Here is a 138,271-nt window from a genome sequence, read left to right as displayed (position 1 = left end):
TCTTTCGTCTACACCGGAGACAACCACCATTATCGGCGGCGAACATAGGCGGCTTCGTCGCCGAAATCAAACGAAAAACCCAATAAGAAAGGGTAAAATTTATGGCATGGTCAACCCCAAAGGGTAAGGGTGACCGTCCTCCATTGAAGCTCTCATCGAGCTTGAATTCCTCCTTTTATACTCAATTTCCTCCATTGAAGCTTATTCCTACTGTTAGCCATTCTTTTAATCTTTTAATTGATCATGGGAAAATAATGTTCGATTAGAAATTGATTGAGAAGTTACCTGGAACCAGAATTCGTCCGGCGTATGTCGAGTTCAATCGGTGATCCAGAATGCGAGTTGGACCAATTCAAGATGCGTTCCGCCCAGAATTCGACTGCAACCCCTAAAAATCTGTGCCTTCTTCAGCCATTTCGTGCCGTCTTCAGCCAATTCGTGCCTTTCTTCAGCCAATTCGTGCCTTTCTTCAGCCTGGGTAGGAACGACTGCCTTCTTTACCAGTCAAAATTTTAAAAATTAATTAAATGGGCAAACGTTGAAAGTTAACGGCGTCAAGCACTGGTCTCCCTCTTATAATACAGCTGGCACACAAAGTGAACCACGTAATATTAATGAGGACACATCAACCTTGACAGCAAAGGACTTGTGAGCGGTGAAATGTCTGTTCTAGGCTAGGGGTGTTCATGAGAAACGTTTCCTGTTTCTCACGGTGAGCAACAGGGAATTAGCCTTAATAGAAAATAGATCATTCAAAACCTTTATAATCAACTATCTTAAATTTGTATTAAGTTACAACCTCTAAATAAAATAATCACTACTACTAGGCTAGGGGTTTCATTATTGAAACCGGATCGGATCGGTCTGGGTAAAACCGGATATTTTCATTCCGGATCGAAATTCAGTTCAAGTAAATTTTTTTTTTAATAAATAATTTTAAATTAAATGGCAGCATATATATACTACTTACGGACTGTTTTATTTGCAAGTGAATGACAAAATACATAGAATTGGCTAACAAAGAGGACACACATTGAAGCAAACACAAACAATGAATTATTATTCTTATAGAAGTAGTATAAACTAACGACCCAAATTGCAATTCTCATCTGCAACGAGTAGTTGTCCATTAGGAAGATCATATGTTATACGATGACCCACCTGGGGGAGTGATCCTAATAGGGTCACACCACCAATTTCCTCTGGCGATTCCAAAAATAACAAGCAAACGAAATCTTCACCCTCAAGTGTGTAAATTTCATATAAAACATCAGGATTAATTAGGAAATTCACATCATTTGGAAACAACAAAGTAATCCCAGGAAGATCAAAGGCTGTAGTAGATGCACCACCAACACGCTTGTAACAAAGATGATCATCAGAATCATAAGGACCTAATCTCACAACACCCGAGTTTCTAGATTCGATGTAAGCTGCCACCTCGGCTACCAAGACATGGTAGGCCTCTGGGGTTATATAGGTTTCGTCCGTGCCCGAGTCAATCACGGTTCCTCCATTTCCATTTTGGGAGATTTGAAAAACATTAGGAGGAATCGCAAGAACTGTTTGGGCAACCCTAATGCCGCGGAGATCTATGTAGTAGATAGGTCTGTTCTGATATCGAAACATTGGGATGGATCTCGGCGTTCCAGTGGGTTGTATACAATCATCTCCAAATCGAAGGAACATTGGTGGTAAAGTTTGAGCTACTTTCTTTTGTAAGCAATATTGAAATTTTCCGTGAACCAACTCTTGTCTTTGTTGTTCTTGGAAGCTAAGTTCGCCATAATTCATTCCGAACATTCCACTTATTCTATTGTTTTTCTCTCTATCTGCAGTCAATATATACAAATTAAAAGGTATCCTAAAAAGTTATTTGATAAGAGAAAATACAAGTTTATCTTGATGATAAATAAATTTTGTTTATCAAATGGCATTTTCGTAAATAAATCAACAAAAAATCTCACTTAGCTTAGCATCATGACATTTTCGTAAATAAGTCAATATTTGTAGGACCCGCTTGTTAATAAAAGTTGTTCACTTATTTATAAAAATGCTGACTAGGATGATTTGTTGATATATTTACGAAAATGTCATTAGATAAACAAATTTTGTTTATCTTTAAAATGAATGGGCACCCTCAATAAATAATTACCTTTATTATGGTGTTTTTTGTTCAAGGTTCTAACATTTTATTATGTGCGATATGGTTAAATTCGTTGTAAAGTCTATTTTCAAAATATTGATTTTTTTTTTGTATATAAATTATGCTAATACAAAATTAGAGATATTACTTGTACAATTTATCTTGGAGGTCAACAGAAAGAAAGAAAAAAACAGAGGAAGTAATAAATACCTTCAGCACTAAAACCTTGCATGTTGATACCGCAACCAAATAAAACATCATCCAAAACTAGAAGAGTAGTTGGAGTCTGGAAGGTAAACGATTCATAAGACAAAACCGCTTCAACTACGGCACCATCTCCATACTCTCTGGTCAGCCAGCAAGTATTGTACAGTTATGGCAAGGGAGTTGCCTATAAGTATAAGATTCAGTTGCAGGATAAACAGGATATACTTGTTTAAAACATTTATCACAACCTTTACATTGAGTCCATATGAGATCACTTCCGGTATCGAACCCGAGATAAACTGTTTTATGAGATGGAAATGGATCAAATGTGCCTATTCCCAACTCTACCGCGTACATAGTAGAATCTATTACCATTTGCGGTCGTATTATTGGGTCATTTTTAGTTTTGCTTTTTTCACCTTTTCGCGCAAGTGATTTTAGTCTAAGCTTGGATATTTGGATGTATTTCATTCTTGTTGTTGCATTCATCTCCATAAAGTTTGGTCGATCTCGATGAACTAATCTAAGACTAAAACCATTGCGATTTTGGATGGTAGTGTTATTATATGTAGCATGGATGATTTGAAAAAGACTAGCTAGAGAAAGAAGGATAATAATAATAAGTTGTGAAAAATAGGCTAATTTATTTGTATTAGCCATTGATGAAGCTATTAGTTGTGAAAAATAATTTGTAAGAAATAGGATAATTTATACTATTTGACATGTTTAAAGCTTGTACAAGTTCATTTGAAAGAGAATGTGAAATAGAAACGCACGCTTTTAGCCATTTAGGCCATATTTGGTTGATAATGATTCCAAATGGTCCAAAAAACAAGTAACTTGCTTCTTTTGTAATGCTTTGCTTAGGCACTTATATATATATACCTATATTTGAGATGTTTAAAGCTTGTCCAAATTCATTTGAAAGATCAAAGAATGTGAAAAATAGGAACGTTTTTTTAGCCATTTAGGTCATATTTGGTTTATTTGAGTTTTTTATGGTTCTAAAATCAAGTAAGTTGCTTTCTTTTGTAATTTCTTTGCTTAGGCACTTATAGCTACCTATATATGACATGTTTAAAACTTGTAGAAGTTCATTTGATAGAAAATGTAAATAATAAGAACACTTTTAGCCATTTAGGCCATTTTTGGTTGATTATGGTTTCAAATGGTCCTAAAAACAAGTAACTTGCTTCTTCTTCTTCTTTTTTTTTTTTTTTTTTTTTTTTTTTTTTTTGTAAATTATTTGCTTAGGCACTTATAGGCACCTATATTTGACATGTTTAAAGCTTGTACATGTTCATTTGAAAGAGAATGTGAAAGACAGGAACGTTTTTAGTCATTTAGGCCATATTTGATTGATTTTTGGTTTCTAATGGTCCTAAAAACAAGTAACTTGCCTTTTTTTTGTAAATTCTTTGCAAATAGAAACATTTTTAACCATTTAAGCCATATTTGGTTGATTTTGGTTCCAAATGGTCCTGATTGTATGGTAGTCATTCTTAAAATGACTATGACTACTAATTATACTAATTTTTTATTGTCGATTTTGATTTATTTTTTAATGTCATAATTAATTATACATCATTTAATTTATCTAATTCTAAAAAATCTAAGGCCCTATAATTCTAAGGGCCCAATTGTTTTCAGAGCCCGAGCTAATAAAAATGAAGTAATTTCTAGATCTTTTACATTACTCCACTAGTGTGTGGCTCGAGCGATGTATCAGATTTTACTTTAAATATCAATTAATATTATTTGAGTTATAAAATGAATAATATATAATTTTTAAGAAAAATTGAACAATAATAACTAATACAAAGTAGTATTTAGTATATTATAAATGAACATGTTTTTTTTTTTTTTTTTTTTTTTTTTTTTTTTTTTTTGGGTGCAAAAGAGGGTCTAGGCCCCCAAAGAACAAAACTAAAACAAGTACAGAGGAACAAAACATGGCCAAGCCACCCCTACAAAGTTTTCACGTAAAATACGCTCTAGAGCTAAAGGATGAAAGTGAATCAACTCAATATTGTTGTTCTGCAAAACACCTTGATTTGCTAGCCAGTCAGCTGCTCTATTTGCATCTCGGTAAATAAGATAAATTTCTACATGCCAATGAATTCAATTTTTTTGGTCTTGGGTTCAAACTTTGTCATTAACATTTTTATTGCCATTGAAACATATTTATAATATAATGAATATGTATGATGTGACATTTTTTTAATACATGTGAAGCGTGCCATATTTTGTATTAGGAAGACATAGAAGTATATGAAGTCTAAACATAAAAATCTCTTGAGTAAGAATTATTTTTCTTATTGTTATAATTTGTAAAATACTAACAATGAAAATATCTTAGTATAAACTAACGACCTATGTTGCAATCCTCATTTGCAACGAGTAGTTGTCCATTTGGAATATCATATGTTATCCGATGACCAACCTGGTGGCGAGATCCTCATAAGGTCACAGAGTCGTCTATAATAGTCAAGCAAACTAGTACATCGCCACTATGTTTGGTGTAAATATTAAACACTACGTCAGGATTCGTTACGAAAATTGCATTATTTGCGAACACCCAAGTAACCCAAGGAAGACTAAAGGTTGTAGGTTCACGTACACGCTTGTAACAAAGCCCGAACCCTTCGTAACGAGCTGCAGAATCACTTAATCTCTCCAAATTTGGGTTTTTAGCTTCGATTTGTGCTGCCAACTCGGTTACTAAGACACGGAACGCCTTTGTGGCTAGAAAAGTTACGGTTGAGCCTGTATCGATGAGGAATCCTCCAGTTCCGTCGGGCTTGATATCGAACACATCAACACATCAGGAGGAAGTTCGAGGTTCTTCTGGTTCACCTGGATGCCACGGGCTTCTAAGTAGTAGGTCTCACTGTTCTCGTGTCGAAACATTGGGATGGAACTAGGCGTTCCGGGTTGTATACAATCATCTCCAAATCGAAGGTACATTGGTGGCAATTCTTGAGCTTCTTTCTTTTGGAGGCAATATTGGAATTTTCCCTTTACCAAATCAGATTTTTGTGCTTGGAAGGTATATTTGCCATAACCCATTCCGAATATTCCACTTATTCTATTGTTTTCTTCGTCACCTGTTTGAAAACAAAAAAAGGGTATATAGAGTTACAATGACATATGGTGTAAATGGGATTAGATTTTAAGTATTAAGTATCACCTCTCTAGACTTTAACCAACTATACTTGAAAATTTTATAGGAGTTTGTTGGAAAATGACTACCATTAGCTAAACTAAACGACATCATATTCTAATATCTAAAATTCATTTTTAAACTCTAAAATTATTATAATATCTAAAAATCATATTATATTTTCGAAATATAAAAATGAATTTCAGAAATTAAATAATTGATTTTTAATTAATTTTTGCGTTTAAAAAACCAAAAATAAAGATTACATGTAAAATTACAGTTAACTACAACACGCCATTTATTATAATGTATGATAATCATTTTCAGATGAACGTAGTGAAATCATTTGTTAGCTAGTTGTTCGGCCATACAAAAGATCGCGCGGAATGCGAATAAAATAAATCTAATATATTTATAAATAACAAGACATTTTTCGGAAGCATTGATCGGCAAGCCATATAAGCAAGGGCTTATTTGAATCAATTGTATTTTATTTTAGAAAATCCAATCGCCATGTAAGAAAAATTAACAAATGAGATTTGAGAGTTAATTTTTAAATATAAAAACAAAAAACAAATAGTTATTTAAAAATTATTTTAAAACAAAAAAACAATTTTTTTTTTTTTTTTTTTTTTTTTTTTTTTTTTTGCATATAAGATAATCCTACGAATGACGAAACTTATTTAAATGAATTTATTTTTAATAAAAGTTACCAGGTAACTAACAATAACAAATAAGCTTGCATCATAAATTATATTAAAATAAAATTAAAACTTAGACTTTTGATTTGAATAGGCTATAGCAATTTAATTAAATTGTTGTATTATTATTTAGTCTGAAACTATTGAATAGTAAAAAAAACTTACACCATGCTATCACATGGACTCATCTAATAATAAATAAATAAATAGGAAAATTTGTTGAAAATCATCTTATAAATTTTTTTTTTGTCAAAGAACACCTGTTTTAAAATTTTTTTTGTTGAATCCCACCATTTTTCGAATTTTGACTATTGATTGACATTTCTAGTGTTGATTAGCATATGCACCTCACGTGACTTACTTAACCCCACTTTTCTATTATTTTTCCCCTTTTTTTCCTTCATTCATTCCCCCTTTGTCACTTACATTTCCCTGTAATTTTATAAAAGACTATTAAAACCAAATTATGATGAAGAGGAGTGAAAAAGAGGGGAATGAATGGAGGGAAAGGGGGAAAAATAAAAGAAAAGTAAAGTTAAGTGGGTCACGTAAGGTGCACATGTTAGTCAACGCCGAAAATGTAAGTAATTAGTCGGAACCCGGGGAAATGGTGGGATTTAACAAAAAAAAAATTAAAACAGGTGTGTCTTGACAAAAAAAATTTTAAAACAGGTGTGTTTTGACAAAAAAAAATTTATAAGATAGTTTTCAACAAAATTTGATTTTTATAAGATGGTTTTCAACAAATTTTCCGAATAAATAAAAGAGCGAACAATACCTTCATGAAAATTTTCCATATCAACTCCACAACCAAAAAGAACACCCTCAATAGTAAGAGGAGTGTCCGTTGTAGTGGCAAAGGTTAGAGATTCACGAGCCAAAATCGCGGCGACTTTGGCCCCATCTCCATACAACACTTTAACACGGCAAGTTTTGCCCACGCATTCTTCTTCAAGACACTCAGAGCAAGTGAGTTCACTATAAGTATAAGATTGAGTTGCAGGATAAAAAGGGTCGACTTGTTTAAAACATTCATCACAACCTTCACATTGAGTCCATATGAGATCACTTCCGGTATCGAACCCTAGATAAACTATTTTTGAGATGATGAAGGATCAAATGTACCCAATTCCAATTCAACCATGTACGTAAAAGCGTCTAATCTTATTGGCGGTCGTATTATTTCATCTTGGACATGAGTTTTGTTGTTTTTACGAGTACCTATTAGTGATTTGATTCTGAGCTTCGACATTTCGATGTATTCTCTCCTCCTTGTGGCGTCCATTTCTGTAAGGTTTGGTCCATTTCCATGAACTAATCTAAGGCTAAAACCTTTGTGGTTTTTGGTGGTGGCATTGTTATCAATAGCATGAATGATTTGAAAATGATTAACTAAAGAAAGAAGGATAATAATAATTATTAGTGAAAAATAGGCTAATTTTTTTGTATTAGACATTGAAGCTAGTTGTTGAAAGAAAATGTATCAGTGCAAACAAGTGGTGTTTTATATTTAAACATCATGATTATTTAATATTGTAATTATTATTCTTGTCAAAAAAAATGTTATAATTATTATTACCTTATTATGTAGATTTCTTTTATTTATTTACTTGGTGAAATAATCTTCTTTGATCTTATATTTCCTTTTTTAGATGGGAGTTTTTTTTTTTTTTTTTTTTTTTTTTTTTTTTAAGCTAAGACCCTATTCTTTTGAGTTGTTGTGGTCTGCTATGCTTTGCTAAAATCTGCTCTACTCCGCTGAGCCCTACTTTATTGAATCAGTTGACATCAACTTTGCTCAAAAGCTTAAAAGAACAAGTCTCCTTTGATCTGCATCATTTGCATGTATCGATCCTAGTTTATTTCTTACAGATTTAGGATGGATATATGAGTGTTATTGTATTTGGAGAGATGTTTGTTAAAATCCACCTTATTAAAATAAGACTACTTTTGTAAGTCATAAGCATATGATCCTATCCTAGTTTCTCCCCACCTTCTTGGCCAACCCAATAGCTAGGTGTAATGGTTTTATTTTAAATATGTATTAAATGAATTTATCAATTATTTTACATTTTCATGCATGCATCTCCCCTATTTCTACCTCAATGATAGAATTTAATATATAATGCTTGAATGATTTGTTTCGTTTTAGAATCGATCAAACAATTATAACTATTCATTAAAGATTAAAATTATGACCATTTGAGAGTTAAAAAGTCATTATTTTTTAGTTTTCCTAATTAAAACTGAATTTTGTATAATAATAAGAAAAATTAAAAATAATTTCAAAATTAATAATTGAATTTTTAAAATTAGATAAATAATTTATAATTAACTTTGACATTAAAAAAAAAAATTAATATCAGCCAACTAAAAATTAGTATAATGGTAATCTAAGGATAACTACCATAGAATCATTCATATAAAAAAAAAAGGGTTATTTAGTCAAAAAGTGTATTTTTTTAGGGAGGTAAAATACAAAATTTCCTAAATTAAATACTACCTTCATTCTTGAATGTTTGACTCACTTACTATTTATTTGGTCAAAATAAAATAAGTTTGACCGTATTTTATGATTTATACAATAGCAATAAATCAGTATGAGGGTTCTTATTAGATTCCTCTTATTATAAAATTTTCAAATATTAACTTTTTATAATTTTCACTTATACATAGCCGAAGATATTCATGGTCAAAGATGTTCATTTAAAACCGTGCAAATGCAAAGTGAGTCGAACTTTCAGGAACGAAGGGAGTATATAGTATTATCTATTTTCCATCAGAATAATGCTGAAGAATTGAATCACATAAGCGAACTCATCCCCTGACTTTGTGATGAAATTGATTGAGATTCGTAGGAGACCAACGAAATTTGTAAATGTATTGAAGTCTAGCAAAATTAAAATTAACCAACATAATATAATTATTTCGATCTTAACCTATTAGAATCATGACAAAATTGTAGATGTCTATTATTATTTGGAATTTTGGATAATCATGTAGCTCGCTTACATCTCACATAATTAATTATAACTAATTAATTTAACTACTAGCTTAATTGATATGTAAAATTAAGCACCATTTGAGCAATCCTCTGGTCCAAAGTGTAGTTGACCATTTGTAAGATCATATATTATCCTATGATCAATCTGCTGTTCAGATCCTAATATGGTCAAACCACCCACTGCCTGGTTACTTTCAAGAAAAAGCAAGCAAACAATAGGAAAACCACCTTCCTGAAACGTATCAAATGTTAAGTCTGAAGTCGTAAAGAAATCTGCTGCTCCCGCAAACACCCATGTAATGTACGGAAGGTTCACGGTTTCAGGCTCACTTACACGCTTGTAACAAAGGTCAAGCCCTGAGGCAGTACTTTGAAATCTCTCCACATTTTTATTAGCGGATTCAATATTACGTGCAACCGCGTCTTTGAAGATAGTGTAGGCCGCTGAGGTTATGCGGCTAGTAGGTGTGCCTGTGTCGATGATGCATCCTCCAGTTCCGTCACTTTGCATATCAAACACACCCGGAGGAAGATCTAAGTCTTCGTCGTCTACTCTAATGCCGCAGAGGTTCAAGTAATGGTGGCCTTCGCGGTCTGCACGTTTAAACATAGGGGTGGTGTAAACTTCCGCTGGGGGTTGTATCACGTCGTCTCCGAATCGAAGGTGCATTGGCGGAAGTCCTTCTTCTTCTGGTTGTAAGCAATATGAAAATTTTCCGTTCACTAAAATCTTTGCTTGTTCAGGGAAACTGTATTGGCCGTAACCCATTCCTAAATATCCGTTAAACTTATTGTTCAAATCTCGACCTGCATCACGAATTTAATGATATCTCAAACATGTACTCCATGATAAATAAAAATCAATATCAATTCAAACGGGTACCATCATTATTAAAATTTATGCATACCATTAAGTTTTAAAATGTACAAGTCAAAAAAAAAAAAGTTTTAAAATGTACGTATATATAATTTATCATCGGCCTAGTATATTAATAATTGACCACTTAATGTCACGAATACTGATTATTAATATGCTAGAGAGAGAAAAGTGCGAGCTTAGGCAAATCTTAATTATAAGCGTATTTTTAGTTCAAAATCCGATTTAATTTCAACCGTTAAAAACCAGAATATCATGATTATTGGGCCTGATAAGCTTAACATAATTTTCGAGTTTGGACAAAAAAATTTATACAAGGACGCCCTGACCCAATTTTTTTTTATCACTTCTAGCCCATTTTTTATGGCCTCTAATATGTTTACAGTAATAACAATTAAATCTATTACATTTTATATTATTTAGCAAATAAAAAGGTCAAAATTAGACAAAAATAGATATATTTAAATTTTAAGATTTGTAAGATTTGACCGATACAAAGGGTGATTCAGGAGAGTCACGATGAATTAATCTAAAGCTAAAACCTTTGGTCTTTTGGGTGGTAGCATTGTTATTAATAGCATGGATGATTAGAAAAAGATTTCCTAGGGAAAGAAGGAGAGTAATTAGCGAAGAGTAAGCAAAAAAAATTGGAACAGCCATTGAAGAAGTTGAAAGAAAGTGATGGAATTGAATTGAAATTTGCCTATTACTACAGAGTGACTATTATATATACCACGTAAATTCTACTCATTTTATACAATTTAAGGTATGATATCTTCTATGTTTAATTTTTGATATCTTTCTTTAATTTTATGTTTCGATAGGTATTTTGTTTGAATTATTGATGAAATTGTACTTTGATGATTGATCATTATTGGTACCTTTTTCTTTAGGGGTCATTATTGGTACCTTTTTCTTTAGGGGTCATTATTGGTATTTTAATGGGTATGTCTTGCAAATTACCATATTCAATCTATTTTCATTTACTTTTTTATTCTTATTCAACTTTAGTTGTTGTTGATAGCTAATCCTTAGGTCCCTTCACATGTTGTGAAAAACTTAAGGATAAAATATTTGAAATAAATAAATGGCTTAGCTATTCAAGAAGATCCTGCATCATAGTGGGCCTTATTTTTCAACACTCCTCCTTAGTCCTCACTCTCTAGTTTGGATATGAATTCACCATGCTTCATTATAAGAATTAAGAAGAGACCTAACAAATCTCCGTATAAATTATATACACCCGGGTGTAATACATTGAAAGGTATTTTATGCACATTTAATATTTTTTTTTACTCATTTTAAAATTTTAAAATGAGAAGGGGAAAAAAAAATTCAAATCAACAAAAGAGAAAAAAAAAAACCAACTAACTACCCTTGAATAATGCACCTATCTTTATACGCCTTTGGGTGTAAATTATGCTTTGAGCACGATTCGAACCCATAATCTCCGATACATAAAGGTAATACATTTATCATTTCAACTAACTTTTATTAATGTTTTCTTTCGTTCATATAATAATATATATTTCTTTCGTTTATTAAGTAAATTAGAGCCTTTAGAGGTAATATAATTCATGTATTTTTTACAAGATAAGAATATAAATGCATATGAGGTAAAAATAAAGTGACAGCTGAGGCAACGCTGCCCGAACCATACACTAACTATATACAAACAGTTGAACATAATTATCAAATTAAAGAAGTACATAAACTAGCAACCCGAGACATCGATCGGGACACACACTTGTTATTGTATTAAAACTATATATTAATTTTACTATTCAACAAACTAAATACACATTTCACCAAAAATCATAAATCTCACTATATTGTTATTTTACAAGAATCCGTTACAGAGCGTAGTATATACACAATATTTTTTTACACACACGTAGTATATGCAAAAATCCGTTACAGAGCGTATACGAGCACGTTTAGCATGAATCAACTCTTCAACTATAAGTATGATTGTTATGGTAGACAATGACATGCATGGCAAATTGGCAACAAACAACCATCCATAAATCCATAATCATATTTGACAGCAAATAAAAGCTGTTTTGCATGCATTATCACATATACATATATCTCTCTATATATACATAGTGCTATAATAAAATCCACACTTATAATTTACGTGATATTTAGATTAATTTGATTTTACAAGAATCACATTTTCATGCTTTTTAAGCCGCACAATGAAAACCAAGAAAAATGCAACATCAACGTAGGTCTCCGCATTATGAACTAAATTTAGATCACCAATTATGATGGCCCGCTACCCATAAATGTTTATTTTACTCATATTTATGTAAAATTTAGTTACTCAAATATAGTCGATTATTTCTTTCATGTATTCCCTCCGTTCTTTATTGTTTACATCATTTGATCCGAAAAGCTCTCACAAAAGGTGGACTCATGATACAATGCAGATAAAGAGAGACTGAGAGAGTATGAGTTTTGAGTTATGCACGATAAGTTTCAAGTAAATTCAATTCAAGCACAACTCATGATCAACTTGTTCGATCATCATCTCTAGTCTAAAACACGACCTCCAACACACTCACTTAAGTGACTTTCAAAGGACATCCAGATATTTCCTGAATTTCTTAACCTTTTGTTGCATTCAAAATTGACTATATTTTCCGCCTAATATGTACAGCTGGTGCAACAATGCAATTACGTCTTGCTTTATCTTATCTAGCTATTGAGTACTTGCTAAGGTCAAACAAATTACACCATTTTATCATGCATCGATCAGCATCACCTAAATCAACATGCAAACGGTGAGTTATAACTGAATATGACTATATATATGAGCCCACCATTTATTGAAGAAATCAATCAACTACCAACTAAGGATCTTTACACGATATACATACAACATGCATGCATGGTCAGGTGTCTATTTGGCTAAATTAATACAAACCCGAATACTGTAACCTATGTTGTCACTTCAAATATCATATTTTAGTGTTTACAATAGTAGAAAAGGCGGTAACGAAAGTCCGCTTGTAATAATGGAATTTTAGTGTTTGTTCGATTAGATGTTTATTTTTTCGTAGGAAAATTTTTCATGTATGTATATATATGTCAATTAGTAAAATAAAATTGATCACTTATTTTCCCACTTTTATTATTACTATAACAAAAAACCTCATTATATATACATAAGTGGATTAATATTTGGAATAGACGGCTAAATTATTAGCAAGACTTCTAATTATGTTATTCTATATAGGTCCCATTATCAGACTTCTTGCGCAGAAATATGTTCAATGGATGACATAACAAGTCATCACTTGTACATGATGCGCGTTTTATCTTGCATAAATTTGTCTTTTGTACACTTTTTTAGTTTGTAATAATAGATATGAACCGTCCAGCCCTTACAAAATACAAGTCTTACAAGTGTTAAACAGCTCAAATAGAGGGTAGTTCGTTGTTACATGTTACATTCAATGCTAGCTGCTAGCAAAAATTTACCTTCTTTCCAGACACTTCGCTATGTTTTTGTCTTTATAACTCTCATCTTTCATATGCTTTATATAGTAACCTAGATAATGTGCTCAAATCCCCAAAATTCACTTGCTCAAAATACATCCCAAAAAAAAAAAAAAAAAAAAAAAAATACTTCAGCAAAATTTCTTTAACTTTTTTAGAAGTATGTCTAAGAATGATTTTGATCAAGGTGAGGCCCTAAATTCGCCCTTTGGTAGGTTATATTATTGCCCAGAAACTGAGCAAATAATGAATTGTGCCATGTTTTTTAAGTACCCAATTGATGTACAAGGCCTTAAAAAGGCCTTCTCAAACTCGACAATGATCAAAGACCCAAGGTTTTGCAGCCTCTTGGTAAGAAACCCTAATGGTGAAGATCATTGGAAGAGAGTCCATGTTAACATTGACGATCACTTCATCCTCCAATACCCCACAACCATTACAAAAACTCGAGGCCATGATGAGGAAGACGATGTTGAAGCCACCGTGAATGCATACTTAGCTGACCTCGCGGTGTCAACGCCACTGAGCAAAAACAAGCCATTATGGGAAGTACATGTATTAGTAGAGTTAAAATGTGTGGTGTTAAGAGTTCATCATTCATTAGGTGATGGAGTGTCTATGATGTCTATGCTTTCCTCTTGTTTTGGTCAAAAGAAAGAGACAAAAAGTGATGTTAATGGTGAGGATAATATTGTGAAAGATGGTGACAATAATCATGCAAAAAGGAAGTGGAAAATTGGAGGAATAATGGGGTTGATTAAAAGTATGTGGTTTACAATTGTTTTTGGGTTGAGGTTTTTAGGGAGGGTTTTGGGGGTGAAAGATAAGTTTAGTGTGATTAGTGGTGGTGATGGGGTTGAGCTTTGGCCTAGGAAATTGGTCACTGGCAAGTTTAAGATTGAAGATTTCAAGTCTATCAAAACGGCGGCCACTCCTAATGTTGTAAGTGATTTCACATGCATCAGATTTACTCCGATCCCCTAATCTTGAATATAGCTATTTATGTGCACTTGCATTAAAGTTACAATAGATACTTAATTACAAAAAGATTACATTAAGCATGTACTTTCAATTTATTTTGCATGTTTGACCTCCTGATGTATACTCTTTAACTATTTTTGTACATCTCCAAATTTTTCTTAAAAACACCTCACACTTCACACTTATGTAATCACCTAATTTTAACTTGTCCCAGTTATCTCGTGAGCTCGTGGCTCTTGAGTGATGTTGGCTGCACACACTTGGGCGCACATACATATCCCTAACACGCATCATTTAATTTGTATTTTAGCTGACCTTATTATCATTGAAAGCTCATGTTATCAAATTTCATAATTTAAATTAAAGCTTGTATTTGAATTGAAGACGATGTGTCATATTAATTCCAATTAACTAAGGACCCCCTTGAAAAGGTTGAACAGCTTGTCCTTCGTATTAGTTAGTTGCTTAATATGTGATGCATGGATTGTTTATAATTAAAGCTACAACCACTAAGTGGATATTTTGGAGTGAAGAGAGTATTTGAGGCAGTATAATCGTCCTTTCATTTCAAATTACTTACATTAATAATTTGACTTTAATTTAATAATGATATATTTGTAAATAAATGTCAGTTAAGTTCGTTGTTGCAGTGCTAGCTAGGTAAATCTTACGGAGTAATACATTGATAAAACAAAATGAAGCAACATTATTTATTATCTTTAGTTTAACTAATACAGTAATACGGAATAGATGATTAAAAATATTGATTATGAACATTGTCACTGACAATGGTATTTAGTCAAAATACAATTAATTTGGGACAAAGGGATGTATATATTTAAATGATATACTATCTAGCTCCGTTTATTATTATTATTATTATTATTATTATTATTGTACAATAAAAAGGTAATGTGTTATTTATAAAACATAAAATATTCTTTTGTCGCAAATTACTCCATAAATAATAAGAAATTTAGGTAGTAGTACACGCACTTCACACACATAATTGCATGATTGAGTACGATTTCATGTGACAACTAATATCCTCGCTCCATATACCTGTGCACTCTCTGCAATATGGCACGATGTGTGTAGTACGTAACACAGTTATAAATTTGTACACTAAACACAAGATATACACGTAAATAGTATGGTACAAACTCCTTGCATTCCTGAATTACTGCTATTCCAGAAAAGTGAAAGGTAGCAAAACAATAACAACCTTAGTTACCTAACTCACAATCAATTATGTACCCAGTATTGCTTTTATCATTCTCGATCATTCCTAGTTGCTTATGTTTCTTATAAATAGTATTTACCCAATGTTATTTTCCATATTAATCTCTTGTCGATTATTTAATTTTTCACCCTATATTTATTTTTGTGTAATGCAGACTGTCAATGATGTGCTTTTAGGGGTCATTTCACATGGACTCTCCAAGTACATAGATGACAAATCACCCAAGGGTAATTATATTTTTAACCTGCCAATTTATTTTAATCTACTACGTGAAAAGAAAACGTACGAGTATTTAGTGATTGTACATAAGACATGAGATCAAATTATGTGCACGTTGACCACTTACATCAACTATCCTTAATTAATCCCTTCTTTTTAACTCTTTATTAAAATAAATAATGAGTCAAAGTCAATAAACTCAATTTTCCTATTTTTTCTTAGCTCTGCGGCAAAGCCTTCAAGTGACTGCTATCCTGGTCGTCAATCTACGAAGAAACTCTGGCTTACAGGTTTGTTTATCATTCACTTTCGTAACACTTGTTTTATTTATACTCCATATAAATATATTGATTAAACATAAATATTAAATATGTTTTTAAATACAAACATTGGTATAATTTGTAATTACTCGTATTCGTATATCTTACTCCGTAGATGTTAATGAAATATGAAGTAATATTATTTGAACTTGAAATGTTAACTTTGACCAGATTTTTTCAGTGTTGCAGTATTACGCATGATCAGGTGCTATTATATTGTAAAAAATTTGAGGGAAAAAAAATAATTCTTCAAACCCAATAATTACTAAAAATTTAATTTATTTCAAAGAAAGGTTACATTGTTATGTCATCACACGTCATCTTTTGGTTGAACTATTTTCTAAAGCACAAAACTATTTTTAAAAGCACGGAAAAGTTAAGACAGTATTCTCTCCAGATTAAAAAATTATGGTGTAATTGTAGCAGGAAAATACATCAGCAAATATGATAAAAATCCATCCTAGTTGTGGTTTATCATTATGGGGAAACAGAACGGGCTTAATGCTAATGCCATTAAATTGCTGTAATGGGCTTCATCCTTTGGATCATCTGAAGGAAGTGAAAGCAACTATGGACCAAAAAAAGAACTCATATGAAGCCCCTATCTCTCATATGTTTCTTACATTGTTGACTGCTTACTTTGGCCCAAAGGTTAGTCCAATTCTAACTTCTTTATAATATTATTATGATCGAGTAGAATTATGTTCTATATTTTAATACTACTTCCGTTATATATTAGTTACAACTTTGGGCATTATTTGTGAGAAATAAAAAAATTTCAAAGTTGCAACTACTACTTAACGAATAATTTTGTTCTAGCAAATCATTTAACCTCATGGTCAGTCGATAATACGAGTTTTAAATAACGCAGGCAGCTAGTTGGTGTTGTCACCAAGTTTTATGTAACACAGCTTTGCTCATTTCAAATATTATGGGTCCTTCCGAGCAGATCGTGGTTGCTAACAACCCTGTTACAAGTTTAAGAGTGAACATCTCCAGCCAACCTCAAGTACATGATTCAATCCCATATTTTTTTTTTCGTTTTTTTTTTTCCTCTTATTTTTGATGAATATATAAATTGTTATTTATGTACTTTTTTTTTATGAGCAGGCAATTACAATGCACATGGTAAGCTATGCAGGGAAGGCTGAATTACAAGTGATGGTGGCTAAAGATATCATTCCTGACCCTGAATTTTTGGTCAAGTGCATTCGAGACTCTTTAGCTGAATTGAAGAATTCTGTCAAAATAAACCTTGTTTAGATATATATATGAGAATGTAACATCAATCCGTCCTTTTTTTAAAATCCTATTTCTAACATTTACTACTTACATAATAAAAAGAAATGGGACTCTAATAAAAAGACGGAGAGAGTACATAATTTTCATTTTCTTTTAGACCATGCCAAAATATATAGTAGTATATAATATACTCCATGTATGATTAGAATAAGTGATTAGGACAATAAATGGATTTGGCTGATTTAATTATCAATCTACAATATCTCCGGTTCTAGTACCTTGAGGAATAAAAGGACCATCTTGCACTGATCAATTAGCTTTTCTACATACATAATACATACGAAGTACATACGGTGCAGTTATGATTTATGTCTTTATGAACATGGTTTGGGGCTCATTTGAGGGGGGAATAAGGGAAATCCCTCAAATGAGTTCCATAAGGCCTGATCCCTAAATATCAGGGTACAAAGTGGGAGCGATGCCGTTATTCCATCACCTCAACCTCGAGTGACCAATCTTATCATGTCCATTAGAACTTGTTATAAATTTTAGAGTGGTATCAATCTACATAATATTTTAGAGTGGTATCAATCTACATAATACTTATTCCCCCCCCCCCCCCCCCCCTTTTTTTTTTTTTTGGAGGTCAAATGTCCCTCGATATTTTGAGAACACCTCAAAGAATTACTTTTCGAGAAGGAAAGGTCGATCTTTCAATCAATATATGTAGGGTGACTGGGTGAGATTAAGAATTGGTCAACAAAATTGTTGTGGGAAGATCTTCAATTCATCAATAATTGCGTGCAATGTATGAAAACTTGAAAAGTACAAGTAAAACAAATTGTCCTACCATTTCCTTTATTTAACAAATTCATATCGCTGATCATCAGCTTTAATTTAGATTAAGTTTTTTTTTTTCTGTTTTTTTTTTTGGAAAACTACTAAGTAATTTAGATTAAGTTAACCTAATCAATTTTTTTGTAAAAAAAAAAAAAGGGTTTTTCACCATATATCCCTGAGTTTTTTTTTGTTTATTCACCATATATTCATGAACTTTTTAAAATTCATTATATATCCCTGAGTTTTCACAAAAATACACCCTATACCCTTGATGACTAATAATTTGTAACTTTTTCAATCATTAGAGATAATTATGATCCAAAACTACCCTAAATACATTTTCCTACCTCCGAAATCGCCCAAATTTCTTTTTTCCATCCCCAAAACCACCCCAAATTTTCTTTTCTCATCCCCAAATCAATCATATGGATATGGTTACGGAGATTTAGAATGGCTTCAACGATTAGATAAAGGAGAAAAGTGGTTTCGGGGATGGGGGAAGAGATCTAAGGTGGTTTCAATATATAATTAATCAAATTTCACTAATCTTGTTGTCATTAGAGGTATATGGTGAATTATTGTAACAACTAAGGGGTATATAGTGAATATAAGGATATTCATGGGTATATGGTGAATAAACAAAAAAAACTCAGGGGTATATGGTGAAAAAAAAAAACCTTATCAATTTTAATCATTTTTATTTAAGGAAATTGTTCCGTGTATTTTTGGGGCTTTAAAAAATGCACCATGTATCTCTGAAAACTTCCAAATGCACTATATACCCCCGAGGTTTGCAAAAAAAAAAACACACCAAACACCCTGATCATCTAACAAAGTAACAAATGCATATATCAACTTATCAAACTAAAATCATGCCCACACGTTGACTCCCTTTAAGTACTTTATATTTTATGTAGTAAAACAGCTTAAAAACATAAATTACATCAAAAATTGAACTCTATCAATCATTCTAAGGATGCGTTCTATTCAACTGATACTTATCTGAACTTATTAACCCTTATAGTTATAAATTAAACTTGGGTAGCCCTAGTTAACCCTTATCACAACTTATCTGAACTTATTTTTTTTGAACTTATCTTATCTGAACTTATTAACCCTTATCTAAAATTATCAACCCTGAAATAAGTGGAAATAAGGTGAACAGAACAGGACCTAAATCCTAAACTTTTTGGGTATTAGAATTTGATTTATTAATTAAGTTTTTACTTGATAATTAAATGGTTTAGCCTCACAGTAACAGTATACTGTAATAATTTAATAGATTTGATGTTTAAGGATCTCAATCTAACAAAATTAAAATTTGTTTTGAGTCTAGGGGTGTTTGGTGCATTTTTTACAACTTTAGGGGTTACGGTGCATTTGGAAATTTTCAAAGATATACGGTGCATTTTTTAAATCCTCGGGAATAAACGGAACTATTTCCCTTTTATTTATGATGGGAAACAAAACTCACATTACACATAGTACTGTAGCCAAATTAAATCTGTAATGGGCCCAAGCCCTTTGAACCATGTAAAGGCTATGAAGGCAATTATGGACCAACGGAAACAATCACATGAAGCTCTTGTCTCCCGCTTGACTCTGAAATCATTGACATCCTTTATTTTATAGGCCCAAAGGCTAGTCCAATCTTGTTATTCTACTTGCTACGTATTACAAACATTGGCATGTTCTCAAGTCTCAACTAAAAGTTTGTATGGATGCCAAGTTGCCAACTAGCTAAGTAGTTCGGGGTTACTGACAATCCAATAATTGATTTAAATTGTGTGAATATGAATATCTTTTATGGTTGATCTCAAGTTTAAATACAATTTCAAATATGTACTAATATATTAAAAGGCGTTTTTAAAAATGTTTATGCGTCACGTACTCATGTAGGCTCCTCATTGCGCCATATCATAAAATCAATTTCTCAATATACCATGTCACCAACTCAATTCCTTAATATGCCACATCACCCATTCAACCAACAATTACACTATATGATGCCTTAACTAATAAAAAGGATAAAGAGGTTTGAACACTCAACCTCTTAAAAGAAAAGTCATTGTTTAACCATCTAATTAACTAATTGTCACTTATGTTATAATCTGCATACAAATTAATGTTATACTACAAAAGTATTGAAATCTCATATAAACTATTAAATGTTTTTTTAAAAAATTAGTAGTTGCACAACTAAAAAAGTAATAACCCGGGGGCACGCCCGGACTATACACTAGTTTATAGCATTAAAAGTGTATCATATTTTTTTTGTTCATAGTTTATTAGTTTAGGGATTTTTTGACAATTATTGTCATTTTAGCAATTACCACCTACAGTATTTATTTTATTTTTTTTTTGAATTTTACCACCAACTATTTTTTAAAATATCAAAACTTCCTGCCTACTTGGCTCTCAACTCAAATGTGATGTTATGTGAGCCCCAATAACTAGCTTCCCACCCTTTTCCCTCACTTTCTTCCTTTCTCACTCGGTTTCTCATTCCCCTATATTGTACTCCTCTCAAAATCGAGGAAAAACTTCAAATTAAATTATATATTCATGTTAATTATTTTACGAATTGAAGTGTTTTCCTAATTTTGAGAGGAATACAATGCAAAAGAATAAGAAATCGAGTGAGAAAGAAGGGAGGAAAAAGGTAGTTAGTGGGTCCCACATAATGTCACATTTGAGTTGAGAGTCAAGTAGGTGGGAAGTTTTGATATTTTGAAAAGTAGTTGGTGGTAAAATTCAAAAAAAAAAAAAAAAAAACAAAAACAAAACAAAATTGTTAGGTGGTAATTGCTAAAACAGCAACAATTGTAGGTAATAATTGTCAAATTTTCCTTAGTTCTGTTTTTTTTTTTTTTTTTTTTTTTTCTTCTTCTTTTTGACAAGACAAGTTAGTTTAGACATGTAAATATAAGAACTTGTTTGTTACTAAAAAAAAAAAAAAAATGGTTCCAATTGTGCGTAGAAATGTAGGTTGGAAATGGGTCTACCAGAGAGTAATGCGGTCTTGGGTCTTTATGAAGAGATAGCTATTGGTGACAACCCTACGTTGATTGTTTTTAATTTTACCACCTTTAGGGTTTTTCATTATTTTCCCCAATTTGATTTCAGATTCTCTTATACTCGTACTAGATATCGAAGTATTCTGGGTTTTAGGTTGAATACAAATTCCCATTTATTCAGTTCTTCTAAATAATCATTTTAGTTTCATTTGGAGCCCTTAGGGTTCTTCGGACTATACCCCAATTTGATTTCTGGGTATTTCTTCCAATATAATTTAAAATTATTTTCACAGTAGAATTTCAAGTAAATCCCTTCGTTATTTTTATTACGGACTTTTAATTGTTAAACACAATGTTACTTGTTGCTTTGGGTAAGAGGAGGCTCTTCATGGAAGCAGGAGATGATGAGCAACTTCCTCGGGAGTGGGATGGCGCGACAATGTAAGACCCTTTTCACTTCACCTTAAAATAATAATATTCAGTAAAAATAATTTCAGTTTAGGAAAAATAATTTTTGTTCAGTAAAAATCAGTAACTCTACAAAGAAATATTTAAAATAGAATCAGTAAAAATAATTTTACTTCAACAAAAATAATTTCAGTTCAGTAAAATTAATTTCAGTTTAAGAAAAAAAATTCAATTCAATTCAGCAAAATAAGGTAAAGTGAACAGGGCCTAAGTTTGAATTTAATTCCCTATTATTCAATTTTTTAAGTTTATGCGTTCAATTAAATGATCGTAATTTCATAACACCATGCACGACAAGGTATGTGTAATTTAAATAAAACTTCATCAAGAATTTTCTAAAAGGCCAACTACCATTTACAATTTACAATTACGAAAATGTACAACTTACCTATAAATGCTCACGCCGTAAATGTTCGGAGGACACAACGTTATATGAGTTAAAGTTGTCAAACGGGTCGTGTTGTGTCGGGTTCGTGTTCGTGTCAATGTTAAACGGGTTAAAAAATCCTTGACCCAAACCTAACCCATTTATTAAACGGCTTAAAAACTCTTGACCTAAACCTAACCCACTTATTAAACGGGTTACCCGGGTAATCTTTTACCCACATAGTATGTAATAAACTAATTAATATTCAATTCAAAAATAAAAAAGACAGACATTATTAATTCATTAAACATACTACAATAGTTTAATGTTAATAGTTTTTAGCAAAAGATACCACAAGAGTTTAAAGCTAGTAGTTTTAACAATACAACCATACATAAGAATTGTCTTAGATTAATGACCAAATTAAATTATAATTTACCAAAAATGAAAATTATAATTTTTTCACCAAATTAACCGCCAAAAAATTACCAAATTACAAGTTTTGAATAAAAAATTTCAGTTTTTTAACTAATTAATTATTAGATTAAGCGTGTTGGGTTCGGGTTGACAGGTTGTCGTTCAACCTATTTATATAATCGGGTTATGCGTGTCAGTTTCGGGTTGAAAATTTCAACCCGGCCAAACCTAACTCGTTTAATTTCGTGTCGTGTTCGTGTCAACCCAATTATGTAAACGGGTCGAGAATTCTTGACCCAAACCAGCTTATTTCGTGTCGGATTATCGTGTCTTTTCAGCTTTTGACAGCCTTAATATGAGTGTTAAATACACTTGGACTACGACCGAGTCAATGTCCACATATACATTAAAATGAGCTGGCAAAATTGATGGACAAATAAAATTAAATCAATTAATACGAGACATTTTAAAGGAAGGAATGTTATACATATAGAAATACATAACAAGAGACATTTATGTAATTACACATAATCGATCATATATATAAACGAATGCATATTCAGTGTTATTGGTTGATCACATAATACCAAACGTACGGTGATACTATACATGCATATAGTGGTATTATATATGCATTCAGTTGTCCTTATTTTATGCATGAATAGTACCACTGAAAACTCAATGGTACTATATAATCTTTTAGTGGAACAATCAGCATGTGGTTCTTTATTACGTAAGACAATCTAACCAAAAAGTTAAGTGGGATCCACCTACAAACCTCTCTCTTCCTATCGCGCTCTCTCTCTCTCTACCGTGTGCGTATGTTTTTAAAATAATTTAACCATTATAATGTATTTGCAAATATATAACATTTCTGCATTAGTAGCTATTTCCCCAATTAATACACCTGGACTATGTATGATTGTGCTGAGTCAATGTTCACATATACTACCTCCGTTACATATTATTTGCAACGATTAGACATTTTTCCTCTATGCTTTATGTCAAATCGTTGCAAATAATATAAAACGGAAGTAGTACATTAAAATGAGCTCGCCTGGAAAAATTGATTGACAAACAAAACCAGTCAAATAGATTAACCGAGCATGGCTCTTTCTTAAATGCTTAATTCAATCAGATCGATGTACTCTTCAAAGTCGAGTTCATATATATGTAGTTGAGTTGATTAATATATCACATAGATAATTTAAATGTTACAATCCAAGCTAAAATTATGATACAAAACATGGGCGATCATGATGAGCATGAGTTTAAGTATAAAGATGAGGCTCCTTCATCACCCATCGGCCAAGTGTACATTTTGAAAGCTTTACAGCCTGAAATTGGAGAATGTAATCAACCGTGCCATGGGCGTAAGGGATCCAATCGATGTCATATACGAGTATGTTGGTAAAATACATGTCAATTCCCATGACAAAATAGAGAAGATGAAAGGGAAAATACTTGATTGAACATCTCAAAACTCATAGTCGAGCCGTGGAACAATAATATCCACTGCCTTAGAAGCGAAATACGCCACCATTGGTACATGTTTTTGATGACGCACGCCCCCAAGTTTAACGCAACTCTCCTTCGTAATTCGTGTACCCGAAGAGTGGAATTACTCAAGAACTGTTCAGATCTCAAAAAGTAGGTTTGTGTTTTTGTGTTTAGGGTATTTCAATAATGAAATTGATGTCCCTTTGAATAATGGCCAAGGAGTTGTATTTATAGGAGTAATAAGCTAAGGAAAAGAGACAAGCAGCTTGAGCCTCACGCAAGGCCCATATACTCAATCGGGCTTGCGAGTAGAGAGCTATAGCTCACTCGCAGGGAGCTCTCGCTTAGATTGCCGCAAGTCAAAGCAGGGGGCGAGCTAGTAGCTCTCGCGTAGGAGAGCTATAGCTCGGATCTGCAGCTAGCCAAAGCAGGAGCGAGCTAGTAGCTCGCACGTAGGAGAGCTATAGCTCGGGTTTGCTGGACGCCACTGATGGCAGCGAGCTCTAGCTCGGCCATGCCGTAGGCATTCCCAGCATCCGAGCTCTAGCTCTCCTAAAATATTTAGAGAAGTAAATTAAAAATTATTGTGAAAGATGTTAAATTCATCGGTAATTGCAATCTACAGAATAAAAAGTACTTTCTCCGTTTCTTTATAGTTGCAACACATATTTTATTACGGTATTTAAGAAAGTGGACCTCACATGATGTATAATACACTTACAATGGAGTTAAGGGGTTGTTATGAGCATAATCAAGTGGAGAAAGTTTTGTATGAGTCCGTTTCACATGAGTTCGGTTAATAATGTATACTCTCATCTCCTACCCATTGTCACTGCCCAATCCTTGCCGGCAACTTTCTCCCTCCCAACCCCCGGTGTCGGCGACCATCCCCCACCACCGACCCAAAAGAGCCCCAACAAACACGTTTAGGTGGACTGTTGCTAAGGGAAAATATAGCAACAATGGTTCTTGAGAGGTGAGAACCCCTGTGTCATGTTTTACTTTAGTATTGCAAATCAGTCAAGTTTTATGTTGGGTAAATTGAAATCAATATTCGTCGGCCTTAAAAATCAGTCAATTTTCACCACAAAAATCTTCCTTTTATATAGTGTATGTATTGCAACTATATTGTGAGAATTTCATTTTAGAGAAGTGTTGCAACTATAAGGAAACAGAAAAAGTACAAGAGAAAACAGATGACCTACTATGTGTAGCGTAGGTGAAGCTAATTAATAAAGAATTAAAGAGTACTGTGTAACAAACTCAAGAGACCAGCAATTAATTTTGTATTGATTTAGAATTGAATTTCTTACATAATGCTTAATATAATAAGATGTACTGACTTTCAAAGTCGAGTTCATGCATCATTTTCCAATTCAAGCTAAAACTATATATGATACAAAACATGGGTGATGATGATGAGCATAAGTATATAAAGATGAGGCTCCTTTATCACCCATCGGCCAAGTATTCCGGAAGCTTTACAGCCGGAAATCGGGGAATGTAATCAACTGTGCCATGGGTGTAAGGGATCCAATCGATGTTATAAGCCTTAAGGAGGCGATCTCAAACTCGATCATGCTCAAACACCCGAGGTTTTGTAGCCTCGTAGTTAGGGATCAAAGTAGCGGTAATAATGAACTATTGAAAAGAAGTCACGTTAACGTTGACGATCACGTCTTTGTTCATCACCAAACAACCGGTGTCAAAGATGAAGATGAGGATAAAGAAGCCGCAATCAGTTCGTTCTTAGCTGACATTTCAGTGTCAACACCGTTAAGTGAAACCAAACCATTATGGGAAGTCCATGTATTATTAGGGTTAAATTGCGTGGTGTTCAGAGTTCATCATGCATTAGGTGATGGCAATTCCTTGATGTCTATGCTTTCTGCTTGTTTTGGTAAATCGAGGCCGGCTTCAGACTACGCTAGAAGTGAAGCTGGTTCTAGCCAAATTAAGAAAGGTGATGGTGCAAAGAAGCAGTGGAGAAAGCAAGGAGTATGGGCGCAAGTCAAAAGCTTATGGTATACAAATGTGTTTATGCTCAAAGTTATAGGAAGAATATTTTGGGTGAAAGACAAGGTTAGTATGTTAAGTGGTGGTGATGGGGTGGAGCTTTGGCCAAGGAAATTAGTCACTGCCAAGTTTAACATTGATGAATTAAAGTCCATCAAATTGGTCATTCCTAAAGCTGTAAGTTATTTTTTTAAAAACTACATAAATTATTCACTAGTACAAAGTATATAAAAATTAAATCTAATGAGAAGTTTCTTAAAATAAAAAAGATTGAATGTTTAACATTTTTCCACTAGATATATGCATGCAAATTTATCTCTACATTTTTATTATGTCGTTATGTGCATATTTTGATTTTCCAACTAATAAAAAGTAATATTTTCAATCATGATGAAACCATTTATTAACCGAGACATTTTTAGTCTTTTTTTTTATTTTTTTTATTTTGGGCCTAATGTCGGTCACCGAAAAAGTATTTCAAGGACTATTTCGTCTATATTTATTATTATTTTAATTAATTTTATGTTTTCTTTTCAAAATACATATTATGTTAGCAATTTCCTTTATAATCCAAATTGATAATGCCTCATCTTTTTGTTCGACTTTTTTTTTTATTGGGAATTGTTTATATGTGTTTAAATATTTTTAATTTCAAAATACCTACAGTAATTTCTACTCACACAATAGTATATAGGGTATTTAAATGAATTATTATGTTGATATACTTAGTTTCAAAAATCCAAATTTTCCCAACATTCACCAACCAAAAAATGTGAGGAAATTTTTGGATTTTTTAAACAATTTTTGAAACTAATTATATCAAAATAATAATGCAATTAAGTACCCATTTACTATTATGTGGTTGTAAAAATTACTACAAAAAAAAAAAAAAAAAAAAAAAAAAAAAAAAAAAAACCAATAAAGGGGTGGGGTATCATTAATTTAAATTGTGCTGTAAAAGAAATTGTTAACATAATAGGTATTTTGAAAGGAAAATATAAAATTAATAACAAATAATAAAGGAAAATTTGCCCAAAATAACACCACCTTTGGACGGTCTTCCAATAATAGCACAACCTTTTGATTATTCTAGAATAACACCACCTTTCACATGTATTTGCCAAAAATGAAACAAAATCGATTGGTAACCTGTTTTATAGGTTACCTGTGACATGTGTCACAATGTCATTAGTCAATTTTTTTATTTAATTTTTTTAAAAAAAACTAAGTAATTAAAAAATAAAGTTAAAATTAAAAAAAAAAAAAAAAAAAAAACCTACCACCTAGCCCCCTGCCAGCCCCCACCCCCTCCCCACCCTCACCGCCGCCCTTCCTCCTCCCCACCCTCGCCACTGATTGACCTCCCTAGCCTTCCCCCTCCCCTAAACGACACCCCTCCACCCATTCCCCTGCCCTTGAACAACCCACCACCGCTTGTGAACAACCCTCTTCCCCTTCCCCCTCCTGGATACGACCCCCTACCCCTTCCTCCACCGCAAATCGGTGCCCTCTCCTTAAACCCAAAACTAAACGACATGAAAACCAAACCCGACCCAAAACCACCTTCTCGAAACCCTAGCCTACGGAAATTAGGGAGAGAAAGCCGAAATTGGAAAGGGAAGGAGGGAGGGGGCCGAGATCGGAAAAGGGAAGAGGGGAAAGGGCCGGAAAGTGGTAGGGAAAGGGAGAGGGTGGTGCAAAGGGGTCGAGAAGGGGAGGAGGGTGCCGAAAAGGGGTAGGGAAGGGGAGGGGGTGATGGAAAGGGGTCGGTAAAGGGGAAAGGGTGCTAGAAAGGGGTGGTGTTATTCTGGAATAATCAAAAGGTCATGGGAAGGAGAGGGGGGTCGGAAAGTAGGACGGGGGCCGGGGAAAGGGTGGTTTTCAGGTGGATGGTCTTGGTGGGGGTGGTGGATGCCGGTGAAAGGGGGTGGGCAGAGGGGCTGGGAAAGCGGGAAGGGAGGTTTAATTTATTTTTTTTTTAATTTTTTGGTTTTTTTAAGTTTTTTTAAAATCAAAAATAAAAATAAATAAATTGACCAACCAAACTAGAACACGTGTCCCAGGGTTATCTATAAAACAAGTTATCGATTTTTTGTTTCTTTTTTTGCAAATGCATGTGAAAGGTGGTGTTATTTTGGAATAATCAAAAGGTTGTGCTATTATTGGAAGACCGAACAAATGTGGTGTTATTCTGGGCAAATTTTCCAATAATAAATAATTATAGACGGAAAATTCCTCATGATACTTTTTCGGTGAGTAACGTACTATTTTGCACATATAGTATAAAAGATGGTACTACTAATAGCAAATAGTATATTTCATATTATTTAACGTACACACACTGTTGATAGTTGGTATTATTTTAAGCCAATTTTTCTATTTGTATAAAATATTTTTGTAAAACTTATTGTTAATATAGTTATTTAACTAACGTGCATTGCACTGGGTTTAATCTACTATTTTTTTAAAAAAAAAAATTTATTATTTTTGAAAGGAATCTACTAGTATACATAAATAGGTGGTGATGTTGAGAGAAAATGACTTAAGTTGTACGGAGTATATTTTTTTTTAAAACAAGTTGTACAGAGTATATTATTTTGCACACATGAACAACAATACGTAATAGTTCCTTTAAAACCAAAAAATAATAATTGAGATTATTTAAAGCCATTTTTGTCACCGAAAAGACGAACACTGTTGCTTGTTGAGTCAGCGTTTCAATTTACTAACTCCGTTTCATATTATTTGTAACAATTAGATATTTTTTTCTCTCTACTTTATGTCAAATCGTTGCAAATAATATGAAACGGAGGCAATATATTAATATTTTAAAATACACATGTACTTTTTAGGATCTTTATTTGTTGTGGTTCACAAATGCTTGAAGTAGATGGTATTCTTTTCGTCTCACCAAGTAATTGCATGATGCAGACTATTAACGATGTGCTGTTAGGGATCATATCATCAGGACTATCCAATTATCTAAACATTAAATCATCAGATGGTAACACTTTTTTATTTCAGTTGTTACTGGTACCATTTTTCTTTATTCCTATATTTGTTTCTAGTTACTGCATATCTCCGTTCACTTACTAAAAGATCAGAGCCAAACTAAAAAACTTTAATGCCTATTTCTTCTTATATACTTACAAATAAATTAAGACATAATTATGTGTGATCTCTAGAATCATTTCAATGTGTGATATACAAATATCAAAATTTTATACAACCTTCATCCTTTTATTAGAGTCTTATTTCTAACATTTATTACTCACGTAAAGAGAAATGAGAATCTAATAAAAGGACGGAGGGAGTATTAATTTACATTGGTATATATGGTAATTAAAAGTATAATTGTATAACATGCATGAGCGTTGGAAACTGCACAAAAAAAATTCTTTTTGAACTATTTTGATTATTAACTTGTAATAGTCACGGCTACTCGCGGACAATCCGTTGTATCCTATATGTTGCTCTTACCTCAATTGTTCATTTTATGGTTTAGCTGTGCAACAAGCCCTGCAACTTAGTTTTATCATTCCAGTTAATCTACGCAAAGATTCTTCCATGCAGGTAATTTTTTTTTTTTTTTTTTTTCTCTTTCCGTTATATTTTTCCCGGACTTTTAGCATTTTATATGATAAGAAGTGGTTTTTTTTTCTTTTTTTTTTTTTTTTGGGAAAAAAAAGTGGCTTTCTTTAATTATACTAGTACTAGGTTACTCGGCTTATTCCCGTGCTATTTTATTTTTATTTTTTTAAAAAAAAGGTTATCTCAGTACGATGCACGATTAGAAATTAGAATTAGTCTTTCTCATAACTTAGGTTATATTGCATTATATTCTATTAAAATATTAGAATTATTAGAGATAAATATAAATTACAGTTAAGGATGTATATTAATGAAATCTTAAGAGAAAAAAAATACAGTATACAATTAACACCAACGTTATCAAAATTATTTTAGCTTCTAATAATTAACAGGTTGTACGGAGTATAATAGTTTGTAGAAGCATCTATTTGATTTTGTAGTCATAATTCATAAAACAATTTTCAAAGCAATAAAAATAGAGTAGCTCAGCTTTAAAAAGATAAAATGAAAATGAAAATGGTGTTTAAAAAGCATTTAAGCGGGATTTTTTTTTTATTTTTATGAGGAAGCGATATATGTGCACAAATTTGGAGAAAGATGATGTCAATATGTTTTGTTTTTAGTAATAGTTAATAGACAAGTACGGAGTGTATAAATGACTCATAATCTATGGACATACCACAAGATCATCTCAAAAATCATAGTTAGGCCATCAACATAACATTGTCGTCTTAGAGATCGAGAATCAAATCGACAAGAAAATCACAATTCTTTCAAAAATCTTAATTAGGCTGCAACATATGATCAAATGCTTATAAAATTACTCCTTCGATCCCTTAAGTTCTTTATTTAACATTTTCTTTGTCAATAACAAAAATTTCAACTACTGTATTTTATGAAACAGGAGATATCAGATTTGATGAAGACTCCTAATTCTGAGTTAATTGGATGGGGAAACAAATCAAGTGTGGTAATTTTGCCAATTGATTGCTGTAATGGGCTCAAGCCTTTAGAACATGTTAAGCAGAAGAAATCAGCTATGGACAAAATGAAGCAATCTTGTTATGCTCAGTTCGGTTTTAAAACGATCAACTTTATAATTTCCTGTTTAGGCCCAAAGGTTAGTCCATTTACTTTTTTTTAAGGACTATATATTAAATTGAATCATGCAAATGCATAAGATTATAAGTAGAAATTAAATGACATTAAATTTCAGGTTGGTAGTTGGATCTTTCACAAATTGATATGTCATACAACCTTGAGCATGTCTAATATTGTGGGTCCTTCCGAGGACCTAGTGATTGGTGACAACCCTGTAACGGACATAAAAGTGAATATGTCAAGCACATCCCATGTAAGTTTCTCTCTCGCTAAATAATCCTTAAGAATTTTATTTTTCATACATGCTTTAAAATTTACGTGTTGAATTCTGATGTTTGTTTGTTTGTTTGTTTGTTGATTATAGGCAATTTCAATTCTCTTGGTAAGCTATGCTGGAAAGATTAATCTACAAGTGATGGTTGCTAAAGATATCATCCCTGACCCTGAACTAATGGTCAAGTGTTTCCAAGATTCTTTTCAAGAAATGAAGAGTTCCAACAAAATGAAGTTGCAAGTTTAATTTTAAATGTGGAGATTTGTGATCTCTTCCTTCATAAGATACGAGTATTAATTTAACTCGATCAAGTGGGTTATTCCTTTGATTGACAATTGATATTTAAATGGAACCTCACTTCGGTTATGTTATTGTCTTATTGTCATAATATCATATCTTGTGTATTAATTGAAAACAATAGAGTTGCTTAAATTAAAGCTGTGTACTTTAAACTTTTGAACAATAAAAGTATTAGTGTACAACTTGTGTAATCAAAAGTCTTTGGTCATTAATTATACAACTGCAAACTTAATGGAATGCATTATCCTAGAATAGACTCCTAGTGCTACCAACCCTTATAATTTCGGAAACAATAACCTCAAAGACTTTCATTAGAATTTAGAATTTCTTAAGAATGATGTTAATGATTTGAAAATGTAATTTGGCTTAAGAGGACATTGTTCTATGCTTTGGTTAACATGAAATGTCAAATTTGATGAGCTCACTTCTTAAATCAAATGGGTTTTCGGGATGGAAAAACAAAACGACCACTACTCCAGTCCTGCCAGATTAATGCTATAATGGGCCAAACCCTTTGGACCATGTAAAGGCAATGAAACCAACTATTAAAAAAAAAGAAAGAAAAAAAAAATAGTCATATGAAGTCTTTTTTTTTTTTTTTTTTGAAAACTAGTCATATGAAGTCTTATGACTCTGAAATTGTTGAAATCCTTTATAGGCCCATAGGTTAATTCAATCTTGTTATTCTACTTACTAATTTACTATCAATATTGGCATATTCTATTCTAAGGAATTTGTGAGATCGTTAACTAGCTAAGTATCTTGGGGGTACTAGCTAGCTAATGATTGAATCTTTGAACCATGTCTATATTAATGTCCTTTGTGGCTAACTCAAGTTTCAATACACCAAAACTCATCTTGTAAAAACGTTAAATGTATACCCTTTTTCAATCCATATTGTAGGCAGAAGGTATAAGACTTTAATTTGCTTATTACTAAGATGGATCCAAGTAATGAGGTGGGGGAGTTGGTTCTATCAGAGAGTAATAAGTAAAATTGAACAACTAACCTTACTTGTTTCAAACATCTTGGGTCATTCTAAAAAGATAGTGATTTATGACAACACTGTAATACTCATAAAACTGAATGTTTCGTGCCAAACGTATGCAATGTCATAATTTTTCCATGCTAATTTTGTGTACTTCTTAAAATTAACACCATTCAATGTCATCTTTAATACACACCAATACTTATTCAACATTGTATTTTATGAGTAATTCTAACAAGGTTCTCAATGGGCCAACCATACCCTACCTTAAAGGCTTAAACCTACACGCATGCTACTTCTAGTTATAACTTTCAACTCTTAACTATGACCAAATTTGAGACGGGAAGTTAGACTATTAATTCTTACTAAGTTACTAGTATATAAATTCATAATCACTCTTTTTACAGACAAACTACCAAAAGAAGGTTTCGCATTAGATTTCCTTGACAATGACAGGACCATATCTAGCCACCACACAAGAATAATCAACCAACCATTGGAAAAAGTAAAGTTTGATTACTCTAATATTCAAGCACAGCGAACATTCTCACACTCAAAATATTAAAGTTCCCTCTCTTAGCTTCTTCCATAAACATTTAAAACCAACTTAACTTTTTCTTACAGTATTAAATAAAAACAAAACAAAAAACCTTAGAATCAACTTCTTTCATGGAAGCCAATAGAGATGAGCCTGTAACGCCGGCGGGCCGGCTATTTCTACAGCCACACTTCAATCAAATAATCAACTGCGCGATTGGCTTCAAAGAACCTCTAAATATAGAGGCCATAAAAACAGATATCTCTAACTGTTTGATGGTAAAACACCCTAGATTTTGCAGCCTCTTAGTATTAGATGATCATGGAAGAGAATATTGGCGAAGAACGCAAATCAACTTAGACGATCATATAATCATTCATCCAAAAAACCCAGGTTTCGATTCTGATTCTGAGGAAAACGTAGAAGAAAAGATCAATTCTTTGTTAGCAGATTTTGCAGTTTCTTCTCCCTTAAGTTCAGATAAACCCTTATGGGAATTACACTTGATTAGTGAATTAAAATGCGTCATTCTTCGAATTCATCATTCTTTAGGAGATGGGATTTCTTTAATGTCAATGTTTTTAGCTTCTTGTAAGAGATTAGATGGTAATAATGAAGTAGGTTTTACTGAGAAAAACAGAGAAAACAGGGGAGATGCAAAAAAAGTGAGAAAAAGAAGTTTGTTGGAAATTTTGAAGATTTTTTGGTGGACCATACTTTCTGTGATTGGATTTTTTGGGAAATGTTTATGGGTTAGTGATACAAAGACCGCCGTAACCGGCGGAGATGGGGTGGAGCTGTGGCCGAGGACGGCGGCGACTGCCAAATTTCGCCTTAAAGATATGAAAACTGTCAAAGGAGCCATTCCTAATGCGGTAAGTAAATCTCTTTTGTTTGATCACGCAAAATATGGCAATCATTTTAGGGAAGACTTTTCAATAGCTATATAATTTTTGTGGTCATTATAACTCTAAGGAAAACTTTAATAAATCTAAACCTTGAATTTTAAACAGATAATCTAATTCGTTGATTTATTTGACCATTACTGGTCAACTGAATTGATCATGCCATTAGCCCATCACTTTTTTTAACAATTTATTTATTATTTTATTTTTAATCCTTTTATCTGTAAAATAAAATTACAATCTGATTAGTGATGAGAATGGAAAAAAAAAAAAAAAATCACAAATTGATTAGCGATGGGGAATGGAAAAAAATTATCTATATTTGGAGATGGGCTGATGGCATGATTCAACACAAAAAAACTAAGAACAGCTGTGTCATATTCATGATTCTATATTCAAATAATCTTAATCAACAAACCATCGAAATAGGAAAAAAAAAAAATCTCCATAGATTAAATGAACTCACTGGTTATTAAGTAATCAAAAAAGAAGGGGAAGGAGAAGGGGTCATCAGAATTCTCCATTAATTAAAAAAAAAAAATAATCTAGTCAATAAAATAAAGGGTGTAGATCTAATAATACGGAGTAATAATTAACGATTTGGATCAAAATATTATAGGAGCCTTTGTAAAACTGAGGTTTAGGGTATATATATATATATATATATATAGGGAGAGGCTCATGTGAGAACACCTCTCTTATATGAGAACACTTTATATGTGAGAATAATTTATAACCATTGGATCAAACAAGATCCAACGCTCCATATCTACCTCGGTCAAAATAATGGCAATATTGTAAATTTTAGATTGTATACAAGAAAAATTAAAAAAAATTGTCCAGCTTTTTCTCTCTCTAGAAATTGAACCAGCTCTTCCCTTTCTCTCTCTTCTTTCCCCAAAAATTTCTGAACGAACACTGGTTTGATCGATCTTAATGCTAAGATATCTTTGAATTTCGACTTGAATCTACAAATATTGTTAGGTATTTGCTGTTTTAACTATTTTTCCTTTGATATTTGGCTTCAATGTTCAAATTTTTGTATTGAATAAGGTTTTTGTGATTTTGTTGAAACCCTAGAAATCGCAAATTCTTCATCAAATGGATTCAATCTAAGCTATTACTACTTATGAACGAAGGATGTAAGTATCAATTTATTGATTTTGGGCATTTTACTTTGTTTTTATGTGAATTTTGGTAGTATCAATTTAAATTGAAGGATAATAATATTGGTGCTCTAAAGCTAAGCTCTTGAATCTGTTAGTTTATAGGAAATTGATTGTTTATTTTGGGATGTTTACTTATTGGATTTAATGGATCAATAATATGATTATGATGTATTTCTCTCTCTTCTTCATTATCATCATTGTTTATAATCTGCAATAGTATTCTTGATGTTTGATTTTTTGCAAATTTAGAAATCACTTTTAGATGCTCATAACCTATTCGATAAAATGTCAAGCTGAAATTTAACTGCATGTTGTGTGTATGATTATGTAAATCAATATTGTTGTTTTGACTATCTTAGCTTAGATTAGCAAGTGTAACCTTGTTTTTAATCTCTGTTTTAAGCTTCTAACATACTTTTTTTTTTTTTCAAATAGAGATGGTGATGAAGCACTTGTCAAAAAAAAAAAGTGATGGTGATGATGAAGCTGTAAAAATTGATGATCAGTGGTCGAGAAGTCCAATTGTGGAGTCATCTTTACTAGAAGCTATAAACAATGATCAAATTCAAAGGTTGGTTATCATTCATGGATATTGTTCAATTTTTTATAAATGTTAGATGTGTTCTAAAATTTTACTCATATGTTTTTTTTTTTTTTTGAGATTAAATTTTACTCATATGTTCTAAAACTTTACTTGTATGTTCTAAATTTAATTCAATTCTAATTTTAATTCTTATTTTACTCACATTTTATGTTTTCTACTAGAATTTTGTTGAGTATGCAGTATATATACATTCTAGTTCAATTGTTAATTTTTGCTACAACTTTATATATGTCTAAATTTTTTACCCATATGTTCTAAATTTTTATACATATGTTCTAAATTTTTATACATATGTTCTAAATTTAAACTCATAAGTTCCAAATTGTATAATGTAAGTAGCATATTTAATTGAATCATGTAAGTTGTGTAAATCTATATTTTTTTTTATAATGATGTAAAAAATGGGATAGTGGATACCAAAGTCTAATGATTTTATCTTATTATATTGCAGATCGATCAAATGAAGAAATTGAGGGTGGATTTTTGTGCTAAAATATTATCACACAAGGAAAATGAGCTGCATCATGAGATTACTTCAAGATCACGGAAATGGGCGAAAGAAAATAATTTGTAATAAAATTTTAGAAATAGCATGTAGAATTTTATATAGTATAATTATACTAAAACTATTTTTCTAAAAGGTTGTATTAGAATATATAAGCTTGTCTTGTCTTTCTTGTGATCTACTTCATTGTTATGCATGCAAGAATATAAAAATACAATTTATTATATATTAATACTCATATGTTCCAAATTTTTATCCATATGCTATAAATATTAATGTGAAAATATATAATGTTACATAAATTTTTATGTTCTAAATTGCTATTTAGAAATCCCCTTAGAACAAAAATATAGCATGTTATTGTAAAATATTAGTCATATGTTCTAATTTTTTACCCATAAGCCCATAAGTTCTAAATTTTTATAAATTTGTTCTAAATTATTACTCATATGTTCTAAAATTTTAGCCTTATGTTCTAAATTATATGTTTATATATGTTTTAAATTATAACTCATATTTTTTATATTAAAACTCATATATTCCATTTTTTTTTACTCATATCCTTCCACCCAAATACACCCTCCCACCAATTTAAATCATTATGGTCTAAATTTTTAATTTTGAAATCCCATCGAAAACATACAAAACACATGAATTAAAAAAAAGTACTTATGTATTCAAGAACTAAGAATTTAAGTGATAAATTTTAATCATATGGTCTAAATTAAAATTTTTAAATCGCATCGGAAACATACAACACACATGATTACTAATTATAACTCATATGTTCTAAATTTTTAGTCATATGTTCTAAACTTCAATACATACGAAGTATATGTATTAAATTCAAACTATAATCATTTTTATACTACAAAAAAAGTGTTATTCAATACACAGATTCAAAAAAATGTTCTAAAATCATTAAGTATCATCTAACTTTCTTTGGACAATTTTGAATATCATGGTGACTCAATTCCCCTCAACATATGCTAGTAGCATTATTTTCAACATTACTTCTTGCATTCCTCTTAGCTTCCAAATTCAGCCTCAATCATTGAAGATTAATCACAAGGTCTTTGATATCTTCATCATTGCCCTGTGCCAAACTAACACAATCATGTTTGAACAACCACTCAAATGATTCAATATCTTCCTTTGCTATGAAACCAGCCGCAAAAGTGATGCAACTCTTGTGATGATCAACCCTTGTAAATGGAGTAAATGCCATGTTGTACTTGTTTAGAACAAGAAGATCAAATTTCATTACACACGAAATATAGCAGTACCTATTTAGAACACGTGATTAAATATTTAGAACATATGAGTAAAAATTTAGAACACGTGATTAAATATTTAGAACATATGATTTAATATTTAGAACATATGATTAACTCAGAACAGAAGACATTATTTAGAGAATAGATTTAAGGCTGAAGTTTACTTAATTATTTAGAGCATAAAGGTAATGAGTTTATAAAACATAATTTGGACCATTAGACTAAAACTTTATAACACTAAAAATAAATTTTACAACATGTGAATAAAATTTAGAACATATGATAAAAAATTTTAGAACACGTGATTAAATATTTAGAACATATGATTTGAACAGAAGACGAACCCCAGGGTCAACAAACAGATTGTTTTTTTCAACGCAAGCTTATGTATGATTCTTAATATTGAACTTGGCTTCTTTCATTTTATAAATTGAGATTTCATAACTTATGTTTACATGAGTTCATGAAATTTTGTGTACGAATTATCACTTTTCTCCAACTGTGAAAATTCAAGATAGATATCATACTTTATTTGAAAGGTTGGAAAAAGAGATGAAGCACTCTAAAGTGCAAAACTTTGATAGAGTTCACTTGGTAAGACATTAAGAAATCCAAAAGAATTTGAATATAGATTTTCTTCTTTATAAGCATATGATTTATAAAATTCAACACCCTCATCAACACTATTAAATTTCATTCCTATTGCAGGTTTTAACTCATTGCGGCACATAGGAAACCATTCTTTTGTTCCTCCGGGAGTTAATATAGGTACTACTGTAGGAGTAGTTGGCACACTTGCATTGGCATTAGAAACATTATGAAGTTGTTCGTTGTTGTTAATTATTTCTGCACAAAAGTAATTTTAACAAGTTAAAAAAAATTTAGAACAAATGAATAAAATTTTAGAACATATGATTTAATATTTAGAACACATGATTAAATCAGAACAAAAGACATTATTTAGAGCATAGATTTAAGACTAAAGTTTAATTAATTATTTACAGCATAATTTGGAACATTAGACTAAAACTTTAGAACACATGATCAAATATTTAGAACACATGATTTTAGACATCCCATTAGAAAAATCAAAACATGTTCCAAAATTTTACTCATTTGTTCTAAATTATTTATCAAATGATCCAAATTATTTATCAAATTTCACTCATCAACATTCTCATTTATTATTTTTCGTTGCTTTCCTACCAACATGTTCTAATTTTATACACACATGTTCTAATTTTATACACACATGTTCTAAAACTTTCAACCATGTTCTACGATTTTGGAACATGTTGTACATAAAAACATCCAAGTTAATAATATAAAAAAAAAAAAAAAAAAAAAAAAAAAAAACCTGCTTCATTATTTGCTTGTTCATCCATAATTGTCAACCTAATATAATGAACCTGCAAAAATAAATTCAATCCAAGCAATTAAGTTTAATAAATTCCACATCAAAGAAAAAAGCACTCCACATAATCAAACATAAAGCAAACAAATGCTTGATGAAAATGGAACATAATCAAACATAAAGCAAACATAATCGAAAATGAACAAAATCGCAGCAAACAAAATCATAAGAATTAAAATTGCAACAAACATAATCAAACAAAACCATATAGTAAATCGAACAAAATCGCAGCAAACATAATCAAACAAAATCGCAGCAAAAAATTGAAGCAAAAAATCGAAAAATCGCATAAGAAAACTAAAATTTTCCAGAACACTAAAATCAAAAGTTAGAACATCAAATTTGTAAATTTTAACGAAAATACGAAATTAAGATCACTCATTACTAAAATTATAACAAAAATCCAACATTCAAACCATGAAATTCGAAAATTACTGACAAAAATTAAGGAAAAACTAACAGAACTTTTGTTGATTATTTACCCGAATAATCTATGAAGCTTGTTGATTCTTGCTATTGCTGAAATCTGACAAAAATCGAACGGAATTGTGTTCGAAATCCTTGAATCTCATTGAAATTGAAGCTCGTAGTTTCTTCACTCTGTTTTTCTGATTAACAAGTATATTGATGAAAAGTTTGGTTTTATTAGAGCCGTTGAGATCGTTTGATCCTAAGGCTTAGATTTGTTCTCATATATTAGGAATGTTCTCACATAAGAACCTATTCTCACCGGATCCCTCCCCTATATATATATATATATATATATATATATATATATATATATATATATATATATATATATATATATATATATAGCTTTAACTAATTTACTATATATAGAAGATTATGGCAAAAATTGTTATGCTAAAATCAATGTGATAGTTTGTAATACAACATAACTTTGTTATTGGTACAAATTGCAACCAAAGTTCAAAAATGCTATGCAAATTTATTAAGAAATTGTCTGTTACACAAAACTATTTGATCAAGATTATTTCAACAGGCTATTTAAGACTCTTAGTGCCTTAGTGGCCATGATTCAAAAATGCAACACACAACTTATTTAATAGATATTAGGCAAAATTGATATAAACCACCTTTTTTGACCAACTTTTTTGAAAAACTATTTTTTTTTTAAACCACCTTTTAAGTACCTAATTTTTTCATTGCACCACCCTTATTTCAAATTTTGACAAAAAATTTAACAGAGACGTCAAAGGGGGGCCCGCAACTTATGTTTTTCCCTCCTAAATCATTTATTTATTCACTCCCAAAAATATTCTACCCTTCCCTCTATATAAATGCATGACTAAATTGAGTAAAGTTCTAAAAAACCAAACTTAATTTTGCTGCAAAAATTAAATTGTAGTCTTTGTTCATTCTCAAACCCTAAATTGAGGTAATTGAAGTGGATGGTTGAGATGGAAGGGAAGGTTTTCTGTGGTTGATGATTTGGAAGTGGATGGTTAAGATGCAATCTGTTAGATTTGAAATAGAGGTGGTGCAATAAAAAACTTAGGTACTTAAAAGGTGGTTTAGTATAAAAAGAAAGGAAAAATTAATAAGAAAGGTCCAAGCTATTACTAGTTTTCTCTAAAAGGGCCAACTTTTTGATTAATTTTGGACAGACCCAACTATTTTGTGTAATTCACACGCGTAGATCCAGCCTATATCCGACCTACTATTGTAGGTAAAATATTTCACGTGTATATCACGTGGCCTTGAATATACAAAAATCAAAATTTTCCTCTTTCTTTTTTATTTTGATAAAAAACCCCTTCCAATATAGCAATTTTTTCTTCTTCTCTTAAAATTGTTACAACTTTTTAAAACTTAAAATTATTGCATAAATCAATCCAATATGTATAGTGGCAATTGGCAAGCAACAATCATCGGATTAGACTAAAGTTAAAGTATGTAATAGGAATTACATAGTTACTCCCTCTGTCCCTAATAGTGTGCTCCACTTTTTTTTTAAGGTGCCTTAAAAAATTGCCCCTATAATACTTTTGGCATGTTTTCCAACTAGCATTCTTTCTATTTCTTTCTTCATTGATATTTGTGTCAACCCATGTACACCATTTTTTGCCCAAAGCCTTAATAAAGTGGATTTATGATTTGGGGCAAACAATCGGGAACGGAGGGAGTGTTAATTATCTTCCAATTTATGTAATACATGAGCAAAATCTGCATTATAATGGATTAAATATTGCCACATCCACCCCATGTCCACAACCACCACCATCAAAGCAACCCCAGCCACAAAACCACCAACGAACCCAGATCACCCCCACATAACTACGAACCACCCACGCACATAAGAAAAATCACCATCCAAGATCCATGTCCAGCAGGTATAAAACCCACCCACTCAAGAACCTACCCACCGAACAACATCGTAATAATACACCCCCATCAATAACCCTTTTTGAAGCCACCATCATCTCCAGCAGGTTAAGCATGAGTAGCCACAATTATATTGGCCATGGTTGCGGGATAGCGGAAACGTTGGTTGCCAGTTTGAGGTGATTAGAATTTAGAAAGAATGGGAAGTAGTGGAGAGAGAGAAAGAATGGGAGTTAGAAGAAAAATGCTGGTGCTGGAAATTCAAGTGCTTGACTGCTGGTTATGTTGTGGAGACTAGGAGGACGGAGTTGTGGTGGTTATGGCGTAATAGGTAAAAATTGAAAATATTTTTTTTAATTAAAAAGTTTACCGGTTCATCAACTAACAAGTCACACTAGACTGTTTTGAGAAAACATAAGTATAATTGGGTCTGTCCAAAGTTAATTAATAGGTTGGCCCTTTTAAAGAAGATCAGTAATAATTGAGATCTTTGTTGTTAATTTTTCAAAAAAAAAAAAAAAAAACACATAAAAGGTGATTTTTTAAAAAAAGTTGGACAAAAAAGTAGTTTATATCACTTTTACCTAAATATTATAATCAAAATATGAGATGTAATTTGTTGCCCTCAAATCAATATGATAATTTGCATTGCTACATCTTGCAGACCATCAACGACGTTCTATTTGGAATCATTTCATCAGGTTTTTCAAAATACTTGGATATTCGATCATCTCATGGTACGAAATAACTCTTGTTCGTTACAATTTTTTACTCTGTATGTAATAAATCTAGCTTAGCCAGTGTGAAAGACTAGTCGTAGTGTAGAAACACAACTTGAACCCAAGGACAATTCAAGATCAAGGCTCTCTAAAGGAAACAAGGTAGTTTAGTACTTAATTAGGCCTTGATTATCATCCCAAGGTCTTAACAATATGACTTACAAACAATTCTCAAGAAATTTAGCTGATAGTCTCCAACAAGTATTTCATAATGTAGGAATTTAATTAGCTAACTAATTCTCCCTCACCAAGCAGTAGTAGGGCAGGAGAGAGACGCCGTGATGGAAAAGTTGCCCTGAGTTCCTGAATGCAGGGAATTGAGACATACAGCCCACAGTCATAGACATATTAACTAAAATCGGACTGTTTGTGTGCATTAGCTTTGCAGGAAGGGCTTAAGATTACAGGAATAGCTATGGTTAATTTGAGGAAACAACCTGGATTACAGGTGATTTACAAAGTTTAATTTCTTTTATTTCTTATGAGTTGCTTACATAATTAACACTAACAATGAAGCTTAACACATGATTTTTTTATTGCATTAACTAGGAAATGTCGAAGTTGATGGAAGATAATTCTAGAGCTAGATGGGGTAATCAATTTGGAATGATTCTGTTGCCTATATATTGTCATACAAAAGATCCAGATCCTCTAAATTATGTAAAGAGAGCTAAGGTGATGATCGATCGAAAGAAACAATCATTGGAGGCTCATTTTTCTTACAATATAGGGAACTTAGCAATGTCCCTCCTTGGACCAAAGGTAAGGTTCACCAAAACGATAGTTCTAACTTAATTTCATTATTGAGTGAAATATTAAGGCTTGTGACAATATGATGATGAAACTTAGATTGTAATTGACACTGGTACTTCAGTATGCCAGCACACTTAATCACAGGATTCTTTGCAATACAACATTCACAATCTCAAACATGGTCGGTCCACAAGAAGAATTGATGTTTGCTGGCAACCCCATCACCTATATTAGACCAACATCCTCTAGCTTACCTCATGTAAGTTCTCTCTTTGTCAAAACCTTATACATGTATTAAATTTATTCTTGGATTAAATGATACTTTTTCCGTTCCTTAATTATTTATTTTTGTCACATTTGGAATACATTATTATACCCATCATGGTATATAAATTAAGTTGGTGTGCGGTTTGTTTGATGTTGGTTTGATAAATGTAGGCGATAACAATGCACATGGTGAGTTACGCGGGAATGGCTAATATGCAAATCCTAGTAGCAAAAGAGATTGTCCCAGACCCGCGATTTCTGGCTAAATGCTTTGAAGATGGTTTGCTTGAAATGAAGAATGCAGTTATCTTGTAGTCATTGAATTAACGATTAACCAACAGGTTATTGAGTAGTAGATAGGTGTTATGGATTCGATTCATACGAAATGTGTGTGATTGATCCTAGAGGATGCCATATTAAGCTGCTGAAAAAAATGCTTCTTATTAATTGCTTTTACTCCTTATATGTGTGATCTGATCTCCTTTCGTTTTTCATTCCTCCACTACAGTCTACAGGTTTGTTTCGTATGTGTCTCTAGCAATGTCTAGTATGCGACAGTTAACAATGTAACCATTAACTAATAAATAATTGCATGCTTTAAGAGACAGAGAAAGACATATTTAGTAAAATGCAACCACTTATAATTGTGGCCTTGTGGATTGTCTCAATGGGGAAACAAGAAAGACATATTAACTTTTTCTTTTTTTCTTTTTTTTTTTTTTAACAAGAACTTCCTCCACCATTAAAACTCCCTCCATTATTGAAAAGCTTCCTGCTTTTTCCTCCATTGAAGCTTCCCCGATCTCCACCCACTGCACCTTCCTCGATCATAAACAAGAACCCTATGAATGAAGGTTGAATATAAGGGTATAGTCAACCCCAAAGGATAGCTAGGCATGGTCAACCCCAAACGAAAACCCTATAATGAAAGGTGAAAACTTGTATTATTTTGTTTAAAACTTACATGAAAAATATCACGATTGGTTAGCAATAGAGCGGCGGATTTATTGGCCAATCGCGAAGTCATTCTAGACTCTCAATTGACTATTATCACTGTTGTTCCATTTAGGGCTGTTAATCGGTCCAAGACCGGACCGGACCGGACCGACCCGGATTGGACCGAAGACCGAAAATTAAAATTTTAAGAACCGAAGACCGGACCGATTAAGTTAGGACCGAACCCGGACCGGACCGAAAGAATCGGTAAAACCCGGACCGGACCGCTTTGACCGATTTAAGAATTTTTTTAAAAAAGAATACTAAATTTTTAATAAAGTTAAGGAAAACACAAAAAATTATTGAAAAAACTATATTGTAACGTCATTTTTACGTCTTTTTTAGTATGTTTAGTGTAAAAAAAACTTATAAATTTAAAGTTTACTAAGCTTATTAAGGATAATTTTAACCATTATTTAAGGTTTCACACATATTTTTAATAAAAAAATCAGTCCGATCCAAAATCGGTTTTTATAGGGTTTTGGACCGGACCGGACCGAAAAAATGAATTTCAAGACCCAAAAACCGGACCGATTAATTCGGTCTGGTCCAGTCCAGGTTCGGTCCGAGGTGGTCCGGTCTATTTTTTCGGTCCGAACCGATTTATGAACACCCCTAATTCCATTAGAGTTAAGTCGTATTCTAGACTCTCAATTGACTAGTCCCTCCGTGGTTTAGCTTTATTTGTTTTTGTTTGCTTTTTCTGTTTCTTTCTTGAACTTTGTTTGTTTTTGCTTTGCTTTCTTGGTTTTTAAATAGTTATTAAAAAAAACACATGAAAAATATTGTTCGAAATAGACAATATTCAAATTAACATAAATACTTTATGCAATAAAATGATGCAAAATATTTTAAATAGCATGCCCATACGAAATAATAACATATAATCAATTTAAAATAACATATATAATTAATTAATAAAAAGTTACATCGGAATAACATGAAATGTACACAATCTGAAGTACCTTGTGCATGCATGGTACTCCATACCTGATACTCCCCCCGTTTTTAAATACCTACTCTATTTCTCCATGCTCGGAGTTTTAGGAGAAATGGAGAAGTAATAAAACATGGAGGTAGTGGGGTTGGTGGAAGAATAAAAAATTGTAAAAACCCAAAAGTAGTGGAGAGAATTGAAGGAGGGAGAATATGGAATTAATATTGTTGGGTCTACTTGATGAGAGAAATTAATTAAATATTGTAAAAGATTTCCAAATAAGGAAATGGAGCATGTATTTAAAAACGACCGAAAAAGGAAAGTGAAACAATTATTTAAAAATGGAGGGAGTACCTTGCAGGTGTGTTAAATGAATGTGTATGGTCCAATGGTTCATAGATATAAATTATGAACATCAAACCGGTTGGTAGATATGAAATTATAAAAGCTTTTCAAATAAGGTAAAGGAACAATTACTTAAAAACGGCCAGAAATGAAAAATGGAGCAAGTATTTAAAAATGGAGGGAGTATAATATAATGTATCACCGGTAGTATGAAAAAAAAAAAAAAAAAATTGTCATCAAGGGTACTATACTCACTTGTTGCAATAAAAATTAACTTCACATGATAATTTATAATTCATGAGAAATTATTTCCCTCCTTAAATTCCTAGAAAATTGCTTTAGTTTGTTTGATTGGACATGCTATTTGTGAACATAAAAATATTTAAAATATTGGTTGGACCTACATAAAATTGATGCAATCAAACGAAATTCTGATTTGTGAACATTAAAAAACCACATATGATTTTTTTTTTTTTTTTTTTTATGATATTCAAAGATTTGGTAGATAATTTATATTTTGCATACATTGAACTTAATAATAAGCCCCACGTACTAACGAGTGACCTGTGTAGAAAATAGCCCCACCATTTCGTGCTGCACGTTTTTAGCTTTGTCGAGTTGTGCGTTGTATCTTTGCAATTTTCATTACGTAGATTGATATTAAAATTATGAACAAGAAAAGAATGTATTTTAGCAATTTTGAATTTATTAAAGTGAATATATATAATTTATTATCAACAAGTAATGAATACACACAATAACTAAAATTAACAAAATTTCTTTTGTACTTCTATTAAGGACGAGCCATTGAACATGTTTGGAATAAAATTTAAAGGACTTTAATATAACACGCATGATATGATTTGAGGAAAAAACAATACATTATAAGTAAAATTATGTGGTGGCTTGTAGAATGTGTAGGTTGATATTTCTCTGTTCTTTTGTAATTGTATAATTTGGACCTTTGCACTATTTATAAAATTTTCTTTGACTAACTATTGTGATTTACCCGTAAAGAAAAAAGTATAATCATGCAGGATTTAGTTAACTTTATCTCAATTTCTGGTTTTTAAATATCAACTTTTATAATTTTTACAAAAGTACAATTAAAGATATTAGTAGGGTCAAAATATTGCATTGACAAGCGTAAAATGATAAATGGTGCAATTAAAAAAAATGGGGGAATTAATATATATATAACCCTAAAAGCTATGTATAAGCAGCTAAAAGTTAAAAGGTTTCTTTAAAAAATTAAAAAAAAAAAAAAGCTAAAAGTTAAAAGTATTGATGGAAAATATATTCATTAATTACACCCATTTGCATGTGATTTTGTCATGCATTTCTAAATTAATGTAATATCAAATAAGGGAAAATAAGAGATCGGAAAGTCGAAGAGAGTATACCCCAATGTAGATGCCCCTAGTAAAAACAAAAGAATCTTCTCTATTTAAGCAAAGCACCACTAGTTAACCACTTAATGTATTAGAGTTTTTTTAATGCCAGTGTCCTACCCTACACCTTCACACCTTCTCCTAATCGAGACAAACTTATTTTTCACATTGTCTCAACTTCTAAAACTTTCAATTATTGTTATTAATTTATCTGTACTTCAGTATGAACTACCAAAAAGGAAGCCATATTTCCGGTGAGCCTACAACGCCGATAACCCGGGTAAGCATCCACCCTAAGCACAACCATGTAATCCATTGCGTCTTAGGGTTCAAGAACCCTATCGACGTAAACACCCTTAAAGACGAGTTATCCAACTCCGTCATGATCAAAATACCACGTTTCTTAAGCCTACTAGTTGTGGATAAAAACAATGGTACTGAACATTGGAAAAAAACCGATGTTAACCTAGATGACCACATCTTCATCCATGATGATGATGATGATGCCATCAACGCGTATTTGGCAGACATAGCCTTATCACCACCCATGAGCTTGGACAAGCCATTATGGGAGCTCCACATCATGCATAAGCATAAGTGCTCAATATTGAGAGTACACCATGCAGTAGCTGATGGCATGTCATTGATGTCATTGCTATGGACCATTGGTAGTAACTCATCAATCCGACGTGTGAGCGATGGTAAGCAACTTCATCATGATGCTCAAAATCATCCAATAGTTATGTCAAGTAAAAATGACCAAAGTTTAAGGAAGAAAGGGAGCATAAAGAAAATGGGATTATGGGAAGGTTTGATGTATATTTGGGTTAGCTTGGTTTTAGTGTTGAAGTTTGTAGTAAGGTCTTTGTGGGTGAAAGATAAAAAGTCTGTGATTAGTGGAATTGAAAGGGTGGAGCTTTGGCCAAGAAAGGTTGTTACTGCCAAGTTTCAAATTAGTGACATGAAGACTATCAAAAATGCCATCCCAAATGCTGTAAGACTCTCTACTTACCTAATCTAAACATATGCATGCATGATTATTATGTATGTTGCATTCATGACATATATTATTGCATCAATGTATTTTATGCATTATATATATATATATACGCTTCGTATAATTTGTTTAACACCATATATACAAAAAGAAGGGGAAGGACGTAGCGTCCTGTTTGATAGATAAGACAACGATGATGACAATGATATAATTCTAATAAGACAAACATACTAAAATAGTAGTGTATCCCACATTAGTATAGAACAATGGTAACTTGACCAAAATGGTATATACATTTAGGAATCCTGGACATATATAAACACACGATCAATTGGTGTAATTTATTTTTTTTTTATTTATTTATTTTTTTTTTTTTTTTTGAAAGGAAACATTTGGTGTAATTAGTGCTTAATGATTCTTGATATTTTCTTTTTTTAGCTTTACAAAGCTGCATTTGTAATAAAGACATATTCTAAATATATATATTTTCTCCGTTTTTTAATACTTGCAATACTTTTCTAAAATGAAAATGTCACAATACTTGCAACACACTATAAATGGAAAGTTATTTTAGGAAAAAGATGTATTATTTCCCTTATTTAAAGCACGTGGCCCACTAAATTACACTCATAACAACCACTCAGATCACCTCATTTTAAAGTGTATTCATGTGAAATCTACATTTCTTAAATACCGTGAAAAAGTGTGTGTTGTAACTATTAAAAAACGGAGCAAGTATGTTTTTTTTTATCTTCCCATTAAATTTGTATTTTGCGCGGTCTAGTCTCCAATGTACAATCTTTACCATTAACATCTCTAATTTCATTTTACGAAGAATTAAATTTATGAAAAATTGATATTATGAAATAAAATATTGCAATTAAGATAACAATATCCTAAACGATTTTATATATATATATAAATATAAATTATATAATACGATAAAAGTTTAACAACATGAATAATAAATGAAAATATATAAAAGAATAAATGAAAATGTATAAAAAGAACAGAGGGAGCAATTATTTAATCCTCTATATAAACATAAATAAATATATACCCGAGTATTTAAGTATTTAAAAAAAAAGGATTAAAAATAATTATATAACCCCAATAAAATGAATAAAGCGGAGTAGTATTAACAATTTCAAGATAATGGACAATTATTATCTTTAAAGCCCTTTCTTTAACTAATATCTATATCTATATCTATACTTAGTATTTAAAAAGCGAAACCACAATCACCTATATGACACATGTCATCATAATTCACCCATATGCGATATGCCACATAACACAATAATTAATAATTCCTCTTTATACTCCCTTTTAAAGTAAAAAATAAAATAACATGTTATTGAATGCTAAAGTCTTTATGCATTCCTAACTTACAAATTTGAGTAAGAAATGGAGTGTTCTATTTTCACTATAAAAAAAAGTTGTACTCCTCTTTATACCATTTTAATGTAAAAGTTAAAATAACAAATTATTTAATCATGTCATCATAATTCACCCATATGCGATATGCCACATAACACAATAATTAATAATTCCTCTTTATACTCCCTTTTAAAGTAAAAAATAAAATAACATGTTATTGAATGCTAAAGTCTTTATGCATTCCTAACTTACAAATTTGAGTAAGAAATGGAGTGTTCTATTTTCACTATAAAAAAAAGTTGTACTCCTCTTTATACCCTTTTAATGTAAAAGTTAAAATAACAAATTATTTAATGTTAAAATCTTTATGTATTCCTAACTTGCAAATTATAAGTAAGAAAATTAAGCAAATTATTATAAAAAATCACCTACACATACAACACAAATAAGTAACACATTTCAAGAAAAATAAAATGAGCTTCAACCCGTTCGTTGAACGGGCCAAAATGCTAGTTATATTTCAAAGTAGTAACCCAATATAAGGACCATAACAGACACTAATTGATATACTCGTATAAAACATCTACCAATCAACAATCATTGAAATTTGAAAAGCACATAAAAATACTCCGTAATGTATATGCATCAAATGATTCAAATCAAAACAAGCTACACTCCTGACGGGCCCATGGTTTATTATGAAGTATTAACCCGGAGTATTATTCAACTAGATTTGTTCCATACAAAAACAACGTTGCTCCGATCAAGCTCCTCCCATATTCACCATTTACTCACAAATTTCACTACACTTGGTCCCAAACTCCCAATCAATCACATTTCAATTTCATAAAGATAACATTTAATACCTTGTATATTCAGCTGAATATATAATTTCTTATATATATTCTTATTTGTTGTGATTTATTCATAATCAAATCAAAGTTGTCCAAACAATACGACAAGAAAATCTTTAAAAGGTCACATAGAGGGAATAATAAAGTATAGATTCTCAAATTAAAATAAATAGTTTGATGAGGATGAGATGTTATTGAAATCCAATATAATTGGTACGTGATTTTTAAACTTTTTTAAAAAAATTGATAATAATCAGAAAATTATTATGGATGTGAAAAGTTAGATAGACATACATCGCATTTATATAATTACCTATGTTTTATGATCTTTTGAATGCATTAATTGTCGCAAACTTAATTACTACTAAATGCAGACGATAAATGATGTTCTCTATGGAATAGTATGGTGCGGACTAACTAGATATCTCAAAATTCGACATCCTAATGGTAAAAGCATTACTCGTATTACTTTTATTTTATCAGATCAACAAATCAACATTTTTCTTTTTGTCTCATTATATACTATTACAAACTAAGTATATTTTCTCTACTAAATTACTAGCTTTGCAAGATGGCTTTCAATTTACCGGCCTATGCCCAATGAACTTGAGAGAACAACCGGGAGTTCAGGTCAACAACTTAATATATACTTCCTTTATCTCTAAAAGTAGTACTCCGTATTATTGTTTGATCTTTAATGATAATTATTATTAATGATATGATGTTGTGTTCAGGATGTTTTCAATATGATATCAAAAAATTCAATGGCACCTTGGGGTAATAGATTTGCAATGGTCCTGTTACCCATTACTTACTTTAAACGCGATTTGAATGCTCTAGCTTACATTGCTCGAGCTAAGGCGGTGATGGATCAGAAAAAACGATCAATGGAAGCTCGTTTATGTTTCGAATTAGGATACCTCATATTTTCATTGTTTGGCTCCAAGGTAAATGAAAATTTTCCATAGAATCGCATGCAGTTCATCTAGATATAATCAATTAACCACTACATATAATTATGGAGAGATGATGAAATACTTCATACATTTATTACAATTATTGGACCATTGACACATTGATATAGACTTTTCCTCCTTAATCAACTAGTTAGCCTTACTTAATATGAGTATATGATCGACAACTATTTCCGAAAGGAAGGTACTCACAAATTATGGGTGGTCAATTTAATAGTATGATTCATTATAGTATCAATGTAAATAATCAATACGATTAATAAGTTTTTTTTTTTTTTTTTTTTTTTTTTTTTTGAGAAAAAAATCATATAAATAAGTTTTAATCAAAAGTCAGTAAATATCAAATAAAGTGAAATAGATCTATACATGGTAATTTTGAACGACCTTACAAATGTATGCCAAGTGAATTCGACCTATATATGATAAGTTTTTGGCGGTGTTACGTTGCAGGTTGGAAGTGAAGTATTTTACAATCTGTTTACTCATACAAGCTTCCTTATGTCCAATATTGCTGGCCCTCCACAACCAATTTCACTCGCTGGCAACCCTATCACTTTTATAAGACTTACATCTTCTGCTCAAGCTCATGTAAGTGCATTTATTTATACGAGTATAATCTTTTTATTTTTTGTATGAACTACAAGAGTAACACAAATTACAAATAGCGACCTTATATAATATATACAGAACTTCAGTCTTAAACTCTTAACCACTAGAGCACAAAGTAATACATTTTTTCCCTACGTTGTACACTCCACTCTCATCTTACCTCATTCAAAAGTCAACAAAATCACTCACCAGTCATCACCACCGTACCACCCATCCTAACTACCAACCACCACCTACCATCACCACTTAAACCACCAAGTCAGGCAGTCAGCTATCGTTGGCCAAATCGGCTTCACTATAAAGACTAATGTACATAAACATAGTGCATCGGTTTTGTAATGGTGCAGGCATTCACAATGCACATGGTAAGCTACGCAGGAAAGGCAGACCTACAAATCCAAGTAGCCAAAGAAGTGATGACTGACCCTGAATTTCTAGCCACTTGCATTGAAAACGCATTGCTTGAAATGAAGGAAGCTGCTAATGCACGTGTCACCAAATAATTAGTCATCGTCTTGCCACATATAGAACTACTAATAAGGCTTACGCTAGCTTAGCCAGGTTTACAAGATTATTGTATAATTTCAATAAATGTTAGAAGAATAATTAATTATCTTGCATTAGTTGTTTGTTTGATATATAAGATCTACAAGTACGAAGTATATAGTTTATATAAGGTTACACCCTGTGTTTAATCTTTGAATTATGTTACAATGCTAGTAATTGATGATGTGTGTGGCTTATTCGCTTATAAAATTAGAGTTAGGGAACAGGTCGGATTTATGATGGCAAACATATGTGTAATCAAATGAGGTGAGAAGCCTTAAATAAAAACATGTTAAGTTATGAAATTTTAGTTTCTAACCTCAACATGACTTGCGCAAATCCAAATGTGAAACATATGAAGACCTTATAGTAGTATAGTATGAAAACCTGGCCTCATAATAAACTTATTTGTAAATTAAGATAAATCAAACAAAATCACGTATAAAATACGAATGGAGTATAAATAAAAGTGTATAAATGTTCACCACAAAATCACGTATAAAGTACGTTAGATGTCTCATGGGAGACCAAAGGCTGAAATGCATGTTAGATAATGGGCTTGGCTGGCAAAGAGTGGACTCCAACTCTCCAAGTCCAACTTTGACATTTTGAAAGTAGTATATCTGTAATTCTGTATCTGTGTAATTGTGTATGTGACCTGTCCTTGGCAAACGAGAGTATGATACAAGTGAAAATTTAAATATACTTGTACTTATAATGTATATAATTAGTAATAATTTAGGGAATTCCTATCCCCTATGTACCCTCACTTGATAAGATTCGAATCCTAAACCTCTAGGATCTGAGGTGAGAGACTTATCAATTGAGCCAACACTTTATTGATATATAGAGCCTGTTTACTTCAGCTTAATTTCAGTTCAGTTCAGCTCAGCTCCTAATTTTCTTCTCTCATATATACATTTCAGCTCTATTCAGTTCAGTTCAGTTCAGTTCAGTGTAGTTCAGTTCAATTTAGTTCCAATCAGTTTAATTCAGTTCAGCTCAATTTAGTAAATGTAAACAAACCCATATTTGTATATATGTATTATATTTCACTGATCTATTTATTTATGCGGTCATACTTGTATCTTACTAGCTCTTAACAAGCGAGACACACCAATAGTACAGCCCATAACATACCTTACCAAATACAAATCGATATACTACGTATATATGGATCCCCATCTCCTAAGAAGAAGTAATAGTGAGGAGCCGGTGTCACCAACCACCCGATTAAGCACCCTCCCTAGGCATTACCAAGCGATCAATTGTGCGGTAGGGTTCAAGAACCCCATCGACGTAGCCACCCTTAAAGATGAATTATCCAAGTCGATCATATGCAAAATCCCTCGGTTCACAAGCCTTTTAGTGATGGATCCAAACAATAATGGAGCAGAACGCTGGGAAAAAACCCATGTTAACCTAGATGAACATATCTTCATCCACCATGATAACTATGATGACAATGATGATGATGCCATCAACTCGTATTTGGCTGACATGGCCATCTCACCACCCATGAACTTGGATAAACCATTATGGGAGCTACACATCATGCATGAACATAAGTGCATGATATTAAGAGTTCATCATGCATTAGCTGATGGTATGTCATTGATGTCATTGCTATGGACCATTGCAAGAGGTGATCATCATCGCGGTCATGATCATCATCATGAAGAGGTCATGGCCAACAAGAAAGGCAATGTTTTTGTGAAGAAATGGAATTATAGAAAAATGGGATTATGGAAAAGTTTGAAGTTTATGTGGTATAGCCTAATTTATGTGTTACAATATTTAGGAAGGAGTTTATGGATTAAAGATAAAGGGACTGTGATTAGTGGAATTGAAGGTGTGGAACATATGCCAAGGAAGGTCACAACAGCAAGGTTTCAAATTAATGATATGAAGACCATCAAAAACGCCATCCCAAATGTTGTAAGAATTTATATATTCTAGTATTTCCTCTGTTTTTTAAATGAATCCTCTGTTTTTTATTTTATTTTTTTGTTTAAAAAAAATTATTTCCTCTGATTTTATATTTGTACTATTAATTACTTATAAATGCAGACGGTAAATGATGTTCTTTATGGAATAATATGGTGTGGACTTACAAGATATCTCAATATTCGACATCCTAGTCAAGGTAAAATTCAATTTTGGTGATTTCAAAATAATATTCTAATGTTAATCTTTATTAAGACTGTTGGAGTAATTGCGATTCTAGTAATGCAAATCGGAGATTTACCAAGTGAGTGTACGAGGAGTTAACGAGGGAGTGATATGTGCAAGCTAAAGATCTAGCGAAGGAGCTATAGCTCTAGCAAGGATAGATAGCTTTGGCAAGGCCGAGCTATAGCTCGGGTAATAGAGAGCTATAGCTCGCTGCTGCTCGTGGTCGCTGCAAGGCCGAGCTATAGCTCGGATACGAGAGAGCTATAGCTCGCTGGCCATGTGCTTGCGACAGGGGCGAGCGAGAGCTCGAGCGATAGCTCGCACGCTAGCTCGCTGCCGTAGTTGCTCTCTGCTAGGCCGAGCGATAGCTCGCTCGACTGCGAGCGAGAGCTCGGTCGATCAGTTTGCTTTTGGGCGGTGGGCTTGCGTGGGCTAAAAGACATAATTTCTTGGCTTGTTCTTTACTCCATTATATTCATATAAATACCCTCATACCCCAAAATCAATATACGTTAATTTCATTATTGAAAATAACCTAAACACAGAAACACAAACCCACCCTTTGAGATCTGAACAGTTCTTGAGCAATTCCAACCTTTGATTCGGGTACACGAATTGCAAAGGTCGTTGTGTAAAACTTGGGGGGCGTGCGTCATCGGAAAACCTGTACCGGTGGTGGCGTATTTCGCTTCTAAGTCAGTGGGTTCCAAACCACGGCACAACAGAAGGAGGACAGGTCTATGTTTCCAGTATGGCGATCGAATTTGTTCTAAGGGAAGTTCTTGATTTGTCTATTATTATTCATGGAATCAACAGGTATTTTTCCAACAATTTAGAAGCGAAATAGTATTTAATTATACTGTTGATTTCTTGAATTTGAAGATTGTCTATATTTGACGATATTCAAGAACCCTAATTCATGAAGACTATAAAATTTGGTCAACGGAATATTATTTGTGTATCTCCGGTATCGTGATGGAATTTATAATGGAAGTCCGATTCTATTTGTATAAAATTAGTTTTAATTAGAGACTCTTGCGATTAAGATCAAGACGGGTCATGCGTTTCTCAAAGATTTGATCTTGTGTTTGTTCGACGTAAATTTAAGGAAGTTTAATTCTTTATCATCTGAGACTACCAATCTAGTGGACTTTATGTCAGCATGAATTAAAAGGGAAAAACCGGAAATTTCCATTGAAGGGTCGGTGGAAGCGGTGCAATTCAAGGAGCTTATTATTTATTTGGTATTACCTAAAGTACGGTTGGAGTATCAAATCAAATGGCATTACATATGGCTTCGCTATTTAATTATAGCAAGGAATAAAATGGACTAGTGTCAGACATGTTATGATTGAAGAAATTTGTGAGTTCATGTGCTAATCAACAGATGCAATGGGTAATCTTGAGGAAGTCTGCGGGTAGCTCGTGCCAAGTTTGGTAGAGTGTGTAACAAGAAGTTTGAGATGTGTGGCCATGCGAGTAGCGGACACCAGTCAAGAGTGATCAATGTCACATAGATGTCATAGGCCGTAAGGGTTGAACAAGCTAAGTTCCTTCTCAACTTATTTGATTACCTCATGTCTAGAAGTGGCCGGGTTTTCTCCATGCTTGATAGCAGAAGTGAAAGGTATGATTTGACAAGGACTAGTAAAGTTATGCTAGTCTAAATGTTATGAACTCCACATAAGGTAAGAATAGAAAGTAAGTTTCTTTGTCTTAATTATAGCTTATATATACTGTGTTTTTGCTATGTGGGGTTAGCCTTATAGTTGTGTTGTTCACCCAAGTTGTAGTTGTCTTCCCTGAAACGTTGACAGGGTCAAGTTTTATTTTCACAAGGTGTATGATGTGAGGGTTTTCTAGCTATGAAGTTTATTCAGTAAAGTACATTTCATATGGCATGTGTGACCAGTATGTATATGTGTGGGTGACGTATAAGTTGAACTATGAGCTATGTATGTAAGTCTCTATGACTTTAATTTAACGGTTGATGTATGTGAAGTTTCTCAAGTACAATGTATATCATGTATTAACTTATTAACCTTGGTTGATCATGTCGATGCTTTTGTCTCTAAGCTTTAGTCTGGCCAAGTAGTTGAAGTGTGGATCAACTCAGGTTAGCATAATGGTTAAGACTTGAACTAGTTGAGTTCCGTCTTATGTTTACTTTCTTCTTGAAAGGTTTAGATGGATTGAATTCTTGGTATTCTAGTAATGGTGGATAGGAATCCGGAACCATGTAAATAGACCATGTTAAATGCTACCTGAACTAGTTTTGAAGAGAAGAAGCATGTTAGTTTGAAAGTAAGCTCTTGTTGAGTTTTATGTGCTTGAGGTTTATGTCTTGCCTTGCCATGATATGTCTTTCAGTAGTAAGTTTCTTTCAAAGAAATTGAAGGGTGTTTGTTTACATTGAAAGGAGGTTGAAGGTAAGATATTGTATTTTAACAATATACATGTAAGTTTGGTATTGACCCAATTTTGTTACTCACCTGTGTTATGAGTTTGTCTGTTTTGCAGTAAGGTTGTGTAAGCTTCCTAGCATGATTGACTAATGATCATAGGGTTTGTTGTTGATACAATCATATGAGACAACTCAAGGTATGAGGAATAACCTTCATATATTAAATTAACTTTTGTGGTTAATGTGGTGAGTGGACTAGACAAGTCATGTGGGGGTCAAGTGTCTTAATTTAATCTATGCCAAGATGAAAGTACGAAATGATGAGATGAGTGGTGAGATTCTGGATGGTAAGATCATTGAATCGACCAAGGTATGTATCGAACTCATTCTCACTATGTAGAGAATTTAATATGATGAATATGTTGATCATGTTAAAAACCAGATTTATTGGGTGTGAATTAGCTTTGATGTTTGATTCAATATGCTAATGATTTGCAAATATTTTGGTTTAAGATTTTATTCTTGACATGATGTAGCTTTGCAGAAAGGAATTTGTTCGTTCACTTAATTTGTCTAGATAGCATTGTCCAATCGTTGTTGGAGTTGGAGTGATGCAGTGGACAAAGGTTAAGTAAATAACAAAGCTTATGATTACCCTGCCAGTGTATGTTTTACAGGTTGATGGGTTTGTACTTTGTTTGAGTTAATTGCAAAGCAAGTGTGACGCACTATCCGGTAGGAAGCAAAGATCATTGCTATTTAGGGATGATAAGTGTCAAGAATATAAGTTATTGCAAAGTGAACTATGGAAGTTTGTCCGTTGTGGGGGCAAGTTGATCCTCAAGTTCTCTACATTATTTTCTCAAGTGTCTTTGTGTGTGTTGATAGGAACTACGAAGGTAGTTACCTAGTAAGACAGAGCTTGTGGAAATGGTATTCTGGTGAGAGTATGTAAAAGCAGGAAGAGTCAAGCAGTTCCTTAAAAAAAAGGATGGAGCACAAGTAAGTGCTTGGTCGTCTAAGGAAATGGTGTTTTAAAACTCCCATGTGGTTTTTTCATTCCAGTGACGAAGTGTCAGATAATGAGTCTACGCAATTGAGGTATCTGGTTCGGTAACCCTCTAATTTTTATGGTTATGAGATGCCTTGCTAGACCTATTGCTTGATATTAACAGGTTGAGTTTTAGTGTCCATGACCCAGGTTGGGTGGTCAGATAAGACAGTTTACATGGATGCACCGATGTGCTTTTAACTTGAATTTTTGTTCTAATTGAGTCTGGAGCCTAGTTTGGTTGACTCATTGTTGTTTTACACTGTTGGTGTATGTTGAATCTAACTCTTTTGAGTGGTTTTTTTGACCAGGTGATTCAGAGACAGGCTGAGTGTGGCTCTTAATGTCATTTGTCCAGATATTCTTTGAATAGGACTGATAATGACGCCGACGTAGAGGTTGAGCATACTCTTAATACCTTTATCCCGGTAATCAAGAGTGAGGAGTGATGGTGGTCTTAAGTGACCTGGACTGTCAGCTCTAAAACTGCTTGAGTAGGGAATGTGCAGTGAAAGGTACCGAAGAGATAGGTTGAGCGTAGCTCTTAATGGCTCTAGCCCAGTCGCTCAAGAGTAGGGAGTTATAGTGATCTTAAGTGATCAGGAACTATTAGCCCAGATACTACTTGAGCAGGGACCGATAGAGACACCGAAGATGAGTGCATCTTGCCCGAAAGCTCGTTAAGCTGCGGCTAGATGGTGCACTGTTGAGTGCATCTTGCTTGAAAGCTCGTTGAGCTGCGGTTAGATGGTGCACTGTTGACTGATGGAGGTTGAACTTAAATGTTCTTAATGTTTAGTTCCATTGCATAAATAGTCCTTGGATTTGCAAGGTGCATGTGAAGGTTCACATGTCTGCATGAATAGTCCTTGGATTTGCTGGGAATGCTGAGAACACCTACGTGGGTACGAAGAGTGGCGCTCTTCAAGGGAGGATTGGGCGTGATCCTTCTGAAGTACTCATGAGATCCCAAGTGTAGCCAAGATTTGCGGAATTGCTTAAGCTCTAAAGGCAAGGTATGTGTTTACAAGGTCCCTTCTTCGCTCCTAGGAATTCAAATCTTAGGATATTCACTACGGAAGTGTTGAAAACCTTGTGCACTAATGTGTTAGTTCAAATCTTCGGATACTAGCATTTAAGTACTAAGACTTTCATTTACTGTTCAGATTTCATGATCTCCTGTCCGTTTTGCATTAGTGGGGGATTGTTGGAGTAATTGCGATTCTAGTAATGCAAATCGGAGATTAACCAAGTGAGTGTACGAGGAGTTAACGAGGGAGTGATATGTGCAAGCTAAAGATCTAGCGAAGGAGCTATAGCTCTAGCAAGGATAGATAGCTTTGGCAAGGCCGAGCTATAGCTCGGGTAATAGAGAGCTATAGCTCGCTGCTGCTCGTGGTCGCTGCAAGGCCGAGCTATAGCTCGGATACGAGAGAGCTATAGCTCGCTGGCCATGTGCTTGCGACAGGGGCGAGCGAGAGCTCGAGCGATAGCTCGCACGCTAGCTCGCTGCCGTAGTTGCTCTCTGCTAGGCCGAGCGATAGCTCGCTCGACTGCGAGCGAGAGCTCGGTCGATCAGTTTGCTTTTGGGCGGTGGGCTTGCGTGGGCTAAAAGACATAATTTCTTGGCTTGTTCTTTACTCCATTATATTCATATAAATACCCTCATACCCCAAAATCAATATACGTTAATTTCATTATTGAAAATAACCTAAACACAGAAACACAAACCCACCCTTTGAGATCTGAACAGTTCTTGAGCAATTCCAACCTTTGATTCGGGTACACGAATTGCAAAGGTCGTTGTGTAAAACTTGGGGGGCGTGCGTCATCGGAAAACCTGTACCGGTGGTGGCGTATTTCGCTTCTAAGTCAGTGGGTTCCAAACCACGGCACAACAGAAGGAGGACAGGTCTATGTTTCCAGTATGGCGATCGAATTTGTTCTAAGGGAAGTTCTTGATTTGTCTATTATTATTCATGGAATCAACAGGTATTTTTCCAACAAAGACGTGCATTGTATATATAATATATATACTATCTCCTTTCCTAGTATAATACTCTGTAGATCTTAGTTACAATTTCTATAATACTCCGTAGCAAACTAGCAGAGACTAATGAGGATAGAACGAGAGAGGGTACAAAGTAAGACACGTGTCAAAAAAAAAAAAAAAAAAAAAAAAATTATCGAGACAGTGTGTTATTAGCATATAAGTGGAGTTTATGTAGGAAAAAATTTGCCGAAAAAAAAAATACTGGTGGATCGATATAATTAATGTTTATTTTAATTTGATAATTCTACTTTTACTTATCTTATATAACGAAAGTCCCTAGTTTTTGCCTTTTATTTTGTCTCATGTCTTTAGCTTGCAATTTAAAGATAGAATTAATACATATTAAAATATTTCTGAGAAAAGAATAACTGAGAGCAATTTTCTTTCTTGTTAGCTTTGCAAGAAGGTACTCAAATTACTGGCCTTTTCCCTGTTGACTTAAGAGAACAACCAGGAATTCAGGTTTATATTATTCTTACTTTTACATTTACTAGTTTCTCACAAGTCACGATTACTTCTCATTGTATGCATTGTAATGTCAACCAAATTACTGGCCTTTATCCTGTTGACTTAAGAGAACAGCCAGGAATTAAGTATATATAGTTGTTAGATTGGTCGTGCAACTTCCCATAATAATAGGAAGTTGCATGACCATTGTAACATAAATATTTAACATTGCAGTTTATATTACTTTCATTTAAATTAACAATTAACTAACTACTTTTCATTGTATGCATTGTAATGTCAACCAAACAAGTAATAAACATAATTAAACATTAATTATAGCATTGATCAACATGTAGAGTGTGTTTTGCATTCCTAAATAAATATTTATTATTCGAAGAAAAATGACATATTCAACATCTTGGGGGCCAGTTGTTGTATATAAGCATTTTATATCTTTTTTCTAAACTGTACTGATATTGATTTAGGACTAGATCGAGATGACGACAAAAAATCATGTGCCAATTGGTGTTAATGCTAATGTTTGTTTTTTCTAAATATTTTTATTTTTACCTTCTTATTTACATCCTTTAGGATTGTATATGTCATTCTCTTTCTAGTAAATGTATTGTTTATACAAATTTCTAATTACATTACATTAATATTGCATTAGTATTTCATGGCTAATAATAATATTTGTTGTAATCAGGATGTGTCTGCTATGCTATCAGAAAATTCACGCTCACCTTGGGGCAACAAGTTTATGTTAAACCTATTGCCAATTACTTACTCTAAACGTGATTTAGATGCCCTAGCTTGTACAGCTCGAGCTAAGGTGATAATGGATCATATGAAGCATTCGATGGAAACTCGTATATGTGACAAATGGGGAAAGCTTACATATTCACTACTTGGTTATAAGGTAATTACTAGGAATAATAATAAGTACGATATTATCTATACTTTAAAATATATACAACATTTTGACTATCAATAATATCGCCAATGTTCATATTTGGACATTAGTTAATACTCCGTATTTCTTTTATTTCCCTTTTTTATCCTATTTTTGCTTATACATTATGATATGTTGCATGGGGCTTGAATAATGTACAAACACCCGACTGTACAACAAATGATTCCACCAAGGAGGGATTAAACTAATAAACTCTCTTTATTCTTGTATTGCATGCAGGTTGTAAGTGACTTTTATAGCAAAGTCTTTAGTAATACAAGCTTCGTTATATCGAACATGGCTGGCCCTCAAGAGGAGATTTCAATTGCTAACAACCCTGTGACTTTTTTAAGAATCACATCTTCTAGTCAACCTCATGTAAGTCGTGATGTCAACTAATTTCTCTGTCTTTTAAAAGTCATTTCGTTTTTTAACTTTTTTTGTGAGATAATTACTGTCTAGAAAGGATTAACCTTTAGATATAATACAAAGGGAGTATAAAATGCATGTTCTAAAGTATTTACGCGTTTCACATGTATGGCATTGTTTGGTTTCGAATTTGATGGTATATATAGGCAATCACAATGCATATGGTAAGCTACGCTGGGAAGGCAGATTTGCAAATTCAAGTAGCAAAAGAAGTGATACCTGACCCTGAATTTCTAGCCACATGCTTTGAAGATGCGTTGCTTGAAATGAAGGAAGCTGTCGCTAATAAGATGGGTTGTAAATTTTGAACGCATTAGATTGGATCCGATCATGTAATACGACTACATTAAATATCTTGAATAGACAACGAACTCTCTTAAGAGGAGAACGCAAAACTCACAATTCTTGTGTTAAATAATTTTATACTCCTAGTTCAATAAATATCAAATTTGTATGATATAACATACTTCCCCTTTTTTTTTGTTTCTTTTTTTACAACACGCCTTTTAACACAAGGTTTAAAATGTATCAAGTATAAAAATTATTTTCAATAGTTTATCCATTTACATTATAATCTCAACCTGATCATTACATACCATAAAGCTGTATTGCTAAATAAAAACAAAGGAATATATTCTTAATCCATTTAACTACTAACAATTGAAATTTCGTACCTTACAAGACATTTACATTCCATTATAGTAGATGTTAAATGTAGGCGAATAGGTGATAGAATACAGATGTAAATCATGTAATATTGATACTTCAGTTATTTTTTTATTTTTTTAACGGTAAACTACGAGGAGGGTCCCTACCCAATCACAGATTCACAGGAATAGAAGTTGTGAACTTGTGAGGAATCGAACCCCTATCACTTGGGAACCGTACTCCATCTCCTCATTCCTTTGATACTTCAGTCGTTAAATTAAACTATTGATTGACTGAGCAAAAAAATCCAAATTTTTTTAGTTTAATTCTGAATAACCCAAATTTTAGTTTTGGATAATAAAAGGTTGAATTATTTTGAAATTTTTTTTCTCATATTAGTAATATTACTATATTTTGCAGATCATTTGAAAAAAAAAAAAAATAAATAAAAAAAAATCAATTATTAGAAAGACAAAAAAAATTCCCTTGAGTTGATTCTGGTATTCTAATCCACTTACTTGCTCTCTCGGCCTCTTCCTCACCAGTCATCCCACCGCTGCCATTGCCACCGCCGGCACCACCATAAACTCCGCCACTTCGTTACAAACTTATACATCACGCTATTTTCTTATTCAAGAATTGAAAATGAGAGCAGGGGTAGTAGGCATTGTTCATGGAGGTCCCACTTTCACTTCTACCGCCACCGCTTCACGGTTGCGCTCTTTCCCTCCTCGTTCTCCTCATGTTCGATGCTTTTCTTCTTCCGGTATCCTCACTTTCTTTAATTTTTAATTACTTCCCAATTATTTATGATCTTTCATACAATTTGTAATTTCTTAATTTGCTCTGTTTACCTAGAATTAGAGGTTTGTTAATTCATAATCTGGTTTGGTTAATCCACAATTGGGTTTTATGGGTATCTGTTTTAATGAACTGGGTTTTTTTTTTAATTTTAATTTTATTAATTTTGTGATGGGTTGTTATATTATTGGATTGATTATGATTAGGAAACTTAGAATAATTTTACAATTTGCAATTTTGATGAAGTTTTTTGTGTTAAATGTGAGAATGTAGAGTGTGTAAGTGTATTCAGCAATTATTTGATAACAATGGTGTAATTTTGTAAGTAGGCTGAAAGGATGACTCTCTATATTAATTGTAACTCTATTTTGAAAAATGTTGGTTGTTATGAGGGTAAATGTTATCAACAACTACCCTCTTATTTCGTGATTTAATCTCCTTACGTTGCGAATTCGAATTTCGATGTGTTGGTTGGTTCATGGAGGGGTGGATTGTAAGAAATGGCTTTGTAATAAGATAGAGAGTAGCGATATACGGGAAAAGATTAATTTAGGCTTATGTGAGTGAAATTTATATGTGATTTAGAGTTAAGTTACTTAATTAGTTCTGTTATGGAATCTGAAGTTATGGGAATCTGGTTATGGGCGAAAAGTTTGGACGGGTTTTTTCTCTTGGTGATGTGCTTATGGTGGCTTGAAATTATAGTATGTATTTCTCAGGCCAATTCGAGTTGTGTTATCGTAAAATAAAATAAAATAAAAAAATCTCTTTTTTAGTACTTGCAGTAGTATTATGATTGATAGAGCTATTTACAAGATGAGGGTGGAGCTTGATCTTGATTTACTTGAGTTTGCATTGGCTTATACAAGACTCAAAAGAAAAGATTTTGTGTTGGATTATCTATTAGTTTAAGTTTGCTTGAAGGTTCAGCTAGAAAAAAAAATAAAAATCTAATTTTCTTCTTGTGAGATTATGATACTTGTGTGCAGCATAGTGGTAGTTATTATGATTTAGCAATTTACAGTCATGACTATGTGAGACAAACGATTAATGTTAGTATAATGTACAGCTGAAAGCTTGCTTATGGACTTGCAATTTTCTGAAAAGTAGAGGTTAGTTGGTAGATAAAGTGTTTATGGACGACATGCCTGCATTATACTTGATTGAGTTCTGTCTTTTACCATTTTACCTGCTATCTGTTCTATGAATATTTATAGATTTCTGTTTTAATCATGTAAAAATTTGTGCAGGCCATATATCATTTATAAAGGATGTTGCTTGCACTCAACCCCCTGAGCATCTTCATGAGCTGCTAAATGTGCTACAAACAAAGGGTATAGTTCATAAATACTCAACCATCATCTTTGAGGGATCAAGATTTCTATGGTATGGCGTGTGGTAAATTAGGAAAGTATTGTTTTTAACATCATAAACTTACAAGTCATGACACTATTCTAGTTATAAACAGATTTGATTTATGCATCAAATATGATTTTATCGTGGTTTTGATTTCACTAGTACTAAATATATTTTTTCTATAAATCAGTAATCGAGAAGTATGTGTATCCATGGCTGTCTGTGGACAGTGGACACCGACGTATGGAATCATGATATTTTCAACATACATTTGTTTGGGGAAACAAAACCCTTACATATATTTTATGTTGCCATTTGCTTTTATATAAGGCTGCATATTCCCAAATAAGGCAGGAGCCATACAGGGGTGGGCATAATTGTTGCTTTCATATCTGCCAGAAAAAAAAGAAAAAAAAAAAAAACCTTTGGAATCAGACGTCAAAAGTTTTAGCCTTACAGTGTATTATTAATAGTAGAGCTGAACTCTTACTTTATTATGCTTCAAGCAGGTGAAACTATTGTTTCCCCAGGAGCTAGGCAGGGCTTGATTCCTCTTGTTATTCCACTATCAGAAAATTCATCAGGTTATAAGAGTTAACAACTGTTCACAATTATGTATCCTCTATCATTGAATTCTCTTTGTGCTCAATGAACTATTGTCTTTAACAGGTACTGTAACTGCCTTGCTGCGATGGCCAACAGCTCCACCAGGGTAGGAAATTTGAATACTTGTGTACCCAATTCCTTGAACTACTTTTACATGTTCTCGTAAACCCATTACCAATCGCATACTGCAGGATGGAGATGCCAGTTGTGGAAGTACACAAACATGGAGTTTGGCTTTTGGCAAAGAATGTAATGAATTATTCTGAAAGCATATGTTCATGTGCGTACGTAGACAAGTTCTAGTATCAATATTGAAGGATGATGTACTCTGTCTAGTACATGCTTCATATGTCTTCCACCGTCAACATTATATTTTTGTGTCACCCATTCTATTGAGGTTCCAAGTTTTAAAACATGATGAATGTTTACTTTCCAATCCAGGTAAATCAATATATTCACAGAATACTTGTTGAGGAAGATGCATTGAACAGGGAAGGTGGTGATGATGTGCTTTTTGCGGCTTCTCTTGAGGCTGGAAAGAAGCTTTATAAAAAGGGTGATATTGCTGAGTCGCAGACTCCTAATCTTGATGTCTATCTTCTTAAAAAGGTAAAAGGAGAAATTTAAAATTTACTTAATAACCTGACTCCTTGAACTTGTTAAATGACACCATTCTTTACTTAGGTCGGGTTGTTTCCAGATGTTTTAGAGAGAAAAGTGATGCGACATTTCGATGATGGTGATCATGTGAGCTTACTTGGATTCTATCCATATTTTTCTGCTGAGTATTGCGATTGATCTGTTTTTGTAATACTCTTCTATGTGACCTTAAGGTTTCAGCATTGGTGACTGGAGAATTCTATACGAAGAAAGACCTTTTCCCAGGGTTTGCACGGCCTTATGTTTTCAATTCAAAGATCTTGTTGAAGTATGCAGACTTGTACTTTAGTTGTCGATAAGCACATATTTCTACTGCTGAGTAGATAGGGTTCTTGATAGTTTGCTTATGATTTGGAAGTTGTATAACCTTAAACTATTAATTTTCAGGGTTGGGCGTGTTTCAGAAGCTAAAGATGCTGCAAGGGTGGCACTGAAATCACCATGGTGGACTTTAGGTTGTCCATACCTGGTATGCATCCTTTCTTCCCCGTTATTTCCTGCATTTCCAGCTCCTTCCCAAAGTTTCCTTGCAGGTTTGGTTAGCTTGGTGACCTTCTTCCCCCTTGTTAAAAAGGATTGAAATCTTTTAGAATTTCTTGTCATATTTCGATTGAAAATCACTACAATTAAGCAAGAATCTTCTGCATCGGAAAATATAAAGAAAGTTAAGGATGAGGATAATGAAAGCACTTTCTGAACCATTTTTTCTTGTTTTGACTAAAGACTTTCGTTACTAGATTTTATCTTATTTTTTTCTCTCTTTTTTTTATGGCTTGTGATGTCTATTAATGTTGATCAGGAAGTTGCTGATATGGCACATTGGGAAGATGAACAAATAGAATACATCAAGGAGAAGGTGACAGAAGAGGGTAGGCAGGAAGATTTGAAGAAAGGAAAAGAACCAATCCAGGTATGAATGTATGATTATATAATTATAATTGGTTTTTGCTAAATTCAATTTTTGGTTCCGGGAAGATGACCCCAAAGTTTGATAGGAATTCTAGGCAAGACATTTTAAGCAAACTATTTTTCGAACTTCATGTTCAGGTGGCATTGGATGAAGCCGCTTTTTTGTTGGACTTGGCTTCCATTGAAGGATCTTGGGATGAAAGCCTTGAGCGAGTTGCTGAATGCTACAAGGAAGCTGGACTAGATGAAATTGCTAGATTTGTTATGTACAGAGACTGATTTTAAAACAAGGTGATGTGCTCCATTTTATTCTGTCCAGAATTTTGCTCCATATTCCAGTTTTGATCGCCCTAGAAGTTGATTCAACCAACCTGCCAATTGTAACTTTTTTCCTTGTATATATTACTAAGGAATTCAAATTTTGGAACAATTGGAAGAGAAAGTCTTGTATAAAATCATGACAGATACAATTTTTTTTATCATATTATTACAGCCTTTTAATTTTAAGAATTCATACTGCTTGATTATGTACATGCAACCCCAAACTTTAGTGCCTTCGATCACTAGCTTGCAACAAAAGGCTCCTTACTCAATGCTTTTGAAGAAAAATTAGGAGTAGGGAGAAGGATTCAAGTTCATATACTATACTAAATCACAAGACATCCCTTTGTTTCTTCAAGGTGCTTGTGTTGCGCTGCAATGGAGCAGCTTTTGTTTTGCTGGGGCCTTTCCTCCTCCTCAAGAACAGCTTTCTGATAAAACCAAACCCACCACCCGGCTTCTTACTCGAAACAAGAGCTAATGTGTTCACTTCTTCAAGAGATTGGACCTTTAGCCCAGGAGGAGGAGGCAGAGCTTTGAACTCATTGTGGTTGACACTCTTCTTCTCTGAGCTGTCTTCATAACTTTCTTCTTCTTCAGTTCTTATATTCTTGAGACCATCCGTTTGATCACCAGTGTCCTCCAACATACGATCGCGGAGAGTAGAGCGTTGTATGTCTAGGCTCTTGTTATCAATCGATGAGGAATTTTGAACCTTTAATGCAGTAGTATCAAGAGGGAGAAGCTCATCAAATTGTGTTGCATCTGGTGATGGCAATGCCTTGAGTTGCTTGGCCAAATTTTGAATTGTTTCCTGCCATTAAAATATATATCAGCCAAAAGTGACAACTAACAAGGCTAGGGAGAGGGGGGGGGGGGTCTTATTTGATGTTTTAAACTTTAGTATACACATTTCGGGAAAGAGCCAATGCAAGATAAAGGGGAGCTTATAAGTTATGAGATGGACTGCATATTTCATTCAAAAAAAAAAAAAAAAAAATGGACTGCATATCCGTTATCCCAGCCAATACTCATACTCTGAAGCTTTAGCATATGAAGTACGGAGTACTTACTGTTCTCAGTATCTTCTCTACTTGATTTGTGTCATTCCCTGGAAACTCCTTCTTTGAGAGCCTGAACCTGCAGTCACATGCCCTATAGTCTGATCAATTATACATACGTACATACATACATACACAGATATGTACAATACATGCATACATGTGCTGTGTGTGAGCGTCTGTGTGTGATCTATATCATGAATTTCAAGTTTTGCTTTCTTTAGGGGTGCAATTTTCAGGCTTTCACTAGTTCCTCAGAAGCTAAAAGATTCCAAAGGGAAGAGGGTGGGGGGGGGGGGGGGGGGGAGATTCCTCTTACGTTTCCAACTGAAGCTGAAGCTCGAGGCATGTTGTCTCCAATTCTTCACAGCAATTATTCTTATCCTCCAACTCTACCTCTAAGGATGATAATTTGTGGAGGATCTCGTTTTGTTTGGCTTTTGCAACAGTAAGCTGTGTATCAAGATCTTCATTAATCAGCCTCTCATTTTCTACTTGTTCCTCAGTAAGGCCTTTTGATTCCTTGAGAGATTCTAGCTCTCTTTCTAGGCTTTCAATGGTTTGCTTTGATTCTTGAAGTTGGTTTCCTAGAGATACATTTTCTTCAATCACACTTTGTAGCTTCTCCTTCACTTGTCTGTTCTCTTCTTGCATTGCTGATTGAATTGCTATCATCTGAGCAAGTGTATCATGACGATTAAGAGAGCCAACCACCATTCGGTTGTCACTTTTTGATCTGTCAATACTGAAATGTTTTCTTATCTTTTCACTCGCGAATGAACCATCTGTTACATTGGGACCTTTGGTGTCTTCCACTGACATACTGTTGCTTAAAAAGCTTGCAAGAGTTGAACTTTCTGTGGGAGTAGAATCTGAAGATTTCCACGTCAAAAGACCACGAATATCTGAGCTGTGATTTTCATTTTTCTGCAGATTATCGTAACCCAAAGCAATCATAATGTCTTGCAAAAGCTCACCCATATTTCTTTTCGAAACTTGATGTTCTTCCAAGATCACCTTTAAGATCTTATCCAGCCAAGAATCTCCATGTCTAAGCAACCCTTTTTCCGTGTTGCTCATACTATCTACAGAAACTGGAACAATTTCTTTACTGGTCGATTGTAATTCCTTCCCTGAACCTTGTGTATCCGTGCTTACTATAGCATACTTCTCCATTTCTGGCTCATTCTTGATTTTCTCTTGTCTAAACTGTTCGAGTTCTGCTAGTAAAGCATTAGCCCATGATTCAGAATCACAAACTTCACCATAATTGCTGAGCCCAAGATCAGATATAGCCAACTGCATCGAGTTTTCAGCTTCTGAAAGCTCGTTCAGCTGTGCTTTAAGTTCTGCCACTTTAGATGCCATCTGACCATATTTGACTCTCCAAGACCGAAGCTCACCGTTACTTAAAGACAGCATCTCTTTCAACATCTTGTTTTCCTCTTCCATGTTGAATGCCCTGTCAATGAGAAAACTTGTTCCCCTGCCAGATTTTTCAGGAGAATCCCCCACCCTCGGATTTGACCTCTTTGTATTCAATGGAGCGATAAGACCTTGAAGCCTTTTTCTAACTAGATTGCGTAGCTCCTGACATTCGGCCTCTAACTTCTTTACTAGCTTTGCATTCTCCAACTCTGATCTACGGCTGTTTTTCCATTCCTCATTTTGCAATTCCAGCTCCTTCTCCATCATGTGGAACTCATACTTAAGAAGCGTATTCTCTTTCTCAGCTGAATCTAACCTGTCCATCAGCATGCCGAATTCAGCTTCCAGCTCCTCTTTTCCCTTATCAAGATCTTGGACCAACTTCTCTTTGTAGAGAAGGGCCTTCATCAAATTGGCATTTTCAGCTGATAAATTTACCATCCTTTTGTTAGCTTCGCCTAATTTACCATCCAACTTCCTCTTTTCCTTCTCAAAATCCACCAACACCTTCTGCCCATCTCGGAGAGACTCTATCTCCTGCATGCAGTCTTTCAATGCAGCATTGAGATTAGCCAGTTTTTGCTCTGCTGGTTCTCCTTGCTGCAGCGCTTTGTCTAGCTCTTGCTTGAAGTATGATGCCTCCGCTGCTGCCATCTTTTGACCTGTGATACGATATTAATAACAATTGGAATTCTTAACCATACACCAGAAGACTGTAAAACCTCGCTATCTACCTGCTAGTGCTTGTTCTGCTATTCGTGCGTGCATTCTGATTAGTTCATCCTTAGCATTACAGTCGCAGATGACCGAGGCTGACTTGTCACTGACATTACTCGGGCATTTCACAGGTCCTACTCTCTCTTCACCCTGCAGTCAATATACCAACAAAAATCAGAACTAATGGATTTACTTGCACATTCAATTATACTGAAGGATATGCTTAGATTGACAGAATATCAGCTGCATATTCATAATGACTTTGGTTCAGTCACACTTTATATAACAATCACATAAATCTAGAATGGCATGAAAAATGTCTATACACTAAAACATTCTGTTGAGCTCAGAAACTATTCACAATATCCAAAATACTAGTATATAAAATCAGGCAAAATTGCGTTACCTCTTCTACATTTCCTTCCACAGACAGACTAGCTCTTCCATCATCAACTACAGTCTTTTCCGATGATTTTCTCCGCCAACGCCACGACTTGTTCTCCATGGGTTCTAATAACACTCAAAGAAGAGCTACTGCACTAGTACATTGTCAAAACAACCTGAAAAACAAGTAAAGATCATAATCTATCACTTTTCTTCACAACATTATACCAGCTTCTATAAAAGCACCAAGTTAACTCATTTCATTTCATAACCTTTCATAATGATGATGAATTGAAACACACGGAAGTAAATCCATACCTCAACTTAACTAATCATGATTTGGGTTTTTGATTAATAATAATAATAGCAAACTTATTAAACCACCCATGTCATACTATATGATTCAACAAAGACATTATAAAACTATAAAATATACACATAATATAAGATAAACTAACCAAATTAGTTCATGATTTTAGCAGGAAAATGGGAAATCTCACCGACAAGCAAGAAATCAAAGGAGAAGTAATAATGTTGTGGGGAGAAAGGGGCCAATGAAGAAGGTGAGTGGAGAAAAGCACGCATGGGTCCGTTGAAAAAGCAGAGAAATAACCGGTGATTAAGGAAACAGACAGTGGAATGACTGTGTTTTTTACTTTTTTGACTACATTATTACATTGGATTCTACTGTATGTTGTGCTACTGCTGTACTATCTTTCTGCTACTGTCTGCTAAAGAGTTGAACATATTACTACTTTAGAAGGTACAAGGTATATATGGTGATTAACTGATTAATTCTCTTGGGAAAATTAGATCATCTACATACATGTGATATGACCGTTAGATGTATCGTTAGTTTGTGACTCGTAATGATTTTTTATCAATTAAAGTAACTAGCACATGTTACAACGGAAGGTCCGTTTATTGTTGTCTAAGCTTGTTCGACATAAGTAGTTGTTGTAATAGATGTTAGCTGCTAAATTTGGATGTATGCTTTTAATGCTAAGCACGATGAATGTATGTGTTTTGGAAGATGACATGTTATTAAGCATGTTTCTTTGATGGTGAGTTTGCTCATTATGGTTAGCCTTTTAAGGCAGTGTTCATAGCTAAAAGTACAAACAAGCATATTAGTGGTGTATATCAAAGACTTGTAGAGACTAAAAATGTACATAAACAAATTTTGTTTTATTAATTAATACTTCAGATTTGGATGAGCCATTAAGAATAATATTCATTCCTTTTGTCATAAAATCCCTATCTACTTTATACGCAATTTTAAATAAATACGATATTCTCATTCGTCAACTCCACCAATGAAGCACCATCAATTATGGTTACTACCCCATGAGCATTAGTGCATCTCACCAATTCATGATAATCAAGAAAATACAAGTGTAACCAACATGAAATTAAGGCCTTTATTCCTACTTAAAACTACCACAAACCACCATTAAAGGCAAAGCTTCAAGATATGAACAACCCACCAAATATCAAAGTAGTTGATCCAGCTAATCTATATTTAATGATTAAAGTTGTTATTATAAAGTATAACATGCAATCACTTCTTTATCTTACCTTTTTTTTTTTTTTTGGAATAGCTTCTTTATCTTACCTTAACAGTTACTAATTTACTATAATTGGCATGGTACATCACTTGCATGTATGAAACATTACTAATTAGTTAGTATAATAATAATAATAATAACGAAAAGAACATACTCTGTTATGTCTTATTTTAGGCGTTGAACTTCATTCTTCTTCCTCCTTTACTTGGTCCAATTCCTTCTTTTATTTTCTTCTTTTGGTTAAGTATTTTCCATCTTTTCAAATTCTGTTTTTATAGTTCAATCATGTAGTTTTTACTCATTTCGTTTTGTGATTGTCGTTCATTGTTAGTTAAATGAAGTATAAAAGGGATGATCTAGAATTTGGTTATTGTGTCTTTGTCTCTTGATTGGATTAACACTTCCCTGCCTAAGCAAAGATGCCACATACTAAATTCTAGTTGGTGGACTCAAAGTCCCCCATGTGGCCACTTATTGTAATTGGAAATGTTTTTTCTTTTTAATGAAGTTTGACATAGTAGTATATAATTTCATTTTAGGTACCTAAATTTTTGGTAACTTTATTTGGATATCCCAAATTATATAGGTTGTTCCTCCTCGAGTGCCTCGCTTTAACATCATTATACTTCCGTCACAATAATTTATGTCATCCACTATATAATTTTTTTTAATTAAAATGTATTTTGATATAAAAAAATTTAGGCTTTGTTTCTTGACCTACAAAAATACCTAGTAAAAATATATTTCAATAAGTAAAAATTTAGTCTCCATAAATTCAATTCAGCTTTGATGAATTCAAACTCCACAAACATTTTTCTAGCTAAAGATCATTGCATCTTGTATTCACACAATTGACACAAAGTATGCGAGTATTACAAACTCCATCAACTCTTCATCCACACGCATTTATTTTACAACCTTAACCTTTGCACAAATTTAAACCCAAACACCTATGATACATTGGCACCTTATAACCTCTGCCTTTATGATTCCTCGTGTTATTTAAATTGTTCTAGTATAATTTTCAACATAACTATATTGCATAATCATGTAATCATATACCATACTTTATATCTTATAGTTAAAAATTAAAAAAATATATATATATTTCAAAATAAAATAACATACAAGTATACTCAAATTACACAGTATTATTCTACTCGTTAAGTTATTAGCATTAACATACGGAGTACTGCACACCATACTCTCGTGTTCAAAAGCGTATAAAACATAGAAAATACAGCAATACTTACACGGCTACACCCAAATTAAACAAGAATCCTATAAAAACAACGCGTAGAAATATTTATTTCTTTATTTATACATTTCATTTTCGTCGCAAAGTACGTGGTTGGTTCAGTTACAATTGAGGGGCATAAACGACATTTCAGCATTGATCACAATAATAAGTCGGTGTTTTTTTTCTCCATCAGATAACCAGATATTCTTATCCACCCTAACTTCTTTATATTACCGCCTTTACCGGTCACCCAAACTACAAAACTCAGGGACAAAACCGGCAATTTCCCTCCCAAAATATTCTCTCTCCTCTAATCATCACCTCATTTCCCCCTTTTTCCCCAGAATATCATCCGATTCATCTTTCGTCGGAACCCTAGATTTTCTCTCTCTTCAATGGAGATTTCTCCGGCGACGTCGGCATCTGCCTCGTACGATTCTCAGATCCGAAGTTCGAATTCCGAAGATGCGTCGTCTAATGAGTTGACTGATTTGAATGATGTTTCAATCGAAGAAAGAGATGGTAATTTTACGGCGGCGCCGGAGAATTCTTCGGCGTCTTCTTCGCCGCTGTCTTCGGTTGCTGTGAATAAATCGTACGACGATGATGACGAAGAAGAAGATGTTTGTCGGATTTGTCGAAATCCAGGTGATGCGGATAATCCGTTGAGGTATCCGTGTGCTTGTAGCGGAAGTATTAAATTTGTTCATCAGGATTGTCTTCTTCAGTGGCTTAATCATAGTAATGCTCGTCAGTGCGAGGTTTCAGCTCTTTCTCTTCTTTTTAATCATCTCTGATTTTTTTTATAATTTCTATTTTTGTTGACTATGAATTGATAATTCGTGGAGAAATTGATCGAATTTTGTGTTGTTTGATGCTTCTTTGAGTTTAAAAATGTTGATTATCTTTAGAAATTGGGGCAAGATTTAATCTTGTAATTATTGTAGAATTGTCTAATATATATTGACAGTAAGAAAATTAGGATTTAGTAGGTTTTACCAATTTTTGAAGAGGGAGAGGGGAAGTGGAAGCAATTGATCATGTGTAAGTAATTTGAATTTAGTGCTTTAGAATTAGGGTTTTTCAAGAGAGGTGATCACATCGTTTTTATGTCTTTATTTTTTTTGTGTGAATGGTATTGTCACACTATGATGATGGTCAAGGAGTTCTGGTGTCGAAAGTTGAATTAACGGTGAAGTTGTGGTGATTGTGAATCATGCTGCTGCAATGAAGCTGACTAGTCTATGAGGGTCTTGTACCATTTTCATGATGGGGCGTTTCCCTTTATCATATACAGTCCTTTATCTTTATTGAAAGGACTTAGTCTGTTTAAGCAATTGCTATAAATAACGACTGCAAACATTATATGTTATATGTCGTCTTGTTGAGCTGAGGTCTAGGGAGATCTAGTTGTATGCAGCCTTAGTTCAAGTAGTCCAAAATTGCTCCATATTAGAGAGGCCAATTTGCTTCAGTGTTCATGAATTTGGCTCCTGTGGTACTGTATTATAAAACTATCTTTTCGTTGTAATTATCTTCTGATAGTTAATTGTTAAAATGCATGTAGTTTTCATTCTGTGATAGCTTATAAAACTATCTTTTCATAGTAATTATCTTCTGAAAGTTAATTGTTAAAATGCATGTAGTTTTTCTTCTATGATAGCTTATAGAACTTAAATCTGTGATATGTGGTTTTTTTTTTTTTTTTTTTTATCCGTTTATCTGATGAAAATGTCTTGTATGTCTGCAGGTGTGCAAGCATGCATTTGCATTTTCCCCTGTTTATGCTGAGAACGCTCCAACTAGACTTCCTTTCCGGGAGTTTGTTCTTGGGATAGGGAAGAAGACCTGTCATGTTCTGAAATTCTTTTTACGTCTTGGTTTTGTGCTATCTGTTTGGCTTCTGATTATCCCTTTCATCACTTTCTGGATTTGGCGACTGGCTTTTGTTCGTAGTTTTTCTGAAGCCAATCGTTTATTCCTCAGTCATATGTCATTTACCGTTATTCTTACCGATTGTCTGCATGGATTTCTTCTCTCAGCAAGCATTGTGTTTATTTTTCTTGGGGCTACATCTTTGAGAGATTATTTTAGACATGTACGAGAAGCTCAAGGGCAAGATGCTGATAGAGAGGATGAAGGGGATAGGAATGGGGCCAGAGCTGTGAGAAGGCCTCTTGGACAGGTCAATAGAAATTTGCTTGCTGATGGCAATGTGGATGATGTTGGTGAAGCTGTTCAAGTAATTGCTGGAGCTAATCAATTGATCAGACGGGCAGAAAACGTCGCTGCTCAATGGGAGAGGCATGCTGCCCGGCTTGAAGTTCATGTTGATCAGATTTTTGATGGGCTGGATGATGCAGATGGTGCAGAAGATGTTCCCTTTGATGAGCTTGTGGGCATGCAGGGTCCTGTTTTCCATTTGGTTGAGAATGCTTTTACTGTGAGTATCTACTTATTTTTTGCTGAATTTTTTTACCCTAGCCCGAAATTCCCATATGCACTCAGATCTGAAATGGAATAAATAAATTTAGCATTATATAATAGGGTTAGAGGTAGAACTGCTGATGTTGATACTGCTTACCCTTTTGAGCATAAAGTATTTGATTGAATTTTGTTCTGTTTGACTCTGGACAGTAGACTCTTTGGGACATGTCAGTTAGGACATTTTATGGGAAAGTACTATGAGTCATTATCTGTGAAAGACTTTCTGTTGAATTTTTTTCTGGTTCATGATATCTGTAGATGTTTTAGGATGGCTTGTATACTGTTTAAACTTAAAACATCTCAGATACATGATGTCTGTAAGATGTGCTCATTCAAGTGTTTGTTCTATGGAGTTACACTATTCTAAATATACTACCTAAAAGTACCAGCTCAAGAATATTTAAATTGTCTTTTGATATTGTATTTTTTTTAAAATAAAAGACAGTTGCTATCTTGCTGTTACCTTTGGTATTAGAGCATGTTAGCATTACACCAGATAGAGATAGACTGATAGAGCATAATGTTTACTTTGTTAGCTAACACATTAAACAGTACTTAATTCTCCATGTTTTGTAACTTAACATTTATCTATTTTTTGAAACCTTCAAGTTGGTTGGGAAATTTGCATTGAATTATTCTGTGTAAATATGAGCTATATTTCAATATTTGATCTGGTTCACATGGATGAGTACACATGCACAGCTTATTTGAAGTTTAGTTCTGGGACTTATTTTGATGCAATGTAATATCAGACATTATGACTTCATGTTATTATGTAGTTTTAGTGCTTAAAAATTGTTGCGTGATAACACAGGCTAGTTACTTCATCTAAATGTCTCATTAACTGTGTTTTTTATTTGCTACGAAATAGTAGATGATTGGCATGCTTAGGTCCGGAGGTCCAGTAGAAATAGCCTCTCTGGGCCTTCCCAAACTGACGAGGGTGCCTCTTTGGAGGCATTAAAAATTGTGCTCTCTGTGTAATTCTGGCTTCTTTGTTTTGCTTTGGCTGCAGGTTTTGGCAAGCAACATGATCTTTCTTGGAGTTGTTATATTTGCTCCTTTCTCTCTAGGACGTGTAATACTACATTATATATCATGGCTTTTCTCTTCTGCAACTTATCCAGTACTTTCCACAGTCATGCCACTTACAGAATCAGCTCTTTCCTTGGCTAATATTACCTTGAAGAATGCCTTGACAACTGTCACTAATCTGTCTTCTGAAAAATCTGAAAGCCTAATTGATAATGTAGCTGAAATTTTGAGTGCAAATGCAAGTGAGCTGAATGTTTCTCCGAACAACATTAGCTCCCCTCTGACCTCAGGTGTCTTGAAAGGTGTGACTGCTGGAACATCCAAGCTTTCTGATGTTACGACACTGGCTGTTGGATACATGTTTATTTTCTCCCTCATCTTTCTTTACTTTGGCATGGTTGCATTAATTAAGTATACCAAAGGTGAGCCTTTAACTATGGGAAGGTTCCATGGTATTGCTTCAGCAGCAGAGAATATTCCTTCCCTTTTACGGCAGTTCTTCGCAGGCATGAGACACTTAATGACTATGATCAAGGTTGCATTCCTTCTTGTTATTGAACTTGGAGTTTTCCCTTTGATGTGTGGCTGGTGGCTGGATATTTGCACCATCAGGATGTTTGGAAAATCGATGGCGCAAAGAGTTGAATTTTTTTCAGTCTCTCCATTGGCTAGTTCTTTGGTTCATTGGGTTGTTGGGATATTCTACATGCTGCAGATCAGTATCTTTGTCAGCCTTCTTCGAGGGGTATTCTACCCTTTCCTTGAGATGTGCTTAATGTTTCATAAAAATTTCTTTTCTTATATGTATTGATTTCCTCCTTGTTTTTGATAGGTTTTGCGTAGTGGAGTCCTTTATTTCCTTCGAGATCCAGCTGATCCTAACTACAATCCGTTTCGCGATCTTATTGATGATCCTGTTCACAAACATGCTCGTAGAGTTTTGCTCTCTGTAGCTGTATATGGCAGTTTGATTGTGATGCTGGTTTTCCTTCCTGTAAAGCTTGCAATGCGGATGGCACCCTCCATATTTCCACTTGATATTTCGTACGACCACTTTCTATGCTTAATAGGCTGCTAATGTTCATCGTTGTGATTTTCAGTTCGACCTGTGAATTCTCATTTGCTAATATGCTTCTTACATTTTGGTATCTTTCAGAGTTGCAGATCCATTTACTGAGATACCTGCTGACATACTGTTGTTTCAAATCTGCATTCCCTTTGCCATTGAGCATTTCAAACTAAGAACAACAATTAAGTCTCTTCTTCGGTATTGGTTCACTGCTGTTGGCTGGACACTTGGCTTGACAGATTTTTTACTTCCAAAGTCTGATGAAGCTGGTAATCAAGATAATGGCAATGATGAAGCAGTTAGGCAGGACAGATTACGTGGTCTGCAGCTGGGAGGTGCACAGCAGGACCATCTAGCACTTCTTCCAGATGCTCAAAATAATGAGGGCCATGGATCTGAAACTTCAGATATGGAGGAATATGACGGAGAAGAACAATCTGATGCAGAGTAAGTTACTAATGACTGACCATAGTGTCAGTATGCTTTTAGAAATCACTACCCATGTTTTATATTTTTAGTTTTGTCTTTCAGCCTTGTTTTTCATTTCCTGATTGATTTTTGTCTTAATGCTTATATGCATATTTGCTTGATCTTCATTCTCAAATTGGTTCTTTTAAATCTTTACAGGCGATACAGATTTGTATTCCGTATTGTTTTGCTCTTGGTGGTGGCTTGGATGACCTTACTCGTCTTCAATTCTGCATTAATTATTGTACCCGTATCTCTTGGAAGGGCTATCTTCAACTCCATCCCTCTTCTTCCTATAACGCATGGCATAAAGTGCAATGGTACTACTGTTAATTTTTTGTAATATATAGTTTTTACTCTGATATTTTGAGGAAATGCTCTAAACACTTCCCTGATTATTATCTGCAGACCTGTATGCTTTCACCATTGGAAGCTATGTTATTTGGACTGCCATAGCTGGAGTCAGGTATACAATTGAGCAGGTCAAATCAAGGAGGGCAGCAGTTTTATTTGGCCAAATTTGGAAGTGGTGTGGAATTGCTCTTAAGAGTTTTGCACTTCTATCAATATGGGTAAGTTATATATACTGTTTACCCAAATCTCTCTACCATGTAGAATATGGAAGAAGAGGAATTAAAAAAGGGTTGGACACTATTGTACACTGTTTTTTTCCCGTTTCTTTATCAACTTACATTTTATCAGAATGATTAAATAACAGTGGGATTAGGGGGTTGCTTTTATTGGGAGTTGCCTGGTGGGAGCTGGAAGGTGTGATTTTACCCCTTTCATCAGGGCACCTTTTATTGGAACGAGTAATTAGATGCATTGATTTGCTGTTGAAAATCGGCAAGTTACAGTCACAGCTAGTGTAATTCTATGATTGGCTGATTGCTTTCTAGCAGCGCCATGAGAAAGAGAGGGGGGTATCTGTTAGAAATCGTAGGATCCTTGAGATATCTCTTTGCCTGTCTCACAACTAATTTCCAACATTTTTTACTTGAGACCAAAGCAGAGAAGCACATATTGTGAAGAACCTGAGTTTGATAGTTTTTTTTATCATATTTTAAAGTAAAGACTTGATATATCTGAAAATGTTCCTCTGAGAGAGATATTGTTTGGCTGCTGGTCTATCTTAGTTTTATGCTTGTTCTTTATGACATCGTGATATATTTCCTATATTTAGTAAAACATTCTCAATATATTGACCCTTAATTGTTGTGCTGTCCAGATTTTTGTAATTCCTGTCTTGATAGGACTGCTGTTCGAGCTTTTGGTGATCGTACCAATGCGAGTACCGGTAGATGAAAGCCCAGTTTTCCTCCTTTACCAAGATTGGGCCTTGGGACTGATATTTTTGAAGATATGGACACGATTGGTGAGTATCTGATCATTGTGGAATGTGGATTGTAGTATGTTTTGCCTGTCTTATTTTGGTAATTTAATGTTCCAGAATGTACTTTCTAGATTGCTTGTTGGGCATAGAACTTATGCTTCCGTGCATTGACCCTCACTCGTTTTTTGGATGGTGCTGGATTGCTGATGTTTTGTACTTGTGTTTGGTTACTAGAAACACACTTGTATATTACTCTGACACAGATTCTGGTGGAAATACTGGAGTACTCTTTCTTCAAGATTTACCTTCCATCTGCTACACAAGTGTTTTTTGTAACTCTGATTTGATTTTGTGTCATGGTGTCCCATAATGTGAAGTCCTAGTTAATGTTTGAAGTTGATTGCATGATTTTGACGTGCAACTCTTATTTGTTTCAAATTTATATTCCACAGGTCATGTTGGACCACATGATGCCCATGGTAGATGAGAGTTGGAGAGCTAAATTTGAGAGAGTTAGAGAAGATGGATTCTCTAGGCTGCAGGGTCTTTGGGTGCTGCGGGAGATAGTGCTACCTATAATACTAAAGCTACTAACTGCTCTCTGCGTACCTTATGTTTTAGCTCGAGGAGTATTTCCCGTTTTCGGTTACCCCTTGATTGTCAATTCGGCCGTTTACCGGTTTGCTTGGTTGGGGTGCCTGTGCTTAAGCGTGTTATTTTTCTGTGCCAAGAGGTTCCATGTCTGGTTCACTAACTTGCACAATTCCATTCGTGATGACCGCTACCTTATCGGTCGCAGGCTCCATAATTTTGGGGAAGCTGCCATAAGAAGGGCTGCTGAAGAAACAGAAGCTCTGAGTATGCAACGAAATGATGTAATTAGACAAGAAGAGGTGGGTCTGAGATTAAGACGAGGCAACCAAGTTGATGCTTAGTTATAGATACGAATCTACTAGTCAATTTCCTGGCATGTAGTTCTATACCTGTTTCGGAAGAAGTTATGTGAGTTAAATGTAGATTGATTATTTAGTTTGTGCATATAACATGTTGTAATAGTAAGAGAAGGAAGAGGAAATGTAATATTTTTTTGTCCTTTATTCCTAAATAATTTTTCGTAGCTATCAGCTGACAGCGTAGAATTAAGGTTTAGTTCCTACACATTATACTGTCCTGTTTCTTGAAAGAGATAAAATCCAGTTGGATTTTAGCTTCAGATTCATTTAAGTGCTCAAAATTAACGATGACAATGAGATTCAATAACTGGTTTTCATGAAGGTATCTTAATATTCCAACTAAACTTCAGTCATGTCGGATCTACGTGTTGTACAATCGTCTCATGTCATTGAGTTTTCTTATCTCTTGGTCAGACTCTCCTTTAGTTGGCTCACCATGGTAAGTGTAGCGATTATTTAGCAGTTTATTTGCTTTGAGTTGGGACATGGAATCGAGGGAATACAAGTGAATAATTACCAACTTTTAAGCCAGTTAGCCCTCATCTCTCTTCACTCTTTACAAACCCTAGTTTTTCTTTGTAACACATTTTTTTTTTTTCTTTTTCTTTTTTTTTTTTTTTTTTTTTTTTTGGGAAATTAACTGGCTTTGTTTTTATGTACACATAAGCTTTTTTTTCTTTAATTATTTTTGGGGTTTTACTACAAAGTACCAGTACCCTTTATTTGATTTTTTAAGTTATATCTATTGTTTTCTAATATTATTACCTCCGTTTTTTTTTTTTTAATTGACACGTTTTGACTTTAACACTATTCACACACTTCCCTTTTACCGTGTTTTGTGATTTATACGTAATGAAAAATATAGTCATGTGGGGTCTTGTTAGATTTGTCACGATATATATTTTCAAAATATAAACTTTTTATAATTTTTGGAAATCAGTTATTAAAGATATTAAAGGTTAAATTTGTGCATTGGCAAACGTGACTAAAGAAACGTGTCAACTAAAAAAAACGGAGGAAGTATATGGTACCCCTCAAGTAGAGTTATCAATCACGGCTAGGGCTTTCTCTCCTTTGCTTACCCTCTCTCCTTTCCTTTATCTTTGCGGTCTTTAAATTTTGAGATCCTTCATTGTTCTGGTCTCCAAAGCTCTCAAGCAAGTCTTATTCTCACAATTTTTCTTTTAATTCATCTTGTGACTTAGAGCTTCTTAGCCCACAAATCCACAATGTTCTTGCAAGATGACTTAACTTGCTAAGTCTTAGATTAACAAAAGGAACATAAAACTAACAAGATTGCTAAACGTCTAAGTTAACAAAGAAAGATCCTGTAAAAATAAAAAAATAAAAAAAAAACAAGGAAATAATGTACTTGTATTATTAATTGTACCTCCTTGAGAGGCACTATATATAAAATATGGATAAACAGGGACGCAACTTTGATAAAACACTAAGCCACCATGTTAAAATACTAAAAATTTAAAATACAAAAGCACTTAAACGTTAGGGCACTATATAGAAAAGATGGAAAAAAAAAAAAAAAAAAAAAAACCTTTTACGAAATACTACTTGCAAAGTATTATTTATTTGGATGGTTTTCTATAAATTTATCTCACCTTGTGAAGTTTGGGATTATGTTCTTTTTCGTACAAATTAATTTGTTGATAGGGATGATATGAGGTCATGTTCTCTTTCGTGTAGTAAATCAACTCCTACAAAAATTTACCATCATCAACCTCTAGTCTCCTTTCAAAACTACTAGCCATCTTTACTGCAGTATCTATTTCATAGTGTGTAATTCCTTAGTGTATATACACACCGAATTCTTTTCAAGTTTTGTACAGCAGTTCTCACCATCTCTCTGCTCGGTTCAAGTTGTCAGCTACAACCCGCCAATCAATTTTAAGTTAAGAAAAGGGTAGATACTTTCGAGAGTCAAAAACAGAACTTAAAGAGCAAATATTTTATGTCAAACAGCTCAAGAGTAGAAGCAAACTTTGTCTAGAAAACTTAAACAGGTAATCAAGACGTCAAAAACCACAAATCTCAGTTCAACAGCACACAAGCAGGTTTCTCAAATCCCAAAACATGAAATCAAACTCAGTTCTAGTTTCTGAATCAGTAATTTGGCTCATTGCCCTTAAGAGATGTTGTCATTCAGTGACATAGCAGCAAGCTGATCAGCAGGGTTGCTAGGCTGCTGCTGGGTAACATTCCTTAAGACTTCCATTGCTTCGGCAACCTTGGCCTTCAGCGCATCTGGAGACTCCAACAAATGCAGGACTTCAGTCTGATCCATCTCCAGCAGCATCCCAGTCACTTTAGCTGCCATATCTGGCTCCAGCTGCTCCACCAATGGATACAGATTCTCTCCCAAGAGCTTAGATTGAACAAAAACAAAGATTAATCAGAAACTTCAATAAATAAAATTTTAAAATTATTGAAAAAGTGAAACAAAGTAGAGGTACAAGTCAAAATCATAAGAAACGGAGGTATTAGCTGTAGCAGAAGACTTACAAGCCTCTGATGCTCAGGAGTAGCATTAGCAAGCAAAGTAGCCAATGTGCCGACAGGAACAGTTGGAGACATCGCAGATTCACGCATTTGCATGCCACCCATATCAAATTGGCCACCAGGAAGCACTCCTCCAGTGACACCAGGGATAGGAGCATCTGGCAGTGGACGAGCAGGGGGATAACGATGATAACGTCCCCTTGGCATCATCTAGTATGGAAGAAAATACAAGATCATAATAAGACCTTTATTTTTATTTTTTTTGAACGGAAATCATAATAAGACTTAAGATTGAAGAGTCCTTAATAAGAACAGTCAAAAGGCCGTAGACAAGTTTGCAAGTTAAAATTAATATCAAGTAGGTAGAAAGTACGACTACAAATCAAATGCAAATTAGACCTGCTGCTGCATCATAATAGGCTGCTGAGGTTGCTGGACTGGACCACCGCCTGCACGTCTGCCACCAGGGCGTGGACCCTGTTGCCCTTGCTGAACCATTGGCATAAAGAAATTTGGCACCGGAGCACCTCTCAAACCAGGCATCATTTGATGCTGGTATCCAAATGCAGGCTGATGGAGCAATAGGAATTAAAAACAAAATTCATTAGAAAATAATTAATACTATAGTGATAAGTAGACAGGAATATATCAATAAGTTTACAGCAATAAGAGTAACTAAACCAAAATATCAAATAAGAAGAAAAGAAAGAGCTTCAACATTCAAGTGACCTATGGTAAAGGCAGAAAATGCACACAATTCACAACTCCGAAAAACAACCAACTAGAAGACACTAGAGTACTAGACCACCCCCGTACCCAAATTTAGAACCTTCTGGTGCAGAAAGCAGAACTGAATACGCTTTACTTGTTAACAGCATCCCCATCAGGATAAGAATGTAAGAAATACACAGCAAAGATTATCAAGCTAATTTATTATGGGAAGGCACACTATAACCAAGCAACAGCACCAACTTTGGTCCAGAGGAGTCCCTCCATTATATACCTAGACGTGAAGGAACACCCCATATCACAGCCAAAGAATGTCCTCATTTGGCAAGAAAATACAAAATTTGCTCATATGAGCATAAATTTGTTACACTCAAATAAGTAAAAACCCATGTATAACTAGGATGCTTGGACTCGGCCATCCACCCCTCCATTCCAGTGGGGAGCAGATACAGAATCCAAGTTGGACCCGATATACGAAATTATAATTTTAATAAAAGAAAACAAACAATGATCGTAAAACGCAGTCGCACCATGAAACTACTAGGGCATTCTTACAAATATTGTCCGAAAAGATGAATATACCCACTCCAAGGGATGCCAATAAGAGTTAATAATAAAATGTTTCAAATTAATCAAAAAACTAAGTGATTAATGCGATGGTAATATGGTACTGGATAAAAATCTTACTACAGGCCCATAGAAAGAAAAGCAAAGGTATGTAAGACTGCGAAGAGGATAAATTAGCAATCACCTGATGTGGAAGCATAGCAGGAGGTCCTTGCCCATAATACATCTGCTGCCCAAGCCCAGGACCACCAGGAGGATAGACTGATATTCTGGGACCAACAGATGGTGGCATAGCAACAGGGCGCATTTGAGAGAATTGGGCCTGTACAAAAATCAATGTGATATTGGCAGTAAGATGAATAAAACTTCCACAGAATCAAAACTAAAATCTCTTTTTTCTCTCTCTCCTCTCTCTCTCTCAAAGATAGCAAGATACACTTAAACTTAACGCAAGCATAAGCCCAGCTTGCCTAGTCACACACACACAAATACATTTAGGCACATGAATGGATGACAATGAAAAAACATAGAATCAGACAAAGAGGGGGAAGAGGGAACTATCCCAACCATTCCAATGTTAGAAGCATGGGTAAGCTATTTTCCTTAACCATCTTAAACAAATACTTGCAATTCCCTCCTATCTAGTCTGAGGAGATAGAAAACGGATCACTCCGATTCTCTTCCCTCACACTTTCCCATTATATATCATCCCTTTTTTTTTTCTTTCCAACTTCAAGGGGGAAACACACACACACACACACCAAAGTCTTCAGTCTGTGCCTCTGCAGGGAGTCTGAAGAGAGTTTTAATAAAACATCAAGAAATTTGGAAATAACTGAAGAGTTTTTACTTGGTCGCCCTATAAAGTAAAATGAAAATTCGGTTCCCCATAAAATAAATAATAGTTCTGCCCCAACATGCAAACACCAAGATCCATACCTGCAGCCTTGCTCTTCTGTCTTCCTTACGTTGTGCAAGGGCAACATAAAGAGGCTTGCTAACAAGCATCTTTCCATTCATCTCCAACAACTGACAAAAAAAACACAGGTGATAAATGGACCATTAAAACAATATTTACATCAAAAAACACACATCGACAACTTACAGCTCGAGATGCCTCTTCAGCAGTCGAAAATGCAACAAAGCCTGATCCCTTGCTTACACCAGTAGGATCTCGCATTATCTGCAAAAATATAGACCAAATACAAATGACTAAAATTAAACACGTAGAAATAAGAGCAAGTTCGACCAGACCTACTTAAGCTTCTATACATGATTTTCACAAGTAAATAAATGTTAACAAGCATCTGAAGACTTTAGTGATGAAGTATACAAGTCACAGATGCACACAACTCACCTTGCATGAAGTAATTGTGCCATATGGAGCAAATGCTTCTTTGAGTTTGTCATCGTCAATGGTATCATCCAAATTTTTAATGTACAGGTTTTTTCCTTGATATTGGTCCACCACCTCTTTCATACTCTGCTCAAATTGATTTTTCAGCTCAGCTTCCCTTTCTGACTTTTTCTGGGCTTTACCAACATACCATTCCTTACCATCAACTGTCTGCCCATTAAGAGCCTCCACAGCAATGGCAGCATCATCTGCATTTTCAAAGTTGACAAACCCAAAGCATTTTGACTTTCCATCTGCATCTCGCATCACAACAGCACTCGTAATTTTCCCATATTGACTAGAAATCTTATTCATGTCATCATCTGAGGTTGCCTCTGCAAGATTTTTCACAAAAACATTTGTGAATTTGGCCTTGTCAACGGCATTTTCTCTTTCTTGCCTTCGCTGAAAAGGGCCCACATAGACTTGCTTGTCATTCAACAGCATGCCATTCAGCTTCTCTATGGCTTTTTGAGCAGACTCCTCAGTCTCATACTGCACAAAACCATGTCCTTTTGACTGCCCAGATAAATCAGTAGCAATCTTGCAAGACAGGATGGTCCCAAAAGCAGAAAAGGTATCATACAATGCTTTGTTGTCTATGGCCTTATCCAAATTCTGAGTAGGAAGAAAAATAAAGATAAGACAAAACCGAAATGAAGAGAGCTGGAAAGGTGAACAAATGAAAATAAAAAGACCCCTTGTATAATATAGAGGAACCATTACCTTGATAAAAATGTTTCCAGCCCCACTTTTACGGACACTAGGATCACGGTGAGAATACATTATCCTGATAGGCCTGTTGTTGAGAGGAGTGAAGTTCAGGACATCTATCGCTCTTGCAGCTGTGAAGAATATGCAAAAACGAGAAGTTAAACACATTTTAAAGATCAATGCAAAATCTCCAATCAATCTGAAAATTCAAATTAATAAAAAATACTCATTCTAACAATCTAAAACAATAAACGTTAAATTGTTTCAACACCTAAAATATTTAAAATCTCAATGGCTAAACCTATCTATAAAGATTGAAAGAGTGAATTTCACAAATCCACTAGATTATATTACACCATACGCAATTCTGAGCAATTAATAGCAAACCTCAAGCATGTTAATTCAACTCTAAACAAGACAATAGTTAAATAAAACATGCAGAGTTCGAAAAATACTGAAAAACATCAGTAAACACAAAAAAATAAAAAAAAATAAAAAATAAAAAATAAAAAATAAAATAAAAAAGATTAACATTTACAACAATGGCATCTAACTGTTTACAATCAGAGAATTCATCAAGCTATCCTCAAATTATAAGCAAACCTTCTTTTCCTATATTCATACATCCAACAGCTACCTTTAAGTGGGATTATACTTATTTCTTCCCATTGCTGAAATATTAATTAATAAGAAATTAAAATAATTATAAAAATAAACCATTCCTCAGAATTCTCACATCAACAGAGCTACACCTAAAATTTGAACCTCTGACAAAGCAAACTACATTGAATGCCACCATATGTTATCTGCACTATAAAAAAAAAAAAGGTCTTGTTCTCCAAACGCCTAAGAGTAACCTTTCAAAGACTTCTTTCAGTACTAAATAATGTTGACAGAAAATCAAACTACATGCGTCTTGGGCCAATCCAGATCTACACCATGAACCACAATGCTACACTTCAACACAATGCCTAACATTTTCTCCTTTCCTCCTGAAAATTCTAATTGCCACAAGCAAGGTCAATCCATAGTCACTTTCAATTTGTATGCACAACAGATACTAATCCATTCTATCGACCATCAACAGCACCAAGGTTACACACCCTACCACAATCCAGCCTTCTAAAGTGTAAAAATATTTTTGCCAGCCAATTCCACACCGTTTACATGGATTTTCAATTCAATTGATTGACAAACTTTGAACAATTCTCGTGTAAATACGACAAATTAGCCCCTGGACACTAATTCCTAAGAATCCTCAAGGCTACATGTAGAAGATCACCCTAGCACCCCCTTACAATGATCCCCGTGTAAAGCCTCTGACTCGTCAATCAAAAATTTCATTGAAGAAAAACAACAATCGTGCTACACCAATAAAAGATAAAATTCACTTTTTTAAAATTCAGGTCACCCAATTATTGAACTAATTAGTGTCACTTCACATGCAAATCAGCTCACACAATTCTGCCTCTAAAAAAGAAACTTTAGTCAACAAGTTGCAGATTATTCACAGTCAATGCCAGACGATTTTCCATCAAACTGACAGAACGAAAACCATACTCAACCCAATATAACTTATTCACAGTCAATGCCACCGAGCAATTCCAATCCAATTAACAGCTCAAAATACAATCCTTTCCCTTGAGTACTTGACATTAACCCCGTTTAATACCATTTCTAAGTCGACATGCACTAATTCAAAAGGTCAAAACAACAATCCAACTCATCATCATCAAGCACACAAACACCAATCAATCAATAATTCTCTAAAATCTAACAACCCCATCAAAATCTAACAAGAATACAGTCCAAATTACACAAAATTCAGCCAAAATTAAACAAATTTATCATCAAAAAAATTGGAAAAATAAACCCATAAAAATTAAGAAAGCAACTAACCATCTTGTGGGTTAGCATAATTGACATAACCATAACCAAGTGATCGACGAGTTGCCAAATCCCTGCAAACCCTAACCGAAACCACCTGACCCAGTTGATTGAACACATCATACAGCTGTGAATCACTCACATTCACATCCAAATCACCCACATACAACGACGTCGTAACGAACTGTCCCGCAGCCGCTGCAGCAGCCCCACCAGCAGGAGCCGCCGCACCACCGCCTACTGCGGCCGCAGTAGCCGCCGGAGCCCCGCCATTCGCTTGAACCTGAGCTTGAGCCATTTTTTCTCACTCCTAAAAACCCTAAAACCTAAAATTTAGGAGAGAAGGACAAAAATAAATTAAGGGTTTTTTTCGTTTTTCAAAATTTTCAATTTTTTTCGGTTTTTTATATAAACCACTTCCCTCTCCTCTGATTATTCGGCAACAAATCAAACACAACAAAATAAATTTTTGTTTTTTTCAAGATTAACACGAAATTTTTTTAGGTTTTTTTTTCTGGGTAATTGTTAACGACTTTTTTTTCGATTTTTTTAAGATTAAGAGAGATAAAGAGAGGAGAGGGAAGGGTGGAAATGAGGGTAATTAGGGCGGAGTTCGCCGGAGATAGAGGATCGCGCCGCCGGAAACGACGGCGGCGACGACGGAAGAGAGAGAAAATAAGAAACTTTTAGAGAGAGAAAGTAAGCAACTGGTTTTAGAGAGAGAAAATTAAGGGTTTGTTTTCTTGAATAAATAGAGAGGAAGAAGATGTTTTTGACCGTAGGATTTGTTTATGAGATGAGATTTGAGCCGTAGATTTTGAGGGTACGTGGGGTCCGCTGTTTTGCTGACGTGGTCGATATTTTATTTTTTCAAGACTTCCAAGAAATTTTAAGGGTTTTTTTTTTTTTTTTTCGTTGAATTAGTTTTTTGGTTGTGCTTTTGGAGTGTTTTGACAGTTGAAATTTGGGAATGTTGCCCATTGCTGACAAGCCATGGTGGCATGGAAAACTTTTTTTTGTAAAGGTCGGCAAGATGGTTTGACCATTCTTCTACTTGATTTAAAATCAAATTAGGGGAAGCTGAATTGTTAAAATGTACCAAGTAAAAAGTACTAATATATATGAATGAGGTAGATTAATAAACAAGTCTGAGTGTAAGGATGGTATAAAATGTGAGTTTGTTTGCGTGAAATGCTTGATCAACTGATATTACGGAGTTACAAACCTTTCAAGTCATGCCTTGAATCAATATAAGCTTTCAAATATCGGCCTAGATGATTTACCATGTATGTGACAGCTGACAATTGGCAGTTTTATATATACGTGTTGGTGGCAAATCTTTGTACGATGAAGGAGCTCACAAGTAACTAAAGGAAATAAATTTCGAAAGAAGTTCATTAAGGACTACTTTAATTGCACGAGTGTCATTGTGTCAACAAGGTATGTTAACATACAAGTTTGAGTGTAAGGATGTAAGTAAAGATGGGCACGGGCCATGCCGGCACGGGCCCGACACGACTCCGGCACGGCCCGACACGGCACTGCACGACACGGCGGCCCACTTGTGGGCCGTGGACCATGCCGTGAACAAAAAATTGAAATTCGGCACGGGCACGGTCGTCGGCACGACCCGTGGCACGGCCCATGCCCAAATAAAACTTAATTAATTAAGTTTATTTATATAAACTTATTTAATTAAGTTTATTATATTAACTTATTTAATTAAGTTTATTTATATTAACTTATTTAATTAAGTTTATATAAATAAACTTAATTAAATAAGTTTATATAAATCGATTAATTTATATAAACTTATTTAATTATTATAACACAATAAATCAATTTTTATATATATATATATATATATATATATATATTAAAATAAAAAAAATAAAAAAATTAAGTGGCACGGTTTGGCCCGCGGCCCGGCACGGCACGACCCGCCAGGCACGTGGGCCGTGCCGTGCCGTGGGCTAGGGTGTGCCAAAATTAGGCATGGCATGGCCCGCCACAAAGCCGGCACGGCACGCCCCCCACCGCGGCACGGCCAGGCACGGCCCATTGCCCATGTGTTAGATGTAAGTTTGTTTGCGTGAAATGCTTGATCAACTGACATTAAGGACTTACAGACCTTTCAAGTCATGCTTTGAATCAATATAGTTGCTTTCGATTATCTACCTAAATGATGTACCATGTATGTGACGACAGACTGATAATTGTCGATTTTATATGTATGAGTGGCAAATTTGTATGATGAAGGGGTTCACAAGTAACTAGAGGAAATAAATCCTGTAAGAAGTGTGTTAAGGACTACTTTAATTGCATGGGTGTCACGTGTAATATTGCTAATATGAAATTTTAATCTTCAATTGATAATAATAGGTAGAAAATCTTTTTAGTCACTCGTTTCAACCATGTTGCTTTTTATAATTAAGCAAGTTCATTATCATCTAGGCATAAATTTCTCAAAGACAAATAATCCTACTCGATATTAGCAGCACGCTAAATCACCATATTAAATATATAAAATAAGAAGACAATACCTTGAGTTCATCAACAATGTTACGCTGCTTAGACTTTGTTGTTTAAATGTTTAAAATGCACGAGTAATAAGGTGTTAACGAGTCGAGCCTGCTCATAGATTATTCGATACTCGACTCAATCAAAACTCAGTCCAAGCTCGACTCGAATTCAAATTTGGTTCAAATTCAATGAACAAACAAAAAATGCTTAATAAAACTAAGTTTCAATCATCTATGAAAGATCTAAATGTATATGATGTGTGATTTAATTTCAAAATGTGAGATAATCCATAATTAATTAACATTTCAATTTCAAAAACGTACATGAAAAAGTACGAGGAATTCTCTACCTATAAAAATTTGAGTCATGAATACTCTAATAACACGCGTTGGTATTAAATTATAATTTAGATGGTCATGATACAAAAAATACTTATTTAGTAGTACCAACAAATGCAAAATTGTTTTGTTGGTATCAATATAATTCCATTATTAGGATTTAGATGTTACTATCTAAACATAATCTAAAACAAACACTGTGTTATTAAAGTTGTTGATAACTCAAATTATTAGAGGCAAAAAATTCCTCAAAAGTACACTGTATTTAAAATATTTTACAAGTAAGCACAATCCCGAGTTAATAATGTACGTAGTAATAGAGACTTAATAATTACTTCCTCTGTTCTTTTTTACTTGATCTGTTTCTTTTATCACGCTTGCCAATGCAAAACTTTAACGATCAATAACTTTAATTCTCCATAAGTAAAAATTGCAAAAGTTATATATAATGATAATACTTATTGAGACCAATTCAAAAAGATCTCACATGAATATGTTTTTCCTTATATACTATTCACAAAAGACGGTCAAAGGAGGGGTGATGAATAGTGTAAAAGTCAAAGCGGGTCAAGTAAAAAAGAACGGAGAAAGTATACAATATGCACTCGTAGTCCCGAACAAATTAAATTTTAATCCGTATAAATTAGCGTCAACCCGTAAAAATAACAAAACGAAGGGGAATAGATTAGTGCAATATTAGTTCATAATCACCCCCAAAACCCCAAAAACACTGTCAGTTTGACAAATTTCACCATCAACCTTTCAACCATAAATCCATCTGATAAAAATGCTTATCCAGTCAATATGCCTAAGAAAACTGTGTGCTGCTACTCATACAACTGCAGCAATGGCTGCTGCAATCTCCCTTGCTCACTCCACCATCTTCCTTTCTAAACCTTCACTCTTTCTCTCCAGAAATCGTGTTGCCGCCTTCGCTTTCTCCACCTCTTCCGCCGTTTCTTCCGACAATCTCCGCACCAAGAAATGGCGGCAACCTGTAATGGCGGCATCTGCTGTTGAGCTCGGCGGCGTTAAGATTTCCAAAGAAGGTCAGTTACCTACTTCTCAAAATTACTTCTTTTTTGAGTTCAATTGATCTTTTCTAATTTTGGGATTTTCTGTTTTTTTATTTTTTTTTGGGTGGGGAATTGCTGTAATTTGAATTAGGGTATGACATCATGAGATAGATTGAACTTGGGTAATTGGTAATCTGCTTTTTTGGTGTGTAATATGGTTTATATATATTAAATTGGTGATTTATTGTGTTAGTTTTTTCACGGGGTTTTAGTCTTTTAGAGGGAAGTAATAATTGCTGAACAAATTATATGCAATTGAATTGCGGAGTACTCTATTGAAGAATTTGGTTGCTTTACATGGGAATGTAGTAAAGAATGGAACTACATGTAAATATACAAAAGAATGAAAGTGATTATCATATGACTGAAGATTCAATATTTCGTCTTTTTTGGTGTTCTTATTGTTCTATCCGACGGGGATTCAGATGTGGTGCGCGATGATCCCACAAACAATGTCCCTGATACAATCTTCACAAAACTTGGGATGCAACTACATAGGAGGGATCAACATCCACTTGGCATATTGAAGAATACAATATATGATTATTTCGATACGAATTATTCCAACAAATTTGAAAAGTTCGAAGATCTTTGTCCAATTGTTCCCGTGAAAGCGGTATGCTTTAAACCTTAATCCGTTCATTGGCAAGTTTTTTTTGCATGATTTGCTTTATTATACGCTTGCCTGTGTTATTCATTATGTAGTCATGATTTCTTGTTTTGGTTCATGTGAAAGAGCTATTGTTACTCCATGCAAGGTCAAGCAGGGCTGTTTACTGTAAAAGGCGGGTTATCTATATCCCTGTTCAAAGGTGTATGCGTTGATTTGAGCTACTTTCCCCCCTAACCCCCACCCCCTAAAAAAGTTACTTCATATTTGGATTAATTGCATGCAATGGAGCTTTGTCAGACTTAAACATGGGGAGGCTATTTTGTTATGAGGGTCAAGCTAGGCAGTATTAGTATACTGGAAAGTTAGGCTGTCAGTACCGGATCATTCTAAATGACTATGCACATTAAGGTTAAAGATGAAATAGCTGTGAGCAGGATTACTAAAGCCGAGTTTTTGCTGTGGTGATTCATTGTTGTGCTGGTTTTTTTGCTTTATTTTTCTCCATTTATTTATTTCCTTCTATAGCTTCGAGCTGCACACTATGCTTCTTTATAATGTTAGAATCTGTCCTTGCAGAATTTTGATGATGTCTTGGTTCCTGCTGATCATGTTAGCAGGAGTTATAATGATACATACTATGTTGACTCCCAAACTGTTTTGAGGTGTCATACAAGTGCTCATCAAGCTGAAATATTGAGGAGTGGACACACTCATTTCCTTGTAACCGGAGATGTCTATCGCAGAGACTCTATTGACTCTACCCACTATCCAGTGTTCCATCAGGTTTCTTTTTTTCTGTGGTCTTAAATTAACGGGTTTTCTATTGGCTTATTGAGTTACTTCACATATTTTTATGTACTATGGTAACAGATGGAAGGTGTTCGTGTATTTTCCCCAGAAGATTGGGAGTCATCTGGCCTGGATGCTACAACGTATACAGCTCAGGATTTAAAGACATGTCTGGAGGGGTTGGCACGCCACTTATTTGGTAAATATACACAAATTGTTATTTCATCACGAGTGTTATATTAAATCTAGTGAGATACATGCATGATGGGAGTAATGCTCGTAGAAAGATATAGATAAACTACACGTTAGTAAAAAAAATAGCTTTTGTGAAAAAGGGCAGCTTTGATTGGAATGTTATGTTAATGATGGACTTTTGAGCGTCATATAACCCACTGAAGCTGCTAGGTGAATGATCTACAATTCCTTGTTATAATGTTCATAAATTACTTCTTCCATCTCTGCCCCCCCTAGACTATACATGTTGCTGTTTATCATCACATTCATTTTTCTGAAATTCTCTATTATCCTTAGTTTCTTTAGGGGTTGATGTTTTAGAGGAACTACTTCTAGCTGTTCTGCTGATTCATCTCCTTTTTGTGCAGGTGCTGTTGAGATGCGGTGGGTTGATACCTATTTTCCATTCACCAGTCCATCATTTGAACTTGAGATATTTTTCCAGGTATAGATAATTGTCCTTTTCATATATCTTTGATTATAAAATACTTGTTCTTTGAGCCTGCAAGTTAATTCTGGAAACACTGGAATAGAGAGCCTTTTGCTGTAGATGCTGCTGCAAAGCTTGCAATGGTTGTATGCATAGCTCTTGTTATTAACTGTCTCTACTGAGGGTCCAATTGAGTAGTGTTTGCATTCTGTACAATATAAGGCCAAGCAGTAAAGTGACGTGATGAAGTAATTATAATTGCAAGACATGTAAAACTATTTCTGGTCTGCTTTTCTATACCCTTCCTAGAGATAATTAGCTGAATTCGACCCATGAATTATTGTCTTTGATATGTTTTCTGTCGCATGCATTTGCAGAAGAGGTATGATCAATATCAACATCACAATGAAAAATCCAGAATTGCAACTGTATTAAATAACACCGACATAATAGCAGCAGATCAAGCTAGTAGCCAATCTTGGAAAAGAACTGTTCCAAATTACAGTACGTGATACTAGAAAAATCATAATAGTAAGGTACCCCTTGCAAACGGGATTTAAGTATCAGGAAAATATCAATACGATGTAATATTGGAGATAGTAGGAAAACTCAGTTATGTCCTTGTCAGGGTCTCAGGGATAGCTATTTGGAGTTTTTTTTTTTTTTTTTTTTTTTTTTTTTTTTTTTTTTCCGGGTTGGTATGCTCTTTTTCTATGGATCAGTAGTCCTAGATGCAATAGGATGTGGTCCAAACCCTAGAAAGTCTTACATTGCAACCGCTTTTTCCTATACCCTCCACCATGGATACAAATTTCAAATGCATGACCTGCTGTAGGAAATGCATTAATTATTACTTGAATTTCTTCTTCGTGTTTGACCGGTAGTATTTTGCTCTAATGAGTTTATGGATTCTATGTTATTGAATTTGCATCTGTTTCCGTGATTATTTTGGACAGGAAAAGTGGCTGGAAGTGTTGGGCTGTGGAGTAATGGAGCGAGAAATACTAAAGAGAAGTGGGAAAACAGAAAACTATGCTTGGGCTTTTGGATTGGGATTAGAGAGGCTAGCAATGGTCTTATTTGACATACCTGATATTCGACTTTTCTGGTCAAATGATGAGCGTTTTACTTCTCAGGTGTCACCAGATCCCCAGTGCATATTTTTTTCTCACTGTGAATTTCACTGTCAATGTTAAAGCTCTATCCTTTGTTCGTTTGTAATTTTGTTGTTCTGACTGGGCATAAATTGTACAGTTCACTAAAGGCCAGCTTGGTGTCAAGTTTAAGCCATTTTCAAAGGTAATGTAGCTAGAAAATTTGAAATATATGTTTTTTTTTCAGTCAAAATATACAAAATGTGGCATATGCTGATGTAAATTTCATTTTTCTTGGTGAAAGAATTGTCATGGAAAATTGATGTGCATTTTAAAGCTGGTTCCTCACTGTTAAGGGGAAAGTAGAATAAATGTGTGAAAATGAAAAAAATTGGCATATGCTTCAAACCAGGTGTTTGAAAGCCTTGAAATTAAACTCCTTGAATTGATTTAAACAATTAAAGGGGATAAAACCTTTCAGGATTCTACATAAAAGTCATTTCTGTAAAAATTAAGATTCGTTATGGTTTTTATGAGGCTTTAAAGAATGCTATGCTTTTTTTTTTTTTCCTTGCTTTGGTGTTTTCATTTTATTTTCCTGAATCTTAAGCAGTAAAATGGTGTGTACTATTATTATTGCTTCAAGGAACTGCTTTTTCTGCTGTCTGAACAGTAATAATTTTCTATCTGTAGTTCCCTCCTTGCTACAAAGACATGAGTTTTTGGATAAATGAGTCATTCACCGAGAACAACTTATGTGAAGTGGTCCGAGGCATTGCAGGAGATCTTGTGGAAGAGGTACATCCATCTCATATTTTCAAGATTTATTACCCCTTTCATTTTAGTTAAAGATGGCTGGTTAACCCAATGTTTTATTGTCTATTTCATATAGTGGATTCATAATTTGGTAATTTTTGTTTCACCTTTGGGAATTCCCGGGAAATATTCTTTTTAGTTGATGTGTTTCTTTAGTCACGGTTGCCAATGCATACCTTTAGCCATTGATATCTTTAATTATAAACCATTAAGAATTTATATATTTGATAGTCTAAAATTATGTATCAAGACAAATTTAACAAGATCCTATATGTATGTTTCTCTTTGTGTGTGAATCACAAAAGACAGTCAAAAGTGAGTGTGAAACTATGAATAATGCAAAAAGTCAAAACTTCTCAACTAAAAAGAAATGGAGTAAGTAATTTATTGCTTGTTTGCTACAAGGTTGTATATTGTGTTAATGAATGAGTTTGTGTATTATATCCATTGATATTCCCATTTGGATGACCATGGTTATGAATCTTCATCAACATGTTTTTTTCTTCCTAGTTTTCATAACCACTCGTTATTACCTCTGAAAATGGTAATAACTGATAATGAAAATTTAGGAATAAGTACACATGCTTGTGGTGAAGATATAATGTACATTAGTCAAAACATTTACAGAGGGCATGCATGATGTGTCATTATTCTCATTAAAATGTTTTCTACTACATATTTAATCTGTTTCTATTGCAACAACCAGATCACCTCAGAGGCTCAGTCTTTCTCTCTCTCTCTCTCTCTTTTATTTATTTATTTATTTATTTTTGTGTGTGGGAAGGGGTAAAGCTCTTTTTGCTTATGAATTTAGGTTATTGTAATTTAGTATTGATATGTTTTAATTATTTTTTCTTTTCAGGTGCAATTGATTGATAATTTTACCAATAAGAAAGGCATGACTAGTCACTGTTATCGAATTGCTTATCGATCTATGGAGCGTTCTCTTACAGATGAGGAGATAAATGACTTACAGGTATATCTTATATCTTGTTGTATCTTTGACGCTGTCTTTTTTTATTAAATGGAATGACTTCCTAGATTTCCCTTTTTTCTCGTGTTATTTGGTTGTTGGGAAATTATAGTATGATTGTTGGACTTCCAAATCTAAGCCTTCAGGACCATACTTAAACATTAAGCTGTAGACAGAGGAGTTTAGATGTGCTGCTAGTTGAAATCCCTCTCAAAGAGTGAATATCTCCTTTGTCACATGATCGGCTTTCTTTGATTACAGAATCCTTAGATCTCAATTCCCTCATAATTCATGAAGTTGTATTACAAAGACACCTAAGGGATGTTACTCATATACAACGGGAGGGTTAAGGACAAAAAACTTATGCTGTCAAGCTAATGTAACAATTTATCTAAAAAATAGAACTCTGAATTGGATAGTTCGCTTCCACTTGCTAATCAAGTACGCTCATATTTTATCTATGCAGTCAAAAGTGAGAGAGGTGGTGCAAGATAAGTTGAAGGTTGTTTTAAGATAAGAATGTGGCGCCAAGATCTATGGCTTGTGATTTCTGCCTTGTAAATTTCTTCATTCGGTATAAACTATATATGAAATCAGTTCCTTTTTGCTTAAGAGAATTCATTGGTAGTTTTCAGCTTATTAATTTTTGTGGTTTTACACATGCATGAGAACCCTTAGGAATGTGACTCTAAATTGAGTAGTAGATTTTGTTGTACCAGTATTGTACATGGTAATGATTTTGAAATTCTGCTGCTGCTGAACCTATCAGTATTCTACATGACTACAGCAATAATGTTTCCTTTGCTATTTGTAGATGCCTGCTGTTTTTAAACCTGAATATCATGCATTGTAAATTATTCATGGAGTGGATAACCTTTTCGTTTTTTTTGTTTAATGTCATAAATGGTGCAAAGACTACAGAGTAAATTTGTTTCTTTCGTTCTTTAGGTTTCTCGCTGAGTAGCTTACTGATCCTTATTTGAATTTCATACATCATGTTAATATGCCAGTGGTTTGAGTAGGCAGGCATCACTCTGGGTAATATATGATATCTGTTAAATCAGTTGAATTGAAAACGAAAAGATAATCTGGGCTTTGAGTTTTACTCCACGGTCTGGGGAGGGGGGTATTTTCGAGGTAAAAGCCCCTTGTACTTCCACTTTTTTTTTTCCTTCCTGCTTTTAGGTGTAGTTTTTGTCACATGGCCTTATTCACTTATCTATCTTACAGCCACCACTAGGCAAATAAAAGTGGTTGATGGGAATCCAAAGTGATGGAGCTTGCGAGTTCTGGGGAAGTAGGTGTAGGGGCCTCCATTATTATTTGAAGTTCTGCCAATATTAGCTGAGAGAAGAGGTAGGAAAAGCATCTTAAATTTTATCTTTGCTGGATTGTTTTTTCTTTCTCTGAAAAAGTCAATTTCTTGCTTCTAAACAAATGATCATCAATTTTCTTGGCCGTTAAGGGCGTTAACTAATATTAGATTTTGAACACGAATGTCAATCTGATAATGTTTATCCTAGAAACCAAAGTGGAGAAACAAAGTTTAGGGCAAAAAGAAACCAGAGGAGATACGAAGAGAAATTTAACTCTTGGCGATAAACCTTAACTCATTTATCAATGCAGTTGAATCAGAATGTGATGAGCCACCTTCTTCTATAGGTTGTTGTGTCATTTCCTTCAACTTCTTCGCTCTCATTCTCCTCTCTTTAGCCTCTTCTCCCACCCATAATATCTCTCTGTGCTTCCTCTATAGCTTCATTCTGAATGAGGTCCTCTATCGAAGGTGTCCTAGTCCCTTTTTTTTAGCTCCGAAAGGCACACCAGTCTTCGAATGAGTCACCAATTTTTCGTTCTAAAATTGCTCAGCATAAATAGGCCACGTGACCATTGGCTCGCTAACTGAGATCCCTTCGAGTGTTGAATTTCATTGACAGCGAGTCACAAATGCTCTTATGGCTTCATGCTCCAAGATCAATACCTGTGGAACCATTTTCTTACTATTAGGCCTTTCCATTCTATCTTTTGTTCAAGTCCTGGTGGCAGTCACTCTTCACTGTCTCCATTTTCACCATTTCTCAGAACCCAGATGCATAGGGCTTTAGATATAGAATCTAGAATCAAATTTTTAGTGAATGTGTTAGTTCAAGGTTGTTTAGTCTTCTCAGCTGAACTCTTTAAGATTATGATAATGGCCTGTGTTTGCAGAAAACTAGAAGTATGCTCATGCTCATTAAGAGTTGGAAAAGTGTAAGCATGTAAAGACTGTTATCTTGAAAATTGCATGGCCTAAAAATACAAAAAGAGTACAGTGAAGAAGGTAAAAGAATCTAAACACTAGATGAAAATTCAAACTTTATTCTTTCTGTTTGGAGTCTGGAGGTGATAATCTCTTAGCTCATTTATCAATGCACTTAAGTCCAAGTATGATGAGCCGCCTTCTTCAACAGACTTCCGTGCCATTTCCTTCAACTTCTTTGCTCTGGTTCTCCTCTCTTCTGCCTCTTTTCCTACCATGATTTCTGTCAATGCTTTCTCTATAGCTTCCTGCTTGATGAGATATTTTAGTGAAGGTGCCCTACTCCACTTCTTAACTCCAACAGAGACGCCAGTCTTTAAAACATGAGTCACCAATTTTTCATTATAGAATTGCTCGGCGAAAATAGGCCAGGTAACCATTGGCACGCCAGCTGAGATCCCTTCTACTGTTGAATTCCATCCACAGTGAGTTACAAAACCTCCAATGGCTTCATGCTCCAAAATTAACACCTGGGGAGCCCACCCCTTTATAATCAAGCCCTTCCCTGCTATCCGTTGCTCGAATCCTGCTGGCAACCACTCTTCACATTTTCCGCTGTAATTCCTTATGACCCATATGAATTCTTGTCCTGAGGCTTCTAAGGCCATTGCAATCTCATGCAGTTGAGGAGCTATGAAGCTTGCCGTGCTTCCAAAACAGATGTAAATAACCGAATCAGGCTTCTTTGAGTTAAGCCATTTCAAGCATTCATGTTCATCGATTGAAGCCTGCTTGCCTCTCTGAACCTTATCCTCTATGCTTCTATTGCTCAGTGAAACAGGGCCTATATTCCATGCCCTTCTTCCCAATTCTATTCTGAAAAAGTCTGCATAGTCTGGTTCCAATTCATAAAAGCTGTTAACAATCACCCCATAACTCTTGAGCTCTGATTCCTTGTAATTAGCTGTCCTCCTTTTGTATTCTGAATCCTCACTGCTCCTCAACTCCTCTGAGATCTGCAATCTTGTCATCTGTATCTCATGGGGAAAATAGGGAATAACAAATGTTTCTTCGTCAGAGGACACATTGTTAAAGGGCTCATGTAGCCTAATAACTTCTTGAGCACAGAGGGAAAAGGAGGACGTCCCGTGGAAGACTAGCCTCGGGATGTTAAACCTAGCTGCAATGTCAGTTGTCCATGTGAAGAACATGTCAGACACAAGGCAGTTGGGTCGGACTTTCTCCAAGTACTGCTCGAGTTGCTCTCTTAGCATCTCTGTAGCTTTGAAGAAGTTGCTCATTAATTCAGAACCTAATACTTGCTCCAAGTTTTCCATCCCTTCAGGCAGGCCAGCTTCCTGAGCCGGAAACCTGAAGGCTTCAATGTTAACAGTTGGGGCTTCGATTTCCTTTCTGCTTCCTATGGCCTTGGTGAAGGCGGCAACATTGAGAGGGGTAGTGATAATGGTTGCCTTCACACCATCACGGGCTGCAAAGAGTCTTGCTATATCAAGGGTAGGAATCATATGGCCGTGTGCCATGAATGGGAAGAGAACTACGTGAAGCTCTTCAGGTTCAGAACCCATTTTGACCTCTGATTTGGTATATAATCTCCGGATTATATGACAGTTGAGAGGTGATAGAATGAGAATGAACTTGATGGTTCGTGTTTATCGGTATATATAAATGTTTCATGTTGGCTTAAAAAGAGTATTAATTACTTTTTAACGAGGAAAGACTAGTCAAAGTTGACAGTTTAGACGTGCCAACGAGTTTATTGTATGCCTACATAATCGATTACGTCATCCCCTCTCATTCTACTAATTTATTAGTATCTCTACAATCCTACATTAAATGGTTGGGAAAAGTGACTGGTTTTCTTTCAAAATAAGAAAGAGAAGTTGGAAGAGTTTTTGCTTCTGCATTTGTTGGCAGTAGAATTTGGTTTTGAACATTGCTTGTATTCTTTATTGTTTCTTTCTTATGATATTGTGATTTGAAATAGGGGGTAATATATGCACTTTTTGTTTCAAAATAATTTGTAGATTGGAAACTTTTTGGTCAACTTGTGAAAGGATCATTAATGTAGTTAAAATTTGTGAAGCTTATCACATCAACTATGTTTATTTAGTGTGGCCTATTAGTTTTGGGCTAACTTTTTTTTTTTTTGTTTTGAGGAAATAGTTTTGGGCTGACTTGTTATATTATTGATGGAGGAATTATATATTGTGGGGTGACCTTATTTAACAAAAATGGAGTACAAAGTACTAATAAACAAAAAAAATTAGTTGATTTGTTAATTTGTTGAGGGGTGATATGTGTTTAGCAACTGTAGCATTCAAGACTTAGAATCTAGCAATAATTCCTATTTGCTGAAGTCTATACTATTATGGCCTGTGTTTGTAGAAACATAATTCGTAAGTATACTAAGTGTGTAAGCTCGTAACTTCGTAAAAGTACGAAGTGCTAGCATGTAAGGATTTTTATCTTGAAAATTCATTGTTGTCAATGGCCAAGAGTTAGCTTGAAAAGGAGTACAGTAGAGAGGGTTTTACGATACATAGTTGCTAATTTTTCTGTCGGAGGTGATAACCTCTTAACTCAGACAGCAATGCATGTATATCAGAATATGACGAGCCACCTTCTTCAACAGCCTGCCTTGCCATTTCCTTCAACTTCTTTGTTTTAATTCTCCTTTCCTCTGACTTGTTTCCCTCCATGATTTCTCTTAAAGCTGTCTCTATAACTTCTCGCTTTATGATGTTCTCTAATGAAGGTGTCCTATCCCACTTCTTAACTCCAACTGAGACACCGGTCTTCAGAATCTGAGTCACTAATAATTCATTGTAGAATTGCTCAGCGAAAACAGGCCATGTAACCATTGGCACACCAGCTGAGACCCCTTCTAGTATAGAGTTCCACCCACAGTGAGTCACAAATGCTCCTATAGCTTCGTTCTCCAAGATTAACACCTGCGGAGCCCATCCCCTTATTATTAGACCTTTCCCTTCTATCCGTTGCTTGAATCCTTCAGGTAGCCACTCTTCATTCTTTCCATCACCACCATTCCTTACAACCCAGATAAAATCCTTTCCTGATGCTTCTAGAGCCATTGCGATCTCTTGCAGCTGAGGAGCTATGAAGACTGATGTGCTTCCAAAACAGAGGTAAATCACCGAATCAGGCTTCTTTGAGCTTAGCCATTTCATGCACTCGTGCTCATCTATTGACGCCTGCTTCCCTCTCTGAGCCTTAACTTCAGCGCGTCTGTTGCTCATTGAAACAGGACCTATACTCCATGCCCTCCTCCCCAATTCTTTTCTGAAATAGTCTGCATAATCCGGTTCCAACTCATAAAAGCTGTTAACAATCACTCCATAACTCCTGGCCTCTGATTCCTTGATCCTGGCCATTCTCTGTTTAAATTCTGATCCCTCGCTTTTCCAAAAATCTTCTGAGATATGCAATCTTGTCATCTGTACCTTATGGGGGAGGCAAGGAAGAACGAATGGTTCATCGTCAGAGGACATGTTCTTATAGGGCTCATGTACCCTTATAATTTCTTGAGCACAAAGGGCGAAGTAGCTAATCCCATGGAAGACTAGCCTAGGGATATCGAACTTTGCTGCACTATCAGTTGCCCATGGGAAGAACATGTCAGCCACAAGGCAGTTGGGTCGAACCTTTTCTAAGTACTCCTCGAGCTGCTCGCTTAGCATCTCTGTACCTTTGAAGAACTTTTGGATCATCCCTACCCCTAATGATAGATCCGGGCTCTCGTATCCATCGGGCAAGCCAACTTCTTTTGTAGGAAACTTGAACACTTCGATATTGATAACCGGATCCCCAATTTTTTCACTTTCTTCATTGGCCTTGGTGAAGGTGGCCTTGTTGAGAGGGGTGGTGATAATGGTTGCCTTCACATTGTCATGAGCGGAAAAGAGCCTCGCTATATCAAGGGTTGGAATCATGTGGCCTTGACCCATGAATGGGAAGAAAACAACATGAAGCTCTTGAGGTTCATGAACATTCATGTTGATCTTTGTTTGAAATGTAGGACTATTGAGGGAAATATTAGTGGGAAATATTAGAATGATGTTAGATTACACATTACAGTATGTTTTATTATATGCGTTATGCGGTGTATATTTATGATGCATTATTTATTGGATGTTTGGATGTCAGATCTTTAGTTTCGGAACTTTATTAGGAAGTTTGTTACGTAGCATATACTTATAATATATATATATGGATGATAATGATATAAAAAAAAACAAATGTAATTATAGAGGTGTACATGTCTTTTTATTGACTGAGTTTGCCAAAGTCTTGTCTCTTCATTTATTGAGTCATTGACGGTGCAGAATTTGGTTTTGATTAGTGTATACTGTACATTGTGAAATTTGGACTCGTGTGACAATCAAAATCTAATAATTGGTGAAAGATTAGTCCTCTTTTCCACTTTTAAAGTTGGGTTGTGAAATCGACTAGATATCAAAATTCGTTTTCTTATCTAAAAAATATACACAGAATACTTTTCAAATAACACAAATTGTGGCAAGTATTTACTTTATATGTCTTTGATAATTACATTTTCTTGGTATTGGGTACCCAAATAAAATAAAATAAAATAAAATAAATACTCTGTAAAATTTTAATTTAAAGAAAATTAAATGGGTTTTGATATTTTGCATATCAAAGAAACCTACCGAAAAAGTATATATCGGGGAGGAAAATAAATTGTAAAATGTAGATTTAAGAGTTACGTATAAGAAATTTGTAAGAGCTGAGTAAGAAATTAAGCGTTAAATAAAATATCAAACATGATGTGATTTTGTTACAAGTTCGAAATCAAATGGTTGTAAGAATTACTCCCTCAGTTACATATTACTCGCAACAAAGGGGTATTATTTGTGAAACATAAAATATTTTTTTGTTGCGAGTAATATGTAACGGAAGGAGTATATCTAATGCTTTAATATAAAACATAATCGTGCTATTCATGGAAAGCTCCTTATTAGATGGAAATGCAGCCTTGATTTTAGGTGGATAAACTTCTCAACTCATCTATTAATGCACTTAAGTCTGAATATGAAGATCCACCTTCTTGTAAAGCCTTCCATGCCATCTTCTTGTACTCTTTTGCTCTGCATCTCCTTTCCTCGGCTGCATCTCCCACCATGATTTCTCTAAAAGCTTTCGCTATGGCATTTTGAGGTATGACATCTTCTACAGAAGGCGTTGTAGTCCACTTCTTAGCTCCGACGGGGACCCCAATCTTCAAAACCTGAGTTATCAACTTTTCATTGTAGAATTGCTCGGCAAACATCGGCCATGTAACCATTGGCAGACCTGCAGAGATCCCTTCAACTGTCGAGTTCCACCCACAATGTGTTACAAAGGCTCCTATGGCTTCATGCTCCAATATCAGCACCTGAGGAGCCCAACCTCTTATAATCAGACCTTTACCTGACATTTTCTCCTCGAATCCTCCAAGATCATCCTCGTTTCTAACAACCCATATGAATTCCTGTCCCGAGGCTTCTAGAGCCATTGCAACCTCGTGCAGCTGAGGAGGAATAAGGTGAATTGTGCTTCCAAAACAGATGTAAATCACGGAATCAGGCTTCCTCGAGTTAAGCCATTTCAGACATTCGTGTTCACCTATTGAAGCTTGTTTACCTCTATTCGACTTTTGCTCAATACTTCTGTTGTACAGCGAAACAGGACCAATATGCCATGCCCTCCTTCCCAAATCTTTCCTGAAATAATCTGCATAATCCGGTTCCAACTCATAAAAGCTGTTAACAATCACCCCAAAACACTTCAGTTCTGATTCCTTGACTGCATTGTTCCGCCTTTTGTATTCTATTTTGCCACCATTTTTCCATAAATCTTCTGATAGCTCCAATCTTGTCATATGTACTTCATGTGGGAGGTAAGGAAGAAGAAATGGTTCGTCGTCAGATGTAACTTTCGTATAGGGTTCGTAAAGCCTAACAACTTCTAGAGCACAAAGGGAAAAGTAGCTAGTCCCATGAAAGATAAGCCTAGGAATGTTGAACTTGGCTGCAGAATCAGTAGCCCAAGTGAAGAACATATCGGCCACAAGGCAATTGGGTCGAATCTTTTCCAAGAACCGCTCGAGCTGCTCTCTTAGCATCGCGGTAGCCTCAAAGAAATTTTCCATTTCTCCAGGACCTAGAGCTTGCTCCAGATTTTCACATCCTTCGGGTAGGCCTGCTTCTTGAGCCGGGAACCTGAACACCTCGATATCAATCAATGGGGATCCGGACTTGTTTCCCTTTTCAACGGCTGTAGTAAAGGTGTGTGCGTTGAGAGGGGTGGTGATGATGGTTGTCTTGACACCTCGCGCCGCAAAGAGCCTAGCGATGTCGAGGGTTGGGATCATGTGGCCATGGGCTAAGAATGGGAAGAAAACTGCATGGAGCTGTTGAGGTTCAGCACTCATATTGCTGATAAAATAATTGAGAGAAAAATCTAGCGTAGTTAGAAGAAGGTTTATTAGATTGATATACAATTATTGCGTTAGTATATATATATACACACTACTAAGAAGATTATGAAATGTGATCTAGAATTGCTTGGATCACCCTGGAAATGAGGGAAGCAAAATTGAAGTTGGCTGGTTATCAAGTCAATTGTTCAAGTTAAGAAAGGTATTCGGTAAAATTAAGTGTTATTAGATTGATAGACAATGATATGTTGTGTCTTGTGTGCGTATGTATATTTTTTTGAAACCTTGTGGGCGTATGTATTATGAATGTGATCTAGAATTGCTTTGAGCTTGCTCGAAATAAGGGAAGCGAATTTGAAAATGGCTGGTCATCCATTACGTCAGTTTAGGAAGGCATAGGCTGTATCTAGGGGTGTTAGTTCAAATAATCGGATCGGGTCTGATAAGGTCAGGTCGGGTAAATTTTTAAAGTTGAATTATATTAAATTATTATATCCACGCGAGTCTAAATCTGAATCAGATATTTTTCGGGTCGGTTTCGAATCGGATCGAGTCGGATGTGCTTTTGACACTTGCCTGTATCTGCTATTAGAGAAAAGTCATTTATTCTAAGTTAGGTACCTTTTTTTTTTCAAAAAATAAAGTTATTTTGAAAGATTCTAAGTTAGGTACTTAGGTTATGCTCTCTTCTAAGGTTTTTGAAAGACATGCTCTCTTCTTAGTTAAAAAAATAATAATAATAATAAATAATAATAATAATAATAATAATAATAATAAAAAAGAACGGCATTCAGAAAAATAAGCACTTCTATCTATTTAATAAAATATATTTATGTTCTACAAAAATCTTTTTAAGTTTAGTGATGTAGAGAATAGATTCCATCTAAAAAAATATCCTATCCTATATGAACGATTTGCCAATGTGGTGTTGAAAAATAAAGAAATTACTAGAATAGTGTTCACCTAAAAATATTTCTCAATTTAGCGTCCATGTAGGTTCGGAAATTACGAACCTAACTTTTTTCTAATAAAATCCTAATAAATATATATATCATCAAATTATTATTATTATTATTATTATTTTTTACACAAAGAGGTTTTTATCTATTACTTACTCAAATCTTAATCAAGGAGAACATCAGAGATTACAAAATGTAGGATTTCTTCAAGCCAAACTTTCATTTATGCATATAAGATATATCTTTATAAAGTCAAACATCAAATTTTTTATCTTAAATAATGCTTACGATATCTTAATTTTATTTAGCATTGAGCCTCATCATTAATGCTTTTGTATTTTATTAATAGTAAAAATGGATATATGCACTATGGAGTATGAATATGTAGTAATATAAATATTTAAAAATTTTCTAGCATCTGCTGACTTGCGAGTAATCAATAAAGGAGCATAACTGTACAAAGCAACTAGTTTAAGGATGTCCCTAACAATGATATGACCAAAGCTAGACATTTCATGCTTTCCCTACTTCAAATAAGTGAATTGATTATTGCAGTCCGTTTGTAGCATATTTGTTATGGATATAAATTGTCAAAAAAATATGTAACATGAAACATCAATGTTTGGAACAATGGTTAATTAAAACCCTTAGAGAATAGTATTGAGACTCCAATGATTTTTTTATTTAGACTTTAAATACGAAGCGATAAAAATTAGGTTTAGAGTTTTCCAATCCTAAGTGAACACTACTTTGAGAAATATTTTAAAGTGAACACTATTTTAGTAATTTCTTTATTTTTTAGCACCAATTTAGCAAATCGTTCATCCTATATCTATACTACTATATAAAGAGAAAGAGTCTTTTGGGTGATAAATTTGTCTTTCCCCAAAATGTCCTTCTCAATTTACATAATTACTTATTCATTAATTAATATTTTTTTAAAAAAAAAAATGAAAAAAATTCATTCAGAACTGCTCAAAAAAAAAATAAAAATAAAATCTATTCTTTCAAATAAAAAAAACAAAACTAAAAACTAACTACCCACAAACCAGAATTATTATCACTAAAAACAAACCAACATTATCTACTTTTCATAAATAAAAAAAAAATGTAACTAACCACAAACCACATTTACTTTTTATTTATTGAAAAAAACCACGTTAAACTTTGTTGAAAGATAACTATATCATGATTTTATTAAAAAAAAAGGAAAATTAATACCAATATAGTTCCCTCAAAAAAATCTACGTTACAAAGAAAAAAAAAACCTTAAAATTTATTAAAAAAAATAAAAGGAAAAATTATACATCTATCTAATCTATATACGTACTATTACCGTAGATATTTACTTTATAGTTTTCAATCTTTTATATAAAAACTCAACGATCAACAATATTTTTTAAGGTTAATTGAGGTACACGAAGTGGAGTAGATGTCCTATTGACAAATTTTTTTTCGTTCTTAAATTTAAAGTTTATGCAAGTATTGATTTTCGAAAAAATCCACAATAACAATATTATGAGTAAATTAATAAATTTTCTATAGTGTACACGCGTAGCGTGTGACTCATAGCTTGTCCTATATATATATATAAAGTGAAAGGGGCTTTTGGGAGATAAATTTCACTATCTCCAAATTACCCTTCTTAAGTTGCAAAATTACCTTTTTTTTCTACAATTACAGTTAAAATTAAAGAATCCTATATATAAAGTGAAAGGGCCTTTTGGGAGATAAATTTCACTATCTCCAAATTACCCCTCTTAAGTTGCAAAATTACCTTTTTTTCTACAATTACAGTTAAAATTAAAGAATTATTTTTAAAAAAATCTTATCATAACTACCCTATAATAACCACTCCCTTTCTTCTACATAAATTACATATTCAACCGAAACTACTCTTGAATCGATTATTTTTTCATCTAATTTCTTATATTGTACACGCGTAGCGTGTATCTCTTAACTTGTACCAGTATATAGGGAAAAAGAATTTTGGGTGGTGAATTTCACTTTTCCAAAATACCCATCTTTTTTTAAACAGAAAAACCTACTGTTCTTTAAAAAAAAAAAAAAAACTGCTAACTTGGTTAAAAAAATAACTTTCATTTTTTTCTTTTTTTTTAAAAAAATTTGTTTTTGAGGGAAGTCAAATTTTATTATTTAGCATTCATCACATCATCAGCAATTTTTAAATCATTAATTTTTTTTTATTAGAAGAAAGAGATAATATTTTGAAAAAAAGGGAAAATTGAGCTTGATAGATTGTTTATATGCACATGCACGAATTACGTGCATCTCTTAGCTTGTAGAATATAGAAGCCTAAAACCATTACAAGTATTTTCTTTTTCCCTATTGTTTAGTGGTGATTTTGCTAAAAAAGAACTTCAAATATTTCAAAATTTGTGTAAAACGGTCTCATGTTATGAGGTTAGTGTTAGACATTTTCTTTGGGCTTGGGGAACTGAAGAAATATCAGTGACGGTGGAAGTTACTAGGAGAAGATGTTCTGGTGGAGGTTTGTGTTAAGCACATGCACAGTATAACAAATGTCCAAAAACATGCCAAAATTCCAAAATGGGAGCAATGTTATGCACTGTGTATTTTTATTTGAGAGGCAACATATGTACTTATATAAACATAAACATGTATGATTTTACCTTCAGCTAGAACTAATTCAATCTAGTGTTCTCGCTAGTTTTATATTTTTTTTAATCCTGTATAGAGACATAAATGGTCTTATCATCTTCTTACAACATCTTTATAAACTTAATCATTGCTAATATTTTAGAAGTCTCAAATTAATATACGTGACTATCGTTACGGAGCACAAGAGGGTACTACTAGCATTATTGTCTTATTTATTAGACCAAAATTTGACGTATGCGGTATGAAGGTCCACAAGTTCCGTATCCATTTGGAAGACCATCTTTCAACCTTCTTGTGGTTGAAGGTTCAAGCATTTATGAGATATCTGTAGAAACTTGGCATGAACAAGACAGTAGAATACAAAGTATATGCAAAGCATATATTATATCAGTCCCCTTGTTGTATTAGAAAGCGACAAGTTAAAGAGTGATAATTTTATATTAAAAAAAATAAATGGTCCTGATCATACTCGTATAGGTATGTCATAGGGCAAGAAAATTTACAAGTCTGAAGATGTTAAGAAAAATTGACTAAATTAATCATGCATTTAAGCATGATAATGCCTTAATTCATTGATAAATGCACCTAAATTCGAATATGATGAACCATCTTCTTCAACAGCCTTTAGTGCCAACTCCTTCAGCTCCTTTGCCCTGTTTCTCCTCTGTCGCGCCTCATCTCCCTCCATTATGTCTCTCAATGCCTTCTCTATTGCATCCTGATTAACCAAATCGTCGATATAAGGATCCCAACGACATTTCTTAGCTCCTATAGGGACCCCGGTCTTTAATACCTCGGTCACTAATTTTTCGTTGTAGAATTGCTCAGCGAAACCAGGCCATGTAATCATAGGGACACCGGCAGTGATGCCTTCTAGGATCGAGTTCCACCCACAATGTGTCACAAATGCTCCTACGGCTTCATGCTCTAAGATGAGCAGCTGTGGTGCCCAACCTTTTAGTATTAGGCCTTTGCCTTCCATCCTTTGTTTGTATCCTGGTGGCAGCCACTCTTCACTCTTTAAGTCCTCATCATTCTTTACAAACCAAAGAAATTTTAGTTCAGAAGCTTCTAAAGCTACTGCAATTTTATGCAACTGAGGTACTGAAAATTGAGTCATGCTTCCGAAACACATGTAAATGACTGAATCCTGTTGCTTAGAGTTGAGCCATTGTAAGCACTCGTGTTCATCTATCGAAACTTGATTCCCTCTTCGCGCTGCTTTGTCCTCAATGCTCCTATTGCAGAGTGAAGCAGGGCCGATATGCCATGCCCTCCTTCCTAATTCTTTACTGAAATACTCTGCATAATCAGGTTCCAACTCATAGAAGCTATTAACAAATACACCAAAACTTTTGAGTTCTGATTCTTTGATAAAATCAAATTCGGTTTTGGCATCACTTGGCTCCTCTTTCCTTAAATCCTCTTGAATTTGCAATTTTGTAATCTTTATCTCATGGGGTAGAGAAGGAAGGATGAATGGTTCTTCATCAGACGAAACGTTCAAATAAGGCTTATGTAGCCTAACAACTTCCTGAACACAAAGAGCAAAGTAGCAAGTCCCATGGAACACCACTCTAGGGACACCGAACTTTGCTGCACATTCAGTAGTCCATGGTAAGAACATATCAGACACTAGACAGCTTGGTCGAACATTCTCCAAGTACTGTTCGAGCTGCACCTCTAGCATCTTGACTGCCTTCATGAAGTTCGAGACCATGCCAATCGGTATGGCTTGAGTTACGTTCTCACACCCATCAGGCAAACCACATTGTGTTGTTGGGAATTCGAAGAGCTCAACATGAATCATAGGGGATCCGACTTGTTTGCTCTTTTCAATGGCTTTGGTGAAGATTGATAGGTTATGAGGTGTGGTGATGATGGTTGCCTTGACTCCTCGAGCTGCAAAGTGCTTCGCGATATCTATGGTGGGGTTCATGTGGCCATATGCCATGAATGGGAAGAAAACTACATGGAGTTGTTGAGGTTCATCGTTAGCCATTTTTTATGAGGAAAACAAAAAATAGATCAGGGAAACTAAATGGTTAAATTGCTAGATAGCCTATATTTCTGTAATGGTTGCAAATCTTGCAATAGTATAGGTAAGAAGCATAATCTCATATGTAACACATATCATGTTCTTGTATTACTTTTAGTCCAGAATAAATTAATAAGTGGTCAGCAATTAATGGAGTATTATTATTGGGAAAGCTACACATGGTTTGTATTGAAAACATCAATAACATATCTAAATAATATTACTGTTTTCTAATTGGTTCTGTGATTAGAATACAATAAACTTTTTGTGTGGGTTTTGGCAAGAAAGGGACATTATCTAAGTGAAGAATTGGTGTAGACAACCAGTACAACGACACATGAAGTTTGTTTATGTTAATATCTGAGATAAATCAATCTTACACACATGAATAGTAAAAGTTGTTAGCTTACCTAAGATATTGACATAGGCTTTTTTCCGTGTATAATGTTTTATCCCAATAACAGCACAATCAAATATGACAAAACTCACTGCTAGGCAGATTTTGAACATATGAAACAAGCTAGGAAGCAAATTTAAAACAGAGGGTAGAAGAGTAGAAAACTTCACTATGAAATAGAGCTCAGATATGCAGCCATTATATCTCACTAGCCAAAGCGGCAAAATCCGATCACACCGTCCATTGAAGCCTAATGTATACTAGATTAGCTGACGAAAACTCAGCCAAAATCAGACCACAAAGTTGTGTTTGAACTCTATAAACAGGGTCTGACAGTCACAGACTTTCCTTGGAAACTAGATGAGCTACTTCCAAAATCAACAAAAGGAATCTAATGCTCCAAAACCCTAAGTACCTCATAATCAGTAATTAAGGTTTCTAAATGGGCCTAATAACACCAAAAAAAATAATGGGTTTGTCTATATAGAGAGAGACCCATAAACCCAAAAAATATAATCTTTGTCATTATCATTTACATTTTGAGCATTCCAAAAAATTTCATTAGTATTGTCTTATGACTTTTAGACATTAAGTACCATATACTAATCATGTTTTTGAGAATGGTAATCTCTCAACTCATTTATCAATGAAGTTAAATCACAATATGATGAACCATTTTCTTCTATAGCCTTTCTTGCCATTTCCTTCAACTTCCTTGCCTTGTTTCCCCTTTCTAGAGCCTTATCGCCGTCCATTATTTGTCTGACTGCATTCACTATGTTTTCGTGCTTCACAAGATCTTCTATAGAATGCACCACTTTCCACTTCTTAGCTCCAACAGGAGTCCCAATCTTTAAGACATGGTTCACCAATTTTTCGTTGTAGAATTGCTCAGCGAAAAGAGGCCATGTAACCATCGGTACACCAGCTGATATTGCCTCTAGTGTCGAGTTCCACCCACAATGAGTCACAAATGCTCCTATTGCTTCATGCTGTAAGATTAGCACTTGTGGAACCCATCCTCCTGTTACTAGACCTTTTCCTTGAGTCCTTTCCTTGAACCCTTGTGGCAACCATTCTTCACTCATTCGATATTTATCTTCCCTCACAACCCAAATAAATTCGTACTCCAAATCTTCTAGAGCCATTGCAATCTCTTGTAATTGAGGCGCTATCAAGTGAGCCAAGCTTCCAAAACATATATAAATCACTGAATTTGGCCTCTTCAAGTTGAGCCATTTCAAGCACTTATGTTCATCCAAGGAACACTCATCCTTTTGGCTCTTATTGCATAGTGATACGGGGCCTATATGCCATGCTCTCCTTCCTAATTGATTCCTAAAGAAGTCGGCATAATCAGGTTCCAACTCATAGAAGCTATTGACAATCACTCCATAACATTGGACCTCCGATTCTTGAATCTTTTTATGCCTTCTCTTGAGTTCAGATTGCTCTCCTTCAACCAAATACTCTCGAGGGAGTTGTGACCTTGTTAGCATAACCTCGTGGGGAAGGAAAGGAACAACAAACGACTCATCATCATTAGAGACATTGTTGTAAGGCTGGTGCACCATAATCATCTCTTTAGTACAATGTGCAAAGAGGCTAATTCCATGGAAAACAAGCCTAGGAATGTTGAACTTAGCTGCACACTCCGTTGCCCATGGGAAGAACATGTCGGCCACAAGACAATGTGGCCGCGTCTTCTCCAAGTACTGCTCGAGCTGCTCTCTTAGCATCGATGCAGCCTTGATGAACTTCTCTGCCATGTCTAAACACTTCATGGCTTGCTCCAAATTCTCACATCCTTCGGACAAACCATTTTCTACTGAAGGAAACCTAAACACCTCGATTCCTATCATCGAACCTTCATTTTTCTTACTCTTTTCAATTTCTTTTGTGAAGAATGGGGAGTTCAGAGGGGTAGTGATGATGGTACACTTGACACCGCGAGCTCCAAAGAGCCTCGCGGTGTCAAGTGTTGGGATCATATGGCCATGAGCCATAAATGGGAAGAACACTACATGAAGCTTACCTTGATAATATTCATTGACCATGTTTCTTTTGTGTAACAAGATATAAAACAGGTTATGAAAGAACAAATTATATATTATAGAGATTGTATTGATATTATACGAATTAATAAATTTAATTTGATCAGTAACATTGTATGTAATGCTAATATGAAGTAGCAAAGTAGCCACGTGATAGAGTGAACAACATTATTGTGGAATCAAAGGCCACTTGTTGCATAATCTTTTGTGAATTATTTTTTTGTATTATCTTAAATCTGATGATTGGTCTGTAATTATGCAAAACTTCTTAGTAGAAACAAAAATCCAGCTCGAAAGGTGCATTAGCAGCAGTATGAGAACAAGATTAGTTTCATTAAAATAATATTTTCATGAAAACTAAGGTTTTTTTTTTTTTTTTTTTCTTTCTATGTTATATGGAATAATTTTATTGTCTTTTGTGCTATAATAAAACCTGTAAAATATGTATAAAAAAAAAAATAAGAGTTGGGACTTTCCTAACTAAGCGAGTTCCCGTCATTTTATCATTGTAACATGTTTTTTTTGGACGAGTTTAAATTAATGGATTGATGATTGATTGATCCAATCTCGGATCTAAAGTTAATAATATTGATGTCTAAAAACAAATATGTGACCTTATATCTAGAAACGGAAAGAGTAAAAAAAAACACATGAATAATATTGTCATTGTTTTGAAGGAAAGGTGGATAATTAATAATTATCAAATCAACCATTGTCTCCCACTAAGATTTTTTTCACCATTCTGTAAATTGGTTAAAGTTGCTCAAATTAAAGCATATCTTTTGGACTAAAGAGCAATTCATATCAAGCCTAGCTACTTGCATAGTTACATGTAATGGAGTCTTTTTTTAGTGGGTTGTTTTCCTTTTCCTTTTTATTTTAAACCGTTTTTTTTTTTCTTGTCTTTTAACAATTGGTCGATTTTATTCATTAACTCTAAAATAAGTTATTCTTTACACCTAATCAATCAAAGGATGAAAATCAATTCACGGAAGAAATCACCCACGTTTTTTTTTTTTTTTTTAATATTTTATACAAGCTACTAACCTCGTACTCGTATTTTTTTTTTTTTTTAAGTTTTAATGTTATACAAAGTATTTATCATACATAGTACTGTTGCACCCCTATTACCGACCATCAACTTTCTTGACAAGCTACTAGTGATTCAATGAAATCTCTAATGTCTAGATGTAGCCATCAAGAACTCATATACACCTGCCTCACACAAAAATCTCACTAGAAAAAATATATACTCGTACAACCAACTAATTAAACCGAACAAGTAGAGACGTTTACCAACAAGAAATTTCATCCTTTTTAAACCAAAGTGGGCAAAATTATAAAAGAACACAAATTGGACACTACATATGAATTTTATAATTATAACCAATTTGTTATTCATATTATTCATTGAGAATATATGACCTATTATACATACATTGGTACATACAATATTAGCTAATTAAATAGCTTGAACTTAGCTAGAAAACAACGGCAGTGATTTTATTTCATTATTACTAATATTTTATAGATAGGTAATGAAATAGGGCATGGGATAGGAAGTAATAAGCCCCTAACCAAGGGCATGCGATAAAAATATTACAATAATACATGAAAGATAGTCGCATATTTAGCAACCTTATGATACATACATATATAATTCAAATATATCGAGGAAGCAGAAGTGTACGTAGCTTAGGTATGGTATAATAACATCCCAGGCCAGCCCCCGGAATCACCCAGGGGCTCGAATGAAATGTCGAATCCTCACCCAGTCCTACACCAATAATTTATATATACTCCGTAATATATAGTGAATCTGCATGACTGCATCACTTATTTATATAGTAGTCATAATATATGCTGAGGCTAAGACGGAAAATTGATCTGCCCTTGAAGATGTTACATCGCGGTGTGGTGGTGCTGGCTTTGGATATGAAGGTGGCGGATGTTTAGGCCTCTCTAAATTATCACCACTTTCTTTGTTCTTAAGATAACCTGCATACCATTCATGTATAACAATAACATCGTTATGTTAGTACTATAACTACTATTAATTATGTGTCTAACTAAGCTTTTAAATAGATCATATGACGCATGTTTACAATCATAGTATAAAATTTCTTTCAAAAAAAACAAAAAAAAAATTAAATGAATTAAAAGGGGTTGGGCCCCTTAGGGCCACAACAAATTATGTCCTTGGAATCAAGTTTTTTTTTTTTTTTTGGAAATATGAATCAAATTATTATCTAGGTTGAGGATGAATTTAGGAGCCACATATATTTAATTATCCAATGAATGATTATTTATTAGCGTTAGACGTATAATTAATTTATCAAATCACCAACCATAAATATAATAATTTTAGGATAGCATGTCAAGCATGATTAACTTGTAGCTTGGTTTGGCTTGGCGTTTATGAGTAAGTTTATAAGATATGACCAGGATGACTAAACACGTTTATTGTGTAACCTCGTCGATCCTATAATTTATGTAATGATAATGATGATTATACCTATTTTCCCCTACTAACTTTTAATATCAATGAATTATAATACATAGTACAAAATAATTGATCATTATATTTGAAAATAAATCTTATTATTCTAGTGTAGCTACTATATGTCTATATGTATATATATATATATAGTGGACTATGAGTGCATAGAAAATTACTCGCAACCATGGCATCACGCTCCGGAGGGGCTGGCTTTGGATATGGTGGCGGCGAATGTCCTGGCCTCCCTACAACTCTCAAAGAATTGGCATACCAGTCTTCAGTACCCCCTGTAACATGCACACAAATTTGAAGAGCCATAAGGTTAAAAGGGCAAATATTATATGATCCTCCGTATGTAGCATACTACAATATATGACTACGTACGTAGTTACCTTTCATATGTTAATTATTATTCGAGAGTAACTTCATTCGTTTTACTAGCCAAAATTTTCAATGTCTTGTATTAAAATTCGTATTAGACGTACTCTAATAATTACCTTTTTAAAACAAGTGGTTGTTCATATAAAATGGAGGAAGTATAAAATGAGCAGGAAAAAAAGAGCAGTAGACATCATATTTTACAAAGAATACGATAATAACATACACCGTACTTCATATTTTGTATATAATCTATAATAATTACCTGGAAGCCTAGCGGCTTCAGCAACTGATGAAGACGTTGTTGAAAGGAAGGAAAAAAAGGACATGAGAATGAAAATGGTGAGTAGCAAAGTTCTCATGATGAAGGTCGACATTATATTATATGAAAGGACTAGCACTAAGCTGAGATTCTTGTGAAGTAAAGAATGAGGCCTAAGGAGGTGTATTTATAGGTCCGTTTTCACTGCACGTAAAAAGTTGCAATAATGTGCGCAAAGTAGGTGAATACATGCACATCAAATCCTGGTTGCATGATTTTCCTCAAAAAATTAAAAAAATTAAAAAAAATTAAAAAAAAAAAAAAAAAAACTGGCTGCATGATTGAACTTTTCTTTTCCTGTACGAAAGCAATTTAATTAAATCATGCAATTCTCATTACTATATTACTCCCTCAATTAATAGTACTTGACCTTGATATAAACTAAGTGTTTTTTTTTTTTTTTTTTTTTATATATATTATATTGAAAGTTAATCATATTGTAATGTGTCCAATCACTCCAATGTAATATGTTGTATGTACGTGGTGCAATTTTATTCTAAGATGATCGAAAATTTATACAGTTAAAAATTACGTACATGTCCATGACTTTAATAATTAAGATCATTAAGTGATGATATTGTTGAGCCATAAAAGTTCATTACTACTCTGTATTAACGATATACATAACCTTAACTTTAGGTTACAAGAGATAGAAATGAGACATGTCACATGTGCATTAATTAAACATTAGTGACATAAAAAAAAAACATGTGAATTTATCATTTGTTCTTAAATTATTGTAGACAATATATTTAATATGGGGTACTTATATTTATTCTTTGACCGCACACGTCACTAAAAACTTAATAGTACTCCCTTCGTTTTTTAAAGTGCTCTGTAGGGTTGTGCACGGAGTTATAGGTATAAGAGTAAAATACTCCGTAATACGGAGTATATATGTCAGTATGAATAGAAAAAATTTTGGAAAAATAAAAGAGAGAATTATGAATAAGGAACCACTAGGTTTAATGTGAGAGGGGAAAATATAATAAAATGATATTGGGGGCAAAAGAAAGAGAGAGAAATACTAATATAATGTGATTAGGGTTTCTAAATTTAGAAATGAGGCACTTAAAGAAAGGAGGGAGTATTATGTTTTATCATTATTTTCATAAGAATCTTGCTAATGAACACCCCCGGTTTGTTAGATTACCAATTATAATATTTTCTAAAATGGTATTGATTTGGTCGTAATGCATGCCAAAATCATGTCTCGATCAGTGTACTTAATCTTTTATTTATTTCATTCAATATTACAATTTTTAATCATTTTATTCAATGTCCAAGGGCGTTTGTTAGCTTTTGCCTTTTCACAAACATACCATCATTTATACTTACATTTCTTCCACTTCATATTAGTTGACAAATTTTATTTAGGTGCGTTTGCCAATTTTTAACTTTAAATAATAATACTTTCAATTACTTGCAACAAGTAAAAAAATTGATATTTGAGAAATTAAAATTGACTTTGAGAATTTGAGATGAATAAAACAATCAAGACCCTAGTCGACTACTATTTTTTTTCTTTAAAATAAATTACAAATTAAAGTCAAAATGACTTAAATATGTAAATAGTGATAAAAGTCATTGTCAACTAAAATCAAACAGAAGAAGTATATTTAAAAAAAAAAAAAAAAATCATAGGTATTGTAAATGTTGTCTATTCAAGCTTTAACACATGTAACCTTAATTTCTTACACAAGAACAGTAGATAAGTTACCCCTAAGGGCTAAGATACATCATGTTGGGGTTGTTCATCTCAAGTCCCAAAATGGATAATTAATGATGTTGATGCATGATCGATGTATCATTGTACACAACTAGCGTGTCCAACGTACCAAAGATTATTATAAGATTATGAAAGTGCTTATTAAAATTTAACCAAAGTAGTGATGTAAACATGCAATTAAGAGTAATTATAAGACGATGACTAAACATGTATCAAGATTGAGAAGGTTCAAGCATGCTTCATAAATCATAATAGATATGTAGTACATATTGAAGACTTTTTCCATCTTCTCTTTTTTTTATGTGGTTCGTCTTTATTCTTGCTTTTTTTAGAAATTTGTATCCCCTTCTCTTTTCTTCTTTTACGATTCATTTTGATTGCTTTCTTTTTTACACACTCGTGCTTTCATTTTCTAGTAAATTTAGTGTAGTGTTTTGAGATAGATTTTAATTTTTAATTTTCAATTTAAGGTGATGATGATTACGGATGAGCGTAGCAGGGTACCCTGTAAAAATCTTAGGAACCGGAACCTGTTGCAACAAGTTCCTAAAAATAGAAACCGGAACCTGTGTCTTTCAAAGTAAGCTTAATAGTTACTTGATAAATTGTTACAAAAAAAAAAATGGATGTTCACAATAAAAGCTTACAATTTTAATACAGTACTACAAATATAACCAACCAACACTGATTGTCTAGAACATTGAATACAAAATTACAAATATTTATATTAATACCATTAGTTAAACCTTTAAGAGTAAGATGAAAAAAGAATAGGAGGAGGGAGAGAGGTAAGTGACGACTTTTTTACAAATTTGGTATAGGGCTTTTATATTTGGGCTTAAATGATATGTTTCGGTTTCGTGTACCCTACAGGGAAGCTGTACGAATAGGGTACACTACATGTTTTGGGTCTAAAGTTTTATTACCCGGAACCAGAACCTATTGCAACAGATTCCCAAATTTCAGGTTCCGGTTCCAGGTCAGGGTACCCTGAATTTTTGCTCACCCCTAATGATTATTATTATTATTATTATTATTATTATTATTATTATTATGGTCATTGGCTAAAATTAGTTTACATCAATTTTTGTGTGCGGATGGCTATTGTGTGTCAGGTGACACACACCAAACTTTAATGCTCTAATGAGGAAATAAGTTTATATATATATATATATTTTTTATAAATCAATTTGAATATGTATATTTAAATTTGTGTTTTTCATTTTTGATATGACATTTGTCACTACAAGAAAAGGGCCGTTTTGCGACGGAAATAATTCGTCGCAAACTGGCAAAATTCCGTCGCAAAGTGACTTTGCGACGGATTTCCGTCACAGGCATGGCGTCGCTCGAACTTTCGTAGCAAACAGTCCTTTTGTGACGGAATATCCGTCGCAAAACGAATTGCGACGGATTTTGCGACGGAAAGGTAGTTGTAGCTGAAAACAACATTTGCGACGAAAATTCCGTAGCAAGAGGAGTCATTTTGCGACGGAATATTCCGTCACAAATTTTGCGACGGAATGTATTTCCGTCGCAAAATGGATTCTTTTGCGACGGAATAGTCCGTCACAAATTTTGCGACGGAATGTAATTCCGTCACAAATTTTGCGACGGAAATTCCGTCGCAAAGTTATTGTAATTTTAATTTTTTTTTTTTTTTGTATTTTGTTTTTTTTTCCTGGAACCTGTATTCCTGCAATCCTGTTTAATTTTTTTGTATTTTGTTTTGTTTTCCTGGAACCTGTATTCATGCAATCTTGTTTAATAAAATACGTGCATTTAAAATAATTTCAGTCAAAAAGTCCACGCCCTAACATAATTCAAATATATACAACACGTAGCCGTAACTACCAAGTACGGTACATGATATAATTTTTTAAACTACAATGTCATCCATATACAAAAATCGAAAAATGACACCTAACTAAACACAAGCTGGCTGTCCTTGGCCTGCACCACCACCACCACCACCACCCGGGTCGTTCCTGGGGTCTCGAATCTGAGGCTGAATCGTAGAACAAGTGAAAGGAGTGGTCAATCCTGTAAATCTACTGGCTAACTCCTCTAAGAACTCCTTGTTCTTCCTCTCGATTTCAGCCATCCGTTCTGCCACTCGAGCCTCCACTCGAGCATCGAGCTGTTCCGCCACACGGCTATCGATCTGGCTCTCAATTGCTTCCACCCTCTCATTCAACTCCTTGTGGAAGTTTTCCTGCATTTGAGTTATGACCGACGGTACGTATTGGCTGGAAGAACCCGATCCTCGTCCCCTAGATGTGCCGTAGTACAAGTCAGCACCAACACCAAGACCTCTAACACGACCCTTCTTATTACGACCACCAGCCGCCTCAAAGAAAATTTCATTTTCAGACAGTTGGGAACCCTGGGTTCTTGATTCCTCCTGTCTGTGTTGGTACGCCTCCTGTAACAAACAAAGGATATACAATGCAGAAATAAAAATAAAGAATGAGAACCAATAGTTTGAGGCTTGATATAGTTCATAAGTGGCAATATAGGTTCACTAGGTCCTAAAACTAGGAAAATTGGGTGAAAATGGGGCGTTTTTGGTTCTAACTTGTCTATTTCTCACATTTGTTATCTAATGAACCTATTTTTGACCTTAATACACCTAACTAACATAGTTACTTGAGTTTGAGGCTTGAAATTGTTTATAAGTGGCAATATAGGTTCACTAGGTCCTAAAACTAGAAAAAATGGGCGAAAATGGGGCGTTTTTGGTTCTAACTTGCCTATTTCTCACATTTGTTATCAAATGAGCTTATTTTTGACCATAATACACCTAAATAACATAGTTACTTGAGTTCGAGGCTTGAAATAGTTCATAAGTGGCAATATAGGTTCACTAGGTCCTAAAACTAGGAAAATTGGGTGAAAATGGGGCGTTTTTGGTTCTAACTTGCCTATTTCTCACATTTGTTATCTAATGAACCTATTTTTGTGACCTTAATACACCTAACTAACATAGTTACTTGAGTTTGAGGCTTGAAATTGTTTATAAGTGGCAATATAGGTTCACTAGGTCCTAAAACTAGAAAAAATGGGCGAAAATGGGGCGTTTTTGGTTCTAACTTGCCTATTTCTCACATTTGTTATCAAATGAGCTTATTTTTGACCATAATACACCTACCTAACATAGTTACTTGAGTTCGAGGCTTGAAATAGTTCATAAGTGGCAATATAGGAAACAAGTGGCTTGAAAATGGGCGAAAACTAGTTATTACCGCTACGCTCTGTTCGTTTCATTGTCACAACTTCTACACAACTCACGCATATAATCATATCAGTCACAAACAATAGTAGCAAAGTATCAAGCTAAGTTCTTTTCTTCATAAAATCAAACCTACATGAGGTTTTAGATGACATATATCCAGGGGTCCTTATCACTCCAACCTAACCCATCCTTGGACATCTTATCTCACTAGTGAATGTATGCCTAGTGATGAAACACATATAATTAACACACAATTACCCACTTTCAAATAAACATACATACACTAACATGTATTTTTAAATTAACATATATTTTAAACTAATCTAACATATATTTTAAACTAATCTAACATATATTTTAAACTAAACTAACATACATTATAAACTAACTAACATATATTTTAAACTAAAATAACATACATTATAAACTAATCTAACATGTATTTTAAACTAAACTAACATACATTAAACTAATTCTAACATTGCAATATATCTTAAAAATTAAACTAATTCTAACATTGCAATATAAATTAAACTACACTACACTAAACACAAGTAATTAAATAATAAAATTTAGTTACAAATTAAATTAAAAAACATAATTAGAAAAAGTTAGGGTTTACATTAAAATTAAATTGAAAACAAAAACAAAGGGGGATAGTGGAATACTCACCGGGATTTGAGGGTGTTGTGGCGGAAATCCGGCTGCCGGAAGGAGGGTGGTGTGGTGGCTGCACACCGCCGGCGAACGGAGGGGCGTGAGTGGGCTTGAACGGAGGGGGTGGCGTGGGTGGGCGTGAGTGCGCGTGAGTGGGAGTGAACGGAAGGGGTGGGCGTTAGTAGGTGTGAGTGGCCGGATTCCGGTCGTTCCGGTGGCGACAGCGGCGGTGAAGTGGCCGGATTTTCTTTCTCTCTCTACGCTTTCCTCTATCTCTCTCTACGCTTTCCTCTTTCTGTTCTTCGTTTTCTTTTTCTCTCTCCTTCAGCGAAACTTCAGTTTTTTTTAAAAAAATTTAAAAACTTTTTGCGACGGAATTTCCGTCGCAGAATCCGTCGCAAAATGTTTTTTTTTTATTTTTTTTTTAATATTGTTTTGCGACGATTATTTCCGTCGCAAACAAACTTTTGCGAGGGAATAAATTCCGTCGCAAACTTTGCGACGGAAATTCCGTCGCAAAAGTTTGTTTCCGTCGCAAAGTTGCGACGGAATTTATTCCCTCGCAAATTAACCCTTTTTGCGACGGAATTGTAGTCCGTTGCAAGGTTTCCGTCGCAAAATGACCTATTTCTTGTAGTGTGTTAATAACACTCATTAATATGAACTAAGATCGAATTATAACCGTTAACATGAAATTTTACCATAATCAAATTGACATTAATTTAGTAGTAATTAAAAACATTAGCTATACTCATTGATATTTCTAATGACAATATTAATTTCATTTTTATTTATTAAATTCGTGTCACGTGGTGTATTTAGTGTGCATTCTCAAATCACTTTAAAAATACGACAATTTTGTGTCAATAGTTTAAGTTGAGTCATGTTTTGAATCAATTAGTGTAATTTTGTTATTTGTTTAACTCTTCTTATGGATTTACATAGTTATATTTATAATACAAAAATTTGGCCCCGATAGAGAAAGTTTCAAGATCTGCCACTGCCCTATATCACTAACAAAGTAACCACGATATTGGCCACGCAGTGTGGCCAGCCACATGTAAAGGTTTGTAATTAATTTAAGGATTGTAATGACGTGTAGTAAGTATCCGATGAAGTCGAATATTAAAGCTTCAAAAATTTATGAAATATTGATCAATTACAATGACAACTTTGACATACATATTTTAATTCGTATTAACTTATTTATTTTGTGAAACATGCATTGAGGTATCATAGGTGATGCGTCGTCTTTAGTTACCAGTATATATAAAGTTCATTCGTTTTTAACTTTAAAAGCGAGAATGTGTCACACCATAACATTACACAATCATACAACAGAAAAGGAGATGTCTATTGCACCAATTAGTGCACTAAGCCACTAATACAACTACTGAACTACATACTTATAAAAGTCTAAATTTTAAAGTACAATTATACTTTAAAATGAATCACCTTGGCATTAAAAAGATACTAAAAGGAAATACATTTTTCAAAATTTCAATAGACGTAGACATACTTAATTTATAGAATGGCTCGAACAACTGAAACATGGCAAGGTATTAGAAGAAAATCTCTCTTCATTTTTTTTAATTTTAATACACGGTAAGGTCAACTAGGTCCCAATCGAATTGCAATGCTCGTAGGGGTAGGAGGATGGGATTTGTGCTTGATAAAAATCGAACCTCGCACAATCGCACTTCAAGGATGTGAGGCGACCTCTGGACCAATACTCCAAGAAGTCCTTCTCGAAAGAAGAGAAAGGAAAAAAAAAAAAAAAAAAAAAACCCTCTTAATGCAATACCCTTTAGGCGATTTTTAAAATATACAATGGATTTATCAAGGCAAGGCCTTTGAAATACTCTATACTACTACTTCAATTCCTCCGTTTGATTTTATTACATATATAATTTACGAGTGTAAAGTTTTGTATAGAATGGACACACGTAAGTCCGGTCATACAAACAAAAAAAAAATTAAAAACAAAAAAAAAATATAATAATAATAATAATAATAAAACTGAAGTTTTCTGGCCTTCTGAGGACCCTCGAAGCAGGCTCGTGGGTGTATTTCCACCTAATATTGCTCGACCTTCTCATGGTGTCAAGTTGCTAGGTGGTCCCGCTAGTTCCGATCCCGGTTTTGGAGGTGACCTTGTGTTGCAGAGGGTGTCCAAGACCATTACTCTAATGGATAGGGTTGCTAAGCTCGATGATCCCCAGTGTGAGTTGTTGTTGCTTAGAGCGTGTACCGGAGTTTCTAAACTCTACTTTGCCTTGCGTACTTGTCCTCCTGGTACTTTTGAGGTGGCTCAGCGCACTTTTGACGAGGCTCTTCGTTCTTCCTTGGAGCGTATCGTTACTGTTTCGGGACCTGGGTTTGGCGATTGGCAGTGGCGGCTTGCCACCTTACCATTTGCATTTGGTGGACTTGGTGTTTATTCCGCAGGTGATGTTCGTTACTATGCTTTTCTTGCCTCTCGGTTACAGTCTGTTGGATTGCAGACAAAACTTCTACGGCATGCTGGCGTTGTTGGCCTTGGTCAAGCTTTTGAGGATGCGGTGAGTCTGTTTAATGGATCGGTAGGGTCTAGCATTTTGAGTAATCCTAGTGAGGTCGCTGCCCCTAAACTCATGAAGAAATTGGCAGATATATATTTCACGAAGGTTACCGCATCTGCAGAATCCACCTTCTCTTTATCTGCTCGTCAATCAGCATTGTGGAAATCGCAGCAAGGAGATCACAACTCTGCTTGGCTTCGGGCGGTTTCAATTTCTGGGTTGGGTTAGACGATGAACGCAAGGACTTATCGATGTGTATTGTGCTACCGCTTGGGTGTTCCTTTATTTTCTGTCTCGACGCCATGCTCTGCTTGTTCAAGGGTTTTTATTAGGGATATTTTCGACGATCACGCGGTGTAGTGTGCTGGTATTGTGGGCATTAAACATCGGCATAATGTTGTTCGGGATACCCTTGTTGATATTTGCTATCGATCAGGGATTACAGCTAGAAAGGAGGTTGACATAGGATTGTCTAGAGGGAATGGCGAGGCCCTCAGACCTGCCGATGTGTTACTTTATTCATGGGATCGTGGTCGTGATGTATGTGTTGACTTCACAGGGTCTTCTCCTTTGACACAGACCAGGCTATCTGACTTTGTTCTTGGACGGGTTGTGGCAGATGCGGCTCATCGGAAGCGGGTTAAGTATGAAGCTCGTTGTCAGGCGATTGGATATGGTTTCATTCCCTTCTCTTTTTCTTCGCTTGGGAAATTAGAGAAGGAGGTTGTTGCGATACTGAAGCGGATTCAGAGGTTCTCGACGACGCAAGACATTGGGACTCATTCTGCAGCTCATATCTTCACTATGGTAGGCTTTGCTATAGCTAGAGGAGTGGGGGCCCAGATTGTATCTCGGCTTCCCACTAATTTATTGTAGGTTGTATGACTTTTGTTTTTGAGATATAGTAATAGTAATAATATAATAATAATAATAATAATAATAATAATAATGGTCAGAAATTAGATAATAATAGTCAGATTTTAGATTATAATGGTCAGAAATTAAATTATAATGATTACATATTAGATTATAATTATCAGATACTATATTATAATTTTCAGAAAATAGGTTAAATATATCAGAAAATAGATTATAATGATCGGATATTAAAACCCCTCCTTCCTTCCTCTCTTTCTCTCTCCTCAACAACCCACCGTCACTTACACAACGAAGTTTTGAGCCATATTGAAGCATGGGACGCGTCTGTCCATAGAAAGGGCTGCAAGTTGTCAAGATTATAGAGTTAGAAACTTTAAAGGCCGACGAATATAGATTTCAATTTACCCAACATAAAAATTGACTGATTTGCAATACTGAAGTAAAACATGACACAGGAGTTCCCACCTCTCAAGAACCATTGTTGCTATATATTCCTTTAGCAACGGTCCACCTAAACGCAACCTCCGTTCAAAAGTGTGGTCCCCATTGCCTATACAAATAGCCATACACATAGTTAACTCATACAAGTATCAAATTTTTGATATAAAAAAATGACTGCAAGTCTGCAACAATGACAGATTGAAAAAATGACTGGGTTTAGGCTCTTTTGGGTCAGTGATGGTGGAGTTGTGGTTATGTTTCATCAATTGACGACTATAGAATCGTGTTTGTTGGGGCTCTTTTGGGTCGGTGGTGGGGAAGGGTCGCCGGCACCGGGGGTTGGGAGGGAGAAGGTCACCGGCCGCCGGCAGAGACTGGGTAGTGACAGTGGGTAGGAAATTGGAGTATGCATTATAAACCAGACTCACGTGAAACAGACTCACACAAAGCTTTCTCTTTACGAGTAGCTGTTTTTGTCGACGCGTACTTTTAGATATAGATATCTTCATTTATGTATAAGTGAAAAGTATGTAATACGTAATTTTGATTAAAATAATAATATTTAAAGCAATATACTGAAATGAATCTAACAAGATTAAGTAACTATGTTTTTTCTTAACACTAAAAAGTCAAAGTAACTTTATGTAAATGCCCCAACTAAATAACTAAAAAGAAATCCAAAAAGTACATACTGATAATCGAATAGTAGGTAAAGGGAGATGAGAGAGAGTGTAAGTAATTAAACTTTCAAATATAGATCATAGATGTATACTTATGATAAAGATGCATTACGTTATGACTCTTACAAAGTGCCTAAAGCATTACATGTTGATTGAATAACTTAGTCACTAGTCATCCCAATTTCCCTATCTTCTGACTTCTGATACATACACGATTGCTACCTCACAACCTTTATAGGCACAAACCCAGTACAAATTGCAATTGCGAGGAATAATGTATGAAGTATTTCATTTCGTAGATAGTATGAACTTAAAACTTGTAAAAAAATATATCCGTAGGATTATTAATTATTCACCCCATTATTTTATACATTTTACATTAACATAACTTCCTTTAAACACTTTTTTTAACAGTTAGTAATATAGATTTAATAAAATTAAAGAACTTGTTTGGGAATAAATATTTGAATTTTATACCATGAACTTGTTATAAATTCACCTTGAAATCGATCAAATCTATCATAGGGTATTGTATGTACACTGTACTATTTTGTATTAAATAAAGACTTTTCACAGTTAAGTTAGTCAGCTAACCACACTAATAGTGTAACCCTAAGGTTATTTATGTAGTGTAACATTACGGTTTTATATATGTATGAGTGTCAGGCTCCCTATTTGGGTAGAGTCTCCATTTATTATTCACATGGTATCAGAGCCAAAAATTTCACCACCAATAATCATAGTTGGTAAAGATTGAAGCCTACCATAATCTCAAAGTCATAAGGTAAATCTTAATTTTAGCCGGAAAACAAGTACTCTGTATGAATTTCTCATATAAGGACAACGCATAGTGTACAATGTATATTATTGGAAATAATAAGCAAGCATTAAGTCATAATTATTGTATTAGTTGTATATGTTATGCATGCATAGTATAGGTACACAAGGTGTAATTTATACTAAATATATATAATCAAAATGTATTAAGGCAAACTTGGATAATTAATTACCGCTTAGCAACATAATAGCTCTGGATAATAGTGGTATTAAGTGAGGAGGTTAAGGACATCTTGGTCGATCTATATTATATAATATTCTCCAACTCTCAATATTATTGAAGTAACAGCTTTGATAATACATCTGGACAATCATACTCCGAATTCCAATTTACATGATTTTTATTTTTTAAATATGTTGGTGTTTGACCTGATTTAATTTTATAAAAAGATTATACGAAAGTGGTGTTGAATGTTCGTTGCAACTAATTGAAAATTTTAGTTTCTTCATCGTAAAAGTATTATTGCTACTAAAAACAAAGGAAGTACGACTAAGAAAAATATTTTTAGCTTCCTCATTGTCATATCTTGGTGCATCTAAAGGAAGGTACATTATATTGACATAAGCACACAGTGTATAATTGAAACACTGGTCTTGTTTGGCAATTAGCTGCTGGCTGTTGGCTGTTGGCTGTTTGCTGGTTTGATTGGCTGGTTTGACTAGCTGTTTGTATTGGTTTTTTTTGTTGGCTGTTTGACTTTTTATTAGTCTAAAAACATGTTTAGTAAAATTGATTGTTGGATGTTATTAGTAACTTAGGTAGCCAAAAGCTACTCCAAGTAGCTTTTTCATTTTGGCTTAAAAGCCAGGCCAGCTTTTTAGCTGGTTGAAAAAGCCATTTATTAAATACAAATTTTGGATGTTTGACCAAATGAAAAAGCCAAAAGTCAGTCAAGAAGTCAATGAAAAACCATTTACTAAATAAGCCCAGTTATCAATTTAAATTATTTAATGATATATGATTGATTTAAGACTTAAATTAAACAATGGTCTATTTGGGAAAAAATAAAAATTTAATTTAGTTGTTGGCTTTCTAAATTATGTGTTAGCTAGCTAACAATTTTATTTGGTAAATGACTTTTTATTTAGCTCATAAGCCAATGTATGTACACGTATGCTTTAGTTTCGGTTGACACATTGACTAAAATAATATAAGAACATATTTCTCATTGGTTTTAGTATTCGATAAATACATGTATATACGTTTATAGGCCAAAGATTATATCAAATTATGGAGTATTATTTTATAGGCCAAAGATTATATCAAATTATGGAATTATTTGTTTATTATCTGATTACAAATTATTGATGAATATATGTTGCTCTTTACTACAAAATATTTCTTAAGTTTAGGAGCTTAGGACCAAGTATATAATTGTTACTAATATATATTTTTTTTTTTTTTTTTTGGCAAGGAGAAGGACCCTACTGGGTCGGAATCTCTCACAAGTCCTCCCGACCCAGGTTAGCAGGCTAGACACTTTGGAAGTGAGGGGGAAGAGTAAGGAAATACCCACCCCCAAAGTGTCTCTAGTGGAGTTTGATCCCTTAACCTCTTTGTTGTGAGATACAAACTTGACCACTAGACCAAGCTATTCTTGGTAATTGTTACCAATAATGGCTTTTACTTCCTAAGCTGTGGAATTGTAGTGTGAAGTTTTGTGAGTCGTTATCGTTATCAATAATTAAGAAACACTTCGTTTGACAACGAAAGTTCTTGCATATAATACGGAGTATGATTTTATGAAACAATCTAGATTAGATATGCTTATTGTATTCATATATATAATTAACATAACCCAAATTTGTGTGTTACATATTACACGTACGTAATACTTCTTCTGTTTTTTTTTATAGTTGCAATAGTTTGACTTTTACACTATTCATGTATTTCACTTTGACTAGCTTTAACGATTTATAGTTAAGTAAAAATATAGTCATGTGAGATCTTGTTAAATTCGTCTCGACTTATACAATTTTAATAGCTAAGGTTTATAATTTTTACATATTGATAATTAAACATATTAACGATTAAACACATGCATAGGTAAGCATGAAAAGAGAAGTGTTGCAATATAAAAAAAACAGAGAAAGTATGAGTAAAGCCTTCACCTTACAATATAATTTGTTATTAGTGGACCACTTTGAAGTCTATTTAGCGTGCAATTAAAAAAAAGTACAATTATATCATCGTCATTGGAGATTTTTGAAGATAGATATGTTAAGGATTATTAATTTATTTTCAAATTCAAAGCCACACTTAAATGTTAAAGTGTTAATGTGTATTATGAATAATTTTACTGTGTACAGCTTGACTTATCTTTAAAAATGATAACTTAATTAAGAATGGGAATAGAAAACCCAAAGATTACAAGAAATATATACAAACTATCATTACTAAGCCCTAATCATAACTTTAAGTAAATTTACTACAGGGAATATACTACATCGACTCCTAAATAATTGCTCAACTGATTGATATAGTCTGTAAAATGTGTCTTAAATCATAATATTATCAAATCTTTTAGTAAAAAAAATTGATATTAAAAAACTTAAAGTGAAATGAATTCAATAAAATTTCACATTAATACACAACTATACCATCTATTGTAGATCAATGCAATGACATAAAAATGATGCAAATATGCAATCTTCGGAGAACAAAGGGAGGTGCAATTCGTGCAAAATGCTCGGATACATGGTGGTCCTAACTCCTAATAAGACCCTAACATTAAAAACTAGGTCCGTAGTACGTGCTATGCAACATTTAGTAACATTGTCCCACACAGTCTCAACTTTGATTGGGCTAATCTAATCTTGGACTTGGCTCAAATTATTTAACACACATTCGATGGCTGCAATGGGCCTGATGTACAGTTTTTCATTACTGGCTTATCACTTTATGTCATTAGTTCATTACTGCTTTTTACTACGTAAGTGGTTTTCATTATATTGAGTACTTTTAGTTTACGGAGTACTATTTTTGGAGAACCACCTTTTTTTTTTTTTTTTTGACGGGTTTGGAGAACCACCCTAATCAAATCACATGACTACAATTTTGAAAATTTAACAGTGAGTTTAATGGTTTATTTTGTTTGCCTTATTCACTTATTTTAAATCTAATAAGTTCAGATCAATTCAATTTAAGAAAAATAGGTTCAAATATGGGTTATTCAAATTCAAATTACAACAAAAGTAAGTTTTAATTAGTTTAGATAAGTTAATACAAGTTTAGTTAAATTAAGATAAGTTCAGATAAGTAAAAATCAGGTGAATAGGACACACCCTAAAACAAAGTGCTAAGAGGCCTAAAACTATTTCGTATTACATACAACCTTTCATGAGGCAATCAACCATTCGATGTATCCCAGAAGTTCAAATAAATTAAGCTATTTTTTGGCCAGGCTAACCTAAAGTTAAAGCCCAAAAGAGATCAAAAGGAAGAGAGCTATTTTCGCTTCTCCCTTGATAAAAATGCTAAGCCATTTTGAAACTACCATGCATTTGTTTCTAGGAAGGTATGCAATATTCGTGGTATGATCCGCACTATCTATATTGCCTCACTGTAAAGCATATTACAGTATTGTTTACAAAAAAACGTAGTACTTGGTATTATAGTGGACGATAATCAGGGTAATCATAATCCCAATAATTGATACGCCTTGTGCAAACTTAACCAAATTCAAATGCATATATGATGAGCACCTTTAGGAATAATTTTAGGGTTGATTATTACATTGAGTTTCCAAAAAGCTTTGCTTTAGTGCTTAATTGACCCAACAACAAATAAAGATAAAGTTTTTTTTATCTAAATTACATTACTCTTTTGGTAAAGTGCTCTCTCCTAGTTTTAATTTTTGATGTTACTTTATTTGTGAAGACATTATTATGTTTGTCTGCTCATAAACTAATTAGCGATAGTACTGAAACTATAATTGATTAAAAAATAAATTTGCTTAAAATATATGGCTTCATTGGACCGTTTTCATATAAAAGCTCCGTTATGATCTCTAGTGGTACGGCCCAAATTCAGCATCTCTCTCGCTCTTTCTCTCCTTTGCTTCTTTTTAATTGTCTATTAATGTGATCAACTTTTTATTAAACTCTAGTACATCTCATATCAGAACAAAGTTCTGTAGTATATTATAGACGAAATTTAATCTTAGTTATTCGGTACATACTAGCATACAGTATACTACATATCATCTTTTATTATCTTTGTCGATTAGGCTAGTCGTTGTAGGGAGTATATAGCATCATATTAAATTTATTGCCATATTCTAAATCGTAGTCATAGGGTCTATAGTACGTTAATGTTTACACCAACCAACCTAGTGAGGAGTTACTCTTCTATCTATGAAGTTCATACTTTTGAGTTTTCACATTATGTGCATGATTTTTGTACCATAAAATTCAGGTAAATAAAAAAAAATAATGTCTTACCGAGTAAAAAAAATACCAGTGTTAATTTGTGTTAAGGTAATACCAGTGCTTAATTATCGTACACAATCAGTAATCATGGGTGATTAGATAAGATATTAAGATTTGATTAGAGATGCACTAATTATGTAGTGACTTTACTGAACATAAACCAGTGGTTTTAATAAGATTGAAAATTTGAAACAAACTGATGATGAAATAACGCTCCAAACAAAACGCATGCCAACAGAAATATATCAAAATATAAGACTGTTGTAACTAACTAAAAAAGGAGTCATAAAGTCTAATTATAATGTTACTGTTGCAAATTACAAAAAAGTATACTTTAATTTGGTAAGCACGAGATAATTATGCAGTGATTTGAGTAGTAACAGTTGTAACAGATTATGAAGTCATGCTAAGTGCGGCTAAAGAGTGAAAATATAAAGAAGACCAAATAAATAGGGCCAACCCCAAAACTTAAGGGTCCATGCCGGTTATTACGGAGTAAATGCAAACTTGTCATTTCCCAAACACAGTCCAAGTCAAGTGTGTGTATCTTGTGCCCATTCTTTGTTTCCATGTCCTTTTCAGGCACCTATTGTTTACTCTGGTCTTCATAATCAATGCTTGGGATTGGGGTGGTTCTAGCCCAAGTTAGTCGGTTTAGCTATCAAATCGTGCTCGATTTGGTGTAATCTTGATGGTCCATTTGATTAGTGATTATATGAGGATCACTAGTATGGGTCAAGTACCATGTAGGATGGTGACATGGTGTATCTTTAGGCATGTTTACGGTTGAGTGTATTATTTATTACGGAGTACGTAGTATTTAAGTGTTTTGATAGTGGGCATGATAACTATCTTGACAATTTGGTTATTCTAAGGGCTTGTTTGGTTGATGTAGGAAGTAAATTCCCATGGGAAATTCTAATTCATGGGAAATTACTTCCTTTATTAAAATTCCTAGGAATTATATAAATATGTTTGGTTGTCATGTGAGAATTTGTGAATTATGGAAATTGTAAATGACTGAGGGAGGGGTGGGTAAGTAACTTCCCATGTTTTGTGGGAAGTGAAAATTCCCATGAATTATGACTTCCCCTATTTTTGCTTTTTAATGTCAACCAAAACAACATACCTAAAAGGAAATTTATGGGAATTTTGAGTGTCCATGAAAACTAAAGGCAACCAAGCAAGCCCTAAAAATACATTATTGGCAACTTGGTAATGTGTATCATTGTATCTTTCTAAATCACCGCTGATAGTGTGAAAGTTGAGATGAACGCCCAAAACTTTGTTGAAATATGGTACATATGAACATGTCTTTTCTATTTAGGAAAATGATAAGTGTGCAAATATATAAAATAAAAAGTACAATACAAAAAAGAAACCATGAATAATTAAGATTTTTTTAACACAAATTGGCATATATTTTTGTCATAAATTCTCTATCTTAGTAACTTAGTAAGGAGTGGAATATCATTTCAGAAAATGCATATATTCATTTTATTGCTCATATGCATATAAAATCGCCCTTCTATTTAAAGGAAAAATATATGTCAATAATGAATGCGGAGTATGTATCTACTTATCTCGTATGATTCTCATATGAGTTGTTTTCTACTCATAAATACACGAAAACAATACTAACCATGAAACCAATAAATTGATTAGATGAAGCAATTTGACCAAAAATTTGAAACATTGCTTGAAGAAAGCACGATGCGCTATTAATATAAATAATTGATACTTGTAGAATTCTATATTACTCTATCTTTACACTCTTTAAAAAATACTGTAGTAATAAATAGATAAATAAATAAATTTCAACTTTCAAGTAGTACTTTGCAATTGTGAAAGCTAATTAATTTTTTCAACTTCTAATCTATATATATACTTAGTCTATACTTAGTATTTAAAAACTCAAACCAAGACACACACATGTCTGCATCCTATATTATCTTTTCCAATTGAATGTGCCAAGTGTTCACTATTCCAATCCATTGTGTCACATGTTCACAATTTTAATCTATATGCCAAGTGTGTACTATTATCTTATTAATTCTAAGAGAAAGTAATTATTTAATTAAAAATTTATAATTTATAATTAACAGTTTATAACTCTAGGTACGTAGTATTTGTATATTAATTATTACATATTTATATGTATATTACTATATCTTTTAACAGTAAATCCACCATCCATGGCCTCTTCACCTTCATCAACAAACCTACAATAATCGATCCCACGCACTCTTTATCTTCATCTCCCCTCTTTAATTCCCACAAATTAATTTCTTTAATCATCTTTTCGGTTACAAAATCCGCCCATAATAATGATGATAATGAGTTTTTGGTATTTATTCACAATTCACTAACCTCACTCAATGCAATATTACCTATAATTAACATAGCTCCACCTCCGTCACATTTGCATGCAGATTTGGTGAGTGACTATTATCTTTTTCTTTCTTTATCATATTTTTTTTTTACATTTTAAGTTTTAATTTATTTTTTAGTGAAATTGGAATAAAATATAAACATAGATGAGTTATTGTTACTTGAAATCCCCAGTTAACAAATTGGGAAATTGTTGTATGCTTTTGTAGTAAGGTTGAAGCAAATTGAAGGTGGTTCTCAGAGGTAAAGTTCTTTGGCTTATTAATCTGTTATTTGGTTTAAGCTTCAATTAAAGGTTTGAAAATCTTTTAACAAAATAAATAATTTAGGGCTTGTTTGACATCATTTTTGGTTTTCAGTTTCCTGTTTTTTTGAAAACTAAAAACCAAAAACAGGAAACGAGAAAAAGATGTTTCCACTTTTTTGTTGTCAGTTTTCAAAATTATCATGATTTTAATAAGTCTAAATATTTTTTGATCCATTATGTGACATATATAATGTACTTTTAAAAAACAAAAAACCAAAAAACAGAAAACCACAGCGATGCCAACGGACCCTTAGGTTCGAAATTCTCGGTTTTGGTTTAGTTGAATGATTTCTTTCTTTTTTTTCTCCCCATTTTAATTACTAAACTATAAGCTTATTACCGGGTTGTATTAGTGATGAGTTTAAAATCACTTTTAATTACCTTTACAAATTAGAAATCAAGGGTTCAAGTATATTGGTAATCAAACCCTTCATCTTCGTTGCCTTTAGGATAAATATTTTAGTGGTTGCAAATAACTTAAATCATACAAAGTATTGTTTTTTACTTATAAACAAAGGCTTATTACATGCTACAATAATTATTGGCATCTATATAGACAATAACTAATTTTGACTTATAAACACGTTTCAAAGTAACAAGTCCCATTACTTAAAATATTCTAACGAAATTCGTTAGGGAGATCAAGAAAAAGAGTTAAAATATAAAACATACATATGCAAAGAGAACAATATCATCGGTTGGAAAAATATCCTTAAAATAAGCCCGTACATTGTACGGGCCAAAAGACTAGTTAATTTTAAAACTCCTTCTCATCGTTATAAAACCAATATACTCAGTAATAACGAAGGTAATCCAGAAACCTCTATCAAAACACCACAAGCTTCCACGACCCGAACCTCATAAATCACAAGCAATCCTCGTTGAAGTCGGGTGATATTAAACCCACATCCCCAATTTCTCCCTCACCCTCCAACACCAAGGATTCGCATTCCATTCATTCCGACCCCCCAAAATCTCCTCCGTAATTCCTCTCTTTCTCCCTCATTTCTTCAAACCCACAATCCCAAAAAAGCAATTAATAAAAACAAACCCAAGAAAAGAAATTAAATATACCCCTCAAATTTCACCCCTTTATATACCACTCTACTAGTACAACGGATCCAAAAAATAAAATAAATTCTCCAATTCAAATTCCCACCTTATTTTATCTCTCCTCTTTTCATTCCATTACAATGAAAACAACCCCTAAACTCATCGTCTTCCACCCTTCCCTCTTTACAAACAATCCTCCTCCACCACCTCGTCGCTATCATTACCATCCTCGCTATCACACCGTATATGGGTACTCGTATTCTTCACCCTCTTCACCTTCACATTCCTCCTCACTATCTTCAAAAACACCACCCTACCACCCCCAACACCACCCACCACCCCATCAACCACCGCCGACCACCAACCCGCCGCCGTATCCGCCGCCCTCCTCCACTACGCCGCCATCTCAAACACCACCGACCGCATGACCTCCGGCGAACTCTCCGCCGTCGCAACTGCCCTCCGCCGTTGCTCTCCGCCGTGCAACTTCCTCATCTTCGGCCTCACCCACGAAACCCTCCTCTGGCGCGCGCTTAACTCCGGCGGTCGCACCGTCTTCCTCGACGAAAACGAGTATTTAATCTCGAAATTCGAGCAAAACTTCACCGATTTTGAAGGTTACGACGTTCAATACACCACCAAAGTCGGAAAATCAGCCGAACTCATCGAACATTCTAGAATCCACCGTAAGGGTGATTGTAGACCAGTACAGAATCTCCTCTTCTCCGAATGTAAATTAGCGATTAACGATCTTCCGAATCATTTGTACGAGATTTCATGGGACGTAATCTTGATCGATGGTCCTAGGGGATACTCGGCGAAGATGCCGGGAAGAATGGCGGCGATATTTAGCGCCGCCGTGATGGGGCGGAGCAGGGGAGGAGAGAGAAAGTCCGGTAAAAGAAAAGGGACTGAGATTTTTGTTCATGATTATGGGAGAGAAGTTGAAAGGGTTTTTAGTGAGGAGTTTTTGTGTAAGGAGAATTTGGTGGAAGTTAGAGATTCTTTGGCTCATTTTGTGGTGAAAGAGATGAAGAAGGGTGAGAGTTTTGAATTTTGTTTAGGAAAATCAAGCAATTCTTCTTGATGATCATTATAAATTATAATTATATGAATTGATTAAGAGTTATAGTGGTAGTCATATGTTACAAAGTTACGATATTTCTACTCATGTATACATCCGGGTATATAGTATATCTAAGACGTAATTTATGTTATTTTTTCTCGTTTTTTATTTTCAAAATGAGTTATAGTATGTGTAACTCATTAGAGGTTCATACGGGAATTAGAGGTAAGTACAGTCGTGTGTATATATAGTTATCGGTCTGAAGAGAGATCGATTATTAGTAATCAGAGTGATGTAAACTGTAAAGTAAATTAAATTAAAGTCCGTTTTAATTTTAGTGATAAATGAAAGATTGAAAATTTGAAAATAGGAGGAATGTGTATTGCATGATATGAAGTGGGGTCAAAAGCTGTGGACTAGCAGTATGAAATTGTACTAGTTATTGGCATGGTGGTGACAGTAGAAAATGAGAACTGATAATTTGAATCATGTGTTGTACTCGTACACAACTACACATGGGTAAGGGATTGAAACCGGAATTATTGGGGTTCAGGTTATTACTTCAATGAATGTGATAAGGTTGAACTTAGAAATGAAATCTTGCCTTTAAGAAGAGGGAATATATTACTTCAATTCACAGATATTTTTCTTGTCCTGGGTTGACTCTTGTTA

General features: G+C 34.0%; 20 protein-coding genes and 1 pseudogene across 25 annotated transcripts; 9 read left to right on the top strand and 12 right to left on the bottom strand.

Moving 5' to 3' along the window:
- Nucleotides 1-1,083: 1,083 nt before the first annotated feature.
- On the bottom strand, nt 1,084-2,728 carry LOC145589165 (aspartic proteinase nepenthesin-2-like). Its single transcript, XM_081645715.1, has 3 exons — nt 2,538-2,728; nt 2,357-2,493; nt 1,084-1,832 (listed from the first exon to the last, which is right to left on the bottom strand). The coding sequence occupies exons 1-3, from the start codon at nt 2,726-2,728 to the stop codon at nt 1,084-1,086; spliced, it is 1,077 nt and encodes a 358-aa protein (XP_081501841.1).
- A 2,379-nt stretch (nt 2,729-5,107) lies between these two features.
- LOC145589164 (aspartic proteinase CDR1-like) lies at nt 5,108-7,502 on the bottom strand. The gene is made up of 3 exons (XM_081645714.1): nt 7,439-7,502; nt 6,996-7,310; nt 5,108-5,460 (listed from the first exon to the last, which is right to left on the bottom strand). The coding sequence occupies exons 1-3, from the start codon at nt 7,500-7,502 to the stop codon at nt 5,108-5,110; spliced, it is 732 nt and encodes a 243-aa protein (XP_081501840.1).
- A 1,786-nt stretch (nt 7,503-9,288) lies between these two features.
- Nucleotides 9,289-9,990, bottom strand: LOC145589163 (aspartic proteinase nepenthesin-2-like). The gene has a single exon (XM_081645713.1). The coding sequence runs from the start codon at nt 9,988-9,990 to the stop codon at nt 9,289-9,291; it is 702 nt and encodes a 233-aa protein (XP_081501839.1).
- Nucleotides 9,991-13,761: 3,771 nt separating this feature from the next.
- LOC145588260 (wax ester synthase/diacylglycerol acyltransferase 4-like) lies at nt 13,762-17,633 on the top strand. The gene is made up of 6 exons (XM_081644905.1): nt 13,762-14,547; nt 15,984-16,056; nt 16,271-16,338; nt 16,792-17,019; nt 17,240-17,377; nt 17,479-17,633. Exons 1-6 carry the CDS (start codon nt 13,768-13,770, stop codon nt 17,629-17,631), a joined length of 1,440 nt encoding a protein of 479 aa, XP_081501031.1. The 5' UTR covers nt 13,762-13,767; the 3' UTR covers nt 17,632-17,633.
- Nucleotides 17,634-25,656: 8,023 nt separating this feature from the next.
- LOC145588259 (wax ester synthase/diacylglycerol acyltransferase 11-like) lies at nt 25,657-31,723 on the top strand. Its single transcript, XM_081644904.1, has 6 exons — nt 25,657-26,412; nt 29,167-29,239; nt 29,741-29,808; nt 30,731-30,946; nt 31,043-31,180; nt 31,292-31,723. Exons 1-6 carry the CDS (start codon nt 25,738-25,740, stop codon nt 31,445-31,447), a joined length of 1,326 nt encoding a protein of 441 aa, XP_081501030.1. The 5' UTR covers nt 25,657-25,737; the 3' UTR covers nt 31,448-31,723.
- A 1,301-nt stretch (nt 31,724-33,024) lies between these two features.
- Nucleotides 33,025-43,538, top strand: LOC145589942 (wax ester synthase/diacylglycerol acyltransferase 5-like). Its single transcript, XM_081646658.1, has 6 exons — nt 33,025-33,902; nt 41,912-41,984; nt 42,407-42,474; nt 42,576-42,788; nt 42,901-43,038; nt 43,218-43,538. Exons 1-6 carry the CDS (start codon nt 33,159-33,161, stop codon nt 43,359-43,361), a joined length of 1,380 nt encoding a protein of 459 aa, XP_081502784.1. The 5' UTR covers nt 33,025-33,158; the 3' UTR covers nt 43,362-43,538.
- A 3,251-nt stretch (nt 43,539-46,789) lies between these two features.
- On the top strand, nt 46,790-52,256 carry LOC145588258 (wax ester synthase/diacylglycerol acyltransferase 4-like). Its single transcript, XM_081644903.1, has 6 exons — nt 46,790-47,709; nt 50,321-50,393; nt 50,509-50,576; nt 50,681-50,893; nt 51,371-51,508; nt 51,877-52,256. Exons 1-6 carry the CDS (start codon nt 46,939-46,941, stop codon nt 52,030-52,032), a joined length of 1,419 nt encoding a protein of 472 aa, XP_081501029.1. The 5' UTR covers nt 46,790-46,938; the 3' UTR covers nt 52,033-52,256.
- A 992-nt stretch (nt 52,257-53,248) lies between these two features.
- Nucleotides 53,249-61,894, top strand: LOC145589162 (wax ester synthase/diacylglycerol acyltransferase 10-like). Its single transcript, XM_081645712.1, has 6 exons — nt 53,249-54,013; nt 54,146-54,221; nt 60,153-60,220; nt 60,912-61,124; nt 61,398-61,535; nt 61,733-61,894. The coding sequence occupies exons 1-6, from the start codon at nt 53,249-53,251 to the stop codon at nt 61,892-61,894; spliced, it is 1,422 nt and encodes a 473-aa protein (XP_081501838.1).
- Nucleotides 61,895-62,674: 780 nt separating this feature from the next.
- On the top strand, nt 62,675-71,268 carry LOC145589941 (protein IN CHLOROPLAST ATPASE BIOGENESIS, chloroplastic-like). 3 transcript variants are annotated; one of them, XM_081646655.1, is made up of 12 exons: nt 62,675-63,000; nt 64,286-64,369; nt 64,901-64,975; nt 65,061-65,103; nt 65,189-65,246; nt 65,439-65,606; nt 65,682-65,744; nt 65,831-65,925; nt 66,045-66,126; nt 66,457-66,567; nt 66,705-66,857; nt 70,960-71,268. In XM_081646655.1, exons 1-11 carry the CDS (start codon nt 62,880-62,882, stop codon nt 66,843-66,845), a joined length of 1,041 nt encoding a protein of 346 aa, XP_081502781.1. In that variant the 5' UTR covers nt 62,675-62,879; the 3' UTR covers nt 66,846-66,857; nt 70,960-71,268. The 3 variants fall into 3 exon arrangements, with proteins under 3 accessions (XP_081502781.1, XP_081502782.1, XP_081502780.1); XM_081646656.1 differs by having other exon boundaries at nt 70,957-71,268; XM_081646654.1 differs by lacking the exon at nt 70,960-71,268 and having other exon boundaries at nt 66,705-67,048.
- LOC145589939 (filament-like plant protein 7) lies at nt 66,997-71,106 on the bottom strand. Of its 4 annotated transcripts, none has more exons than XM_081646652.1 (6): nt 70,978-71,106; nt 70,500-70,653; nt 70,111-70,243; nt 68,268-70,038; nt 67,961-68,042; nt 66,997-67,701 (listed from the first exon to the last, which is right to left on the bottom strand). In XM_081646652.1, exons 2-6 carry the CDS (start codon nt 70,596-70,598, stop codon nt 67,219-67,221), a joined length of 2,568 nt encoding a protein of 855 aa, XP_081502778.1. In that variant the 5' UTR covers nt 70,599-70,653; nt 70,978-71,106; the 3' UTR covers nt 66,997-67,218. The 4 variants fall into 4 exon arrangements, with proteins under 4 accessions (XP_081502778.1, XP_081502776.1, XP_081502779.1 ...); XM_081646650.1 differs by having other exon boundaries at nt 70,936-71,040; XM_081646653.1 differs by having other exon boundaries at nt 67,961-68,027; nt 70,936-71,040.
- A 2,219-nt stretch (nt 71,269-73,487) lies between the features above and the next one.
- Nucleotides 73,488-80,774, top strand: LOC145589938 (putative E3 ubiquitin ligase SUD1). Its single transcript, XM_081646649.1, has 9 exons — nt 73,488-74,046; nt 75,036-75,728; nt 76,788-77,552; nt 77,640-77,851; nt 77,964-78,323; nt 78,504-78,664; nt 78,753-78,916; nt 79,573-79,719; nt 80,130-80,774. Exons 1-9 carry the CDS (start codon nt 73,681-73,683, stop codon nt 80,610-80,612), a joined length of 3,351 nt encoding a protein of 1,116 aa, XP_081502775.1. The 5' UTR covers nt 73,488-73,680; the 3' UTR covers nt 80,613-80,774.
- A 1,800-nt stretch (nt 80,775-82,574) lies between these two features.
- On the bottom strand, nt 82,575-89,152 carry LOC145589937 (polyadenylate-binding protein 2-like). The gene is made up of 9 exons (XM_081646648.1): nt 88,450-89,152; nt 86,563-86,681; nt 85,798-86,454; nt 85,546-85,623; nt 85,380-85,469; nt 84,625-84,762; nt 83,544-83,714; nt 83,148-83,354; nt 82,575-83,010 (listed from the first exon to the last, which is right to left on the bottom strand). Exons 1-9 carry the CDS (start codon nt 88,733-88,735, stop codon nt 82,771-82,773), a joined length of 1,986 nt encoding a protein of 661 aa, XP_081502774.1. The 5' UTR covers nt 88,736-89,152; the 3' UTR covers nt 82,575-82,770.
- Nucleotides 89,153-92,041: 2,889 nt separating this feature from the next.
- Nucleotides 92,042-98,132, top strand: LOC145588257 (phenylalanine--tRNA ligase, chloroplastic/mitochondrial-like). The gene is made up of 10 exons (XM_081644902.1): nt 92,042-92,347; nt 92,800-92,990; nt 93,564-93,770; nt 93,858-93,975; nt 94,379-94,455; nt 95,397-95,576; nt 95,695-95,739; nt 96,228-96,332; nt 97,213-97,326; nt 97,790-98,132. Exons 1-10 carry the CDS (start codon nt 92,086-92,088, stop codon nt 97,838-97,840), a joined length of 1,350 nt encoding a protein of 449 aa, XP_081501028.1. The 5' UTR covers nt 92,042-92,085; the 3' UTR covers nt 97,841-98,132.
- A 1,392-nt stretch (nt 98,133-99,524) lies between these two features.
- Nucleotides 99,525-101,222, bottom strand: LOC145588256 (scopoletin glucosyltransferase-like). The gene has a single exon (XM_081644901.1). The coding sequence runs from the start codon at nt 101,146-101,148 to the stop codon at nt 99,673-99,675; it is 1,476 nt and encodes a 491-aa protein (XP_081501027.1). The 5' UTR covers nt 101,149-101,222; the 3' UTR covers nt 99,525-99,672.
- An 892-nt stretch (nt 101,223-102,114) lies between these two features.
- Nucleotides 102,115-103,708, bottom strand: LOC145588255 (scopoletin glucosyltransferase-like). Its single transcript, XM_081644900.1, has one exon. The coding sequence runs from the start codon at nt 103,594-103,596 to the stop codon at nt 102,130-102,132; it is 1,467 nt and encodes a 488-aa protein (XP_081501026.1). The 5' UTR covers nt 103,597-103,708; the 3' UTR covers nt 102,115-102,129.
- Nucleotides 103,709-104,489: 781 nt separating this feature from the next.
- Nucleotides 104,490-106,108, bottom strand: LOC145588254 (scopoletin glucosyltransferase-like). Its single transcript, XM_081644899.1, has one exon. It carries the CDS (start codon nt 106,032-106,034, stop codon nt 104,604-104,606), a length of 1,431 nt encoding a protein of 476 aa, XP_081501025.1. The 5' UTR covers nt 106,035-106,108; the 3' UTR covers nt 104,490-104,603.
- A 3,921-nt stretch (nt 106,109-110,029) lies between these two features.
- On the bottom strand, nt 110,030-111,823 carry LOC145588253 (scopoletin glucosyltransferase-like). Its single transcript, XM_081644898.1, has one exon. It carries the CDS (start codon nt 111,643-111,645, stop codon nt 110,191-110,193), a length of 1,455 nt encoding a protein of 484 aa, XP_081501024.1. The 5' UTR covers nt 111,646-111,823; the 3' UTR covers nt 110,030-110,190.
- Nucleotides 111,824-112,615: 792 nt separating this feature from the next.
- LOC145588251 (scopoletin glucosyltransferase-like) lies at nt 112,616-114,138 on the bottom strand. Its single transcript, XM_081644897.1, has one exon. It carries the CDS (start codon nt 114,133-114,135, stop codon nt 112,681-112,683), a length of 1,455 nt encoding a protein of 484 aa, XP_081501023.1. The 5' UTR covers nt 114,136-114,138; the 3' UTR covers nt 112,616-112,680.
- Nucleotides 114,139-115,512: 1,374 nt separating this feature from the next.
- LOC145588250 (uncharacterized) lies at nt 115,513-117,440 on the bottom strand. Its single transcript, XM_081644896.1, has 3 exons — nt 117,276-117,440; nt 116,809-116,919; nt 115,513-116,130 (listed from the first exon to the last, which is right to left on the bottom strand). The coding sequence occupies exons 1-3, from the start codon at nt 117,385-117,387 to the stop codon at nt 115,973-115,975; spliced, it is 381 nt and encodes a 126-aa protein (XP_081501022.1). The 5' UTR covers nt 117,388-117,440; the 3' UTR covers nt 115,513-115,972.
- Nucleotides 117,441-120,345: 2,905 nt separating this feature from the next.
- Nucleotides 120,346-124,470, bottom strand: LOC145589160 (uncharacterized). Its single transcript, XM_081645711.1, has 3 exons — nt 124,441-124,470; nt 122,969-123,232; nt 120,346-121,486 (listed from the first exon to the last, which is right to left on the bottom strand). The coding sequence occupies exons 1-3, from the start codon at nt 124,468-124,470 to the stop codon at nt 120,989-120,991; spliced, it is 792 nt and encodes a 263-aa protein (XP_081501837.1). The 3' UTR covers nt 120,346-120,988.
- A 12,203-nt stretch (nt 124,471-136,673) lies between these two features.
- Nucleotides 136,674-137,919, top strand: LOC145588249 (protein IRX15-LIKE pseudogene; annotated as a pseudogene).
- Nucleotides 137,920-138,271: the final 352 nt, after the last annotated feature.

The sequence above is a fragment of the Chenopodium album genome, chromosome 17 (genome assembly GCF_948465745.1).
Source record: "Chenopodium album chromosome 17, dcCheAlbu1.1, whole genome shotgun sequence".
In the NCBI taxonomy this organism is placed as follows: Eukaryota; Viridiplantae; Streptophyta; class Magnoliopsida; order Caryophyllales; family Amaranthaceae; genus Chenopodium; species Chenopodium album.
This window is presented reverse-complemented; position numbering and strand designations above follow the sequence as displayed.

What these genes read in the sequence shown, in the direction of transcription:
- LOC145588254 (XM_081644899.1), bottom strand. Translation starts at nt 106,034, where the DNA reads ATGAGTGCTGAACCTCAACAGCTCCATGCAGTTTTCTTCCCATTCTTA.
- LOC145588259 (XM_081644904.1), top strand. Translation starts at nt 25,738, where the DNA reads ATGGGTGTAAGGGATCCAATCGATGTTATAAGCCTTAAGGAGGCGATC. An exon ending in AATTGGTCATTCCTAAAGCT is followed by an intron (nt 26,413 to 29,166) that starts GTAAGTTATTTT and finishes TGCATGATGCAG; the next exon opens with ACTATTAACGATGTGCTGTT. An exon ending in ATATGTCAAGCACATCCCAT is followed by an intron (nt 31,181 to 31,291) that starts GTAAGTTTCTCT and finishes TGTTGATTATAG; the next exon opens with GCAATTTCAATTCTCTTGGT.
- LOC145588251 (XM_081644897.1), bottom strand. Translation starts at nt 114,135, where the DNA reads ATGGTCAATGAATATTATCAAGGTAAGCTTCATGTAGTGTTCTTCCCA.
- LOC145589938 (XM_081646649.1), top strand. Translation starts at nt 73,681, where the DNA reads ATGGAGATTTCTCCGGCGACGTCGGCATCTGCCTCGTACGATTCTCAG. An exon ending in GTAATGCTCGTCAGTGCGAG is followed by an intron (nt 74,047 to 75,035) that starts GTTTCAGCTCTT and finishes GTATGTCTGCAG; the next exon opens with GTGTGCAAGCATGCATTTGC. An exon ending in ATATTTCCACTTGATATTTC is followed by an intron (nt 77,852 to 77,963) that starts GTACGACCACTT and finishes GGTATCTTTCAG; the next exon opens with AGTTGCAGATCCATTTACTG.
- LOC145589164 (XM_081645714.1), bottom strand. Translation starts at nt 7,502, where the DNA reads ATGGACGCCACAAGGAGGAGAGAATACATCGAAATGTCGAAGCTCAGA. An exon ending in CAGAATCAAATCACTAATAG is followed by an intron (nt 7,311 to 7,438) that starts GTACTCGTAAAA and finishes TCTCAAAAATAG; the next exon opens with TTTATCTAGGGTTCGATACC. An exon ending in TATGGAAAATTTTCATGAAG is followed by an intron (nt 5,461 to 6,995) that starts GTATTGTTCGCT and finishes GTTTTCAAACAG; the next exon opens with GTGACGAAGAAAACAATAGA.
- LOC145589163 (XM_081645713.1), bottom strand. Translation starts at nt 9,990, where the DNA reads ATGGGTTACGGCCAATACAGTTTCCCTGAACAAGCAAAGATTTTAGTG.
- LOC145588255 (XM_081644900.1), bottom strand. Translation starts at nt 103,596, where the DNA reads ATGAATGTTCATGAACCTCAAGAGCTTCATGTTGTTTTCTTCCCATTC.
- LOC145589165 (XM_081645715.1), bottom strand. Translation starts at nt 2,728, where the DNA reads ATGGTAATAGATTCTACTATGTACGCGGTAGAGTTGGGAATAGGCACA. An exon ending in ACTGAATCTTATACTTATAG is followed by an intron (nt 2,494 to 2,537) that starts GCAACTCCCTTG and finishes CTGGCTGACCAG; the next exon opens with AGAGTATGGAGATGGTGCCG. An exon ending in GCAAGGTTTTAGTGCTGAAG is followed by an intron (nt 1,833 to 2,356) that starts GTATTTATTACT and finishes TATTGACTGCAG; the next exon opens with ATAGAGAGAAAAACAATAGA.
- LOC145588260 (XM_081644905.1), top strand. Translation starts at nt 13,768, where the DNA reads ATGTCTAAGAATGATTTTGATCAAGGTGAGGCCCTAAATTCGCCCTTT. An exon ending in GAAGAAACTCTGGCTTACAG is followed by an intron (nt 16,339 to 16,791) that starts GTTTGTTTATCA and finishes GTGTAATTGTAG; the next exon opens with CAGGAAAATACATCAGCAAA. An exon ending in ACATCTCCAGCCAACCTCAA is followed by an intron (nt 17,378 to 17,478) that starts GTACATGATTCA and finishes TTTTATGAGCAG; the next exon opens with GCAATTACAATGCACATGGT.
- LOC145588258 (XM_081644903.1), top strand. Translation starts at nt 46,939, where the DNA reads ATGAACTACCAAAAAGGAAGCCATATTTCCGGTGAGCCTACAACGCCG. An exon ending in AAAATGCCATCCCAAATGCT is followed by an intron (nt 47,710 to 50,320) that starts GTAAGACTCTCT and finishes TACTAAATGCAG; the next exon opens with ACGATAAATGATGTTCTCTA. An exon ending in GAGAACAACCGGGAGTTCAG is followed by an intron (nt 50,577 to 50,680) that starts GTCAACAACTTA and finishes TGTTGTGTTCAG; the next exon opens with GATGTTTTCAATATGATATC.
- LOC145588253 (XM_081644898.1), bottom strand. Translation starts at nt 111,645, where the DNA reads ATGGCTAACGATGAACCTCAACAACTCCATGTAGTTTTCTTCCCATTC.
- LOC145589939 (XM_081646652.1), bottom strand. Translation starts at nt 70,598, where the DNA reads ATGGAGAACAAGTCGTGGCGTTGGCGGAGAAAATCATCGGAAAAGACT. An exon ending in CTTCAGCTTCAGTTGGAAAC is followed by an intron (nt 68,043 to 68,267) that starts GTAAGAGGAATC and finishes ATCAGACTATAG; the next exon opens with GGCATGTGACTGCAGGTTCA. An exon ending in TAGAGAAGATACTGAGAACA is followed by an intron (nt 67,702 to 67,960) that starts GTAAGTACTCCG and finishes TTTTAATGGCAG; the next exon opens with GAAACAATTCAAAATTTGGC.
- LOC145589937 (XM_081646648.1), bottom strand. Translation starts at nt 88,735, where the DNA reads ATGGCTCAAGCTCAGGTTCAAGCGAATGGCGGGGCTCCGGCGGCTACT. An exon ending in CTGAAGAGGCATCTCGAGCT is followed by an intron (nt 85,470 to 85,545) that starts GTAAGTTGTCGA and finishes TTTTTTTGTCAG; the next exon opens with TTGTTGGAGATGAATGGAAA. An exon ending in CTCCTGAGCATCAGAGGCTT is followed by an intron (nt 83,011 to 83,147) that starts GTAAGTCTTCTG and finishes GTTCAATCTAAG; the next exon opens with CTCTTGGGAGAGAATCTGTA.
- LOC145589941 (XM_081646655.1), top strand. Translation starts at nt 62,880, where the DNA reads ATGAGAGCAGGGGTAGTAGGCATTGTTCATGGAGGTCCCACTTTCACT. An exon ending in AAATGTGCTACAAACAAAGG is followed by an intron (nt 64,370 to 64,900) that starts GTATAGTTCATA and finishes TGCTTCAAGCAG; the next exon opens with GTGAAACTATTGTTTCCCCA. An exon ending in ACTATCAGAAAATTCATCAG is followed by an intron (nt 64,976 to 65,060) that starts GTTATAAGAGTT and finishes TGTCTTTAACAG; the next exon opens with GTACTGTAACTGCCTTGCTG.
- LOC145589160 (XM_081645711.1), bottom strand. Translation starts at nt 124,470, where the DNA reads ATGTCTACGTCTATTGAAATTTTGAAAAAT. An exon ending in CTATTGAAATTTTGAAAAAT is followed by an intron (nt 123,233 to 124,440) that starts GTATTTCCTTTT and finishes AGGAAAGCGTAG; the next exon opens with AGAGAGATAGAGGAAAGCGT. An exon ending in CACAACACCCTCAAATCCCG is followed by an intron (nt 121,487 to 122,968) that starts GTGAGTATTCCA and finishes TGTTTGTTACAG; the next exon opens with GAGGCGTACCAACACAGACA.
- LOC145588250 (XM_081644896.1), bottom strand. Translation starts at nt 117,387, where the DNA reads ATGTCGACCTTCATCATGAGAACTTTGCTACTCACCATTTTCATTCTC. An exon ending in TGAAGCCGCTAGGCTTCCAG is followed by an intron (nt 116,920 to 117,275) that starts GTAATTATTATA and finishes TGCATGTTACAG; the next exon opens with GGGGTACTGAAGACTGGTAT. An exon ending in GCGTGATGCCATGGTTGCGA is followed by an intron (nt 116,131 to 116,808) that starts GTAATTTTCTAT and finishes AATGGTATGCAG; the next exon opens with GTTATCTTAAGAACAAAGAA.
- LOC145588257 (XM_081644902.1), top strand. Translation starts at nt 92,086, where the DNA reads ATGCTTATCCAGTCAATATGCCTAAGAAAACTGTGTGCTGCTACTCAT. An exon ending in CAATTGTTCCCGTGAAAGCG is followed by an intron (nt 92,991 to 93,563) that starts GTATGCTTTAAA and finishes CTGTCCTTGCAG; the next exon opens with AATTTTGATGATGTCTTGGT. An exon ending in AGGAGATAAATGACTTACAG is followed by an intron (nt 97,327 to 97,789) that starts GTATATCTTATA and finishes TTATCTATGCAG; the next exon opens with TCAAAAGTGAGAGAGGTGGT.
- LOC145589942 (XM_081646658.1), top strand. Translation starts at nt 33,159, where the DNA reads ATGGAAGCCAATAGAGATGAGCCTGTAACGCCGGCGGGCCGGCTATTT. An exon ending in GGAAACAACCTGGATTACAG is followed by an intron (nt 42,475 to 42,575) that starts GTGATTTACAAA and finishes TGCATTAACTAG; the next exon opens with GAAATGTCGAAGTTGATGGA. An exon ending in TGTCCCTCCTTGGACCAAAG is followed by an intron (nt 42,789 to 42,900) that starts GTAAGGTTCACC and finishes CTGGTACTTCAG; the next exon opens with TATGCCAGCACACTTAATCA.
- LOC145588256 (XM_081644901.1), bottom strand. Translation starts at nt 101,148, where the DNA reads ATGGGTTCTGAACCTGAAGAGCTTCACGTAGTTCTCTTCCCATTCATG.
- LOC145589162 (XM_081645712.1), top strand. Translation starts at nt 53,249, where the DNA reads ATGGATCCCCATCTCCTAAGAAGAAGTAATAGTGAGGAGCCGGTGTCA. An exon ending in GAGAACAACCAGGAATTCAG is followed by an intron (nt 60,221 to 60,911) that starts GTTTATATTATT and finishes TGTTGTAATCAG; the next exon opens with GATGTGTCTGCTATGCTATC. An exon ending in ATTCACTACTTGGTTATAAG is followed by an intron (nt 61,125 to 61,397) that starts GTAATTACTAGG and finishes TATTGCATGCAG; the next exon opens with GTTGTAAGTGACTTTTATAG.